This window comes from Aquarana catesbeiana, linkage group LG08 (assembly GCF_042186555.1).
Source record: "Aquarana catesbeiana isolate 2022-GZ linkage group LG08, ASM4218655v1, whole genome shotgun sequence".
Classification (NCBI taxonomy): Eukaryota; Metazoa; Chordata; class Amphibia; order Anura; family Ranidae; genus Aquarana; species Aquarana catesbeiana.
In genome coordinates, this window is record NC_133331.1 from 158599278 (window position 1) to 158728411 (window position 129134).

A 129134-nucleotide genomic window follows, 5' to 3' on the forward strand; every position below is an offset into this window, starting at 1 on the left:
TCTGCAGCACATTATGGCATTGGCAGCATGGGTGGCACTGTCTGCAGCATATTATGGCATTGGCGGCATGGCATGGGTGGCACTGTCTGCAGCACATTATGGCATTGGCAGCATGGGTAGCACTGTCTGCAGCACATTATGACATTGGCAGCATGGGTGGCACTGTCTGTAGGCAGCACATGCGTTATGCCTGCAGAGACAGTGCCACCCATGCTGCCAATGACGTAATGTGCTGCAGACAGTGCCACCCATGCCATGCTGCCATTGCCATAATGTGCTGCAGACAGTGCCGTCCATGCCGTCAATGCCATAATGTGCTGCAGACAGTGCCACCCATGCCATGTCACCAATGCCATAATGTCCTGCAGACAGTACCACCCATGCCACCAACGCCATAATATATAGATGCTGCTGCAGACAGATACAGTGGTATAGTAGATCTTGAATCATCACCCCCCCCCCCCCCCCCCCCAAGCAAGCACACACCTGTGTTAGCCGGGCCCCAGGAGTCACTTCCTCTCTGATCCTGTTGCTGCTGCCTGGAGTGTCAGTCAGTGTCACAGACAATTGCAGTCAGATACTAAAAATAGGAACAATTATCGCAAACTAAAAGATATAAATAAGATGAATGCAGGCTGAACACTACAGGATTTCACCAAGCCCTTATAACATACTAAAAAACAGAATTAGTGCAGCACAAATAATTATTTGTAAACACAGTCCATATACTGAAAAGACAGATTTCTTGTAGTGAAGTCAGTCCTTCTATATAAAACACAGATCGTCTCTACTCAGATACATATGTTGTGCTTACCGGATAAGATGGACCTCTTAAGTTACAGGAGGTTAAATGAGCATAGGTTCCATAGGAACTAAATAGACATTGCACGGCCCCTCTAGATATCCTCTGTATTTACCGGCAGACAGCTCCTCAGTGCAGAAAGTGACACAAGTGAATTCTCTCTTTCTGAGGTAATGTCGCCCTCACAGCTCACTGGGCCCCAATCAGCCCACGGAGAAGCCGGTAAGTAGCATCTCCTTCACAGCGCCACCTGCAGCGGGTGGCATTACCTCAGAAAGAGAGAGTTCACTTGTGTCACTTGCTGCACTGAGGAGCTGTCTGCCGGTAAATACAGAGGATATCCAGAGGGGCCGTGCAATGTCCATTTAGTTCCTATGGAACCTATGCTCGTTTGACCTCCTGTAACTTAAGAGGTCCATCTTATCCGGTAAGCACAACATATGTATCTGAGTGGAGACGATCGGTGTTTTATATAGAAGGACTGGCTTCACTACAAGAAATCTATCTTTTCAGTATATGGACTGTGTTTACAAATCATTATTTGCGCTGCACTAATTCTGTTTTTCAATTGCAGTCAGATGTCAGCTGCTTCCTCATTCTGCCGCCGCCGCTGTTCGCCTCACTGCTTCTTCTCTCAGGCCAAGTGCAGAGCAGAGTGCCATGAGCGGAGGGAGAGGAATCACTCCGCAGCACCAGGGAAGGCAATATGCAGGCTGTTGGCCGGGACGTGAGCCAGCAGGAGGAGCGGGCGCGGAAGAGACATGCACCCGAAATAGAAATAGGTGTTGGAGGTTGATGATCAGTCATGGCTGGAGGAATAATTTTTTGTATGCATTAATTCGCTCTGTTTAGGTTGCCCGGGCCCCCCTGCTGACCGGGCCTGATAAAACAGGGCCAGTTGTACTTGTCTATCAGCGGCCCTGCTGTAGAGATTTACAGGAGTCTTAACTGTCCTTATTTTATCCCTATACTTCTACATAGTACTGCAAATGGCTTTTTCAGATAGTCAAGGCACCTCTTAAGTAGCCACATATTGTTGCTTAGCTCTGGGCAAGTGTAACCCAAATGTGTCTAGAAGATATATCTACACTGATAGGGGTAATGTCCCATATATGATGGTGTTGTTGCCTACAATACATTCTTGATAACGGTATTTGCAATGATGTCACCAACAAGATTACACAACATTTACACATTTGTTTGACTTTTTCTTAGTTATAGCCTATGAATAATTAAAGATTTTGATGGATTCAGATGCTGTTCTTCCCCCTCATATAATGGGCATTTCTGAAAGCCCTTCCATATTTTCTTGTAACCGTTTTTCTTTTAGCAGCTTAAGCTTCACGTTCAGAAAAACTAGTAGATAGTTGACAGAGGTCTCTTACTGGTTAGCATGGGTTAATCTGTGTAATGCAATAGAAGTAGATTTGATTTGCTTCTTTACCCAGTGGTCGCTGTCCCACATTTCTGCAATATTTAGTTTGTTTTTGTTTTGTTTTTTTTAAAGCTGACTCATGCAAGTCTTCATTACTGAGTAGATTGCATTGCTTGTCATTAATAACACCCTCACATCCTGCATACCATTGTTTTCATAACTTGAACAAAGGCAGCAGTCATATTAGATGCAGTAAAGATCTCTTTAGTAGTGGTTGTCATAGCACTAGTTACATAATTTCTTAATGCTGAAACCTCAGATCCTTGTAGTAATATTCTTTTTTTAAAGCCAAATATTTAGCTCCTTATAGCCACTGGAATTCATATTCTGGGTATTTCAGCAGAGGCCATGACAAATTTACCAGCTTACTTGCAATTTGCACTGCTAGGTTTGCCAGTTTTTACAAAACCCCACTTTTTTCTTGTTCACATAGCATACCAAGAAAACACACTTTTTTAACCATTTGCATACCACGAAAATTCCAGCACTCGTCTCCTACATGTAAAAATCATAATTTTTTTGCTAGAAAATTACTCAGAACCCCCAAACATTATATATATATTTTAGCAGAGACGCTGGGGAATAAAATGGCGGTCACTGCAACTTTTTATGTCACACGGTATTTGCGCAGCAATTTTTCAAACGCAATTTTTTTGGGGAAAAAAACACTTTCATGAATTAAAAAAAAAACCAACAGTATAGTTAGCCCAATTTTTTTGTGTAATGTGACAGATGATGTTACGCCAAATAGATACCACACATGTCACGCTTTAAAAATGTGCACACTCGCGGAGTGGCGCCAGACTCCATTACTTAAAAATCTCCATAGGCGTTGCTTTAAAATTTTTACAGGTTACCTGTTTAGAGTTACAGAGGAGTTATTGAGCTTGAATTATTGCTCTTGCTCTAATGTTCCTGGTGATACCTCACATGTGTGGTTTGAACAGCGTTTCCATATGTTGCTTTATTTTATTTTTTTTTTATTATTGTCCATTTCACTTAAATTTTTTTATTTTTACCCTTTCCCTTTTTTTATATACTTTTATTCCTACAAGGAATGTAAACATCAATAGGGCATGACAGGTCCTCTTTATCTAGAGACGTGGGGTCTATAAGACCCTACATTTCTCCTCCAGGCTGGAAAGCCTGAGATAAAAAAAAATAAACAATCTCAGGCTTTCCCGGCATTGTTTACTTCCGCCGGCCCGGATGTGACGTCATAACGTTGCGCCTGGGCCTCCGAGAGTCATAGAGGCTGCCGGGGACCAACTGGCCCTCGGTTTTCTCTATTGCTAACTTCCGGTATCGGCAGATTCCTTCTCCGGGGTCAAGCCAGTAGAAGCACTGGAGGGCGGCAGGAGGGGACAATCGAGCGGCTGAATTACCGCTATGATTGTTCTTATGGTGCAGGGAATCGCCGGCTGAAAAAAGTTATATCCCCACTGAAAGCCCAGGACCTCATATGACATTCTGCAGTATGGAAGTGGTGAATATTGCATACTTTTAAGTTGTTTCTAAAGCTGGCCATAGATGAATCAGTTTTTTTCATTCAACCAGCGAATTGTACGAAAAAAACTCACCTGATTCCCCCATCTACACATTCAAGGTGGATGGGGATTCCTCCTTGCTGTGTCTTTGTAATCTGACATTGGGGCAACTTCCCCAGCATCAGAGTACAGAGATCAGATGTGTAGGCTTTAGCCTGAAGCTTGATTTGTATGGCTAAAATCTGACAGGGCGGTTGAACAGAAGTTGATCAGTAAATTGACTTCTATTCAACCACAGTGGCTGTACATTTTCTTAACTCCTTGGTGTGGTGCTTTGTCGAGACCCTGTGAAGAAAAAAGTGAGCCTTGCAATAACAGCACACAAAAAAAGTGGACACAATAAAGTATGACCAATCCTTTGAAGAGAAAGGACCCTAAACCTCCCAGGCCACAAGGCTCCTGATGGAGGCAAGGTACGCTATGGTCTACCCAGGCCAAAGCCAGGTGGACCCCACTTCTTAGAAACCAGCTGAAACCAGTCCACCAAGTACTTGGTGAGGAGCGATCCCGAAGAGAGACCCCCCAGATGACCTCTCTCCCCTCCTCCTCCCACTTCAGAGCATGCACTTTGATGACCCGTACCCTCCATCTCTGTGCAAAAAAACATAAAAACAGCACACACATGCAGTGCAAGTGCCTGTGAATAAATGGTGACCTCAACAAAAAAACAAGTGCTCTGTGTAGTACATAGCAGGCCTTTTGGCTAGTGTAAATATTGCCCTGGCTAACCAAAAGGTCACATCCAAAGGCGAAGTGCAAGTAAAACATGAAGTGACGTGTCCTTGTGCCAGTGAAACACTAATTGTGTAGTGCAACCCAATAGTGTTTTTTTTACACCCCTGGGGTCACATTACCGGGAGCTGCTTGCGCCTCCCAGTGCCGGGCCAGACAAATGCAGCCCCATTCAGATCAGAGTATAGATTAACGGTGATATGATTCTGCTAAGTGACAAAATCCCTAATGGAAGTATGAGAACACAGAAAAACCCGTATTGGTGAGACTTTTTAGGCACTGGAGTCACATAGTATGTCATACATTAATTTGTAAAAAAACACATTTTTTTATTACATCACTGAATAAAAGAAACACTATACAGTGTATAACATGGTATGCACAACTATTGTTACATCAACTGTGCGTCGCCATTTTTAACCACTTCCGGACTGCCGCACGCCGCTATACGTCCTAACTTTGAAGAGGAATATCGTTATTATGGCAGCAGCTAGCCGTCGGCAGCTGCGGGGGCGATCGGATGTCGTCCCTTGTGTGACATGGAGACGAGTGAGGGGAAGATGATTTTGATGAGTGAGACGTCAAAACGTCGCTTCCGCCCATAGCTCTTAAAGGGACATTTATTTATTTTATTGCATTTCAGTGTAAATATGAGATCTGAGGTCTTTTTGACCCCAGATCTCATATTGAAGAGGTCCTTCATGCTTTGTTCTATTTCAAGGGATGTTTACAATAGGAATAAAAGTGACACAATTTTTTTTTAAAAAGAACAGTGTAAAAATAAAAAGTCAAATAAATAAGAAAAAAAAATTTTGCAAACAGGTAATTTTTGTCCTTCATTGATGTACGCTGAGGAGGCTGCACTGATGGGCACTGATAGGCTGCACTGATGGGCACTGATAAGGCGACACTGATGGGCCCTGATAAGGCGGCACTGATGGTCACTAATAGGCGGCACTGGTGGGCACTGATGAGGTCGCACTGAGATGTGGCACTGATGGGCGGCACTGATGGGCATTGATAGGTGGCACTGATAGCTGGCACTGATGGGTGGCAGTGATGGGCACTGGTAGGCGACACTGATAGGCAGCACTGCTAGGTGGCACTGATGAGGTACTGATTGGCATCACTGGTGGGCATTGATAGGTGGCACTGATCTACTGGTGGGCACTAATTGGTGCGCACTGTGGGCATTGATTGGTGGGCATTGTGGGCACATATGAGGCGGCTTCGCCTCTCCCTGCTTGGGACCGATGTCCCTTCAACAGAAGCCAGTGATCAGCTCTTTTTTCTCCTCACGCTGTCAGCGTGAGAAGAAAAAAAAAAAGATTACCGATCCTCTGTTTACATCACGTGATCAGCTGTCATTGGCTGACAGCTGATCACGTGGTAAGGGGTCGGGATCGACCCCTTAGTCCGATTTGTGATCACCCGAGTTTCATTGACTTGAGTGATCACAGCGTGGCAAGCTTGCAAAGGGGAGGATGTCTATTGACGCCCTCCTGGCAAAGCAGATCCGTGCTGTAGCCGTCATTCGGCTATAGTGTGGATCTGAAGTAGTTAAAAATGTACACTGTCCCTTTAATTTTTTTATCAACTTTATTATTGCTATCACAAGGAATGAACAACATCCCTTATGATAAAAAAAAAAATAAGCATGACAGGTCCTCTTTATGGAGAGATCTAGGATATTAGACCCCAGATGTCTCATCTGCACCGAAAGCATCTGATCAAACTCAGATTGGTTTGATCAAATGCTTTACAAGTCGGTGACAGGTTGTAAACATCAAACACCAAAACTGGAAGTGATGTAATGAAATTATTTGTGCCACTGTGCTTGACTGGCTGTCTACATGTGTTCTAAGCTTTTGGTCTCAGTAAAGTATATTACATTCATCGCTGCTTAGCTGGGGCCAGTACCACCTTCCAGGGATCTGCATTGGCTACCTGTGTGATTATATGAATAACCGGTCATTTTAAAAACTTTTCTTATTACATAAAAAAACTGTTTCAATTCAGATTCAAAAAGATGGAAAAATAAAATCTTAGTGATGTCAGTTGGTGTGATCACAATTCTTTTGCACATACTGTAATGTATGCCTCTGCTATACTGTATATCTCAGTTATATTTTTAGTATACTATATATTTTAAGTGATATATGATTGACTGAAAACCTCCATGTTTTTTTAAGTACCTAAAACCACAAATAAATGAGCTTTTGGGTATCAACAGGACTCTTGTAATGCTTGCAGCCTCCATATTGACTGCATAAACAGTGTAAAGATATCAATTAGTTTTTTGGGCACTCAATATTTATATTTTTTTCTGATAGCACCTAGAGGAAAGAGAGGATGGAAAACGTTCCATGGAATATTGAAGGGGATGATTCTGTATCTACAAAAGGTATTGTTCCTTCCATTTTATATATATATAGCATACATTTCCACCTAAAATTCACTTGTGTTTTTCACCATGTTTCCAGGACTAACATTTATGATCTTGAATATCCACTTAGCCTATAGCGAGAGTTCAAAAGAATTCCAAAAGACCCCTACTAAAACACTGCAGAAATTAAGTGTTTGCGATAAGCATATAATTTTCAGAAACATGGCAATAATTTCTTAATGGCATCTCAAACACATCCCAAAAATGAATACAGCCACCACATCTAATGATTTGTAAGCTGCAATATATTACATTTCTGGTTTTGGGTTTAATCCTACTTTACGTAAAAGTACTCATCAGCATTGCTTTCTTAGAATATAAGAGGTTTAAATATAAGCATTTCCAACATACTGTGTATCCAAATATCCAAACAAAGTTCTTCATTTTAGAATAGTAGTGGAGTGATTCTTTTTTAATGCTGAAGTTGACAGCACAAGAGTTGTTACCATAGGGCAGTGGGGTTTTTTTTGTACCATATTCTTTTAAGTTGTTCCCTCAAAATTGCCAAAAGCCTGTTGGAAACCTCTTAAAGTTTTTGTTATACTGAGGATTTTCAGTTTGTCAAGTAATAACAGTTAAGCCACGTGGTACAGTTTATAAACAATGGTCACCCCTATTCCAATACACTGATTTTAATTTGCGCCAAGCTGGGCATTTTTGCCATTAAGTAAAGAATGCCATCAGCCAGTGGATGCTTGCTAAATAAGAAGAAAATAACTGTTGCGATTTTTGTTATGTAAAAAGAAAGAACTTTCAGATTTATAAAATCATTTCTATATAAATAAGGAAGACATTCACGCCTTCAAGGCAGTCCAAAAGTGACATAGCGCTTTTGCAATCTATCTAGATTTTTCTAAAACTGTAAAGCTATGAAAAAGCTGTGAATATCACTTACCAGATACTGTGACCCCACAATAAATAAGAGGTCAGAAGTCTCCACTCGTTCGATGTATCCTCTGTCCAGTAGATCTCTCCCTGTGCCACTGCACCAGCATTTTGCTGTTTTCTCCAGGTAGTAAGAGGTAACAAGAGTCCCACAGAAGTCAGCCGAAAAATACACAAGGTGCCACTCCGTGACAAGCAGTCTGAAGGAAAGCTATATCTGGCAGTCAGGGTGGGCTCAGCTAATGTTCAGAGTTGCACTATTATGCTATAATTGAGAACGCACACGAAAGGGAGACTCCTAGTGCCAGTGTCAAAACTGCTACAGGAGACTTCGGTTCCTGTAGGCCTCTTACACCTTGTCTCCTGAACAAAATATGAGGGGTCTTTAAAAAGTTTCTGCACTTTTATATTTTCATTGGAAACTATGATGGCAGGAATAGTAGTAATTGGTCGTTTATGAGAGTGTCATGTGACTAGTCCGGCAAGCATTGACATTGCAGTTAGTATAAGAGTTGTCACTTTGTGGTGAAGATGGCTGCAAAACTTATTTTAAAAAGTGCAGAAACTTTTTGAAGAACCCTCGTATTAATAATTTCTGTGGGGAGTTTCGTTTGGTGATGGAAGGGTTGGTAGGAGAACTCGATTCGTCAAGTACACGATGATGTACTAATTACTTGTTTCTTCTCTTGAAGTGACCTTAACTTTCAAACTAAGATAAAATAGTAGCTGTGCATGTAGCTCCCAGGCATAAATCTGACATAGCATGACATCTATTTTCTGTGGTCGTTTGACATTTAGGTGCAGTAATACTGGTGCTCTCTGTATTTTAGGAGGAATATAAACCAGGAAAGCCTATTTCTGAAGAAGACTTAAAAAATGCAATCAGCATACATCATTCTTTGGCTACAAGAGCATCCGACTATAACAAAAGGCCAAATGTCTTCTACCTGCGAACAGCAGACTGGAGAGTATTCCTCTTTCAGGCTCAGTAAGTCCTAATAACACTTATAATAAATGTCTGATCTGTACTTCCCCTCCATGTTTTCAGTATTTGCTCTAAGATATATTACTGTACTTTACCTAAGTGTGCAGACCACTTTACCTGGCTCCTTGCAATCCACTTCATTTTGGTTAATTCTGGTAAATCATACAGTTACATCTGTTAGTGGTTTAGATGTTTAGTATTGTATTAACTAATTCTTATTTGTTATTTGTTATGGGGCTACTTGACATAGGCTGTTCCTTTCGCAATGTTTTACCTTCAAATGTGCTGTGAAAAATGCATAGTTTTTTGACACTTTGGGGTTGATTTACTAAAACTGGAGAGCGGAAAATCTGGTGCAGCTCTGAATAGAAACCAATCAGCTTCCAATTTATTTTGTCAAAGCTTAATTGAACAAGCTAAGGTTAGAAACTAATTGGCTACCATGCACAGCTGCACCAGATTTTCCACTCTCCAGTTTTAGTAAATCAACCCCATTGTAGACACATTCAACAACCTTATAGAAGATTTATTTTGCCAAATTTAGGCATAATCCATTCCACAGTCATTGTCTTTGTCCTTTTATTACATAGAGAACAGAAGACAGTAGAGGCCCCCAAAGATGGCTCTGATTTCAGATGATTCCATCTGAATCCGGCCAAACTATGAGCCATGGGTGGCCCTAAAAAAAGCCACCCAGGTTCAACAAATGATTTACAAATTGACTGAACAAGATGGAAAATTATAAGACGAACAGTGACTACATCCTATCAAATGTAATCACAGTTTGGCAGTGCCAGGAGATGTAAAACATCCGGTAAAAAATGTATATATGGCTGGATGATGCAGTAGACTGTATGACAATTTTATTTGATGAATGCTGTAAATGTATTTTTTTTTCCCCCCTAGAAATACAGAACAGATGCATTCATGGATCACACGTATTAATGTGGTGGCAGCTATGTTTTCTGCTCCTCCATTCCCAGCTGCAATTGGATCTCATAAGAAATTCAGCCGACCACTTCTTCCAAGTGCCCTCACCCGCCTGTCCCAGGTATTTAAGGTGTATGTCAAGGCAAAAAAAAAAATTAATATATTTAGTACATTCCTGCAATGCATTCACCTTTCCCCACGTTATCCCTTTAAAACACTGCAAGTACAGAAGATGTCAAATTGTTGGTATGACAGAAATATAGTGTGCACCTACCTTTTCGTTTGAGCTGACAACACAGCATGTTTTGAGCTCTAAAATTCTAAGCAAGAGGTGTCGGCCCTGCCTACTTAATTTCTGATGGATTAAACTGGCATAGAGCATAGGAAGTTATCAACTCACAATATTTCTGGCAAAACAACAGCTTTTGTACTTGTCAAACAGATTAAAATGTAAATTTAGCAGACCTAGCCTTAGCATGCAAAACAAGAAAGTAGACTTTTTAACCTACATGTTCACGCTTTTTCAAGCAGCCTTTTTCATGCAGATCTATCAATACATGATTTGCTTGGAATGCTTTACAGCCATGTAACATCATAACTGTTCACCTTTATCAATTCACATAAATACTAACAGTTTTGGCACACTATGGGTCCTATATAACAAAGCAACGATATTCAACACAGATTTATCAGTGCTTGCAAAGCAGACTGGTGTTGTTGGAAAAATATCATTGAAAAGTCATTTAAAATTGAAACTCTTGTTGTACTTTGTAATATTGTGCAAAACTTGGTGACCTTTTTAATTATTTGCAGTTATTTTTTGGACAGTGCTATATAATAAGTAACGAATGCTAGGAGAAAGTGTTTATATATATATATATATATATATATATATATATATATATATATATATATATTTATTTATTAAGATAAACAAAATGTATAATGGATTTATTTTTATATTTAGGAGGATCAGGTGAAAACACATGAAGCTAAATTCAAGAGCATGTCATCTAGCTTAATAGAACATCGTACATCTCCTCCAGATAGGAAGGTGAAAGTAAAAATGGATGAATTTAAACAGAAGGAAGACTACCTAGAATTCGAGGTACATATTACACATAATAATTTGATATAGCTCTGTCAGCTCTTTGAAACTGTCCAAAGTGTAAATCTTGATAACGAGGCATGTAACTCAGGTTGTCATGCCGCTATTTCTAAACCTAGACAGTAACACGATATTCTCCTTGTTCTCCCTTTTTGACTACCTTTAACTTCCTAATCTTAAAGTATTTGCATAAGTGGAGATTAACTCTTTTTTTTCCCCACCTCCTCTATAGAAGGGTCAGGCTTCAATTACTTGCTCTTATCACTTTTCATTTAGTCACAAATCTTATGGTCGCAGAGTTCCATACACCGCCATATAACTATGCATGTTGTAGAACACCAAAATTATCTTTTTTTTTTTTTTTTTTTTTATTCTTATCTCCCTTTAGAAGATGTGTGATAAAATATGGTATTTTGTCTCATATGAAGTATTGTCTCCCTAGATCAGCCTTTTTTCAACCAGGGCACCTTGAGATATCTTCAGGGGTGCCTTGGCAAAATGCCTCTAAAATTGGCCAAAATATATAAGCCAGCGTGTGGATGAAGCCTGTTTTAATTACACAAAGCCACAGGTTTTCATTGTGCTTCATTACAGCCTTCTAGCTTCTGGCATCCTAGTGACCAGTGGAATCATCAGTTGATATGGAGGATGTCAGTCACCTGCATAGCATCCTTGTTTGCCCCCCCCCCCCCCCCGCCTCACACAATCAGCGTTGGGGTCACATTAGCTGAGTGGTGGAGAAAAACTGAGGGAGAAGAGAAACATTGGAATACTAGTCAGTATCAGTTTGCAAAAGGATATTTGCTTTGGAAGAATACATCACCTCTAATCTTGAGTGTCCTACTTGTGTGGATGTTGCTGCATTATGTAAAACAATTAGAATAGTTTTTACATTTTAGAGTTTGGTGCCTCGAGACTGTCCATAATTTTTAAAGGGTGCGTCGAGATTGTCTATAATTTTTAAAGGGTGCCTTGACTGAAAGAAGGTTGAGAAACACTGGATTGTTAATTATTGTATGAGAGTATTGTTGACACTGATGACACTAGCAATTGATCGAGAATATGTCAACCAGTGTAAATTACATCAGTGCTGATTATACAGACATGTAAAAAATGTGGCATTTGCATACAGAGCTCACTTAGGGCAGTGGTTCTCAACTCCTGTCCTCAGGACCCACTAACAGGCCAGGTTTGCAAGATAACTGAAATACATCACAGTTGATATCATTTGCTGCTCAGTGATTGCAGTATTCTAGTCTGCATCTCCCCAAGGTAATACTTAAAATCTGGCCTATTAGTGGGTCCTGAGGACAGGAGTTGAGAACCACTGACTTAGGGCTTGTTCACACTTGACTAAATTTCTAACTCTTAACAAACGCTCCTATAGCGTTACTACGCTTTAGTATATGCGTTAGACTGGCGTTAATGCGCTTTAGTATGGGCGTTAGACTGGAGTTCTACAAGCATTGACGCTTTAAAAAGGCTCCCCAAATGCCCTATGTTCAGTTTTGACACTTTGATGCACGTTAAACCACTCCACAAACTCCTATTTTTTTTATTGTTTTTTAAGGGAAGTGACATTACAGGAAATATACAATTTGAGGTGTGGTTTGTCGTGGTGACTGTTTCCTGTGCATACTGCATTAGCAGGGAAGGCAGCAGCATGGGTTATTTTACTATGCTTTATCTCATGTTTGGCCTCCTGCAGATGAAACCGATGTATGAGCAATTGGCTGAGCACAGGAAGAGGAGAATGGCATCCAGGAGCTATTGGGCACATCCAATTGTCTATCAGAGATATTCTAAAGGGCAATTTTATGCCCTGTATCATGATTTCTGCACCTACCCTCAGAAGTTGATGTCAGCCATCTTCAAGCAGCACAAACAGGAAGTGCATAGAAGGAAGTGGCTGCACATCTGCGTTACCATATACATAAATGGGAGGCGTTGAAAGGTTTCAACTGCTCCAGACTCAATTTTGAAGCAAAGTGCCATGATGCTAACGCTTCATGTTTTGATAATGTGAACAGCACTGTGTGCTCTCCATAGTATCATTTTCATAGGTGTTTGAGGAGCCTTTAAAATGCCCCTCAACGCCTGCTTTAAATCCCAGTGTGACCTTAGCCTTAACATGTCTTAAATAGTGCATGTTCATTTTGTATAACCGATGTATCATCAGCAGGTGTTGTCAGGGGCATTACTACAAATTACAGGGTTCAATAGTAAAAATATGATGGGGTTCCCTGGCTAACTCTTTCTGTAGCAGCTTGCAGTGTCAACTGTGACTGTAGGTATCATTGATCTTAACATAAGTATGTCGAAATCCAGGATAGGCAACAGTAAATCTGTCAGCATAGTCAGTACACTTCAAGGAACCAGTGCTGTGCATGAAAGTTATAGCTGTAGTAAACAAAATTATATCAGCTGTCCTAAAAATTTAGCCGAGGAGAAACTTTGAGATTTTTGATTGCATTAGGCATAAATGGTTAATTTTAGTCTGCAGCAGAAGGCAAAAGTGCAATTAATCTACACTGCTAAGGCTAGTCATACATGGTAAGATTTCTCTCATTTCGCCCAGTGGACTGAATCAGAGAAATCAATGGATTGCCCCCATCTACGCTAAACGGCATGAATGCCAGTTATTGTATTCTGCTGGCCGCTGCTTCTGATTGGCCACAGTCACTGTTTGGCCGAGAATTTCCTACCGGGCTCCTTCATTTTTAATTTTCAGTTTGTTAAGCTGGGTGGTGCCCTCAGGGCCACCATTAATGCAAATTTCCACCAATTTAACCAGGAACAGTCAAAATTCAAGTCATATATTGCCAGCAAAAGAAAGCTAAGCAAATGATTTTTGCACAGAAGGGAACCTATGACTAGCAACAATTGTAACACTGACTTCACTTCTCTTCTATGCAGGAACCTTAACAGTTTAGCTTTTCTTAACATTTCTCCTAATGGGGCTCCCTACTACCCCAGGCCCTATAGCAGCCATATGGACTGTTTTAAATAAGAAATGCCCAGAAGGCACTTAATAAATATAACGCAAGTCAGCACCCACTAGCTCCAACACTTCAGTTGAAAAAAAGGTTTTCCTCCACTTGTGATAAAAGCAACAGAAACAGAACATTGTAACAGACTATAACATAACACATAGATTATGCCCAGAAATTAAACAATAACTGACACTACCAATTAGCTTGGCCTCTGCCCCCTTTAAACTTAGATGGGAATTACAAGTGATCTGAAACATAAATAAAGGAACAGGATGCAAGAAAACAATATTGCAGTATGTAAGGGGTTTATTGAACATGTAAATTAAAATATACACACACATTAGGAAATGCACTCACAGAATAAAGATGGGGTCTAGCAGTGATAACAAGTAGTTGATGAACGTACTCCAGGAACACCTGTCAAAACAGCAGCCAGTGTAAAACTGCCTCCCTACACAAGGAGCCGACCTGAAGGGAGGTGGCTTTACATTGGCTGGCATTTTGACAGGTGATTTCGGAGTCTGTTTATCAACTACTTGTTATCACTGCTAGACTCCTATCTTCACTCTTTGAGTGCAATTCCTTTTGTGTGTGCATTTTAATTCATGTGTAGAAATACTGAACTATTGTAATTTTTGCACCCCTTTCCTTTCTTATTGTATAGTCTGCTATGCCTATTGTTATGTCACTGGGTGTTGTGCTTGCTTAGTACAGCAGAACTCACAGATGGGGTGGGTATGGGGAGCAGAGCGAATTTACATCTTAGGAGCCTGTAGACAGAGAATTTTGATGGGGTGTGTCAGCTGGTGGGTGCTGACTAGCATTATATGTGTAGGAGGGAGGGGAGGGGTATACTCATCATATACAATGATCAAACACTTTGCTAAGGTTAGTAAAAAGAGCTGAATAAAAAGAAATCTGGGAGAGATATACAGGAGATGAGCACCCCCCTGGATCCGGCCATGTACAGACAAGCACCCCTCTAGGAAGGGTGTCTTTAGGCACATGCCTACAGTGCCTAATGGGAAATCCAGCCCTAGTTGGGAGGGAATGCTGTCTGAGGTAAGAAGAAGGTCCTTGCTCAGAAAATAATGCCATAGACTCTAGGCCACCATTTTCATTTATTGGAATGCCTAGAATCATTGCACATATGATATTTCTACTAATTGCAGGAAGGTATGTAAATTGTTTGTTTTGCCCTACCTGATCTTGTTTGTCCTTCAATAAATACTTGTTAGAATTAGATCTAGTACTCCCTTGCATGTTATTCATATTTATGTTCCACCTTGTTTAACATTCTATGTATGGGAAGAAGTGTCCCTTAGTGATATACTTAAGAAAGAAGGATGCTCCTAAATGCATCATGAATTGCTCACCACACATTACAGTAGATGCCAGTTCAAGATGCTTGTTCTAGGACACATTGACTTTTAGCTGACGATTGTGATTAATCAGTTTTGAGCTTTAATTAGAACACAAAATATGGGATGCTCAGGAGAAAATTAATGAAGTACTGTACATTTACACTTAATTCACATATGTTCATAGAATGCCTTCCAAATACATCTGTTTAACCATTTGATCTGTATGTATGACCTCTAAGGACTATTGTACAGGCAGCTGACTTAATGTAAGTCCCACTGGCAAGGAAGGTCACAGTTTTGGTAGGTATGATGGTTAATATCTTATAAATCTTTTATCCTCTTATATGTATTATAAACATATCTTTTTTTGCACAGAAATCCCGTTATGGTACTTACGCCATGCTACTTCGAGCCAAATTGAAGGCAGGTACAGAAGATTTGGAAGCGTTTGAAAACAGTTTATTTGACTCAGCAGAAAATGATGAAGATGGACTAAAAAAATCACGTTCTAGTCCCTCTCTAAATCTCGACCAACCTGTTTCAGCCACCAAAGCTAAATGCCACACATCTTCACGAGGCAGCTCCAGACCGACACACAGCAGCACCAGGCAGAAGTCTTGAGCTGTCTGCCTCTTCAGATCTTCAGATCTTGGTGAAAGAAATGTTTGAGGCCCCTTCCTCTATAGCTGGTATGTTGGTTTCTAAGCTGGTATCAATAAGTATTGCATGATTTAATACTTTCTGCTGGTACATGTTGTGACAGGCTGAAACCTCAGAATTTTTGAAAGGAGCAGTGGGATACCTATAAGGGATGACAAGCAGCACAGTCACTACAAACACTGCCTATATGTAAGAGTCAACAGGAATTGTGCAAGAAGAGAGAACTGCATGTGAGTGAAAGCTTTTCAAAATGTTTTTTTTCTCTCTGTCTCGACAACAATTTTAAATCTTTTGTTTTATATGTAAGCCATTCAAATCCAGCGGGACCATGTTTTTTAAATTTTATTAATGGGAACCAAAAATGAAAACAAACAAATTCTAAGTTTCCTTGCATACTGAAGTGGAGTTTACTATTAAAAAGTACAGCACATAAACTTTGCTACAATCAAATATTTTTTATGGCGACAATGAAGAGATGAAAGCCTCTTGTTCTAAACTTACAAGGGCCATGTACAGAATTTCTATTCTTGTTTTGTATGTGATCCGGATGCTCTAGCCATGCAAAGGAGAGAACAGTTTGCAGTGACAGAACTTGACAAAAACACTCGGATTCTCCTGAGGGCTTTGGCAAAATGGCTTCCCCAATTCAGGATGGTGCCATTTCGTAACTGGTTTCCTCCATTTTTGTGACATATTTTTGCACTTTTACTACTTTATTGAATTCAAGATTGTCATGCGGATATTTTGTAGTATTAATGCTCTTTTTGAGGTTTGGAAGTATTTGCTTTCATGCTAAAAAAAAAACTAAAAAAAAAAAAAAATTGAATGTCAGTTGTCATTAAAACTGTAAATGGAGCTTTACACTTTAAGGAAATAGACAACAGCGCAACATTGTCTGGTTCAGAAATATAGTGACTCTTTTAGGATGGGCACTGGATCTAACCAATCATATCTTGTGTCTGGCTCATGATGAATACCAGCAAACATTCAGTGTATCACAGTCTTTGGAATGATGTTATTACTTAGGACATTGGAAGCAGAGGTCAGAATTTGAGACAGATCTGTCATCAGACAGGCTTGGTCCATCCAAAACAGATATTAAGGTTTTGATAAATAGTTAAAGTGTAACTGACGGCAAAACTTTTTTTTTTTCGTTTTAGATATAGCAGAGGGGGATTAGAACCCCTGTCAGGTTGCTGTCTGTGCCCCAATTTAGGGAGATTCACCATCTATATTTGTCAAGATCACAAATTTTAGGTTGTCCCCAGAAAAGGAATAGAGGAGAAATCTTCCTATGGGGGGACAAGTTCCAATGATAACCAGGGACTCCCTCTGGAAAAATTTCCTCTCACTTCCTGTTTTGGATATGGGACAAGAAGTGAAGAAAAATATCTACAAATGGCCTCAGATGGCAAAAAAAAAAAAAATGATAGAGTTTATAACCCTCCCCTTACTCTATCCAAAATGGAACAAAAATGTTTTTTGCCTTTAGTTCTACTTTAAGAGAGAAAACTAGGGCTTCTTATTTCTCTAAAGGAAGATTTCTGTGCTTGAGTTCTCTGGTAAATACACCTGTTGCAGCAAATATGAGGGGATTATTTTTTAACGTTAGATTTGAATTTATTGTTGATCAAAGAAAGTAAAATGGGAGGAGTGGGAACACACCCCAGGAGGAAGGGAGGAACTCCAAAGTATCCAGGAACTGTGGAAGTGAAATGTTATTGCTGGAGTCCCACAGAGATATAGGACGCCAGAAGATGAATAGTTCTTGAGAATCTACCTTTAACTGAAGGCTTTTTAGTGGACCTCCCCTTTAACATTATTTTATAAGCTGCAGCTGAAATCGTATGCCAACTATTAAAGCCATACTTTAGTGCAGGTAATCAGGTGTATAAAAAATAATAAAGAACTGTTCTGTCCCAGATTCAGTGGGAAACTTGGATGTCACTTTGTTTACTTAGCGATTTACCTTAGTAGCACAATAGCCATGAGTACCACTCTTATTTGAATTTAGTAATGTTGTACTTAAACCAAGACTAGCTACATCCATGGCATCTATTATCTGATTTGTGATGTGTCATATTTTAATGATATTTAATCTTACAACGATAACCTCACTGTATTACTTTTATTGTTAGCTGCAAAAGTACAAATGTGACATATAATTTTCTTAACTTTGACTAATATTTGATTGTACACAAAAATTACTATCAACAGCTATCTCAATATCTGTTAATATGACGAGGCCGATTTATTGATGTGGGTTGTCTCAACCTTTAGATTGTGCAGTGGATTACACCTGGGCTGGGCATAGACATAGCAAGAAAATGCAGATAAGGTATGTCCATCCTTATGGTCCCTTCTCAATGCCAAATAACAGGATTGCCGTCCAGTCTGCTCATATTGGGTAAATTAGGTGAGGTTTGATCGAATTGTGATCTCTGACCAGCTGCTGCCATGATCATTGTGGCCTGTTATTGAGGCTTAAGAATGAGTTCTAACACAGGCAGAAAGCTTTGACTTTTAGGATCATTATTTGGGAGCTCATGCTGTTGTATTTTTTTTGGCACCCAATATTTTAGGACATGTTGTGGGGCCTTAAGCTAAACATAAACAGAGAGCTACAATAAAACACATGCTGCAATTCTATGGGTTAAAAAAAAAAAACAGTTGAATTGGATAATTCTATTAAATTGTATGTAACAGTACACTTGCCCATGTTAGGTGGAAAATTAGGGTTTGACTACAGTCATGAACAGTTGAAAATCCCTTTTACAAACCCAATTTTGGAGTTATAGCATGCTATCAGGTAAACACCAACTATGTTCCTTAAATTTACCCCAAGCATGTTTGTAGTAAACCTTGCTGATTACCCACTATAGATACTTGTGGTTGGTTCCTAGTATCTCTTGATCTTTTGGGAGACAGCACAGTTCTATACCTCATCATGTTAGGCTATGATGGAACAATATAACCAGACGGTTTATGGTGAGCCCTCCTCTGAACCAGTGCAACGCTCAGTAGAGGCTTCTTAATACAGAAAGTAACAGCCTGTTCCACTGGCAGAAAGGTGGCTCCATTAACTATCCTAAAATGTGAAAAATACCCCTTGTTTTGAAATGTGTAGATATGTTATAGGCCCTATAAGAGGGCCTACTGTGACGGGCTTTTGAAGGAACTGTAGGGGAAGCCAACAACTTTGAACAAAGAAAAGAAGATATGTGCAAGTCATCTACTTGGAATCCAGTGCTTTCTACTTTAAAATTAGCATACTTTAAAATCTTACATTTAACATATCACATATATTTACATGGTAGATGCAAACTGATTTTGTATTTCATCATTTTTTATTATGGAGAACAATGTTTTTAATGTGAAAACATTCATCCCCACTCACAAATAATTAATCTTTCCTGTATAGCAAATATAGCATGTTAAGGATAGATTCTCCTCTTTGTCTCCTTTTATCCAGACATCAAAGTAAATACTTTAATCTTCCACAGTACAAACTGCTCATTAGCAGGAGAGATTTCCTAAGAGCTGCAAACCCAGAGAGAACTGTGCCACTCATTCATTAGCAGCTGCTCAGCAGCTTAATAAACACACTCTTCTCTTTTTTAAGCATTTTCCCCTCTCAGTGTATATGACTATCATGGCTAACACCAAAAGATGTTTATAACAGAAGTATGTTTCCAAACAAGGCAAAAAAGAATTACCATTGAGGTTATTTAATGCTGTAGCTGGATGTACATGATATCATTTTTAAGCTGCACTTACTGAAGAGCTATGATCTTGACACGTGAGAGCTGTGGGTATTTATAATGCCTTCTGCAGCTGCAGGAGGATGCATCCTTTAAGGCAATTTGTAGACATGCAATCATCTATCAGTTATTGTAAACAATCATATATGAACATTTCTGATTATGTACAAATATCTATATGGATTTGTAAGGTTATTGGAGCATAATACCCTAATCATGTATCTATGAGGGCATTAGCATCTACATCCAGGCAATGCTATACCCAGTGCATACCTATTATGTGAATTTATTGCAGATTATTTTATTTGCAGGAGGTGGTTTTACATTCATGGTAAAAAGTTAATCAGAACACAGGGCAATATAAATTGGTGGATTTTTTTTTTTTATAGTTTTATGATCATGTGAATTTGAATCACACAAGTCATATTTATAGAAGTGCCTGCTATTGATAATAATTTATATGTGGTTAAAAAAAAAAACATACGTGATAGATATACATTATTGTATCCAAGCCGGTAGGTTAACCAAATGTTTAAATGTGATATTTCTGTAAAGAATTCATTAGGAACTTTGCATTATAATATTTACCCTTGAGCTGTTCATTATCCTCAATAGTAATTTTCTTTTCTTTTTTTTTGTTATTTCTTTTTTTCTCTTGATCACAAGAGAATAAATTTAGTTCAAGTTAAATTATTTACAGCTTAAAAAAAGTCAGTAGCCTGTTTGATGCATTTGGCCTAACTTATTTGTAGGATATTGGTTAAAAAAAATGAAATGCTAATTATATCCAATTAACATCTTTCTATAATTCTTTCTATTTAGTCTTTGACCTCCTCTCCTCTGCTACATTATTCTATTTCCTTTCCTTTTCTTTCCCCTTTCTTGCTTTTAAAGCAGAATTTGTAACTCTATATTGGCCATTTCAAGCACTGACTACATCTAAAATGGCTAAAACAAACAAAATGCCAATTGAATGTCTTAATTTGCTGTGAAGAAAACTGTTGCAAGCATGAGGATACAACAGTACCTGGTGGAGAAGCAAAAGGGGAAAGTTTGTTTCTTCAGGAGAAACAGTTATCTCTGAATTCATAGAAGGAAATAAACACTAAACATTTTATTAGACTGATATTCAGTGCTTAGGTGAAACTATACAATTACCCTAGCAGCTGGAACTACTCCTCCCACTCCAGGTGGGTATATTAACAGTAAGTATAGGTAAACCGGAGCTTTAATATTGACCCAATAATACAGTTCCATATCATCAGTTCTAGTCTTCCTTTAAAAAGTTATTTTAAATTCTCACCGAATCTTGTGACCCTTAATGAACGTGAGGGTCAAGTAAAGCTTTTTGTCATAATCCATGTGTCCGGGCTTTTTTTCCTATCACACTGTGCTCTTCCCCTCCAGACCTTATATCAGAAAAACTGTGAAAAAACAAAACCATATAGTGTAATATGTTCTAAAGCAAATCACAATGTACTGATAAGTTATTGTGCTTACATTTTTTGTGCCAATAAAGTGCAACAATTACTCTTCATCATGGCCATCTGGATTATTAAAAAAAAAGCTTTATTTGACCCTCACGTGCATTAGGGTCACAAGATTCTGTGAGAATTTAAAAGAACTTTTTAAAGGAAGAATAGGATTGATGATATGTGACTGTATTATTGAGTTAATAATAATAATAATTAATAATAATAATGAATAGTTAATAATAATTACAGTACTGGTTTGCTATACTTACTGATAAAAACAATATATTCCCTATAAGTAAAGGCTGTAGATAAAATGATTTAATTGAATTAATTTTCAAGAGTTGCATGTCTTTTTCTAGCAAATGAGCCTCATAGTAATTTTCTATAAGATAAAAAAACACACCAAATTTACACTGTTTTATATTTACATTTGGCACACTGTATGAGTTATAAACTTATTTTTATCTAGTTAAAAACCTAAATTAGATGCATTTAAAAGAAAATAATTCTGTTTGCAATCTGCTGCGAAATGTATATAAATTCCATCCATGGACCCAAGCTTAGGTTGTTAAGAAAAAAGTTTTGGGTGCTATACCAGAGGCAAATCCACACACTCTCATCAGATTCATTTAGTTGGTAGAAAAAGCCATCTTTCACCATTACATTTTTTAAATGATTAGGAGAAATGGTTTACTGACAAATTCATGATTAAATAATCTCCAAAGCAAGCTCAGTCTCATGTCTTCTTAGCTTGGAAATGTTAAACTCGGTCAAGTAAAGAAGACAAATTGCTCTATGAAGGCACATGCTCTAAAACCAGGCAAATGAATGCAGACTTGAACCAAAAGAAATAGGACTAATCTGAGGGGACACTAAACATTTCCAGTAGATAGGAGTCCTGTCTTTGTTACAGAAGGTAAAGGATGTGAAATGTTATTTTTAATGTTGCCTGTCTGCAATTTAGACAACTGTACACAGTTGAACCAGTGATGAGAATACTGCTTATTAAAGCACTGGGAAGCAGTGGCATCGCTGAAGTCTGAAGCGCAATAAACTTCATTGCTGTGATACTTTTTCAGAAACTGTCTAATGTGGGTTCACTTTATAGAATGTCCACCTTGGCTGTTTGTCCCCTTGTATCCATTGTCATTGCAAACAGAAGCTGCAAATATAGGGGGTTATTTACGCAAAAAATCCACTTTGCACTGCAAGTGCACTTGGAAGTAAAGTCTCTGTAGGTCCGAGGGGGACATGCAAGGAGAATAAAAAAACAGCATTTTAGCTTGCACATGATTGGATGATAAAATCAGCAGAGCTTCCACTAATTTCAGATCTACCCCTTAGATTTAGAGCGACTGCACTTCCAAGTGCACTTAGCACTTGTAGTGCAAAGTGAATTTCCTTTTTGTAAATAACCCGGATTGTGTTCTTAAATAGTGGAATATCACTGGTAGGCACAGCATAATCTCACATAAAAATAAACAGTGGATAGTCAGGCTGAATGTTTGGTGAAAATGTATGAGAGAGACATATACTAAGCATTCCACCTCCATTGAGCAAAACTCCTCATAACCTGTTTATGGTTAGTTATTTTGTGGGTGTCTTTATTCTTGAGGAAAAAAAAAAGTGCAAGTAATTTTCAGTATCATGTTTGTATACTGTGTGGTCTGTAAAAAAAAAAAATGACATAGGCAAAATATGTTTACTACTTTTAAGATATTTGCCAATTGTGACAAGGAGAATAACGTACTATAAATGGTCTAATTAATGTACAGTATGTAGAGTTTACGTCTTGTGGATAAATGAGGAAGAGGTATACAGTGTTTTACAGGGATTCTTTTTTAATTTATTTTGGAAAGGAGGGGGATATTCCTTGATCCACTCAGCACTATGCTGCTAAGGCAACACAGTAGCCACTGGCTGAACATTATTTTAAATTAATCTGCTAAGTGTACCCAAAGATTCCATGAAACATTCCATTTTCTTAGGTATATACACGTTACTTTGTCTTTCTGGGATTCTGATAAAAAGTAGCCAATAAACTGAAATGCATCTCAAACAATTAGGGAAACCAATAGTGCGCCGTGCCCCTAATTCATATGTGTCCCTCCTACTTTGCCTCCACAGACAAAGCAATTGGATTGGAAATGGAAGAATGACATCTGCATATTGCTTTCTCTTTCATTGATTTTCTGCTAAACATGTGGGTACAGTTATGTCTAGATTTTATCTGTCTAGGTAGAAATTCTAATTTTATGCAAGCCGATTAGTCTTTTAGGATTATAGCCAGGAATATTGTGGTGACGAGCATTAGGTCATATTGAGTGGCCATTCACGCACTGATTCTATAATGATCATTTTAAAGTGGATCTTCACTGCATCTAGGCACTACAAACAAAAAAAAACAAAAAACCTTTTTTTTGTTTACCATTTAAAGCAAACTCCCCCATCCATCCATGTCTCCATGCTTTATTTTGTTGAGAGATCATTTTGAAGCCCCACCCCCCCCACCCCCCCAGAATTTCTGGCCATGGCCATCTTGAGAAATGGCAAATTATTCATATAGCATTTACTTCCTGGAATCCATCTGCCCTTAGCTCAGTCATGCATGCAGGAGGGTGTGCTTAGCTGAGAAATCCCCTCCCCTCAACTAAAGACTCCTGGGATGTATGACGACATTTGCCTAGGCAAGAAACAAGGAAGTAACTGAAGAAATGTGAAAAAAATAAATGAAAATAAGTTAGACAAGTGAATATGATATACTTTCCTATCTATTTACCAATGATCACAGCATGAGGAATAACATTTTTCAATATTGATGGAGAAAGTGAAGTTCCACTGAGACCCTTGTGTGTGTGTTCTTGTATCTTAAATTATATTCCACAGCTAATATTTATGTACAAGGAGAATAAACAAGCAATTAGTAAGAACCTGATGTATACTGAGCGAAATGGTAAATTACTGTAGTGTATAGTCACCAGAGAGGTGGATGCATTGTGAAAATACAGAAAGCACTCTGATCTGTCAGACTTGCAGATGTGTTGTTTGGGGAAAATTCTCTCATAATGGGACAGCAGAAATGAAAAGCCCTTGTATGGACCTAGTCTTATTAGAGGTGACAATGTTTTCAAGGTGTGGGATACACAGCTTTGAATGAACTATTCTTACATGTTCATGTGACTGGGTAGAGCAATTCCTATTCATATTAGTACTGACTGGAAGAGGCTCGGCAGATCTGCTGTGCTTTTTCTAAGAAATGTGGAAGTGCAAACCCAGGCATCAAGTACAATAAGGCATTAAACTGCTAATGTCATGCAAAAATGACTGCAAATGAGTGCATGTCAGATATATATTCAGTTTTCCTCCTGCTGGGTGTACAAATGAAGCAATACATTTACTTGCTCTGGCTGGAACCTGGTCCTGCAAAATAACTGGTGCAAGCCGGAGCTGGCTACCCCTTTTTGACAGCATCAGCAGAGAAGCCAATAAAAGGGACCCTAGATTGGTGTGTGGGGGAGCAAGGAGAGCAGTGTGAAGTGTAGGACCTCAGGGGCCAAAGACCAGGGAAGAGACAGCAGAAGCCTCCAGACCTTCCATGAGTCTGAGAACTGTGTTAGGAATACTACATGTTCAAACTGAAGGGATGATGGTATTCCCTGAGTACAAAATTACCGTCAGCAAGGCCACAGTAATACCAAACATTGTAGGAATGCCTAAATGAAAAATGTATGCCTTGGGCAGGTTGGGTATTTTTATGCATTTCAGGGCTTGGCTGATTGGAGTGTATCTTTAACAAAAGTGCAGCATGTGAGATTTGTCATTTGACATCATTATTTTTAACTACTTACTCTGATAATGAACTCAGATATCTTAGGGATTGGGCAACTGCTCACATGACAGTTATTGTTAAGTTTAGCTGATTTTACCTGGTTTAATTAATTTTTTTATTGTGAATTTCATGTTTCTACATGCTCCCTTTTATGTATTTTCATGATTGTTCTGCACATACATAGGTTTTCCCTTCAGGGACTAGCTCTGTGTTAGGGTCATCCTGCAGAATATATGCTGCATCAAAATTGTATATTGTTCTCAAGAAGACTAAGCAGCTTAATAGACTACACCTAGGAGAAAGAAGTTTCACAACACCGAGGGGTTGATTTACTAAAACTGGAGAGTGCAGCTCTGCATGGTAGGTAATTAGCTTCTAACTTCAGCTTTTTCAATTAAAGGGTAACTCCACTTTTGTGGTTGAAAAAAAATTACATATAGCATGAACAATTGCAATACAAGTCATATTGTAATTGAATGTTATTAAAAAGTACCTTTCCTTTTCAATTCTTCAGCCACTGTAATTTTATATAAATGCAAAGCAACTTGGAGTTGTGTACTGACCACTCCCCAGAAACATAATTTCCTGCTTTTGTGATTGGCTCACCAATTTTCCCAGAAGTCTGCCTAAGATTTCAGGCATCCCTTGCAACAAAAATAAAATTTTTGGTGAGATACTCCCTGTAGGAACACGTCTAAAGGGATGCAGGCCCAGCAGATTTTCTCATTAGTGCTCTGCAGCTGCCACAGCTGACTGATAATTATGAAACCACTCCCATTAGACCCACTCGGCACAGACAAACATACATGGATTTCTTCAGAATAGCACAAGGTAGGAATCTTCAACAAAGGTTGTTATAATCCTTGCAATGTACATAGAACACCCAGGGGGGATGTTTTTTCCCAACAAAAGTGGAGTTATGCTTTAAGCTTTGAAAAAAAAAAAAAAAACTGGAAGCTGATCAGTTTCCATACACAGCTGCACCAGATTTTGCACTTTCCAATTTTGTACTAAATCAACCCCCAAGTCCTTATAAACATTGGTACATCTATGATAGTGTGAACAGGACACGGGATCTCATCATAATCGCGTGTGTGTGTGTATGTATATGTGTGTATATATATATATATATATATATATATATATATATACACACACACATATACATATACACACACTTTAAAGTCTCTAAATCAGCTTTGAATAATTTCAGACTAAAAATATTGTTAGTTTTGGTTTATACTTTCTTACTTTATGCCAGATTTAAATTTTCTATATTGAAAATTACTAATATGTTTGCATTCCATGTGCATAATTATGTCCCTATTGATGTAAAAAAAAAATATGAGGCCTGCCATAGAATAAATACTATTATCACTTATAAACAAAAAACATAAAAATAACAGACAAAGAATAGAACAAATTTTGCTAACCTGATAATGAGTTGGAATGGAAATTGCAGTGGAACATTTCACTGTGTAATACTGTATATTTAGCATACTCAAATATTTTGTTATATATGCACTTTCCAGAACAACAGGGAGATAATTATTATAATGAACGCCTCAAAACAGGTCAGAACAATAACAGTACTGTATGCTACTATCATACTTGTTGCACTGTATGCACGGCGACACTGAGAGGCACCCCAATGGAATCCTTGCTATATGTATGCAGTAACGCAAACAGGTGTATCTAATAGCCCCTCTACATCAATACTTTGTCTTTTTTTTCTGTGCACAATCAATTTGTATTACTAATTGGCTGCAAATGTATTAGATTGCATAGGCTTGTGTGTTCATATTTAAAGTTATTACCTAAGATACTAAATACTATACAATGACAATCTCCTACAAATATGCCTGTTGATTTAACCATTATACTTTACATTTAGGTATCACAGTAAAATTTCAGCATTTTCTAATAAAAAAAACAATCACAGCGCCAATGGTTAGAAAATAAGACGTGCGTGAATGATTTTGTGTTGTCACTGTAAAAATGTTATCTGGCTGCTGGGAGTGTTGTGCGATATAATGTATAGGCAACATCAATATATTTAGTTGCCATTCTGACCTCAATAGTCACATGATCAGCAGTAAATTGGAGAACATGGTACACCCGACCCCCAAACTCTTTTATCTCTCAGGTTACCAAGCAACAGCACAACACTCGGTGTATAGTATTCAACATTTATACTGAGAGAATAGATACTGTGAACAATATTTCTTTCAATTTTCCAGGCAAATGCTTCAGAAGGCCATTATGTTTTCATGGTAATTATTTTCAGTGCATTCTCTAAATAAGAGTAATTGGCTTGATTTGAGTACTGTTAGGCTGGCCACACATTATACCATTTTCTTATACAACTTTCCTTTTGCTTTACCAAAACCATATAAAGGAAGGTCAAACCTAAACACTTTCATTTTGTATGCAATCAGGTGGGCCCTTGCACTACATAACTGAAGGTAAATCTAAAGAAAATTGAATAAGAAAATTGTATAGTGTATGGGCAGCTTTAGATACATTCTTAAAAATCTGCATTAGCAGTTATGTGGATGCATTCCCTGTAAGGTCATATACTGCAATGAAGTATATTCTGAAAAGGAAGTAAAACATTGTTAAATACAGCATGCATAAGTGTGAGAGTGTACTCCTGAAAATGACACGCAAATACACTGTGTATATAAACAGTGCTGAAGCTGTACTAACAGGTGGATAGCAAATATAAAGATTTTTTGGTTTCCTTTCAATAAAGATCACATATTGGGTCTTCAATAATTCTTTTTTGCATTACATATTTTAGAACAGGTGCTTTTTACTGAACCCATTCATTTTGTGGTCAGTATATCTCTAGTAAGACTGAACAATATTCCCTTTTATCGAAAATGCCATTCCATCAGCCAAATGATCATCTTTCTGTCACCATCAGGGACTTTTATCACTTTATTTTGTCTTCTATTTTGGAGCCATGATTATACCCTGCATGTCTTCTAGAACTTGTCACACTAGGATGGGGCATTATGATACAAAGTTGTCTAGTGGGCAGTGGGACACATTGCTGTTACCTATTTTTTCTTCATCTCAGTGTTTTTTTCCCTGCACATGATCCATTACCATTGTTGGCAAGTCCTGCAACACTAAAACCTCCAACAGTTCTGTAGCTTTCTCTGTCCTTTCCTAATCCGTTCATTCCTTTGCTCTCTTGGGAGGTGGGAGTCAGTAATTCATTGCAGTGACTCATTCGTAATAGCTGAATCAGGCTGCCGCCTGCCTCTGTCTCACTTAAAAGTCATCTTTAGTGCATCCTTGAATAATGCTAAATACATTGTTTTTTTTTTTTGTTTTTTTTTTTTGTTTTTTTTTAATTTCCTTCTGTAAATTTGGTTGATTGTAACTTATGCATCGGAAATGCCAAACTGTTTTCTGCATAAAGATTTGTGTTAAGTTTTATTTTCCATACATTTATTAAATGAAATTGACTCTTCATATATAGGTGTCATGGTGTCTATGTATCTAAAGTAACAGATCCTAAGCCAAGATGTGTGTGTTTATGTTCCTTCTCCATTTAGTCTCTCGGACCACCATAATACAACAAAACAGATTTTTATGTAGACGATAATGTAGATATTGTTTGGGAATTTTTTCTCCTTGCACAGATAAGTGAAATTGAATCTAAAAAGTACAACACACATTTATAAGTAGCAGGTAAGAATGTGCTGTGCACTTTCCACCTCACCAAAGTTGATGCTTTTCCTAACAATGATGTTTGCTGTGAAAGAGAATATTTTCTTCATGATTAAATACTTACCTCTGCTGTAATACTGTGTCATAGAGGGCATTTCACATCTATATATTCAAATATTATTTTTGTGAGTTATATTGACATCTTCAGTCAGTGTTACTTTTTCACTTTAGAATGTTTATCATTACAAAAATAATAATTGTTATTCAGTTTAATTTTGTAAAAGTTTAGTTTACATTATTAATACAAATCTTTATATTTAATTTGTAAAGGTAAAATGTGTGTAAAGCCAAAACACTTTTTTTTCAGTTAATGGACAAAGTGTGAAAGTTTAAAAATCCCTTCCAGGATTCTGCCCCCACTGGGAAGATTTCCCCTCTTTGTTAGTCCATTGCCCCTTGACTGAAAATAAAGGAAAATTCAAAGTTTTAGAGCAGCTATAAGAGCAAGGGGTAAGATGAAATCTGCCAATAGGACATCTGTTCCAGTGGGGGTATCATCTGTCTTTGGAGAGATTTCCAATTATGTTGTGTCCCAGAGAAATTTCTCCAAATTAGTACACATATAGCAAACAAAAAAAAACACAACACATGGCAGGGTCTTAACCATTCCCTACTTCAAAACTTAAACTGTAACAAGAATACCTTATTTTTTTTTATGGTAGGGTGTTGGCTACTAGGCAACCCAACCAGTATATAAAGCTGTATTTTACACCATAGCTTATGAAATTCTCCTTTCGTCTGCTCACCCTGCTGTACCTATACATTGGAAGATTCTTTACTAAAGTAAGTAGGGCTAATACAATATTCTGATGGTAATGGCAGCAAAAACAGCAAGAGGACAGCTTTAAGAAGGGGACATTCATTGGTAAAATAGGAACACTAATTGCTTTCCATTCAAAATGTATTTTTAGGTTGAAAATTCCTTGAAAGGGAATGTGTAGATTATATTGAAGAACCCTATAGCAGTCAGGTATAAGCTTCTGTACCGTGTGATTAGTGTGTATCTACGCTAAAACTTTTTTTGGGCATAGAATAGGGAAAGATTAGAACCCCTATCAGCTTTTACTGCTATCAGGGGCTCCTTTACGGAGATTTCCCAGATTAACACCTTCCCGAGCGGCCTATAGCAGATTGACAGCCAGGCAGACCTTTTGTCCTTCCGAGTGCAGAGTGGATGTCATATGACGTCCTCCCAGAAGGTCCACAATCTGTCACCGACTCATCGATGTGACCAATCAAAGCAGATCACATTACAGTTGTAAACAATGGATGGCTTCCTTTCATGCCATCCATTGTATACAATTGTGTTCTTAGCTGTGAAAAAGTCACAGTGATCACATAGCATAGATAGGGCCAATAACAGTCCATCTGTGCCATGTGCTTAGCTTTGACCAACACTGTATTGCTCTGGTCAAAGTGTGCTTAAAAAAAAATATATATATATATATATATATATATATATTTATATATATATATATGTCACCAGTCAGTGTCCCTGATCACCCCCACACCAGTTATAAGATAACGCTGTACTGCACTGGTGACCATATGTTAAAAAAACTGAATTTTTTATTTTATTTTTTTATTCATTTTCCAAAAAATTGTGACTAAAAATTACAACTTCAAAAAACTCACCATACCTCTTACTAAATACCTTGGCCTGTCTACTTTTCAAGAAGAGGTCATTTCATTTCTACTGTCCTTGCATTTTTGGGCCTCAAGAAATGAGATGGGTGTCAGTACATCAGGATTTATCAAATTTCATATATACAGTATCATACTTTGTGGACTCTAAAACTTTCCTACAGACTAAATAATATACACTGATTTGGGTTATTTTTACCAAAGAAATGTAGCAGAATACATTTTGACCTACATTTATGAAGAAAGATTATTTATTTGCAAAATTTCATAAATTTCATAACAAAACTTTTGGCCTTTTTTTTTACTTGGCAAAAAAAACCTCAGTGGTGATTAAATGCCATCAAAAGTAAGCTTTATTTGCGTGAAAAAAAACACTAAAATAAATTTTATATGGGTTCAGTGTTGCATGGCCGCGCAATTGTCATTCTAAGTGCAACAGCGCTGAAAGTCGAAAATTGACCTGGGCAGGAAGGGGGTAAAAGTGTCCGCTATTGAAGTGGTGAAATATATAACAGGGAAGCCTATAACAATAAAAAGCTGAAAGAGGTTATAGCATTCTTCTACTGAACTTTAACAAAACTTAATTTTCTTATTGGGAAAAAAGGTGCAGCATTAGTCATTACATTAAAAGTGTGCAAATATTAAAAATAAATTGCAAAGCTAATCATTACATCAAGGTCACAAATATAAAAAGGAAACCCTAAAACAGTCCTTAGGGAGTATCCAGTGAATGATCCATTAAGACAACCTGAAAGTGTGCTTTGAGATGTAATAATGCCCACAAGAAAAAATATCCTCCACCTTCAATTCCCACACACAACCTACTACCGCATAACACTAACCATCAGAATCAAGCAGTCAAAAAGCACTCATATGTCCTATAACAAAGACTGAACTTCTGGTATCCCACTCCACTGGTACTTGTATGCTGTAACACACTCCCAGGAAAAAATGACTGCTTTGCCAAAGTGAAGGTTTAACTGCAGAATATATAAATCAAAAAGGACACAAAACTGCCTCATAGTGTAGCAAAATCTAGTTCACACATTTGTTAAAATGTAATAAACTCACATAAGTGTAAGCGGATTCAGCATATCAAATAGTAGTAAAAGTTTCAAACCAACAAGATGGCCTCGGTCCGTTACATGACGTCACGCACCCTAGCTCCACAATACACATTTCATAATTAAAAGACGTAGTCAGGGGGAGTGTTTTCCAGTATACAACTTTGTTACAACTTTTTATCCAAGCACAGGTGGATATCTTTATTATTTTTTTTTATTGTCTGTGTTGCTGTTTGAGACATTTCCCCTCGCTTCCTGTTCTGGGGACAATCTCTGGCCTTTTTCCTCTGTTGAAACCACTACCTCATCTACTTAGAAGGATCAAGGCTGACGGCATTCCCATCATTTTCATAGCTCTGGATTGACCACAAAGAGTATGGTATACTGACCTTGGTTGTCTTATCAGTTGAAGCTCTGTGGCCTCTACCAGATCAGGCACAAATGTTATCCCAAGGTCTGATCTTCCACTCTGATTCTCTTGTGCTGACTTTCATGGTAAGCTTCTGGGAAACAGATGCATTTCAGATTAGGGTCGCCATCATATTAGAACCAAAACCATGTTCCAGGGAGCTGCAGAAAACAAGGAGAGAGGTGCCTCTGGGTGCAGACCTTTTTAACAAGCTTTAATTAACATATAACGGTCAAACTCACATTTCAGTAGAAAGTGACAGGCATTAAGGTGTTAACATGGTTATGTCAGGGTGGCGATCCTGGGCCTTCTATTCCTCTGTCAGAACGATCTGGTCAGGGAGGTGTCCACCGCAAGATGGATGGGCCGGCTCCGGAAGACAACCTCAGGTAGAGGCGTGAGGCACAGGGAACAGTAGGCTGCAGGGAATGACATCACCAGTAGTGGATGCGTTTCTTGAGCATGCACGCTTGAATGTGAATGTGGAAAACGTATTTATATTAATGTGAGCCTCTGAAGGTTTCTATGTGTCTTTTCAGTGGGCTCGGTGTTCTTTTGTTTCTCTAGGTGGGGCTGAACAAAGGTCATCAAAGATCAGATATCTGCACTGTCCCTTTTCTTTTTTTTTACAAGTAACTGTCTGTTTCTTTTCTATGTCCTATTTTTAATAATTTGTTGTGCCCAGCATCGGTTTACTCTAAGGAGATTTCTCTCCATAGTCTGGGTGTGGTAAGGGCTGTCAGGGTTCATGCTTCTGCCACTGCATCTTGTAGACAGACTGATTCCCGGTTTACCTTTCCAGAAGTTATTGTGCAGGCCTATTAGTTGCAAGATAAAATGCCTTCTTTTCTTCCTAAAGTTACACAGTTAAAGCCTCTGTTTTTTTTTCTCATCAGTGACCTGGCCTTCTGAAGTTTTACAAAGTTTCACACGTCTGCCCCCACAGATGCTAGTTTCGGATATAACATGTTATACTTACCTGCTCTGTACAGTGATTTTGCACAGAGCAGCCCCAATCCTCCTGTTCTCGGGTCTCTCTCTCCTGTTCAGTGCCCCCACAGCCAGCAGCTTGCTATGGGGGCACCCAAACCCAGCCACAGCTCCCTGTGTCCATTCAGACACAGAGCCGCTGCCCAGCCCCCTTTCTCTCCTCATTGGCTGACTGAATTTGACGGCAGCGGGAGCCAATGGCGCCGCACTGCTGTCTCAGCCAATGGGTGGCTGACAGGGGCTGCTGCACACAGAGGGCTTTTATCTTAATGCATAGAATGCATCAAGATTAAAAAAAAAAACCTTCTGCCTTTACAACCACTTTAATGCCATTGGTTTACCTTTTGTTTTGACTTTTTTATTTTATGTTGGGCTGGCTCACTTGTGGTGTTTGGGCGTGTCTACTCTTCAGTTTGAATTCCTTTTCAATAACCTAGGGTTCTTGCTATCTATGTCCCAGAGGGCTGGTTCATACCACATGCAGTCCAGTGGATTTTTTCTGCATCAAAAGTGCATGGACAGTAGATCATTTGGGTTCTAATGGCCTAGTTCACACCCATGTTAAAATTACTCTCATCTTAACCAATTCCCAATCCAGGCCAGTTCTGGCATAAAGAAAAATGCTGATTTTACGCTGTGTTAGAAAATTACTTAAAACCAGCAAACATATATTTTTTGAAAGCAGAAGCCCTGGAGAATAAAATGGTCCTTAATTTCGTTAATTAAATTTTTTATGTTGCATGATTTGTGCATCTGTTTATCAAATGCATATTATCAAGAAAAAAATACACTTAAATGCTTTTTAGTGCACACAAACACAATAGAATAACTAGTTTCTGGGTAAAGTATAAAAGATTGTGTTGTGCAGAGTAAATAGATACCAAACATGTCAAGACCATGAAATTACAACCAACTACGTACGATACCTAAAAAATCTCCATAGGCAAAGCTTTAAAAGCCATTACGGGTTACCAGTTTAGAGTTAAACGCAGTGCTAGAATTATTGCTCTCACTCTGACATTGGTAGCAGTACCTCACACGTGTGGTGCAATCGCCATTTACATATGCGGATCTATATGTGTGTTCATACAGAGGGACGGGGGCTCTTTATTTTATTTTTTCTAATGTTATTTTGGCAAACATATTGAAGCTGTAATAACAGGTCCATAAGGGAGTATTTAAAGTGGGGTTCCACCCAAAAAAACAAAAATACCTGAAAAAATGTAAAAAAAAAAAACAAAAAAACATTTGAATATTTTTTTTTTTTTTTTACTTACCTCTAAATGCCTGTTGCTAGGTGGTCCCTCGTAGTCTGCCATTTCCTTTGCCTGGGCTGGTGACATCACTTCCCCCTCGGCACAGAAAGGGCTCGGCTCTGCTCCCTCCCTCCTGTCAATCATCTGGGACCCATTACAGGTCCCAGGTGATTGATCGGCCAATTACGGCACGCGGCACCGCTCGCGCATGCGCAGTGGGTTCCAGGCTGTGAAGCCACAGCCCGGCGCCCACAGTTGAAATGCCGGTGCCGACAAGCAGAGGGGGGGGCGAGCGGGGCTTCGAACCCCCGCATGGCTGAACCCAGGGACAGGTAAGTATCCAATTAAAAGTCAGCAGCTGCAGTATTTTTTTTTTTAATGGAGCCCCTGGGTGGAACTCCTCTTTAAGTGTGAGATTAGAATTGGTTTATGACCACTTTACTTCTCTGTGCTGGTTTGACCACATGTCCCTTGTCTACCACAGTGGCTTGTAGTTGGTGCTTACTTGTTCCAAAAATTAGAGCTGCTGACATGTGCAAGGAATCTCTTTACTGTACAAACAGAGACAGTAATAATGGCTACACCATACAAAGTGATCTGCATGTGAGGGGCAGTGGTCTACCACTGCTGAAAGCAAATCTGGTCATTCTAAGCTAAGGGTCATTAAAAAGCAGCAAGGTCACAGTTCTCATAGTCATGCCTTAATACAGCCTTAAAATTAACTCTTAAAGTGATTGTTAATCCACATCTACTAAATCCTCCCATCCTCTCTGTACCATTATAAGTGTGCCAGTGTTATGTAAAACGCTCCCGGCGCTCAGCTGTCAGCTCTCTTCTTCTCTCCGGCTCACAGCTCTAGTGGGCGGGGCCAAGGCCCTCCCACTGACATCAGCTGGAGAGGAGGGAGAGAGCTGAGCGCCGGGAGCTGCGCTCCTATAGGTACAATCTGGCAGATTTTTTTACATAACACAGGGACACTTATTATTATGGTACAGAGGGGATTACAGGATTTAGTAGCAGATATGAGAGGAGAGGAGCGGGGGGGAGCAGAGCTGCAGATGATGGAGGTACGTACTCTGACTACAGTGTCAGGGCTCAGCAGCCCTGATATATCGTGGTCAGCGTACAGGGGGAGGGTAAAGCCAGGCAGGATCAGCCAGGTTTTTTTAGGTGTTACAGGGGGCCAAATTACACAGCACAAGCACTGTGCTGTATAACATGCTTTAACCACTTCCGAAGCGCCTGCCGTCGTTAAACGTCGGTATTTGACGTTAAATACCATTGTTTTGGCAACAGATAGCTGCCATAACACCAGTATGTTTAAAAACGGCGTGCTGTCCGCTTTCAGACATAAATGGTCTCTGCGGCGGATTCGCCGCAAGATAACTTTTATCAGCGGTGGGAGAGGTGCCCACCCTCCTCCCGCCACCTGCCAGTCATCTCCGCAGCTTACCAGAGCCATCGGTAGCAGCGGAGAAGATCTGATCCTTTCCCCTCAGAGGCATGAAGTCGAGTGAGGGAATGATGGCCCCCACTCGACTCTATACCATTGGATGATGGAAGCGACATCAAACATCGTTTCCACCCAATGGTCTTAAAGGGAAATTTTTTTTTTCTTGAAAAGAAAAAAAAAAAGACTTTTACACTTAAATGCAAAACAAACAAAAAAAGTAAGCTCTGAAGTATTTTTGACCCCAGATCTCACATTAAAGAGGTCCTGTCATACTTTTTTTCTATTACAAGGGATGTTTACATTCCTTGTAATATGAATAAAAGTGATACCATTTTTTTTTTTAAAGGGACGGTGTAAAAATAAAAAAATAAAATAAGATTTTTTTTTTTTTGCACCCTGTCCCGCCATGCTCATGCGCAGAAGTGAACGCATACGTAAGTTACGCCCGCATATGTAAATGCTGTTCAAACCACACATGAGGTATCACCACGATCGTTAGAGCAAGAGCATTAATTCTAGCAAAAGACCTTCTCTGTAATTTAAAACTGGTAAACTGTAGAAATTTTTTAACTTCGTCTATGGAGATTTTTAAGTGTCAAAGTTTGTCGCCATTCCAAGCGCAATTATGAAGCATGACATGTTGGGTATCAATTTACTCGGCATAACATTATCTTTCAGAATATTTAAAAAAAATTGGGCTAACTTTACTGCTTTCTTTTTTTTTTTTTTTTCAAAAAAGTGTATTTTTTTCCCCAAAAAATGTGTTGGTAAGACTGCTGCGCAAATACGGCGTGACAAAATATTGCAATGACCGCCATTTTATTCTCTAGGGCGCCTGAAAAAATATATATATATAATGTTTGAGGGTTCTAAGTAATTTTCTAGCAAAAAAAACATGATTAACTTGTAACGCCAAATCTAAAAAATAGGCCCGGTCCTTAAGTGGCTAAGGGAACAGGATCTGTTTGTTTTTTTTTTTTTTTTTTTTCTTTGGGTTAACAAACGCTTTAACCCTTTCACTGCCACGTCCGTATGGACCTAAAAAGTACCTGCAGGTGGCCAAGTCCGTACGGACCTCATTTCTCCCTCTCCTATAACTCTGATCAGCAATTTACAACTCACTGATCAGAGTTATTAACCTCTAACGTGACCGTCCCACCCATGCCGCCACTTCCCTGCCCCCTGCTTCTCCACCTCCTGGCGCTAACTTTAATCTTAAACTGCCCCCCAATTCTCCTATCCCCTTCACCCCCAGCACCGATTTACCCCCCCAAATCCGATCCCCCTAAGCTACCATCATTAGCCGGCATCCCTCCTCTGCTGCCAGCTTCAGGTGCTGCGTGGGGCTTGGGGGGATCCAGATGTGTCGCCCCCCCCCGCCGCCAGTCAGATTACCCTCCCCATACTGCCCCCGCACCCTCGATCCATGGCCATTCCGAGTGGCATTTCTCCTTCCCCTTCCGCTGCCTGCAGCTTCTCCCTACACTGATCTCTACCGCGATCTGTTGGGCTGGGGAGAGAAATGGTGGGGGTGAAGTTGGGGCTTGGGATACATGTGTTTACCAAGCTTCCCCCCTGTAGCGATCGCTCCTATATCCACTGACAGCTGATACATAGTAACACTGTGGTTTACTGTCATTTTATGACTGAATGGAATCTCTATACAGATTCCTCATTCATTCAAGTAAAGTGCTGCAGAGAAAAGGGACTCTCTTCAGTCCCTTTCTCTGTCTAAAAAAAAAAAAAAAAAGATATGGGGGTCTGTGTAGACCTCTAAAAATCCCACCAAAGACCCCCCTCTCTTCTCCCTCACCTCAAAAAAAAAAAAAAAAAAAAAGGTCCACCCACAATCAGCCTCCACGCTGATGGCCCCCCACCTCTCCAGGGCTTCCTTGGCTTCTCCTCCTGGCCAATCCGATTCTCCCTCCTGATTGGCCAGGAGGAGAAGCTGGAAGACAATAGCGAATATAAATTCGCTATGGTCACAAGTGGGTGGGTTCGAGGTGCAGAGCCCAACCTTTTTCAAGTCGATTAGCGCCTCAGGCTCTAATCATGTGGCTTAAAAAAGAAAAAGGATGTATGAGTCCGGCACCCTGCAGCAGGGAGCGTCCCAGCTTCCCTAATGGACCAACCAGACCCCTTTCACATGGAGCGGCCTCTGTAAAGCAGATCCGCCTGCTCAGCGGGGGATCTTTCTGCTGATCCCCGCTGACCAGGTGGATGACAGGTCCGTGTCCGCTCTGCTAGATTAATGGGGAATGGAATCCCCAATCCGTCTGTTTTTAGCAGCCTGTACTGGATCGGATGCAGGCGGGTGTAAACAGAGACATGTCCATTTACATCAGCCTCTCCATAGAGAACAATAGGTGGTCCGATTGGGCCCACCTGAAAAATGGACAGGCAGACTCAATCGGTCTGCTTGTGTGAAAGGGGCCTAAGGCCTTGTTCACACGGGGGCATACACAGTGTACCAGGTGTTCCGTGCATCTCTGTGCAGGCAGTCCCATTGATATCATATGGGATGTAGCAACTGCACGAACAGAGCCGTTGCTCCCAATTTTACATCTATGTAGGTCTGCATGCATGCCCCTGCTGAAGCTCACACTGTCTGCGTTCAGGATCATGTACCCACACCCACATCAGATTGGGAACAGCAGCTATGCCTGTCCAGCCGTTACATCCCAATTGACATAAATGGGACTTCCTGTATGGGGATGCACAGAACAGCTGTGCGGGTAAACATGGCCCTCCATGGGCGTACACTTTAGTATGCCACATGTGAACGATGCTTTAGTAGCAATTTAGTAGGAATTTTGTAAGTTATGTTGTGTTTATGTGCACTATTAATGATTTTAGTGTATTTTTTTGTGAAAATAGCGATTTGATGAACATTTGTGCAATTATTGTGGGGCCCAAAAAAATCAGTACACCTTTTTTATATTCTACAGGTCATGTGCTTTCAGAACATATCTAGTTTGAGGGGTCTTTTCAAATTATGAAAGCTGTAAGTGAAAAATGGTAACCTGGATTTTTAGAGCAAATTGTTTTCATTTACAGTTTTGCATACCTTCAATTTTCACCATTTCACAAAAAAGTGCAATTTAAAACAAATATTTGTTATTAACTAAAGTTTTAAACTTTTATATTTACTAGGAATTTAGCACATTTTGCCATATATGAATCCACTATTAATGATTTTTGTGTATTTTTAGCAAAAATATTGTTTTGATAAACATTTCGCAAATACCGCAGGGTCTAAAAAATCAGTAGCACCTTCTTTTTATTTCAGAGGTCATGCTTTCAGAAAATATATTGGTTTGGGGGTTCTTTTACAAACTCTGAAAGCTGTAAGTGAAAAATGAAAACCTCCAGATTTTTAGAGAAATTTTTGGGTACGTTTGACTTTCATCATTTTGCAAAAAGGCGCAATTTAAAATTTAAAAATATTTATTTATTAACTCAACACAGGATAAGCTTTTATATTTAGCAGGAATTTTGTAAAATTGTGTGTTTTTATCTGCGAATAATGGTTTTGGTGTATTTTTAGCGACAATATTGTTTTGATAAATATTTGCGCAAATACCACGGGGCCTAGGAAATCAGTAGCACCTTTTCAAATCAGTAGCACCTTCTTTTTATTCTAGAGGTCATATGCTTTCAGAAAATGTATTGTTTTGGGGGTCTTTCACAAATTCTGAAAGCTGTAGGGAAAAAATGAAAACTTTCGTATTTTTAGAGGTATTTGGATAGTTACACTTTTGCGTCTGTTCAATTTTCACCATTTTGCAAAAAGGCGCAATGTAAACCTTACAAATATTTATTAACTCAACACAGGATAAGCTTTTATATTTAGCAGGAATTTTGTAAAATTGTGTGTTTTTTGTATCTGTGAATAATGGTTTTGATGTAGTTGTAAAGAATACACTAAAACCAACAATTAGCAAATATATTGGTGTTGATAAACATTTGCGCAAATACTGTGGGGTCTAAAAAAAAAATCTGTAGCATCTTTTTATTCTAGAGGTCATATGCGTATTTGGATATTTACGCTTTTGCTTCTGTTCAATTTTCACGATTTCGCAAAAAGGCGCAATTTAAGTTATAAATATTGTCATTTATTAACTCAATACAGGTTAAGCTTTGATATTTAGTAGGAATTTTGTAAAATGTGCTGTGTATTTATCTGCTAATCATTGATAAACATTTGTGCAAATATCGTGGGACCCTAACCACTTCCCGCCTGGCCTATAGCAGAATGATGGCCGGGCGGTGGTTCAGTAATCCTGACTGGGCGTCATATGACACAGCTGATCACTATGAAAATAGGAAGAGCCATTGATCGGCTTTTCCTCAGTCGCGTCTGACAAACGCGAGGAGAGCTAATCGGCAGCTCTCCTGACAGGGGGGGGTCTGTGCTGATTGTTTATTGGATGCCCACTTCAGACCACCAGGGAAGCACATATGTGAATGGCCAGGTACATCCCCATGGCCATCCACATGTGCAAACATATGCCCAATCAATGCCAATCAGTGCCCACAAATGGGCACTTACTGGCAGCATTATGAAAACAAAATTCAGTGATGCCCAGCAATGCCACCCATCAGTGCCCATCCGTGCCCACCTATTAGTGCCACCCATAAGTACCGGCTACGAGTGCCCATCAGTGCTGCATACCAGTGCCACCTATCAGTGCCCGTCATTGAAGAAGAAAACGTACTTATTTACAAAAAAATTTAACAGAAACAAAGAAAAACGTTTTTTTTTTTTTTTATTTTCGGTCTTTTTTTATTTGTTGCGCAAAAAATAAAAATCGCAGAGGTGATCAAATACCACCAAAAGAAAGCTCTATTTGTGGGAACAAAATAATAAAAAATTTGTTTGGGTGTATTTGTATGACCGCGCAATTGTCATTCAAATTGCGACAGCGCAGAAAGGTGAAAATTGGCTTGGGCAGGAAGGTGTATAAGTGCCTGGTATTGAAGTGGTTAAAAATTAGTAGCACCTTCTTTTTATTCTACTGGTCAATGTGCTTTCAGAAAACATATGGTTTGGGGAGGTCTTTTACAAACTCTGAAAGCTATAAGTGAAAAATCAAAAAGCAAAGGAAAAATTGCAAAATTGGTCTGGCCACCTGAGTGTAAAAATGGAGCACAGGGCCTGGCAGCGAAACGGTTACGCTCCATTGATTGTATTACTTTACTCAAAATAACCATTTCAAAACCAGTAACTCAGGCTTATATTATCTAAAGTTTGAAATGAACAGTGCCTAAAGCTACTAACACCTCAGTGGGAGGGGGCTATATTGCTAATTCAGTTCACCTTGGGGTATCCTTAATGACTAAACCTATAACTGGTACCTTGCAGTCTTCCTATGAGCTGCAGGCTGGCTTCACACTTATGTGAATTGGATGCAGATTTCGCTGCATCCGATTTGCATTACAGGAGACTGTGACCGGCTCACACATTGCCGGGGGGGCTACGGAGCGAATTGCATGAGGGTCCTGTGCGTCTTTGGCTCCGTTTCAGGTCCGAATTCAGACAAAAATTTGGGCCTGATGTGTACTTGAAACAGAGAACAGGGACTAACTAGACCCCTGCTGTCAGCCATATCTGAATCAAGTGTGAACCTAGCCTCAAGTTTAGATACCATTTACGCTCTTTATTCCGTGGCCACCGCATGCTCACCCTTCCATGTTGCTTAGACAGTATGTAGGGGTTCTTCTGTGCTAAAAAATTCCCCCCTCTTTGCTGAGACTGCACCATAAGAGAAATTGTGAACTATGCCCTAACATTATCTTTTACAATACTGTTCAGGGCCTACATGTGAATTTAAACAATGTGTAAACATTCAGGTGCAGCCGATTACACACTGCTGTTATTTACATGTCAACCCTGAATAGTGGCAGTGGCAAATAGCATAAATTTACACCATGAGCATGTAAACATTAGCACAACAGTTACATTCAAACACTGTGCAGACAAGTTTTGAAAATGCTCATATAACATGCACATGCCTCAGTGTGTATCCTGGCTGTTCTCTACTTCCTCTGCAATCTCCATGTGTCACTTCTACCAGTGTTCCCAAACACCAGGTAATCCACAGGGATGGCCCCCGCAGGAAGTGACCGACAGCCTTGCTGAACTGACCATGCACATGTTTTGCAGTGAGACTTTGTGTATCTATTCCCTTTACTCAGGGCTCAGATTACACTCAGCTCTGTGGAGTGTGAGACATCAGGTTCTCTCTCACCCCCTGCCTACTGTAAACTGAGAACAAAAGATCTGCAGGGCTGCAACTAAAGTGATGAGGCTTATGTGGGAGGATTTGCATCATGAGTGTTTACCACCTGAAGCGAGTCATTGCACTGGGTTTATGTAATTGTTTATCACAAAAATACATTGAAATGTCTGTATTTAACAGCTGTTACTTTGTGAGGCAGGGTCACAGAGTGCATTCTTATCTTATCCTTTGAAAGGATGGTACATGGAAAATAAAAGATTATCAATACAAAATCTGAAAGGAAAGTACATGCAAAAAAACATATACATCATTTATTTACAATAAAAATAGACATATTTTAAATAATAGTATTAAGAGCAAATAAACAGAGAGAAGGATAAATGTTGAACATTACCTCGGGAATAAAAAGTGCCCGTTTACACCTCTAGCTATCTGTACAAGTATCTCACCATTCACAAGTCTTTTTTTCATTGAACATCTCACAGATGAAGAATAGAACAAAAAATCATTAATTGAAGACCAATTTCCAGATATTGATCAAAATGCCGCACTTAGTACTTTGTGTCCCAATATGACCAATCCACTGGTGCTGTAAATCAGATCTCTTTGCAGCAAGGGTAAGTGATTGCCAGAAATATACCCATTAGTGGATATTATTTTAGTTCACTGCCTACATTGATCTGAGGCCTCCTGAATGATTACAAAATCTTCAGATTAAGAGAATAATGAAAATCAGTGGCTCACACTATCAGATATATTTAAAGCACCAAACTGTGTCCTTTAGCATGTTAGTGGGAAGAATCCAAGATTCCGGTTTCAGTGTCTGTTTTAGTGGCCGCTTGGTGGATCATTTCCTGGAGATAATTCTTGCGTTGGGGACAACCTGGTGGTCTCAAGAAGGGCAGGCTTCTGAGGTTCAGATTCTGCAGACTTTTCCATATCCACAGACTCACTTCCATAGGCACTGTCAACCATGATCCCTTTGGCTAAAAAAAAAAAATTGCAAATGCATGGTCTCATTATTCACACCAACATCAGAGTGTTTGCTTCTTGTGCAATAAATGTAAATAAAATAATGTTGCAGCCTGGTGTTTAAATGACGAGAAGCTGCAATTCTTTGAGAACTGCATCATGCTGCCAGTTTTATCACATATATCGGTTTTCTAATCCCACATCCTATATGTCCCAAAATCAGAGACTGCCTATAGTAGCAACTACAGTATTTAGAAGTTCCTGAATGTGTGGATAATCTCTTGGTTTATAAGTAGAAGGTTTTAGCTTCTGCTTTTCAAAGAAAATCATATTTCACAGAAAAATACAGAGTGTATATCGTAGCAAATTAGCATTGCGCATTTCTAAATGTCAGCAGCAGTTGTGTATGATACAGATGTATAACTTGCTTTGTCACTGATGTCATGCTCCTATAACGTGTCATTTTATTGATTTTCATTCATATTCGAAAAGTTTAAATGCAAACCCTCCACCTATGGAATTTTAGAGAGGCTATGAGGCACTCCCAATCTTTGGGTATATTCTAATTGCATGTCTGGTGGTTCCATCGGGACTCAATGGTCTGACACATGACTGAAGCATGTCCATTCTGGTATCTTACTGCATACAGGGAACACATCTTTGTGAAATGCAAATATTGCATGTGTGTTTTACACAAGAGGGTGGAGGATTCTTGTAGCGATCTGCACTTTCCTCATGGAATCAGCCAAGAATCTGTTTATATAGACTCTTCTACGTAGTACAACATGTTCTAACAAACAAGATCAATAGTTCCGAGAGGAAGCCGAGCTACAATGCTTTACAGCCCTACAGCTCTGCATAGAAAACGGATCCGGATCCGAGGACTCCACCATGGACCACGAACACACAGATGAGCCTTTTATTTCCTGTTTCCTGTAAGTGTGACCTTATACTGTGCCATTAAAGCTGTTTTTAATATTACACTCAGGTGGCGCTTCCTTCTCTACCTTCTTCTTGCCTACTACAGAGCCAGGAGCCGCCATTGATCAGCCACGATATTTATTTAACCCCTGAACTGCCCGATATACTTTTATGGACTAATTGCCTACCCAGTTAACATCCCAACTATTGTGTGCACTCACGTATCTGCGCTTACAGTTACCATCACCTATTCTTTTGCTTTTAAGTGTTAATATTGCTTGATCTGGAAAAGGGACATTCAAACCCTTCAGGCCAGACATTTATTATGGATGGAGCCTCTCTCCATCCCAGATAATAAATGCAGGGCCATTACTGCTCATTTCAGAACAGTAAACACTTGAGGGGATTCAATAAATCTGCTGCACCACTTTTCTGGCGTTAACCTGTCTTATTAATGTGCTGCGACAAATTCATGAAGCATCCGTGACACTTGTTTCTGACAAGGACTCATGGTCCAAATTCAGATCTCTCTAAAATGTGCCACTTTTGCATTGTGGCGCAATGTCTGCAGCACATTTTAAAAAAGTATTAAAAATACCAACAGTTCATATCTTACGAAAGAAGATAATTAAGACCCTTCTTTTTTTTGTTGTACAGAGAGCAACCCTGGCACAGACAGATTTTGCTAAAGTGTTTTGCACACATTCCAAAAGTGGTGCAGTGTGAATTAAATTAAAAAACAAGTTCTAGGTACATGAGCTGAATCACTTTTGCAAAATCTATCTGCACAAGTCTTTATGAATTCCAGGGACTGAGCAATGTTACACCTAGCACAGGATAAGAGAAGTGTTCTGCCATAGTTTACTATTAAGGATTAGGTTTGCTTAGTTGGGGTCAGGGTTTTAGGGGGTTCAGTTTGTGTTAGGCCCATGTCTCACTTGTGATCTTGTTGCCAGCAGGAAAAAAAAAAACATACAGGACACAGGCAGAATATACACCATGGGTTTATAGGAATGTAACAGGTGACTGAGCACTGGCAAAGCTTTAGCAGACAAGTTCCCTGAGTGCCTTCTCTATAACGCTATCCAACCCTGTTGGTCCTCAGTTTTGTAGCAAGCAGAGTAGACCAAGGAATGGAGTGGCCTGTCTCCTGTCCTCCAAGATATGGAATTTACAGGTCAACATTCCTCTTATTTGAATTGTACAGTGCAGAACACAGAGTATTCATACACCATGGGACATCCCCAAGCAATAAATAAGAAGGATGGGCAACAATGAGGCAAAAAGCTACATTCTCAAAAGATTGGACATCCATACCTGGTAAAACTTTGAAAAGTATAAACAGAAGACCATGGTGCTGAAATGTCCAGGAAACTCTGACTGTTTCTGGTGGATTGGGTAAGGAAAGAGCCACCAGTTCAGAAACACTTCTGGCAGGCGGGAAGGTGCCCAAAAGGGCTACTCTAGAGGAATATCTATGATAGGTTCATGGGGTGGTTTCTGCAGAGAAAACCAGTTGAGATCCCAAGAAGCACACAGTGCTGCAATATGGGCCTAATACCAGATACACCACGAAGAAAGGGAGAGTGAAGCCAGAGAACAATGGATGTGGCGAGTGCACATAGTAATCTCTGCGATTGAAGTGCCTGTGTTCGCAAAAAAGAATTTGCTGGAATAATAAATACAACCCCTATTTCAATATACTTGGGACGTTGTGTAAAACCAATATAAAAACAGAATGCAATGATTTGCAAATCTCATAAACCCATATTTTATTCACAATAGAAAACATGTACCATTAATAAAAAAATAAAATAAAAAAATGAGTTAACATCTAAATTGATGGCAGCAACACGTCTCAAAAAAGTTGGGACAAGGCCATGTTTACCATGGTGTAGCATCCTCTGTTCTTTTAAGAACACTCTGTAAACATCTGGGAGCTGAGAAGACCCATTCCTTGAGTATTGGGAGAAGAATGTTGTCCACTCCTTGCCTGATATAGGATTCTAACTGCTCAACAGTCCTGGGTCGTCTTTGTCATATTTTTTGCTTCAAGATGCGGCAAATATTTGCAAATAGTGAAAAGTCTGGGCTGCAGGCAGACACTTCAACTATGAAGCCATGCTGCTGTCATAGATGCAGTATGTGGTTTAGCTTTGACAGGCTGAAAAAGATGTCGTCTGGATGGGAGCATATGCTGCTCTAAAACCTGGATATATCTTTCAGTATTGATGGTGTCTTTCCAGATGTGCAAGCTGCCCATTTATTGCACAATAATTGCACCTCCCTACCATCACAGATGCAGGCTTTTGAACTGATATGCTAGAAGGTCCCTCTCCTGTTTAGTCCAGGGGACACAATACCCATGGTCATCAAAAAGAATGTCAAATTTTGATTTGTCTGACCACAGTTTTCCACTTTGCAACATAGCATTGTAAATGAGCTTTGGCACAGAGAAGACGGCAGCGTTTCTGGATCATGTTCAGATATGGCTTCTTTGCATGATAAAGCTTTACCTTGTAATTTTGGATGGCAAACTGTGTTCACAGACAGTGATTTTTGGAAGTATTCCTGAGCCCATGCAGTGATGTCCATGTGCTTTTAATGCAGTGCCATCTGAGGGCCTGAAGATTACAGGCATCCAATATTGTGGTTTGGGCTCTGTCCCTTGCACACAGAGATCTCTCCAGATTCTGTGAATCCTTTGATGATATTAGGTACTGTAGATGATGAAACATTTAAAGTCTTTGCAATTTTACATTGAGGAACATTATTCTGAAATTGGTTGACAATTTTTGGAGACAGCTTTTCAGATTGGTGAACCTCTGCCTACCTTTACAACTAAGAGACCCTGACCCAAAGATGCTCTTTTATACCCAATTATGTTACAGATCTGCTGCCATTTGACCCAATAAATTGCAAAATGATCTCCCAGCTCTTCATTGTTAGTACCACTTACTCTGCCAGCTTTTTATTGCCCTGTTCCATCTTTTTTGAGACACGTTGCCATTAATTTCAAAGTTACCTATTTTTTTTCTTTTCTCAGTTTAAGCATTTGATATGTCTTCTATTTTCTATTGTGATTATTATTATAGAATGGTGGACCTTGAGATTGCCGATATGGCCTGTTGGGAAGAGGCCAGGGGTTGTCTGCTAGAAGTCTAAAGAAGTTTGTGTACCAGGTTCTCCTTGGTCAGTTTGGTTCAAAAAATCACTGGTTTCCTCTGTTACTCTATTTTCAGGAGCAGATGAGGCAGAATTCACACTAGAGGAAAGGCTTAAAGTAGTCTGAATTGAGAACAGTGGATTATCAAGGTATGCAAGGCTAGAGCTAAGGGAAGGGAACAGTTTGTGCAGCCCTTTAGATAGTCTGTGACTTGGATGCCCTGATTTCTGAGAAGAGGAAGCAGAGGCACCAAGTCCTTTGTGAACACTCTAGGAGCAAAGGATAGGGGGGAGAGCAGTGAAACAAATTAAAAGTGACTGTCTGCCACTGGGAAGCGAAGAAAGCACTAATGAGGTGGGTAAATGGAAACATGCAGATAGGCATCTTGAATGTACATATTGAATGTCCACTAAAACTACCAGTGCTTCCCCCTGCTGTGATGGAAATTGATACTATGAGCTTTAAGCAACACCCTGCCCAATAGCAGAAGAATGTACATATTACAGTGTAGCAAGTATAAAACCACGTGAATAAAACATTGAAAAAAAAAAAAGAAATCTCATATGGCTGTAATTAATGGCAACACAGGTAGTTCCATACACTAGACAAAACACACGGACACTATTTGGCATCCAATGTAGCCAGGTAAAAAAAAAAAAAAAAAAGCAAACAGTGTAGTAGATTTAAAGACAAAAAGGTTTATTGAATTTCTAAAAAATTCACTCACAAATGTGCTCGTGTGTGGAATGGAAAGGCGGTATACAGTGGCCAGTCTCCAAGGTCTTTCAATGGGAGACCTATGGAATACGGATTTGCTTACGGATTTGAATATGGATTTTGAGACAGCAGGTTCAGCAAAGGTTTTGGGGGCGGGGGCAGTGAAAATCCTTTCTGGAGTGATCCAGTCATCATAGACTGCACATTCTATCACTTCATACACAGGGAGTGTTGTACAGGATTTGGCATATCTCTTTGTACCCAAAGGGGCCTGGTGAGACAGAAGAGAGTCTGACTGCACAAAGCCAAGGCTTTTTCAGACAAAGGCAATGAGCTTTTTAACAATAGCAAGCATATTGTGTGAAGCTCCCACTTCAATTTGGCGACAGTCTTAGACCGTGTTCACATATGTGCGGTCCGGTTTTGACAGCGGGATTTCAGCCCCCCTCCACTTCAACTTTGTTCAGCGGTTCAAGGTGCGAATTGTCAATGTATGACAATGGAAATCGCACTTTAACGGTGCTCAATATGGTACCGGAGTCTTTTTAACCGGATCCTGACCCACTCACGCAGATATACTGCGGCAGAGTGGCTCTCCTGGGCGAAATCCCGTATATATAAATATATACGCCTTTGCCCAGGAGAGCCCCCGGGAGGCCCGCGCCCGCTGCACAGCGGGGGACCCGATGCGTGTGACGTTCACGAGAGCCAGCACGGGGATTTGTGTGTGTAAACACACAAATCCCCGTGCTGTTAGAGGAGAGACAGATCTATTATCTCTCCTAGTTAGTCCCATCCCCGCATAGTTGGAACACAGTGAGGGAACACACAGTTAACCCCTTGATCGCCCCCTAGTGTTAACCCCTTCCCTGCAAGTGACATTTATACAGTAATCAGTGCACATTTATAGCACTTTTATATATATATATAAATGTCAATGGTCTCAAAAAAATGTGTCAAAAGTCTCCAATCTCTCCACTGCAATGTTGGAATACCGCTAAAAATCACAGATCACCGCCATTACTAGTAAAAAAAAATAAAACCGCCATAAACCTTTCCCATAGTTTGTAGACGCTATAACTTTTGTGCAAACCAATAAATATACACATATTGCAATTTTTTTAATCAAAAATATGTAGAAGAATACATATTGGCCTAAACTGATGAAGAAATTAAATTTATTTAAATTTGGGGAATATTTATTATAGCAAAAAGTAAAAAAAATTTTTTTCAAAATTGTCACTCTTTTTTTTGTTTATAGCGCAAAAAATAAAAACCGCAGAGGTGATCAAATACCACCAAAAGAAATCTCTATTTGTGGGAAAAAAAGGATGTCAATTTTGTTTGGGTGCAGCATTGCATGACCACGCAATTGTCAGTTAAAGCGACGCATTGCCAAATTGTTAAAAGTGCTCTGGCCAGGAAGGGGGTAAAATCTTCTGGGGCTGAAGTGGTTAAAAACACGATGTGGCTGGCCCGCACACATGTGAACCGGCTCCAGTGAAAAGGCAAAAAAGAAAAATTGGATGCAGAGGTCGGTATTAGAGCTGGATCCTGCTCCAGTGTAGGGGATGCATTGTCACTTTGACATTGAGTGTTGTGTGAGTAAATGTTCACCTGCAATTTTGCATTGGCTCTCTTTTTTCTGGTCCCCACCATTGCTGAAAGTGAGGGTATTCCCCTGTGGAGTACTCACGGAACAGTGTGCAGAGTATTGGGTCATGAAATAGTGTGCATAGTATGGGGTAAGTGTGTCCATAAGGAGAATGAAGGTAACCCAGGTATAGACCACCCCGGAATGAATCCTTGTGGAGGAAGGGCCTAAGTACCGTATAAGGGCTCTAGGTGGAAGTGGCTGAATGGTGTGGGACCTGTGGTGTGATGTAATACCTGGTCATGCATCAGAGACTAAGCTCTAAGTAGTTGAGTTTTAGCACCAAATAAAATAAAAAAAAAGAAGGTTTACTTCATACCCTGGAAAGGGGTCTTCAGGGTCTGGGTTCCATAGAAACGGACCAGAGCCCCTGGACCTGTATAGCACCCTGCAACTGACTCAATGTGTTGTGCCAAGGTGAGTGCCCACGCAGGATGCAGTGCCTGAAGCAACATTACAGGCTGCCCCCACTGTGGGGGTTCAGGTCCAGCTCCCGAGGTTTCACCCAGGTTGTGCTAATTTGGATAGACTAATTCTATGTTGGCATTAAAAGACAGTGAGGGGCTGATTGAAGAATCTGAAGCCAAAATAATAAAGGAAAATAATAAAATAGCCAAGGATGATTTCCTGCGAAAGGGTTAATCATCTTCAGTCACTAGCATAAAACTGAGGACTTACGGAGTGGAGCCAGGATATAGGAGAGGCATACGGAGGGCCTGTCCTGTAAAACTTTGCAAGTGACCAATCGCCTGAAGGTATGCTATAACCCAAGCTGTATGAATACTCTGCTTGTGTCCTGTACTGTACGATTAGGATAAAATTATTACCTGCAAGGCATTGCTCCCTTGCTAACAAACGCAGCAGACTCTCCCTCTCCATCAAGTGACACCTCAATCCAACCACCAGTGAGGGAGCAAAGCTTTACCAATACAACCCCTGGCAAAAATTATGGAATCACCAGTCCCTGAGGATGTTCCTTCAGTTGTTTATTGTTGTAGAAAAAAAGCAGATCACAGACATGGCCAAAAACTAAAGGCATTTCAAATGGCAACTTTCTGGCTTTAAGAAACACTAAAAGAAATCAAGAAAAATAATTGTGGTGGCCAGTAACGGTTAGATTTATAGAACAAGCACAGGGAATAAATGATGGAATCACTCAATTCTGAGGAAAAAATTATGGAATCACCCTGTAAATTTTCATTACAAACACTAACACCTGCATCAGATTAAATCTGTTTGTTAGTATATAGGTAAAAAGGAGTGATCACACCTTGGAGAGCTTTTGCAACAAGTGGACTGACATGAAGCATGGCTCCAACACCAGAGATGTCAATTGAAAAAAAGGAGAGTATTATCAAACTCCTTAAAGAGGGTAAATCATCACGCAGTGTTGCACAAGATGTTGGTTGTTCACAGTCGGCTGTGTCTAAAACATGGACCAAATACAAACAACATGGGAAGGTGGTTAAAGGCAAACATACTGGTAGACCAAGGAAGACATCAAAGCATCAAGACAGAAATCCAATCATCCACAGTCCACGACTGCCTTTCCTTAGCCCATTGTAACCTTGTTTTTTTGTGTTTAGGTGTTAGAGATGGCTTTCTTTTAGCTTTTCTGTATGTAAATCCCATTTCCTTTAGGCGGTTTCTTACAGTTCGGTCACTCCAGTGACTCCAGTTTCCTCCCATTTGTTAATTTGTTTTGTTGTACATTTTCTGTTTTCAAGGCATATTGCTTTAAGCTTTCTGTCTTGACGCTTTGATGTCTTCCTTGGTCTACCAGTATGCTTGCCTTTAACCACCTGCCCATGTTGTTTTTATTTGGTCAATGTTTTAGACACAGCTGACTGTGAACAACCAACATCTTGTGCAACACTGCGTGATGATTTACCCTCTTTAAGGAGTTTGATAATCCTCTCCTTTTTTTCAATTGACATCTCTGGTGTTGGAGCCATGCTTCATGTCAGTCCACTTGTTGCAACAGCTCTCCAAGGTGTGACTACTCCTTTTTACCTACATACTAATGCCCCGTACACACAGTCGGATTTTCCGACTGAAAATGTGTGATAGGACCTTGTTGTCGGAAATTACGACCGTGTGTAGGCTCCATCACACATTTTCCACACAAAGTTTGAGAGCAGGATATAAAATTTCCCGACAACAAAATCCGTTGTCGGAAATTCCGATCGTGTGTACACAAATCCGACGGACAAAGTGTTACACATGCTCAGAATAAATAAAGAGATGAAAGCTATTGGCCACTGCCCCGTTTATAGTCCCGACGTACGTGTTTTACGTCACCGTGTTTAGAACGATCGGATTTTCCGACAACTTTGTGTGACCGTGTGTATGCAAGACAAGTTTGAGCCAACATCCGTCGGAAAAAATCCTAGGATTTTGTTGTCGGAATGTCCGAACAAAGTCCGACCGTGTGTACGGGGCATAACAAGCAGATTTAATCTGATGCAGGTGTTAGTGTTTGTAATGAAAATTTACAGGGTGATTCCATAATTTTTTCCTCAGAATTGAGTGATTCCATAATTTATTCCCTGTGCTTGTTCTATAAATCTAACTGTTACTGGCCTCCACAATTATTTTTCTTGATTTCTTTTAGTGTTTCTTAAAGCCAGAAAGTTGCCATTTGAAATGCCTTTAGTTTTTGGCCATGTCTGTGATCTGCTTTTTTTCTACAACAATAAACAACTGAAGGAACATTCTCAGGGACTGGTGATTCCATAATTTTTGCCAGGGGTTGTAGATGTAGCTTTTTCTACCATCAATCGGGATCTTGTTGCCAGAGACAGGATTGCAATTAGATTTGGGACTCATACTACACTGCAAGGTTACAATCAAAGAGCGCATTACATTTTCTGGAATTCCACATTCAAAGGAAGCTTGTGGCTGCCATTGCTAGTCTCCTCCTGAAATTGCTACTGCCCTGGCAGTCTTTAGGTTCTATACCTTGATACAATGACTGGGAACAAGCATGCAGATCAGAAAGTACACTTGTTCCAGGTCTGTGCTTAATAAAGTACCAAAGCTACTGGATTATCATAAAAGTGAGGAAAAGGGTATTTTCAGTTGAGGATGTTGGCAGCCTCCATAATTCCTTTATAGAATTGATCTATATTGGAATAACTGACACTAATTCAGAGATCTGTGCAGGGCTTGTGGATGCTGCGGAGCAATAATCAGGGTTCCTTGTTAGGATTGGTCACTACAAGTAACAGCTGTTAACTATGAAATATTAGCAGACTATTTCGTTATTGCAGCATGGGGGAAATAGGTAATCCCACTTCAGCATAAGAAAAAAAAAAAAAAAGAGGCTGACATTTTTCCAGTGTATTCTAGAATTCTATTGTTGATACATTTGTTCCCTTTGGCGTGCTCCTTTTTTTTTTTATACCGCATATGACAGAAACTAGGCCTTGTTTTTAGTTTGTGCAAAGGCATACCTTGATCTGCCTGCTTCACATACGTCTCTGAGCTGCATAGAAGTTGCACGCCTTCATTCACTCCCATAGACTCTAGTGTTTTAATCAGCCCACCGAGACTTCCACCAGCAAGCTATGGGGAAAAATACCACAATGAATACTACTTACTAACATTGTATGCATGGCACATCCATTAAAAATGACAAGGCAGGCTTATCGAAGACAGTATACCAAATAGCCCGACTAAAAAGAACATCTACCTCATAACTACGTAGGAGGTTCTCTGTAGGGGATGGTGTGTTTTTGTAAGTGTCAACCAAGCTCTGAAGTCTCAGCCGTGAAGCAAGTTCCGTCCAGTCTGATCCTGTCTGGCCCTCGTTCAGTAGTTTCTCAAGGCGCTGTACAGTATTGGTTTCCAGAGAAAGCACATTCACTAGAAGGCAACGTGAAAAGGTCATTTCAATACAATTACAGCCTCCAGCTGGGCTGAAATGTAACAAAACATATTAGAACTTTTCCTGATTACTTAGGAGAGCTTTTATTTAACATTTACACATTTAGCTAAGTGCAGTTTACCTCATAAAAGTCTCCAAAAGAAAATAAAAAACTACAGATATTGCCACAACAGTCATACACATGGAAGAATAGAAAAAAATATAAAAGAAATTAAAAACTTTGGGGTGGGGCACATACACAGCCCACCCACTAAATCCCAATGATATCTTAATAAAACCTAACTCCATTTTTTAGTGAACTCTAAATAGTTTGTCTGGACCAAGCTGGTCCAAACAAACTATTCCTTTCACTAACACATGCAGCACCTTTTAGTGGTGTATTACCCATGTATAGCCTCAGCTACCTATAGTATACAGTGCTTTGTTCTGGCAGTGGGATGGGGAGTCTGCTTAGCCATTCACAGGTGGCTTTGTATTACCTGAATGAATATAAGGCTTCTGCTGACTGGCTGGTGCAGAGAGGCGGGTGGATGATGTTAGCCACTGCATGTGTTAGTGAAGGAAATAGTTTGGACCAGCTTGGAGTTCAACTTTAAACCAGACACAGGCAAGCAATTTATTGGAGGGCTGGTTTGAGGAATCAGGTAACTGGATTATTAGGCATTTCAGATTTAGCAACTAAAGCAGGCCATAAAGGGATTTGTTTTTTGTTTATTTTTTTAGCGTAGCCAGTTTTTTACCCAAGACATTATATTCTGTCAGCAACACACCCTATTGTCAGAGTAAACTGATCAGCGGTTGCAGACACTGACCAAGGAAAATTTTCCAACATGTCCCTTTGGCAGAAGGCAATCAAATGAGTTATTTCTTTTGAGCAGTGATCGTCACACACTGGTCAACTTTTGATCGGTGTATATAGCCAGAGACCTAAGCCACAGCTCCAGAACCTACAAATTTGTTGTGGTTTACACAGTGGTTCTTAATTGTATCCTGGGTCACAAACCTAAGATGTCTTCACTAAAGGAGCTGACAAATAAATTGTATATTTATTGCACATATCTGTGTAACATATCAGTGCTTACCAATAAATCACTTACACCAAACTCTAGGCATATATAAAAGAACACCATTTAATCCAATTTTGCATTAATTTTAAAACATTCAACAAATGCATTTTTAAGTTCAGCTTGTATCTGTACCTGCCTTTAATTCAGTTTACTGTAATCTCCCGCAGAACAGCATTTAAACTGAAGGAGGGAAGGCAGCTTTAAAATAAGCAGTAATCACTAATCCCATCCATTCAGTATTTAGTGACCCTTTACACTAGTATGCCAAGTTTAATTTATCAAGCAAGAGTACCCCTTGTACCTGCTGGATGTACCTTGGGGGAAACTGAATCTCAATGTTCAGAACCATGCTCTGTCATGTTACAAGGAACTGTGTATAATGGCACTTCTAAGAATGCTAGTTGCCTGGCTGACTTTGTCTGTTATGGGCCCAGAATATGCACAGGGGTTAGAAAGTCTACATACTTGTATCAGTAAGTCTGTTAACATTATCAGGATAGGTCAGTAACGTCAGCCTCCATGTTCTCTTAGTAGGTTTCTATTTAAAGTGAGTGTAAAGCTTGATTTTTTTTTTTTAAACAACAAACATGTCATACTTACCCACTCTGTGCAATGGTTTTGCATAGAGCAGCCCCCCATCATACTCTTCTTGGGTACCCAACCAGTGCTTCTGGTTTCCCCCATCCCCTGCTGAGTGCCCCCATATGAAGATGCATCCCATGGGGGCACTCGTGTGTATGTGTGTGCTTGAACCTGAGCCGGGCTGTTTGTGTCTATTTAGACACACAGCCGAGCTCTCGACTCACAGGTTTTGACTGACAGCACCAGGAGCCAATAGCTCCCGCTGCTCTCAGCCAAGCCTGTGAGAGCGGGGAGAGGGAAGAGCTGCCGCAGACATGCACATCGCTGGATCGAGATAGAGTTTTGGTGAGTATTTAGGGGGGTGGGGCCACTGTTAAAAGTTTTTTTTACCTAAGTGCAGAGAATGCGTTAAAGCATAACTAAAAGGCAAAACTTTTTTTTTTTTTTAGTTTTGGATAGAGTACAGGAGGGATTAGAACACCTGTCAGGTTTTTATTGCTGTCTGTGCCCCCGTTAGGGAGATTTAACCTCTCAATTTGGCCTGTTTACCATTATCATTGTCAATGAAAGTAAAAGACAATCCTAAATTTTGGGTTGTCCCCAGAAAAGTAATAGAGGCAAAAATTTCCAATGGGGACACTGGTTCTCGTGAGCTGAGGGTCCGCAAGGAATTCCCTTAATTTGCAGGGATTTCCTCTCACTTCCTGTTTGGCTATGGGAAAGAAGGTGAAGGTAAATCTCTGCAATGGGACACAGATGGCAAATAAAAATCTGACAGGGGTTATAACCCTCCTTTACTCTATTCAAAATGGAAAAAAAAAAAGTATCGCCTACAGTTCTACTTTAAGGTAATCATTTATTTTGAGGAACAGAATAAAAAAAGATGATGGGCTCTACCTGTTGCTTGTCCATGTGGCTTCAAAGCTGCATCACCAGGTGGGAGTTTAGATAATATGTCTCGCACCTGAAAAAGAATTTAGGACCACATTTAATGCCAGTTTAATAAAATAGCACATTTTAAGGAGAGTATATGTTCTCTGTAAAGGTAAAACGTTTGTGAGAACACTGTATTTCTTAACCTCTTGGTTTCTTTAAAAGAGAAGTTCATCTTTTGGAGCATGTTACATGTTACACCCATATTTAGGGTGTAACAAGCTCCAGAAGTCCACCCCCCACACCCTGATCTGTGAATGAATTACATCGCAGCAGACAGCTTGTAGTTCTCAATGAAGTGCAAGGGCCCTGATGAACACTCACATAGTTCATTCACAAGCACTGCAGCTTTTAAACGGACAGCCTGTACAGAAGAATGCTTGCCAGACATTGCACCTGTAATCCTCTGATTACGGGTGCAATTCTCTGTAGGCTCCTGTTGGAAAAATAATGAATGCACATTTTTTTCCCTGCAAAAATATGTGCATTTATTATTTTTTTTCCCAAAAAAGGTGAAATCATCCTATAAAACCTTTTAAAAAAATAAAAGCACATTTTTTTTTTTGCAGGTAAAGCATTGCACCTGTGATCAGCAGATCGTGGTTGCAATATCCAGCTCTTGCAGACTCTTAACAGTTACCTAAGAGCAGGAAGAATCAATGAACTACTCACCAGCGCCTCACAGCTCACTGAAAATGACAGGTCGTCAACCACAATAGCTGACGGTACGCGCAGGCATTCATTCACAGGAAACTGTAAATGATGTGGCCGTTAGGAGGGAGCCCCGCACAGCCATGCTGTGTTCCAATAGTGACAGTGGGTTCAGGGAGAAGATCCCCCGCCTGCTGTCACAAGGGGAGAGCTGCAGATGCTGGAACATGTTACATTCTTCTGCACTTTCAATCTTTACATATATTACAGTAGTAAAAGTATGGAAGTTCACTAATTTAAAGATGTGAGAGTCATATTACAAACAGTGATCATATGTCCTCTTTAGGCTGGTCAGATTAGCAACTACAATGGCTGCCTAACAACTCTTGTGATAAAATATCAGTCACTTGGGGAGTATAGGCTCATAGATGAACATTTTAATGAGGGGCAGTAAAGCACAACAATGTATAGCACTGCAAAGCTGCCCCCTAACTATATTATATAAAATTACAAAGTATACATAGAGACAAAGTTCTTAAAGCATTAACACAAGTTAATCAGATGATTTTGTTTAAGCCAAACTCCATAAAAATATTTGAGAATATCTGATGAACAACAAATGAAGTCTTACCTTCTGACTTTTGGTTAGATCCAGTGGAGTGTGTCCAGGATAACGCCGCTTAGCTCCGTAGTGTATTCTTTCATTCCCCTGATTTGTATCTAAGGATTCATTGTCTTCTGAATCACTGTCTCCTTGCTGGTCAGAGTCTGTATCCATATCCACATCAGAATCACTGTCTGTTTCATCACTGTCACTGCATGATGCGCTATCCACAGGCTCATCATTTTCCATTAGGACATTTGCACCTAGGAATCGCAATAAATCTAGGTAAACAATAAAGCATCACTATTCAAAAAGCTGATATTATATACTGTATTGCGACAATGGTGACACTACCTGCTACATAATGGTTGGTTTAATCCAATGACTGAAAATAAGTAGACATGGCGTTACAGAAGATAATGGTTAATCTATGAAGTCAGTGTTTCAAAGCTGTACTAGCCACAACAAAATATTTTATTTTTGTGTAATGTTCAAAAGGTGTATATTCAAGGATATACAGTAGGATGTATCCACTGTCTATAAAATTCCAAGATACGGCACAGAATGTTTGCTTTAGGCCTTAAAACAACCACAAAAGTGTTACCTTTACATTGCTAACTAACACAACTATGTACTCAGTAACATGTCTGAAATACCTGCATTAACCAGCATCTTTGTCAGCACTGGAGAACCCATACAAGCAGCCAGATGCAGTGGTGTATTTCCTCCAAACGTTTGAGCATTTACATTTGCCCCCAGCTAGAAAAAAAACACACACTTTTGTTAGTAAATAAAGCAACCACACTGTGTGGTTATATTGCTATGTACAAGTGACAGATCCCCACAGACAACAAATACAAGGGAGCTTTTTTCTTACCTTTTTGGTTAGAGTAACAGCCATATTTAGGTTGTTCATTTCCACAGCAATGTGAAGTGGGCATCTCCCACTCTTACGCTCTGCAGCATTGATGTCAGCTCCGCTTTTCACCAGCCGCTCCAAACATTTTTCATTTTTCACCTTTACTGCCCAGTGAACTGGGTACAAACCTGAAAGTAAACGTATTAATTAAAGCCACACACAATGCTGCAACTGATAGGAGACACCAAATATCAGTTGGATTGTGTGGAAAGAGATTGCAGCAGTTTTCAATATAGAAAACTGCTAATGATTCCCCCCAGATTGGACCTGGTGAACTGGAAAGGAACTGTGTCTGGGCCACTCTTTGTTAAAGCGATTGTAAAGGTTTGAATTTTACTTTTTTTTTTTTTACAATAACAAACATGTTATACTTACCTGCTCTGTGCAATGGTTCTGCACAGAGTAGCCCCAATTCTTCCTCCTCTGGGGTCCCCTGCTGGCACCCTTGGAAACTCCACACTGCTGAATTCCCCCACAGCAATCAGCTTGCTATGGGGGCACGCGTACAGACTTGATCTGTGTGTCCATTTACACACACACAGTGTGGTTTCGCCCTGCTGCCCCACTCTCTGCTCACTGGCTGTGATTGACAGCTGCAGGAGCCAATGACTACCGTTGCTGTCTCTGAGCCTATGAGGGAGAGAGCGGAGAGCCGCTTGTGCACAGTGCTGGATCAAGACTGGGCTCAGGTAAGTGTAATGGGGGCTGGGGGGAGCTGTACACAGAAGGTTTACTACCTTTAAAGCACAGAATGCATTAAGGTAAAAAACAAAAACAAACATTCAGCTTTACAACCACTTTACTTCCCCCTTTATAGTGCCTATGGTCCTTACCATGATAATCTGGCATGTTGAGGAGATTTTTGTAACCACTGAATTGGTGATCTAAGAGAACCTGAAGCATTTTATCATCTCCTGCTTGAACAGCTAAATGTAGCACAGAGTTTCCAAAACGATCAAGGATAGTAGGGTCTGCTCCAGCTCTGATCAGCAAAGCAACCATTTGATATTGTTTGGTGATCACTGCAAGGTGCAAAGGAGTCTGTGAAAGAAAACACAGTACGTCTAGGGTAAAACTTTCATTTGTAATCATTTTGTAATATTTACTTAAAATCTGAGGTCTAACCTATTCTGCTCTAAATAGCAAGGCGCTCAACCCGTAGTATAAATACAGTAGCATTATACTGTAGCTGTGTATTTTCATGTATCACTGCTATAGATTCTGCACATGGTATATTACACCTTTTAAAGTCACTGCATTAACCCTCACCTTTTTTCTACTGTTCTGTAGGAGGAACAATTAAACCCCACAAACCCATCTTACACGCATCATTAGCACAGCAATCGCTATACATTGGCTAAAGCAACTCTATTATTTCATTGTTTAATATAGTGAAATATAAGAAGATGATATGAAGCAACTATCTGCTATAAGTAGAAGATAGCAGCTATGAAAACAATTGGATCTGTCTGCCATGGATAAAGCATCTTTTTAAACAAACATTCTGTTACCATCCCTGAATTCTATATAACATATAATTACAATTTTTGTCTTTTTAATGCACTTCATTCAGCGGACATGCCTTATGGGGTTAGTTTTTTTTCTTACTGGTACTTTATTACTTTATGAAAGTCACATAAAATCTCGCTTTCCTCAATGTAATGTGCTGTGTAAGTCCTTGATAGAAAGCCATTCAAAGCCTAAATTACAGTATCTCACAGAACTAGGGGATAATTTTACAAAGTAGTCTTTAACCACAACAGCCCAACATACAACTGCAGCTAAATTTGTCATTAGTAGTGATGTGAAAAGATTTTCAACTGACAAGATTTTTCAGCTGTGCATAAATATCCATTAACGTTCATTACTAATGCTGGAAAATTAATAAACAGTCTGTATGTACTCTAAACAGAAAGTACAATATCCATACTATGACCGTTTGGGAAAAGCATGGGGAGTAATAACCAGCGACAAAACAAAAATGACAGAAGTGATAAATACCTGATGAAGGTTGTTGCATATGTTGAGGATTTTCTGATCTGGAACCCCCCTTATAACATCTACCAGCTGTTGAATGACTGCCTTCTGTCCGTGTATAAGTGCAAGGTGGAGGGGCCTGGTGGAAAAAAAAAAATGACACTACTGAGCCTCTATTACACTAGGAAATTTTACACGCATACAAAATTCTTGTTATCTGTATAGGACTAAATCTTAGTTTATTTATTACTTTATATAGGGATTAGCAAATCTAAACCCAATACATCAGTTGTGCACCAAATCTAGTCTATGTTGACCAGGGCAGATTATATATTGATCTACTGGCATTGAAGAGAACAGGCAAAGGGGTTCAAAAGACCCATCTATCAGTTTGCATCTGTGTTCTATGGTCGGGTGTCCACCACTCACACTCAACAATGCTTTAACACAAGGATAAGACTCTTTGATTTAGCCATTTTGACTATAACTTTCAAAAATCTCATTGGACACAAAATAATTGTCACAAGTAGGTATGCTTATCCTGATGGATTAGCTGTGTGAATTGAGCCTAAAATGTTTGAAAGTTGCTTAATAATCTGTTGACGCTCCCCACACCCTACACTAAGGTTTGCCTCATGCTACAGTGGAAATTCCCCAGGCACACAAGGAAGGTAAATCTAATTATAAATCCAAAAGTAAGTTAGTAAAAGAAAACTTTATAGATCACTTAAGATTTTTTTTTTTTTCTAAATCTAATTAAAACAGAGGTCTTGACAGCAAACAAATATAATGCCAATACAGTTACATGACATTTCAGGAATATAGTCAGCATAGGTTAAATCCATGTCTCTCCAGTCAGCCAATGCAGGTTTTCCCAGTTCATACTGGTGTTCTTTCTGCAACCGACCTGAATTTTTTGAAGTCACTCCAGTCAGCTAGAGGCTTGATATGACAATCCTGGAAAGCTCCCCAGTAAACCACGCAAAGCAGATTCCCAGTTCACAGTACTGTTCTTTTTGCGACAGTCCTGCAGTCATCAGTGACTACCGTCTGTGTTCCAGTTCAGGCAGCACTCCGCTATTCAGGTCAGGTCAGTATGTCAGGGGATTCCTTATGGCGTTATTGATCCGGTGTGAAGGAAGTTTTCCTGTCTCTGCAACTCACTATCGTGGGGACCTACCAGGCTTACAGCCAATTTCCATGTTTCCCGTCACATTAGTTTGTTTGGACCAAGCTGGTGAATGAATACAAAGCTTCCTCCGATTGGCCGAGTCGCAGAGTATGATGTCATAAGCCTGTCCCTCTGACTCAGACAATCAGAGGAAGCTTTGTATTCAATAACAGAATATCGCCGCTAAGACTGACTCTGCGTTGTTTTGGCTGTGAGACAGGAAGGGTCTGTATCACAGCCAGAACCCAGCACTGTGTACTGTACATAGCTAAAGCTACAGTTCATACAGCGCTTAGAGACACTGCAGCACTTAGTGAAGTAAATAGATTATTTGGACCAGCTTGATCCAACAAAATATTTAAAAGGGACATGAAACATGGAGATCTGCATTAAACTGGATTTAGGTTTCCTCTTTTTAAGGACTGAGGTTACGTATGTGGTATTTGCTACAGTAGTAACTGTAGCTGACTAGTTGCTTTGAGTTTTTATTCATGATCTTTATGTAATTTGCAAATTGGTCACATAAGGCAGTTCTCTTTATTTCAACTTGGAATATACTAAAGGGAAATTGTTATAGTTTTAATTTTCCTACTGCTTCCTGTGCACTTGTTGAAGCAGCTCTAAATCAGGAGGTAGCATACATGATGGAGCCTGCCTTTACCTTAGGGCAGGGGTGTCCAAACTACGGCCCTCCAGCTGTTGCGGAACTACACTTCCCATGAGGCATTGTAAAATTCTGACATTCACAGACATGACTAGGCATGATGGGAGTTGTAGTTCCTTAACAACTGGAGGGCCATAGTTTGGACACCACTGCCTTAGGGAACTGATGCCAGCCAATTACACTGCAGGATTGTACACAAGATTATGCAGGAGCGCGCTTACATGCTTTGGAGGCAAATTCCCTTTAAAGAGATCTCTCCTCTACAGTGATTGATCCCTTGCTTATAGTATGCGTGGGCAAGTGGCTGTATTTGATTGTTTTATTTCAGCTGTGTTCTAGTGACTCTTTGGGATCAATACTCGCTGATTTCTGTCTTTCCTTCCTGTCTTCTTCTCAGGCTTGCAATAGAGAGCATTGCAGTAATTTTCATTGCTCATGTGGTATGCTGACATAGTAAAACTCCTGGCAGATTTTCTGTGGGCTCTACTGGATTATCAGGATCTTGTGTTTATTGACCAATTTACCATCTGGCTTCTTGGTTGCTGGCTTTAATGGCAAAGCTATTGCTATCCAGGTTCTAAGGGACAGGGACACATCTCTTCATGGATTCCTACGCTAGAAAAAGGCTAACTCACTTGGTGCGAGTCTCAGGGTTTCCATTTTAGGAGTTAATCGATAGAACAAATTCTCTCCCTCTCACAATTGCGTCTGGACTGGCATTTGGCTTTCAGCACTATCAGCACCATCAAGGTACAGGTTTCTGTCAATTCTATTTTGTTTTAGAGTCTGTTGGCCTCTCGCTTTCTCTCCTTGGTTTAGACCTTTGTACTTGGGGGGGAGGGGGGGGGGGGTGTCTCTCATGTAGATCTGCCCGTCTGTTAACCATCACCTCTGAGGCGAGTGTCTGAACTGTTGCTTTATCCAGCATTAAACCCCTTGCAGTTTGGAAAGGTACTAGGTGGTGTTGAGGCCCAGGACCCAGGACTTCCTTCCTGCCAAGGGTAGTTTCTGCCTTACACCTTAACTGGGATATTGCTCACGTTCCTCTGTTTGGTTCCAGTTCACCAACATGAAATTTACCTTCATTCCCTAGATGTGTGTCAGGCTCTGAGAATCTTTCTCTTTCTGCTTCTTTCAGCAGACGGATTCTCTTTTTGCCATCCTGGATGGACCCTTGCTCTGGTTTCTCATTTCACCAAGGTGATCAGGCAGACCATCATCCAAGCTTATGGTTTCCAGGTTCGGGTCTACCTTTTCCTGCCATTGTACACTCTATTACACGAGAGTGCTTCTTGGACTTTTTTAGCCATATCAACGCTCCCTGATTGCAAAGCTTCCAAATTGGTCTTCTATTCACATGTTCTCCAAGTTCTATTTTGTCCCCATCTGATGTCAGCTTTGGCCATAGGTCCTTCCTGCAGCTCTTTGAGCTGCAGACAGTCCCCAGTTGTCTTGTTTTATGGGCCTGTTTGCGTTTGAGGTGTAGTCCAATCCTCAGTTGGACTGCTTTTGGAAATCCTGATAGTCTTAAAAATTCCTGTCTCTCTCAATGGACTCCAAAAAAAAGTTTTTTACGGCGAGTACAAAAATCTAATTTTTTCACCTGGTGTGTATTTTTAGATTCACCAGAAGAAAAAAATACTTACGTGTCTCCGTTCTCATCCCGAGTGGCAGTCAGCGGTCTCTGCACAGCCAGCAGCATGCGAGGGTCTGCACTTACTGCATAATCCATTAAGGCCTTGGAGGTACGCTGGGCTAGGGACAGCATTCTCATACTGCACATATGAGCTGTGATGAGAGAAGAAATATGAGTACTACTGTTTTATAAATAGTTGACCAATTACATTCAGTGTTAAACAGGTAATCTACAATAAAAAGGAAAAACACTAGATCTATTATATACACGTTTAAGCTCTGACAAGAGTATGTTTTTTTTTTTTCTGTACCTTGACGTATGGTCTCTTGGTATTCTCTCTGGATAGATGGAACATTTTCCTGTGTGAGGCTGCATGGGGTCTTGTCTGCCTCCTTCTTAATGTTTACTGGCAGGTGTGAAGTCTCAGAGGAGTCGGCTTTTATCGCGTATCCACCCTGGTAGACCGTACCAGTGTGTGTAAAGAAACCGCTATGTAGGCTTCCATAGGGGTAATTCATATTATTCCCTTGTAAATTACAAAGTAAAAAAAAATCAGTCAGCGCAACCAAAGAGCCATCTCCTAAATCATTAAAAGTATTTTATAAAAAATAATTAAATATTTAAAACACATTAAATATTTCTGATTTTATTTATTAACACAGTAAGGGTCAAGAAGGTGTGAATAATCAGGTAATGCTTTTAGAGAAGCATGCTATGTGGATGTGCCATAGGAAAGCTTTGGAAAGAAACAAAACATCTGAATTAGTGAGCATACCTCCTGCATGCCCAAAACCTCCAGAGCCTCCGCCTCCTCCTCCTGCACCCCCCATGGGTGCTCCTCCACCAAAGCTGTGGTTTAACGATGGAATATCTTTTCTCCTTTTTCTCTCCACTTCTTCTTTGTCTGCAGAAAAAGATGTTATCAGAGCCGCTAACAAATCATTTTATTTTATTGGTGCATGACGGCATAATCAATTACCTTGATCCAAAGGGTAGTAGGTAAACTGCTTGGAGTCACTGACATCTCCGCCACGTTTTCGCTTTAACTGCAAGAACACGGTCACTGGGCGGTCAATTTTCTGCTTGTGGTATGGAGGGGTCCGGAATACAATGGCATACTGAACCATAAAAAAAAAAAAAAACCCCATCAGCCTTTACACTTCCATTGTACATACATATTCAAACTCACTATCAGAGAGGGCATCCAAATTACCAGTTTGATTATAGAATCCCTGACACTATGCGATGAAATAAAACACAGTACTAATACCTGCAAACGGAGTTGATAAACACTCCTTATGCTCTAACCTGCCAACACATACATTCTTTTTTTTTTTATTTCTTTTTTAAGGGTGAAAAAGGGTTGTAAAATGTCTTTTATTGGCGGTGTCCCTGTCTAGGAAGTTTTCATTCACTTCCTGTCCTGGTGAACAAACACAATGTGAGATCTCCCCACGGCAAATAGACACCAATAAAATCCGAAGTCCTTACCCCTTTCTATTCTACTGACAAAAAAATTATATTACTGTCTGACAATTGTGGAGAAATTTAGCTTTCTTCATGTCTAATGACCACACAAAATTAGGAAAAATCTGCCAGATAGCTAGAGAAATAGGATAGCATAAAATTACATTTGTTTGAAATAGCATTTAAGCCTAGGTTCACATTGCAGCGATTTGGCATGCGATTTGACATGTCAAATCGAAATCGCATGCCAAATCGGTGGCTATTGCCGGCATTGGCATCGTCCGAATCGGTGCAACGTCGTATTTGTGGCGCCGCACCGATTCGCAACAGTAGTTTCTGCACTACTTTTGGCGACTTCAGGGTGCGATTTGTATAGACATCTGTGCAGGAACCTGCAAATTGCCCCCTGAAGTCAGAATGACATACGGGAATGAAATCGTGCGAGTTCAGCTGAACTCACACTATTTCAATCCCGCTGTCAGTGTGAACCTGGGCTCAATGCTAAAGTAAAAGCCATAAAATGGCACATTAGAAAACAAAGGCATGCAAGTATACACTTTCTACTTTTCTGTCTTACAGCCAGTTACAGCACAAGCACAAACCTGAAATCTGAAAATACTGTATCAAGGAATCTAACATACCTGCTTATGGACATCTGTTGGTGAGAAGTCCCCAAATGCCTCCCATCCATTTTCATCATCTTCATAAAATCGCACTTCTATATCATCTGTAGAAGAGAAGTAGAAAGTAAATAATTGGGACACAGAGATAAACCACAGCCGGTGTGCAACAATGCACAAACTATTCAGGTCTATACACCTATCAAGACAATGGCATAGTCTCTTTCAAGCACTGATTTTGTTTAAAATTATTCATAATGGTGTACTTAGACAAGAATTCAAACCAATAAATACTATAATAAATGTTTCCAACAGCAAACAAGTATATATCTTCATTTACTATTCTGTTATGCCTTTGAAGAGAAAGTCATATGCAAGAAGCTGATAACACTCTGATCATGGAGACTGCTGTAAGACCAGAATGATGACTATTGCTTGTTTGTTAATAAATATACCGACTTTGGCTAGTAAAGCTTAGCTACCCTGAATTGGTATCAAATACTGACCCTGTTTAATAGGCCTTGGGCTTTTGTGCAACACCAGGAAGAAACTCTTACCTGCCATAAGACAAACCCTCGCTAGCTCTACATGCAACATATCTTTATTGTGGAAAAAAAGGCCAATACACATGGCTGCTAAGAAGTAAATTCTCTTTTTTAAATTAAGCAGTTATTAGAAACCCCTATTCCATAACTTAATAAAAAATAATTATAACCTAAATTCTTAACACCTTCCCGCCCAGCCTATTGTAAAATGACGGGCAGGCAGGAAAGTTATTCTGGAAGGATATCATATTACGTCCTCCCTGGATCAGCCGGCGATCTGTCACCTGCTGTGTCCACCAGTCACAGCAGATAACGGATCAGTGTACTGGCCCGCTGCCAGGAACCATGTGATCACTGTGACTAATCACAGCAGATAATATGACAATTGTACACAATCAATAGCTTTAATTAATGCCATCTATTGTGTTGATCGCTGTAATTGGTCACAGTGATCACATGGTACAGACAGGGCCAATCACAGCCCATCTATACCAAGTGATTAGCTGTAGAAAAAATCCTGATCACCTTATATATATATATTTTTGAATATACTGTCTCTAGTGAGTGTCCCTGATCACTGCCGCACCAGTTATATGATGATGCTGTCATCAATTACAACTTCAAAAAACTCGCCATGCCTCCTACTAAATATCTTGGACTGTCTGCTTTCCAAAATGGGTCATTTGGGGGGTATTTGTACTGTCCTGGCATTTTCAGGCCTCAAGAAATAAGAGGTTGTCAGTAGATCAGGATTGATTTTTAAATATATACACACACACCATAGTGTTTGGACTTTCCTACAGACTAAATAATATACACTGATTTGGGCTATTTTCACCAAAGAAATGTAACAGAATACATTTTGGCCTAAATTAACGAAGAAAGATTATTTATTTACAAAAATGTTATAACAGAAACAAAGAAAAAAGGTGTTTGTTTTTTTTTTCAAACGTTTCAGTTTTTTTTTTTCCTAAATAAAACAGCGATGATTAAATAACACCAAAAAAAGCTCTATTTGTGTGAAAAAAAATTATAAAATTGAATTTGGGTACAGTGCTGCATAACTGCACAAGTGTTATTCAAAGTGAAGCAACGCTGAAAGCTGAAAATTGGCTTGGGCAGGAAGGGGATAAAAGTGTCCAATATTAAAGTGGTTTAACCACTTCACGACCGCTCACTGTATATATACATCATTTTTTTAAAGATGGATATCTCGGTAACGGCAGCAGCTGCTGCCACAACTGAGATATCCATCTTTACAGCGAGCGGTTCTGTACATGATAATGGTGGTCTCAGCGGCGGGTTCGCCGTGAGATCACAGTTATCGGCGGCGGGAGAGGTGCCACCCCCCCTCCCGCCGCTCTCCCGCACCCTCCGCCGCTTACCGGAGCCGTCGGTAACGGCAGAGGAGATCGGGACCTGTCACCGCTGAGGTACTGAGACGAGTGAGGCCAAGATGGCCCCCACCCGTCTCTATACCATGTGACGGCCGTAGCGACGTCATTACGACGGCTCCGCCCACTTCTCTTAAAGGCACAATTTTTTTTGTGTCATTTTTTTAAACGACTTTTTTTTTTTTTTTTTTTTTTTTTTTTGCAGTTTAGTCTAAATATGAGATCTGAGGACTTTTTGACCCCAGATCTCATATTTAAGAGGACCTGTCATGCTTTTTTCTATTACAAGGGATGTTTACATTCCTTGTAATAGGAATAAAAGTGATCCAAATTTTTTTTTTTTTTAAAACAGTGAAAAAATAAATAAAATAAAGTAAAATAAATAATAAAAAAAAAAAAAAAAAAATTTAAAGCGCCCAGTCCCGACGAGCTCGCGCACAGAAGCGAACGCATACGTGAGTAGCGCCTGCATATGAAAACGGTGGTCAAACCACACATGTGAGGTATCGCCGCGACCGGTATTGCGAGAGCAATAATTCTAGCCCTAGACCTCCTCTGTAACTCCAAACATGCAACCTGTAGAATTTTTTTAAACGTCGCCTATGGAGATTTTTAAGGGTAAAAGTTTGACGCTATTCCATGAGCGGGTGCAATTTTGAAGCGAGACATGTTGGGTATCAATTTACTTGGCGTAACATTATCTTTCACAATATAAAAAAAAATTGCGCTAACTTTACTGTTGTCTTATTTTTTTATTCAAAAAAGTGATTTTTTTCCAAAAAAAGTGCGCTTATAAGACCGCTGCGCAAATACGGTGCAAAAAAAAAGTATTGCAATGACCGCCATTTTATTCTCTAGGGTGTTAGAAAAAAAACAATATATAATGTTTGGGGGTTCTAAGTAATTTTCTAGCAAAAAAACCTGTTTTAAACATGTAAACACCTAAAATCCAAAACGAGGCTGGTCTTTAAGTGGTTAAGCAAGCAAAACTTCAGATGTGAAATTACTTATACCTTAAAAGTGAAGGAAACGGAAGTAAAAGGTACCTTTCTGCACTTTATCACAAAGTAAGTACACCTCATCTCCTCCTTTTACAGACCCTGCAGTCTTGTCCATTCGAGAAATACGCAGGTTAGAGGCTCCAGGAGATTCTAAATAAAATAAAATAGGAATATAGTAACAATACACTTTCAAAAACCTTTTTACACTGCACTGTGACACAAAAGCACAAAATCACTGCTCATATTTAAAATACTTCAGTATGTAAGATAAATTATATCTACCAAAGAGAATGCAACATAAAATATTGCTTCAGTGTGCTGTTCCCTAGAATCTCAGCTGCATTTGGTCATACAGCCACTAGAGGTCACTCAAGTCAAACTGATGAATTAGTATGGATTCTTATTAGAACTCTGTCTCACTAGAGTCAGCCCTCAAAAATGAAATTTCCTGTTCAACAAAATCAGCCACTTTCTTTTGCAATGAGACCTCACAGGAGGAGGATGAATCTCATTCCAAGACTTGCTTTCTATGCACTATAGATGAAAAGCCAATAATGACAACTCCAATTTTAATTAAAGTGGTTCTAAAGTCTGTGTGCATTCCCTGTATTAAAGGTAAAAAAACACTGCACTATCACTTACCCGAGTCTGTCAGAGCTTCAGCAGGAGCCTTTGGTCAATTAATTGGTATGAGGAAGGAGCATGGGGGCAGAGTTGAGCAGCGCTGTCTATGTGGACACAGGCAGTGTGACTTGGAAGAGAGACCGCACAAGTGCCCCCATAGCAAACAGCTTGCTATGGTGGCACACAGTGAAGAGGAGGAGCATGGAGCACAGACGGGGGGGCTCAGAAGAGGAGGACCGGGGCTGCTCTGTGCAAAACCACTGCACAGAGCGAGTGACATGTTTTTGATTTTAATAAAAAGCATTCTTTATTTTAATAAAGAGAGCATAGCCCCGTGTAAGCAAAGACTTGAGCTACTTCGGGTGGCTTCTTTTGTTCATGGCCATCATATGGTGCATCAAGGGAACAAAGTAAGGAGAGTGCATTAAGCTGGGGTGGAGAGGATTCAACTCAACCTGTTTATTTGCTTTGCCAAGGCCCATTCAGTTTAAGACTTTTTTACATTTATTAAGTTAAAAAGAAAATGACAAAACAGAAAAATTCTACCTACCACTACCCTCACATGTCTCCAAGAGGAACAAGCATATTACCTTTTCCCCAAAAATCCAATCTGGTCTGACTAGTGACAGGGCCAATAAACACCAAAGTTTTAGCACATAATATTTTTTACTACTTTAGACTGGGGAGTTAGTTATCCTTTCCAGTTAGTGTTTAACAGATGTGATTTTTAACCATTTGATTTCTAGCCTTAAATATCAGGCCATTTTTCAGTGCTGTGATAGTTTAACTTACAAACTAAAGTCTAAATGGTTTTAATCTTAATGTGTTCTCTGCATTAAAAAATGCCCCACGACCTGTCCTACCCCTCTTTTTGTTCCTAAACACTTACCTAACTCCATGTCACCTCTCCAGTGCTGTCTCCAGCTTAAATGTCACCCTCCTCACTTAACGCTTTTACAGGAGAAACTGAGGACAGCAGAGCCATAGGCTCCTGCTGTCATCAAACTCTTGTGAGGAGGGAGGTGGGGTGTGGCTTACTGCTGCTGTGGGTGTCTGTGGCTGCTCTAAGATAAGGTAGAAATCTGCATTTTTCTTATACAGCACAGGCACTGGGACACATAGCATTATATAACAGATGCAATGATATACATATGATATCGTTTTTATAGCAGCAGTAGGGGGGGCAGGCAGTTTCTAGAGTTGACAGGCAGGCAGGGGAGAAAGCAGGGAGGAGAGCTGGAGATGACGGAGACACGTAAAGTGACCACGGTGTCAGGGCTCAGCAGCCATGATAAACCGTGGTCAGTTTACAGGGGAGAGGGCATAGTCAGGCAAGATCAGCCAGGTTTTAGAAGGGGCCAAATTACACAGCACAAGCACTGTACTGTATAACATGTTTTAAGGGAACAGGAGCTATATTTTTTTTTTAGGGTAACAAACACTTTAAGTCTGTTCCTAACCACTTAGAAATACCTGATGAGTGTTTATATTAGAAGGCTGACAATATACCGGTGTAATACAAATCAATAGGAAAAGAGCCGGGATTTCTGTGCTTCTGTTGAGAACTTAAACTATATGTGAATTGTTCACAAGTACAGGGTTATACAAAAAACAACAGGTACAATAATTGTATCTATTTTATAAATTATAAACATTTAGTACCCCTTTTGTGGGTTTTATTTTTTAGGTCACATGACTAGATGGCCTTTCATATGATCCCTCTTATGCACAATAGGGGACATGTAGGGGGGGGGGGGCATTTATTAAGTCACACACAGTGTCTGATGTTGATGTAAGTGTGATGTTTACGTAAACGAAGAACAAAGGGAAGACATTAGTTTGGTACAGGAACATCTGATTTCAGGTATTGGGGTATGTACAACTCCTGGCAACCTGTGGATTGCAGTTTCCCTGGAGGTGAGTGGCAATGACCCCATGAGAATCTTACTTCCTCTTGTACATGAATTTGTTAAAGTTCCATCTCAAGGTTGTGGAGAAGATCTTTCCTCCAGGTGCTGCTCCAGGTCTCACAGTGTTCTTGTGGCAAACATTATCGATGTACTGTACGCAGCGAAATGTAACTCTTATTCCCTCTCCAGAGCTCGATTACAACCAGCAGCTGCTATATGAAAGGAGGCTTCAGCTGGGAGTTACAACTGCAGGGCTAGCCATGGGGGTGTGGCCACGTAACTGACTAAAGAGGCTATAGGTACACTGTGCATTGGCACAGAATCCTGTATCACCAAAGAAGAATCAGGGAGATGCAAACTGACCACAACAGTATCCATCTGCTACCATGCTTGGCAAGGTGAGATTGAAAAAGAAGGCGAACTGACAAGAACTGATAAATCTGATGAACAGCCTGAATTTAGCTTAAAGGGGTTGTAAATGTTAGTTTTTTTTTTTTTTTAATAACAAACATGTTATACTTACCTCTGTGCAAGGGTTTTGCAGAGTGGCCCCGGTACTCCTCTTCTGGGGTCCCCCAGCGGCGCTCCTGGCTCCCCCCCGCATCGAGTGCCCCCCGCATTCTAAGAGGACACTTTTGCGGACACGCTGCTGAGTTCTGCTGCTGCGTCCATTGACATAGACAGCAGGACTCGACCCCGCCCCCCAACTCCCATGTCACTGGATTTGGTTGATAACAGCGGGAGCCAATGGCTGCTGCTATCAATCTATCCAATGAGGACCCGAGACAGCAACTGGAGCTGCTGGGCTCGTTCTTGTCGCTGGAAAGATCGGGGTCAGGTAAGGAAAAGGGGGGCTCTGGGGGGGCTGTTGCACTACAAAGTTTTTCACCTTAATGCATAGAATGCATTAAAGTGGTGTTCCACCCGCAAATTTTTATTTTTTTTAAAGTCAGCAGCTACAAACACTGTAGCTGCTGACTTTTAATAAGGACACCCCCCCGAGGCCGATCCATCCATCAGATCGGGTGTGGGAGGTGCCTATCTAACTAAGGGAAACCGGCAGTGGAGCCTTGCGGCTTCGCTACCCGTTCCCTGCTGCGCTTGTGCGAGTCGTGCGGTGCTTCGTGAATGGCCAGCTGTCTTCTGGGACACACAGGTCCCAGAAGACAGTGGGGGGGGGCTCGCCGCACAAAAGGATATGACATCCTGCGCCGTGGTCCGGATGGATCGGAAGTACACTATGTACTTCATAAATAGGTACTATAGAAGAAAAAAAAAAAAAAATTTTAATATCCACAAAACGAGGGGTGGAGAGGTGGTCTTTCGTTTAAGACCACCTTCTCAAAAGTGGGTGGAACTCCGCTTTAAGGTGAAAAACCTTGAGGGTTTACAACCCCTTTAACCTCCTGACAACCACATAACACATACTTGCAGCAGTAAGGAAGGTGGGCCTTAATACACACACGCGCTACCTATATGTGTTCATGGTGCAGAGGTTTGTCCTCACTGTGCACCCCAGTATCCCAGCACCAAGCTGTCAGTTAGATTCTAGTTTCTATTTATGAATGGGAATTGGTAAGATAGGCTCCCGATCATGTGACCACTGTGACAGTCAATCACAGTGATCACATGATGGGGTAGTTTACTCCTGCCCTAAGGCCTAGGTACCTCTGCCTTGATCCCGCTGGGACTGGAACAGGGATCAAGGTATGGGCCAACTGCGGAGAGCTGACAGGAAAGACAGCAGAAGAAACATCTCTGTACGCATGCTGTTTATATAGTGATAATGTGCACCATTATTATGCAAGTGTATTTTATGTACTTATTAAAATAGATTTTCCTAGTCAATAGCTACAAGCTGCCCACCAGTATGGAAATTCATTCAAGGGAAACTTGAATGTTTGCTTCATGGTTATTCCAAAAAACAGATGTAATATTCTGTATTACACAGTGCATAAATCAAATCACTCACTGCTGTCATGGATGGGATCAGAAATGACTGGCTTCAAACGGAGAGTATAAGCACCAGTGCTGTCTGGCAAATATGCTGTAAATCGAAGCCGGACAATGCTCAGGTCTGTAACTTTCTTCAGATCTTTTACTTCTGTCTCTATATCTTTCTCATCTTGCTCTGCAAAAGGGTAAGTCCATCATAATAAAGAACAGGATCACATTCCCACATGCTTCAGTTTTGTATTTCATTTCAGTTGGAAAAAAAAGCTCAGTTTTATTTCCAGAACACATATGATACATTTTTAAAAGGTTTGCAGGTACTGTCAAAAACAAAAAACTTATAAGTGAGAATAGAAACAATAACAGCAGCCTATACAAAAAGTTTCAGTACAGTTCATAGTTTTACCTGTGAGACAACGGGTTCTCATTATTTGCTGTCTTATCTTTTCCTTCAGGATTTCAATCTGACTCTTTTTTGTGACATGGACAATCCCTAAGTTATTAAACCTAAACACAAATACAGAATATAGTATATTAAATATTTGCATAAGCCAACCACGTAGGCAGAAAGCAATGATCATGTGAAGAGTTTGCAATAATCCATCTTACAAAGAAGCACCAATTAGGTGAGAACACAGCCAGCATTAAAGTAGAACTAATGGCATTTTTTTCATTTTTGGATAGAGTAAGAGAGGGTTATAACCCCTGTCAGGTTTTTTTATTTCCCTTCACTTCCTGTCACATAGCCAAAACAGCAGGTGAGAGGAAAGGTCTTCAAAGTGAGGGAATCCCTGGTTCTCAGGGTTTACTGTTCTGGTGACAACCCAAAATTTGGGAATTCCTTTCACTCTGAGTAATAAACAGTAAAAAGGACAAATAAATATAGAGGGTAAATCTCCCTGATGGGGGCACAGACGACAATAGAAACTTGACAGGGGTTCTAACCCCTCTCCCCTCCATCCAAAAAAAAAAGTTTTACCTTTAATTGCACTTTAATGCAACAAGCAAACCCCACCATACAACAGAAAAATTAAATAAACAAATATTACTATAGAAAAAATTGCTTTAACATAAGAGAACACAACATTGTGGGATCAATTCACTAAGAGTTAAATTACGAAAATAGTTTTTCCCTTAAAATAACCAATGCAATATTTATCTCAAAAGTAGTCAATTCACTAAAAAAAAAGGCCTTATTTTAGGCCTCATGCACACAAGACATTTTGCAAACTCATCCAAAAGCCTTTCCTCCTAGCAGTAACATTTTGGCATAAAAAAGTCTGACGCCCACAAAAGTGTATCATGAGTTAAAGAGCGTTTACAGGAGTCATGTGCTTGGGTGCTAATTCATTGAATTGGCCAAAATAATAATTTAAATTAAAATGAATAACACTCAAGCGCTAAACGCGCCTAGCACTAACTCACATGTACAAGCCAAAACTCTACTGTGTCTGGACACACTGGCAGTTTTTTTCTGCCTTTAAATGCTGTGAAAAGCCGTGTGCATGGACACATAGGCCAACACGCGGGGGAGTTTAGAGGCAGGAAAAGAAAAAAGACTGATGCCCCTAGGAGAAGCTGCAAAAATGTCCAGTGTGCATGAGGCCTTATAGAATAAGTTCAAATTTTTTATATTGTAATATTTCGTACTTAATTTTTTATTATTTTTTTGTTTCACAGATTTTAACACAGCATCAGAGTGAGATCGACGAAGACATACTAAGAATTGCGAAACGATGAAAAGATGTGGTTCACTCTTAAGAGGTGTTTGACAGTCCTGTAAATGCTGGCTGTCTTTTCAGCTTAAGGGGGCAGTAAAAATGCAGCTGAATCGCCTGTTATTACAACTTGCCCCCCACGCATGTGTAAACAAGCCCTTAGTGTGCCTTCATTCACAGAATGATCTCCCTCTGGTGTAATGTTACAAATTATTTACTCTGAGCAAACAGCATTGCACTTACTGGCCAGTGCAGGGTTCCCAATTGTTAGTTTCTACATTCCTAAAATATTGAATGCCTGTTTCAAAAGATAATTTTTGATAATTTTTTTTTTTCTTTTTAAGTGAATTGAACATAATGAAGATTTGTCGTTATTCATCTCACAATTGATAATTTATGAATTGGCTCTTAAGTGATCACATGCCATAATTTATGCAAATCAATCATGTGACACTAAAACTGCATATGACAAACATTAGATAAACATTGAATTGACCTTTGTTTCATCTATAAAACGGAAAGGAGGAGGTTAGAGAGAATAAATCTGATTTGTGGACAAACGTACTGAGCAGTCATATCTTTAGGCCCTACAGTCACCACACAACTTCCTGTCTCATTGGCATGTTTTCCAACAAGGCTGTGAGCGTGAACACGTGGTGGGTCTGTGTGCGTAACCAAATCCACTTCAATCTTGGCCATGCCAACATAATTAAAGATCTGCAATAAAGATATAAAAAAAATTAGAAAAACAAAAACTGATCAGAAACCACTTTCACCTGATGCAGAATATAGGTAATAAGTTAACCCACTCAAGGACAGAGAGCTGCTCCCTTAAGTATGCTATCATTTAGGACTTCCGTCCATCAAGAAGATTGTTATTTAATATATAGTTTGGAAAAAGCCAATACACGTATTATACAATAAGGCTCTGTTTAACAATGACACCTAAAACTGACACTGTTTGTGCACTGGTGGAGAGATCAACCCCCAGGCTCTTATATCCAATAGTGTGCCTATACACCTCCCATTAGGCCATAAAGCATCACTCCGATGAAGCTGGATTACAACTTGTGTACATCACATTAGAAAGAACCTGGGAAGCATGCTGTCTTTAAATGATTGTGGCGACTTGATAGAACTGGGATTCTGCATGTTTTCTCTGCACTGGAATCTGTGAGACATACAAGCCAATACACAAAATGAAAATAACTCACTTTAACTGTTGGATAGGTTTTCTTCCCTTTCTCACTGGATGCCCCAGGTAGTCCACCATGAGATGGTCCTTCGCATACATAGCGAAACCGAAAGCCGCGCTGTAAAGGTCAATACATTAGCAAGGAATACAGTGAGCAAACATTTCCAAACACTTCACAGGAGCGCACCCTTTGGTAGAAACTAGTGCTGACCAAGCACCCTCTGTTGTGTCTGCAGTTCCCTTTGTAAATAACCCCAAAAAGGGAATGCTAGTGGACAAGTTTTTTTGTATTGGCTAGTCAATTACAACACAAGCAAAATGTTATTGACAGGAGTCTTCAGGGAATCAAATCTAAAATAAAAAAACTTTGCATGAAAGAGTTGTGGGTTTTCATTCTAATAAATACGATCATGGAAATCCATGGCCCATTTTAAAAGCAACTGTTTAATAATTATTCTCGGCCTCTTGAACATAAAGATCTAATACAACACCTAATGAACAGAGGCAAGCATTCATTTTAGGGGTTAACAGCGAGAGGTGTCAAGTGCACCATTTGGGTGTTAGATTTAGGCCTATGTCTATAAAGCGTCACTAAAAATGATGTAGAAATACACTCACTTTCATGCATCAATGTGACTGTACAGTAATTCACCTACCTGTTTAGGCTGCTCTATGATTGCCAGGTGTGGACCAGTTGCTTAAAGGAAATGAGAAAAAAAGTCAGATAACGCATGATCAAGGTAAAATTACACTTAATTAGCTAAATGAAGAAAGCTTGTGTTAAATTTGTGTGTGCAAATTGGCCTGTTTAGATTTCTGACTATATGGAGCAGTTTTTAGTATGGGACTCTACACCTAGGCAGAGAACACCTACAAAAGTGACGAAAAGGCAGTATTAAAGTGATTCTAAAGGCCTTTTTTTACCCTTAATTCTCTGCATTAAAGGTAAACAACCTTCTGAGTGCAGTTCCCCCCCCAGCTCCACCTTATACTTACCTGAGCCCTATGTCAATCCAGTGTTTTCCACAAGAGCAGCGGCTCTCTCCTCAATGGATCAGAGCTGTGTGTGTCAATAGACATACAGAGCTTGGCTCTGAAACAAGCCCACACAAGTAACCCCACAGCATGCGGCTTGCTATGGTGGACACTCAGCAAGGGGGAGGAGCCTGCAGCAGTCAGGCGACAGAAGAAGAGGAGGATCAGGGCTGTTCTGTGCAAAACCAATGCACGGAGCAGGTCAGTATGACATTTGTTAATTTTAAAAATATATATGGGTTTACAATTACTTTAATCCCAAAATCAAAAATATAAACATATAGCATCTTAGCAATCCTCAGATGGTGGCTGCATTCGTTTTCTTTTTTTTTCATTTTTATTGAAAATATTGTTTTGATAAACATTTGCGCAAATATCACTGGGTCTTAAAAAAAGGTGCTGATTTTTATCTGAACACTTGCTTTCAGAAAATATATGGTTTGGGAGGTCTTTTTACAAACTATGAAAGTTGTAAGAGAAAAATAAAAATCAATGAAAAAATTGCAAAAATGGTCTGGCTACACAAGTTTAAAAGTGGAGCGCAAGGCTTGGCAGTGAAAGGGTTAACATAGCACATGCAAACAGAAGAGAAGAGTGACAACAGAAAAAGACCAAGTGGTTCATTGAGTTTGCCCCCTTTATTTTTTTTTTAACCTTTTCTCCAAGTATACTGTAATGTAATGTAGGTTTGGACCAAGCATGAATACATCAAAAGTAATAAAGAATTAAAATTAATTAAAAGGACATGCTTCCCAGAGGATGCCCTACCATCTATTAAGTAACAGTTCATGTGAAATTGTTGCAAAGTATCCGATAAAGATTTGCTCCTCACACTTAGCACGGGCACCATGCATTTTTCTCAATGAATGAATCATTCTCTGATTGGACGAGGTGGAGAGGCAGGGGCTGTGACACAACAATCTCCATCTCGCCCAATCAGAGAATACCTCATATTAAGGTATGCAAGTAGTACACATGTGTAACTAGTTAACTTTTATTTATCACTGCAAGAAATGCTCTACCTGACCACCTAAAAAATGCTAACTGATAGGCTGTTTTATTAACATTGATACTGATGCAGATAAAGAGAATACTTACGTATTTCTTGCTCAGGATCCTGAGACTCTGTATATGGAGTATAATCAAAACCACCATCTGGATCTCCATTGCAAAAATACTGGTTGGGGGGAAGCACAAAATCCAATTAAAGATTTTTTTTTTTTAACATTTTTTTATTGATTTTATTCATGAAAAACACATTCACAAACGTTACAGCTCATGACCTAACCTAATCTTGTCATCATTTGTTCATCTTCTATAACTTTCTTTTGTACTATTTACAAGAGCAAGGTAATTGTAGAACCAGCGAACCCATAACTGGCATGTCTGGAAGATATACACATAAGTAAACAAACTGTTTACCTATGTTTGTGAAACGTAAAAGGTTTTGCTACCAAAAGCCACGCTACTAAGGCCTAAATCGAATGAGGGTCTAGGCATTCCACACGTTTCTAAATATTATCAGGCAGCTCAGTTAGCACCTCTCCTCAAATATCATGCCACAAATATCGTTCCCCTTTGGGTCGGTTGGAGGCTATTGAATGTGGATCCCCACACCATAGATAATATACTCTGGTTCACCTTGCATGATAGGGGACAGATCTGTAACCCTCTTACTCAGAACTTCTTGCTCATCTGGGACAGATTAAAGCAGGGGTCTCAAACTAGTGGCCCTCCAGCTGTTGTGGAACTACAAGTCCCATCATGCTTCAGCCTGAGGGAGTCATTCTTGTAACTGTCAGCCTTGCAATGCCTCATGGGGCTTGTAGTTTTGCAACAGCTGGAGGGCCGCCAGTTTGAGACCCCTGGATTAAAGCATAAACCACACCTAATCTCCTCTCATACCCCGCTATTATCCTTCCTTCATAACTTGAATCTTTATCTTGTGGCCGAGGCACCCTCCTTGTTCCACTATTGGATCCATCTGTTAACACGTCTACAACATCTAGTTTTTTCTACATGCTTTAAGCCTTTTCCTAGCTTGCAAGAAGTTCTGAGGACTTCAGATAAAACATTTCTATACTGCCAAAATACTGCCGGGACATGCCTCAACATAAGGACTATGTACAAACATTTGTGCATCTCATATGTACATGCCAAGAGAGTAATTACCACTGTATATTACCTTAATAAACACTCCAAAACCACCTCTCCTGGTCTATATCTCCAAATGGGCAACTGGCTTAGCCTTGGACCTTATGCCTGAAGATTGGGCAGACATTTTTAATGCAACCCATAGGGTCTCCCTAAACATCTACATCCTGGACACATCCCATAAAGTAGTTTTGAGGTCGTACCTAGTACCACATTGGATAGCAAAATCTGTCCCAGAAGGCCCCCTGTTAGATAATTGGTGTCATGCAGCTGACTCTGCTAAGTGACATTGAACCCGGAAGTAGGCAGGCACCATCAGATGGAGCGTCAGTCAGCCACAGCTCAAGGAACCCCTAGCAACCTCTTGAGGAACCCCATCATTCCACGGAACCCTGGTTGAGAATGGCTGGTCTAGCTGCTTTCTATTCCAGCAGTTGCCATCACAGCATATTGAAGCAGTCCCTAGCTCCACACACAACATACTTATAGTTATACTACCAATACAGACTCATCAGCTACCAGGATACCAAAGTATATATAATGTATATATATATATTTTTTTGTTGTGATTAATCAGTGATTGCTGAATTATGGGAAGTACCAAGCATATCAATCATAAAAAGGGCTGCTCTGTTCTACTCATGTTATCCTAGTTCGTATTCAGAAAGAAATTCAAGAATGAAGCAGCAGAGATAAATAAGATGATGTGGAATAGTGTCTCAAACCACAACATTTGCAAGTGATTTTCTATAGCAAATGTGAATCTAATCAAAGCCCTTTTTCCACTTACTTCGCTAAGGTTAAAAAAAATGGTAACAAAGACAATTTAAGGAGACCCATCTTAAACGGTCTATGAACAAATAGTGTGGTTTTTATGCATCACCACAATAGCTAGAGCAGTAATGATTAAACACTATTTGCTATGGAACTTTCAGCTAAGTATAAGGTTATTAGGTAAATCTGGTCATGTTATATCCCAGTGTTTTTCCTTATAATAGATAGGTCCATTGTTTTAGTGTTGAAACAAAAACAAAATTAACAGAATAAACATCTACAACTAATTAGAAGCACATTTACGAAAAATGGATGAAAGGAAATAGGCTTGTACAATATGACTAATCTCACAAAGACAAAATGAAACAAAATTATGCAACAGCTCTGCTTTCCTGCACTCCAGTAAATGACAGAAATCTGGAAATCAGTACACAAGTTTCAGTGTGAGAGCATCAGAGAACATTTTGAGACAATGTACTTTTTCAGCAGTGGCTTGGAAATTTTACCTTCCTCGGGTCTGACAGATCTATGTAAAGGGATTGGGGGGGGGGATTTTTCAGTTTAGCTTTTATTTTATCAATACTATAGCTGCCACACAGTCAAGGGTAAAAACAAAGTATGCCAAACTGTACATAACACATTGGTAAAATGCACTGCTCTTCACAATTTAGTGCAATAAGCAGCCAGCCTTGTGGCAGTAGCTACACTCTTTCAGTGTAAGAATTCCTAAAACCTTAACCCCTGTTTAACAGTTCATAATCGCATGACAAGTCACATCCTATTTGTGCCTCTGAAACCGTTCAAATCTGTGCGACTCTGACTTGCACCGATTTGAAAAAGGTTCCTGCACTATTTTTGCCAATTACATGTGTGACTTGCATTGACATCAGTGTATGAAATCACACTGATGGGCGGTTTTGAAATCAAGCTGAAGTTGCATGCAGTGTGAACATAAAGTGGTTGTAAAGTCAAAAGGTTTTTAATCTTAATGCATTAAGATAAAAAGCCTTCTCTCTGTAGCCCCTTAATACTTACCTGAGCCTCATCTCTATCCAGCAATGTCCACTAGTGTTTCAGCCATCCGGGACTTTCCCTCCTGATTGGCTGAGACAACGCAGCGGTGCCATTGGCTCCCGCTGCTGTCAAAGTTAATTAGCCAATCGGGAGAGAGGGGGCAGGGCCGCACCACAGCTATGTGTCTTATTGGACACATGGAGCTGCAGCTCAGCTTAGGTGCCCCCCATAGCAAGCTGCTTGCTGTGGGGGCACTCAACAGGAGGGATGGGTCAGGAGAACAGAAGAGGAGGACCTGAGCTGCTCTGTGCAAATCCACTGCAACAGAGCAGGCAAGTATAACATATCCGTTATTTTTATAGAAGAAAAAAAACTTGAAACATTTACTATGAAAACAAGAGCTTGTTTAGATATACACACACACACACACACACACACACACACACAGTTGTGCTCATAAGTTAACATACCCTGGCAGAATTTATGATTTCTTGGCCATATGAATAACACAAAAACATTTTTCACTCATGGTTAGTATTTGGCTGAAGCCCTTTATTATCCATCAACTGTGTTTACTCTTTTTAAATCATAATGACAACAGAAACCACCCAAATGACCCTGATCAAAAGTTTACATACCCTGGTGATTTTGGCCTGATAGCATGCACACAAGTTGACACAAAGGGGTTTGAATGGCTATTAAAAGGTAACCATCCTCACCTGTGATCTGTTTGCTTGTAATTAGTGTGCATGTATAAAAGGTCAATGAGTTTCTGGACTCCTGACAGACCCTTGCATATTTCATCCAGTGCTGCACTGATGTTTCTGGATTCTGAGTTATGGGGAAAGCAAAAGAATTGTCAAAGGATCTGCGGGAAAAGGTGGTTTGACTGTGTAAAACAGGAAAGGAATATAAAAAAAAAAAAAAAAAAGATATCCAAGGAATTGAGATTGCCAATCAGCAGTGTTCAAACTCTAATCAAGAGGTGGAAAATGAGGGGTTATGTTTAAACTAAACCACGGTCAGGTAGACCAACTAAAATTTCAGCCACAACTGCCAGGAAAATTGTTCGGGATGCAAAAAAAACCCCGCAAATAACTTCAGATGAAATACAGGATTTGCTGAAAACATGTGGTGTAGCTGTTTCAAGATGCACAATAAGGAGGCACCTGAAGAAAGATGGGCTGCATGGTCAAGTCGCCAGAAGAAAGCCATTACTACGCAAATGCCACAAAGTATCCCACTTACAATACGCCAAACAGCACAGAGACAAGCCTCAAACCTTCTGCCACAAAGTCATTTGCAGTGATGAGACCAAAATTGAGCTTCTTGGCCACAACCATAAGCGCTGCATTTGGAGAGGAGTCAACAAGGCCTATGATGAAAGGTGCACTATTCCTCCTGTGAAACACGGGGGTGGATCGCTGATGTTTTGGGGATGTGCGAGCTACAAAGGCACAGGAAATTTGGTCAAAATTGATGGCAAAATGAATGAAGTATGTTATCAAAAAATACTGGAGGAACATTTGCATTCATCAGCCAGGAAGCTGCATATGGGACGTACTTGGACATTCCAACATGACAATGATCCAAAACACAAGGCCAAGTCAACCTGTCATTGGCTACAGCAGAATAAAGTGAAGGTTCTGGAGTGGCCATCTCAGTCTCCTGACCTCAATATCATTGAGCCACTCTGGGGAGATCTCAAACGTGCAGCTCATGCAAGACAGCCTAAGAATTTACAGGAACTGGAGGCTTTTTGCCAAGAGGAATGGGCAGCTTTACCATCCGAGAAGATAAAGAGCCTCATCTACAAATACCACAAAAAGACTTGAAGCTGTCATTGATGTTAAAGGGGGCAATACATGGTATTAAGAACTGGGGTATGTAAACTTTTGATCAGGGTCATTTGGCTAGTTTATGTTGTCATTATGATTTAAAAAGAGTAAACACAGTTGATTGATAATAAATGGCTTCGGCCAAACACTAACCATGAGTGAAAGAAATGTCTTTGTGTTATAATTCATATTCTCTAAAAAATGTCCAAGAAATCAGAAATGCTGCCAGGGTATGTAAACTTATGCTCGTTAGAAAGTGCTGCGCAAACTGTTGGCATTATATAAATCCTGTATTATAATAATATTAGAAGTTTAAACCCATTTTACATAGACCCTGCAAACAGTTTTATTGCATGTACCGCTTTGAATAATAAAAACAGAACTGTACTTATTTAATAAATAGTTCTTAATCCTCATTGCTAATTGCAGTGACTCACAGCAGCAATTCAGAATTAACTCAGTTGAAGTAAGATACAGAATACAGAATGGATTTAGATGGGTTGTTACTCTACCATAGGGTAAGGTGTTTATACTCACCCTCCTGCAAATATACAATACACGCTGATGTCAAAGTGTCTGGGAATGGCCCCTACTCTGTAAAACTGAATTCTAATGACATCAAGCAGAGCAGGGACATAATCTGCATTTAGAACAGACAAATACTTTGTGTATGCACTGTGAATGTCAATCTCACTGTCAAAATGAATCTAATCTGGCAATAGATGGAAAAACAAAACAGTCAGGATGCATCAATGTATCGTTCTTGCATGGAAATGTAAATAAAACATGACCCTGCACTAGGAGTTAATAGACTGTTTTATATGTCTAACAGTATAACAGTGTAAATAGCCAAATCTTTACATGTCTCAAATCAGATAAAGAGGATTGCCAAGGTACTTACGTGATCGAATGGTTCCACTTTAAGTCCGTTGTTCATTTTCCACTTCCAGCCTTGCAGGATAATCAGAGAAGGGGTCCTGGGTAAAGAAAAGGAGGAGGATTCAAAGGCTGGTCATTTAGGAAATCTGGTCTCACAGAGCCTGTCACACTTCTTGTGCTTATAGTGTGCCCATGTAACAATATGACAGGCAGAGCTGGTAAACCTTTCTTACAGGAAACTAGCCTGAGTGATTTCTGTGAAAATACCAGGGGAAAACTGCAATATGAAGGAGTACAAAGGGCAGACAGCGCTTTGTGCAGGCAAAGGACAAAAATAAAGGGAGGGGAAGAGCCCCAGGAAAGTTGGAGCAGCAGAGGAAAGTCCCTAAAATACCAGCTTTGTGAGAAGTGACATCACAGTCATGTGACTGCCACAGCAACACCCACTTTTACAAAGCAGGAAACAAAACATCCAAGTCCACACATAAGGCTGTGCGCTGTGCAGACGTGTGAGACTGCAATTAACTCAGTCTACCACCCACACTGCTAAAACCTCCTCACTGAGGATGACCTATGTAAACATAACGCCCATCCACAGCAATCAATTTTACATTCCAAATGCAATTCTTACTGTTCAGGCTAATATATATAAAAGCAAACCAATGGATCCTTATCAAGAAATTCAGCTTTTACTATTAATCAGACTGCAACACAATACATTTTTACCAGTCAACTGACAAACCAATAAGCTAATAGTAAAAATCTGTATGAATACAGATTCATTTTCAGTCCCTCACAAACTCAAGCTTGGCTGCGTACAAATCAATTATATGAAGTACAGTGAAGCAACACACAGTTGTTTGCAAAGTTAGGAAACAGGGGAGATGTTTCACATTCATACTCATAACTATCTCAGGGGAAATTTTTCTGACTAACTATTTGTTTTACTGCTGATCATATTGAACATGGAAGCCCTTCCCAAGAACAGGAACAGCATTGCTCAACACTGCTCGGCAGTACATACGAGATCTGACAAGATACTTTTCTATCTAACACGCAAGTACGCAGATTTGTTTTTCCGTGTGTACATGTACTTATTCATTATGGGGTGTAGAACAGATTAGCACACCAACTGTTCACATCGACTCCACCAAAATCTGAGTTTACACTTGTGTTGCAACACCTGCCACAATTTCCTAGATGTCCCAAAATTCCACATTCGTTACAAAGGTAGATGAAGGTGCCACATGTCACAGATTAATTCTCAGCCATTATTATCTTCAAGTTACAAATACCAATAGCAGCTGCATAAAAATAACCTGTATAATCATTCAGAAGTAAAACCTGTTTTAGACAAAAGACAAGTCCAATACGATGAAGCAAAGCTCTGCTTCTCTACTGAGATGGCCACTTCCACACGGAGACATGGCGTGGAGCAAGGCATGTTAGGCCAGCCCTGGTGAAAAGCCTAAATTATGTGACAAAGGATTCCCAGAGTACTAAGGCTACTTTCACACTGAGGCGCTTTAAGGCACTACAGCGCTAAAAATAGTGCCTGTAAAGAGCCTCTCCTGTGTCTCCACTGTGAAAGCCCGTGGGCTTTCACACTGGAGAAGTGCGCTTGCAGGACGGTCAAAAAAGTCCTGCAAGCCACATCTTTGCAGCGCTGTAGGAGCTTTGTAAACACCGCTCCTAAAGCGTCCCTACCCACTGAAAACAATGGGGCAGCACCGCTGCTTCGCGGGCGGTTTTAACCCTTTTTCGGACGCTAGTGGGGTGGTTTTAATAGCGCCGCTAAAAGTGGCCACCCGCCCCAGTGTGAAAGTAGCCTTATGCCCTGTACACATGGTCGGATTTTCCGACGGAAAATGTGTGATGGGACCATGTTTTCGGAAATTCCGACCATGTGTGGGCTCCATCACACATTTTCCATCGGAATTTCCGACACACAAAGGTTGAGAGCCTGCTATAAAATTTTCCAACAAAATCCGTTGTCAGAAATTCCGATCATGTGTACACAAATCCGACGCACAAAGTGCCACGCATGCTCAGAATAAATTAAGAGACGAAAGCTATTGACTACTGCCCCGTTTATAGTCCCGACGTACGTGTTTTAGGCCACAGCGTTCAGAACGATCGGATTTTCCGACAACTTTGTGTGACCGTGTGTACGCAAGACAAATTTGAGCCGACATCCATGGATTTTGTTGTCGGAATGTCCGATCAATGTCCGACCGTGTGTACAGGGCATTAGGGTTATCTAAAGAGTACTACAGAAGCAGCTTCTGGCAGGAATTAGTCTGTCAAATCCAAATGAAAACATGAACTAAAAAAACCTTGTGCGTAAAGCACGGTAAAACCCCTCATGGATTTTTTGATAGGCAGACCAAAATGTTGGTGAAAAAAAAATATATTTTATTATAACAACATGGTAAAATAGTACAAATTAGCAATTAACATCATATAGTATAGAAAATCATGATACATAATACCCAAAATAATGCATTCTGTATGTCTGGCACATACTACTGCCCATGGATACTGGTAGGCTAGCTGTCGTACATACTGGTGTAAACACCTTACACGTTTCATACTAATTATAGTCCTTCGTCAGAGGTTTTATGTCAAATGGGTAGTAGTAGTTCAAATTATAACAAACAGATATTGCATATAACTGATGAGTAGGTGATCAGTTGTTTCCCAGAGAGGGTAGCGCATGGCATGCACCAGATGGAACCACGAGGATCATGAGGAAATGAGCCCAAGACTGCACATACAGGGACCCCAGGTAACGGAGCAAAGGCTCCCACAACTGGGAGTAGGTTGCACTGGAGCTGACTGTGGGGACTAAGATGAGCATCATAATAAACTCTCCAATGACCGATTACTAACTGGCTGTTTAGCATTACATGGTGGGAGCCTTTGCTCCGTTACCTGGGGTCCCTGTATGTGCAGTCTTGGGCTCATTTCCTCACGGTCCTCGTGGTTCCATCTGGTGCATGTCTGCGCTGCCCTCTCTGGGAAACAACTGATCACTTACTTATCAGTTATATGCAATGTCTGTTTTTTATAATTTAAACTACTACTACTACCCATTTGACATAAAACCTCTGAAGGAGGGCTATATTTTAAAAACAAAATGAAGAAAAATTTTTCATCACGACCATAATTTGTAACAAGAGAATATGTGTACAAAACCACTGTACTTTTCCTTTAAAAGGAGAAGTCCAGCCTAAGCTCGTTTGGCTGAGCTTCTCCTATGGGTCACAGGAGTGCAATTCGTTTTGCACTCCTGTGACCCTTTTTCAGCAGAGAGCGGTCTGAAGTCTACTCTCTGCTGACGTCACACAGATCAGTCCATGCCCAGCGTCATCCTGACTCTAGGAGTCTGGATCTGCCAGGTGCCTGGACGGATAGCCATCTCAGCCTCTCAGTGAACCGCTGAGAGGCTGAGACTGTCGTTCCCCACCCCTGCACAGCTCAGCGCTCCAGTGAGCATGGAGGAGCAGAGCAGGAGGAGCTGCTGACTGACAGGCAGCATCTCTCTGTGTGGGGAGCTGAGAGATCCGAGCCATCGGTGATGTTCAATGGCTCGGTTCTCAGTGCAGAGACGCCGGGGGACAGATGCAGCATCAGACCAATGCTGCATCCACCTAGGCAAGTACAATGGGGGTAAAAAAGCCAAAACCCATACTTCGCTTTTAATGAACAATGTACAGAGGTGCTATGGTTGGTCTACTGCTGTACAGAAAATGGTAAACCAGTATGATAAGCCCTGATGCAAATGAACTTCTGCTAAGTGTCACCAGAAAGTTTCATAAAACAATTGTATACGAATACTAATGCAAGATGTATGCAAAATACTTCCTGCTGTATTCTAAGACCCTCCAGACGGAAGTTTTTAATACATAAGAGAAAAGTCTTCAGTAAACTTTCATGTGGTGGGAGGAAAAGAAAAAACAATCCACTTCTGAAGAGAATATATGTATAGCATTCTGCTGAGCCTATAACAAGCGAGAGCGTGGAGAGTCCCTGGGGCTCTTTAGGAGTCATACAAAAGAATATTTAAAGCAACTTACATTTTGACTAAGGGCTTCTATTACGTCACATCTTAGCACTGCATTTACCTTAAAAATCCTTAATGTAGTAGAGATTACAGACTGTACCTTTACCTGGCATTTACTCTTGACCAAAGTTACTGCTATGTATGTTTCTATACAAGCAGTGTATTTTGACATGCTGTCAAAATACACTGATCAATTGGTCAAATGCTGGTTTTCAGCAGGGCTGTTCAACAGAGTTTCTGTTGAACATAGATGCTACAAATAGATCAAAGGTTCACCAATTCCTGCTGAACAGGCTGAATTTCAATCCGTGTACCCAGCTTTAGTCTAGGTTCACACTATTGCGGTTTTCCCATGGCCGCTTTTTCGTGGGCATAGCAGTACGTTCATTTGCATGGGCTGCTGTACCTGCTGGAAACAGGGCTGGATTAACGTAGGGGCTATTGGAGCTGCAGCTCTAGACCCCTACCTTAATTTAGGCCCAGCCACGGATTTTTTTTAAGCTGGAACATGGCAGATCGGTGTTCTGCCACCTATGGCAATAACCCTGTTCACAGTCACTGCTATTTAATGTCACTTGCATACACAGAAGCCTAGCTTCTGTACTACAAGTGACGGCACACTTCTCCTGGCAGCTCCTTCAGAACCTCCCTGCACTGCACTCAGGGCAGAGACAGAGGGACAGTTGCCGTGGCACAGTGTGTTTATGGGCTTCAGAGAGAGTATCCCATGCTGGCTGAGAAACAGCCTGGTGCTCAGATGCCAATGCCCTCGCTTGATGATCTCACTGCTGCTACTGTCCAGTGGTAGAGAAGCGGAGCCACAAATGGACTGTGGGACAAAGACCAGCTGCTCCTGAGAGGTGAGCAGATTGGGGGGTTGTGCAAAGCTTAGGGCAGTGGGGGAGCAGGAGTCAGAGCTGAAGCAGCTGCATGCAGAGTTTAGCTATTGTCTCTTAGAGAAGGGTTTAGAAGATGAGTGAGCTTTGGATGTGTGGGCAGAAGTGTCCTCTCTGCATAGCAAACCCCTGAACTCTGGACGTAGAAAACCCCTAAACCCGGCACTCTGGATGCAGTGCACTCCTGACTGCACTCTGTGACTAACACCCTCCTAAACCCTGCATTCTGTATGCAACGCTCTCCAGTGTATTACACGCTCCTAAACCCTGCACTCTGCATTATGCGCTGTTGAACCCTGCACTGTATGGGTCTGTGCACAGAGAGGGGTCTGGGCAGCAGGGGGAATTGGATGTGGGCAGGATAGGGAGGATGATCAGTACTGCGGCAAATACAGGAACAATGCTCTGAGCAGCTCTGCGCAACAGGTGAAAGCCTGTTTCTCCTCCTGCTGGCTTTCAGCTGCTGGAGGGAGAGACACACAGGGCATAGTTCTGTTCCCCCCTTCCTATCCTGCCCATATCGGATCCCCCTCTGCAGGCTGCTGTGTGGCCATGTACCCCCCTCCCCCACAGTGTGGCTGGCTTTCCTGTCCTGCGGGTATACAGGGGTATGTTCAGGATGGAGCATGGGTGAAGGGGCCAGTAAATGTCATTTACTGGTCCCTTCCTTCCTTTCTGTATTTACTATGCTGCAGTTTATGAATGAACAGGCACCTCTGTCTCCTGCTCATTCATCTGCAGTGCAGCAGAGACTGCAGAGAAAAGAATCTGTGTCCTCCATTCCTTTCTCTGTCTCAAAGGTGAGATGTCAGGAGTCTGTTTAGACCCCTGATATTTCATCCTGATGTTTCACCCAAGCCCCCAAACAGCAGGGTTTAAACAATTTAACCACTTAATGACCAGCCTCATTTTGGATTTTAGGTGTTTACATGTTTAAAACAGGTTTTTTTTTGCTAGAAAATTACTTAGAACCCCCAAACATTATATATTGTTTTTTTCTAACACCATAGAGAATAAAATGGTGGTCAATGCAATACTTTTTTTTTGCACCATATTTGCGCAGCGGTCTTATAAGCGCACTTTTTTTGGAAAAAATTCACTTTTTTTGAATAAAAAAATTAGATAACAGTAAAGTTAGCCCAATTTTTTTTTATATTGTGAAATATAATGTTACACCAAGTAAATTGATACCCAACATGTCACGCTTCAAAATTGCGCCCACTCGTAGAATGGCGTCAAACTTTTACCCTTAAAAATCTCCATAGGCGACGTTTAAAAAATTCTACAGGTTGCATGTTTACATTACAGAGGAGATCTAGAGCTAGAATTATTGCTTTTGCTCTGCCGGTCGCGGCGACACCTCACATGTGTGGTTTGACCACCGTTTTCATATGCGGGCGCTACTCACGTATGCGTTCGCTTCTGCGCGCGAGCTCGTCGGGACAGGGCGCTTTAAATTTTTTTTTTTTTCCTTATTTATTTTACTTTATTTTATTTGTTCTTTCACTGTTTAAAAAAAAAAAAAATTTGGATCATTTTTATTCCTATTACAAGGAATGTAAACATCCCTTGTAATAGAAAAAAGCATGACAGCATGACAGGCTCTTAAATATGAGATCTGGGGTCAAAAAGTCCTCAGATCTCATATTTGGACTTTTTTGCAAAAAGTCTTTTGAAAAAATGACAAAAAAAAAAAAACGTGCCTTTAAGACAAATGGGCGGAGCTGACGTCATGACGTCGCTTCCGTCCTCCTATGGTATGGAGACAGGTGGGGGCCATCTTAGCCTCACTCGTCTCCATACCTATGAAGTGAAAGGACCCGATCGCCTTCGCCGATACCAACGGCTCTGGTAATCGTCAGAGGGCGCGGGAGAGCGGCGGGAGGGGGGGTGGCACCTCACCCGCCACTGATAACGGTGATCTCGCGGCGAACCCGCCGCAGAGACCACCATTATCGTACACAGAACCGCCGCCCCTAAAGATGGATACCTCGGTTGTAGCAGCAGCTGCTGCCGTTACCGAGATATCCATCTTCAAAGTAATGACGTATATATACAGTGGCCGGTCGGTAAGTGGTTAAAAAAATAATGAATTGAAGAAAATCATGTAAAAAAAAAAAAAAAAAATAATAATAGTAAAAAATAATTTTGGAAAGTTGTAAAAAATTAATGAAATAAATTAAGGGCTCTGGCCTATACAGTGTGAATGAGCAGTTTGTGCAGCTGGAGCTGCCCTACACTCTGACGACGCAGCAGTTGTATGAACACAGCCACAGGTCCTAATTTGATAAGTGTGCAGTTGTGAGTGACTGGCCCTGAATACACACTGTCACATGCCTGTCAAATTAGGACCAGTGGCTAGGTTTGTACAACTTCTGTAACCCCATAGTGTAACATAGGCTGTGTGCACACAGCAAAAGCCCCAAGACCTCATTTATACACAGAAGTTTATTTATCAAATCAATAACCAATTTTAGATTTAGCAGGAATTTTATAAGTTGTTGTGTTTGTGTCCACAAACTAATAATGATTTTAGTGTATTTTCAGTGAAAATATCATTTTGATATTTTTCATGGAAGCTTTTCGGTAGGCTGCACTGGGCCCAATGATTTCTAACAGCAGCCCTGCCCTGACCAGCCCTGCATTTCGCACACACCTCCTGGGCCAGGTGGCGAGATTAATAACGGGCGATGGGCGGGCAGTCCTAATGGAAGCCCGGTATTCCTCTGGCAGTGCCATGCACACCAATACAGGGCTCCTACAGAAACCATAGGAAGCCAATGCACGGCCCTTAAGGCCCACCAAAATCCTCAGCATCAAAGAAAATGATATGGGATTAGTATGACAACTTAATAGTTCCATTTCTGGGTTTTTTTGGAGATAAATGTTTTGATTGCGCTCTCTTAGGCATGGCATGTAAGCTGGTGCATGGCTCTTATTATCCTGGCAATATCACGAATTTGAGGACAGTTTCACATCCTTGCAACAAGTCAGGATTTGTGGTTTGCTAACTAGGAGGTTACAAATAAAATCTTGTATCCTTGTAGCCCATTTTTTTCTGCTTTATCAACTTCCGGGACAATATGTTCACTTGCTGCCTAATATATCCCACCCACTTTCAGATGCCATTGTCACAAGACAATCAATGTTATACAAATTACCTGTCAGTGGTCATAATGTTATGGCTGATCAGTGTATGTACCTAGTGAGCAGAAATTTACTTCCTCGTTGACCTCATTTGGGAAGATGTGCAGCATCTAAATTTATTTAAAACTCAAAATCCTAAAATTCTCTGTTGAAAATAGAGCTTGATTTGGGTTCTAGTGATTTCATTCCATTTGTTAAATCAACTGTTGTGCTTGCTAGGGGCCTACAGTGGGGACGGAAAGTATTCAGACCCCCTTAAATTTTTCACTCTTTGTTATATTGCAGCCATTTGCTAAAATCATTTAAGTTAATTTTTTTCCTCATTAATGTACACACCCCATATTGACAGAAAAACACATAATTGTTGACATTTTTGCAGATTTATTAAAAAAGAAAAACTGAAATATCACATGGTCCTAAGTATTTAGACCCTTTGCTGTGACACTCATATTTAACTCAGGTGCTGTCCATTTCTTCTGATCATCCTTGAGATGGTTCTACACCTTCATTTGAGTCCAGTTGTGTTTGATTATACTGATTGGACTTGATTAGGAAAGCCATACACCTGTCTATATAAGACCTTACAGCACACAGTGCATGTCAGAGCAAATGAGAATCATGAGGTCAAAGGAACTGCCTGAAGAGCTCAGAGACAGAATTGTGGCAAGGCACAGATCTGGCCAAGGTTACAAAAAAATTCTGCTGCACTTAAGGTTCCTAAGAGCACAGTGGCCTCCATAATCCTTAAATAGAAGAAGTTTGGGATGACCAGAACCCTTCCGAGAGCTGGCCGTCTGGCCAAACTGAGGTATCGGGGGATAAGAGCCTTGGTGAGAGAGGTAAAGAAGAACGCAAAGATCACTGTGGCTGAGCTCCAGAGATGCAGTCGGGAGATGGGAGAAAGTTGTAGAAAGTCAAACATCACTGCAGCCCTCCACCAGTCGGGGCTTTATGGCAGAGTGGCCTGACAGAAGCCTCTCCTCAGTGCAAGACACATGACAGCCCGCATGGAGTTTGCTAAAAAAAAACACCTGAAGTACTCCAAGATGGTGAGAAATAAGATTCTTTGGTCTGATGAGACCAAGAAAGAACTTGTTGGCCTTAATTCTAAGTGGTATGTGTGGAGAAAACCAGGCACTGCTCATTACCTGTCCAATACAGTCCCAACAGTGAAGCATGGTAGTGGCAGCATCATGCTGTGGGGGTGTTTTTCAGCTGCAGGGACAGGACGACTGGTTGCAATCGAGGGAAAGATGAATGCGGCCAAGTACAGGGATATCCTGGATGAAAACATTCTCCAGAGTGCTCAGGACCTCATACTGGGCCGAAGGTTTACCTTCCAACAAGACAATGACCCTAAGCACACAATTAAAATAACGGAGTGGCTTCACAACAACTCCGTGACTGTTCTTGAATGGCCCAGCCAGAGCCCTGACTTAAACCCAATTTAGCATCTCTGGAGAGACCTAAAAATGGCTGTCCACCAACGTTTACCATCCAACCTGACAGAACTGGAGAGGATCTGCAAGGAGGAATGGCAGAGGATCCCCAAATCCAGGTGTGAAAAACTTGTTGCATCTTTCCCAAAAAGACTCATGGCTGTATTCGATCAAAAGGGTGCTTCTACTAAATACTGAGCAAAGGGTCTGAATACTTAGGACCATGTGATATTTCAGTTTTTGTTTTTTAATAAATCTGCAAAAATGTCAACAATTCTGTGTTTTTCTGTCAATATGGGGTGCTGTGTGTACATTAATGAGGAAAAAAATGAACTTAAATGATTTTAGCAAATGGCTGCAATATAAGAAAGAGTGAAAACTTTAAGGGGGTCTGAATACTTTCCATCCCCACTGTATATTACCACTCACCTGTTATTGTAGACCTGGATACACAATTCCTCCCATAGAAACGATTGGAATTTAAATCCATTTTGGCTAAAAATTATGGATGCACATGATTGATTGTGTCTCACCTTACTACTTTCCTCTCTATTCATGAGTCTATTTCTCCAGTGGGTGTTGTGTGATTGCGCTAGTAGGGTCAGGGTAATTTTCCACATTTTGTCAAGTTACAACCAAAAACATTAATGTATTTTATGTGATAGACCAACACAAAGTGGCACATAATTGTGAAGTGGAAGGAAAATGATAAACATTTTTTATAAATCAATATGTGAAAGGTGTGACGTGCATTTGTATTTAGCCCCCTCTTAGTAGAACCACCTTTCCCTGCAATTACAGCTGAAAGCCTTTTTGGGGAGGTCTCTACTGTAGTGATCTAGTATATTAATGTATATTGGGTTATTATATAATGATGATATAAGTACTCTTCCGCAGCAACCCAATTCTTCCAGAGAGATGCACTTTATTGACTTCCAACACAGAACAAAGTCCAAAGTCCACAGATGACAAAGAAATCCGACAGAGTAGATATAATTCAGAACCCCATGTTTTAGGTCTGAGTGTTCCCAGCCATACACAGACAAGCCTAACCTCCAAAAACACTAAATGCCAGCTTGAATGTCCTCCATGAAATACTAGTCCACTAGGAGGGAGTTTCTGCTAGGTCAACCCATAATACTCTTTGATCTTATTGTTACCCCCTCAAGTCTAATTACCATCAATAAATACTTCTTCTATGGTCCTTTAAACAATGTACCCTTTGAAATGTTCAATTAGACTTGCATAAGATTAACACATCAAAGAGTCTTCAGCTGTTAAAATTCAGTTGGACAAAACAACCATTCTGTCATTGTCATTCTAGCCTGGTCAACATTGACTGCATGTGTACATACACACAACAATGTCCCACATAAATCGGTGAACATTACAACATATTACAACATCTACCAGCTTTGCACATCTAGAGAGTGACATTTTCGCCCAATCTTCTTTGCAAAATAGCTCAAGCTCTGTCAGATTGGATGGAGAGCATCGGTGAATAGCAATTTGCAAGTCTTGCCACAGATTCTCAATTGGATCTAGGTCTGGACTTTGACTAGGCCATTCTAACACATGAATATGTTTTGATCTAAACCATTCCATTGTAGCTCTGGCGGTATGTTTAGAGTTGTTGTCCTGCTGGAAGGTGAACCTCCATCCCAGTCTCGTCTTTTGCAGACTAACAGGTTTTCTTCTAAGATTGCCCTGTATTTGGCTCCAGCCATCTTCCCATCAACTCTGACCATCTTCCCTGTCCCTGCTAAAGAAAAGCATTCCCACAACACGATGACCAGAGTACCTTCTTTCACCTGTTTGCTGTGTCCCCACATGGCTTCACGCAAACTGCAAATGAGACTTCTTATGGCTTTCTTTCAACAATGGCTTTGCAACTCTTCCATAAATGCCAGAATTGTGGCGTGCACGGCTAATAGTTTTCCTGTGGACAGATTCTCCCACCTGATCTGTAGATCTCTGCAGCTCCTCCAGAGTTACCATGGGCCTCTTGCCTGCTTCTATGATTAATGCTCTCCTTGCCTGGCCTGTCAGTTTAGGTGGATGGCCATGTCTTGGTAGGTTTGCAGTTGTGTCATACTCTTTCCATTTTCGGAAGATGGATTGAACAGTGCTTCGTGAGCTGTTCAGAGCTTGGGATATTTTTTATAACCTAACCCTGCTTTAATCTTCTCCACAACTTTATCCCTAAGCTGTCTGGTGTGTTCCTTGGCCTTCACTTTTGGGTGGAACTCCGCTTTAAGTGGTTAACACTGATGGGCGTGTTTACAATGGTGAGCATTTATGTAAAACCTTTACCCAAAAAAAAAAAAACCTGTTGCTGCTATAAAAGTGTTAGATGGAGTTTAGCTGTAATTTGTTAGTCGTGTCCATCTAAATCTGCTAGTGCATCTTAAGCTGGCTATACACCAGTAGAATTTTGTTCACATCTTTTCATTTTTAGAAACTTCATTCAACTTGCTAATCATTAAATCATTAGTGGGGTCAAATTGATATTTGCTTTTGACTGCAGTGACAAGAAAATTTTAAGGAACAGGACAGAAATTAATTTGCTTGAGAAAAATTTCCCAACAGTGCATATGTGTGATTCATTTGGTACAGTCTATTCATTCCAAAGTCAAATGTTAAATGCAATGAAAGTACTTTTAAACATGCATCAAGTCGAACGCACTGTGAATTTTTGAACAAATTGCCATATGAATGTTCATTTGAAAATATATTATAGCCAGCATAACACAAGCCTCCCCACAGATTGACAATGCTGCTGTCCAAAAGGTGACTTTGTTGATCCTCCATCCAATGTTACAGGAAGTGTTACTGGCTGGATCACCAGGGGAAAAACAAATGCAACCACCACATTTATAAACTGCAGTATATCACATTTTTCTTTTTGGGTTTATTGCTGCTTTAATTTTGCAGATTTACTTGTTACAAGTTAATGCACTTCAGAATTACTGAGAGTTGAAAAACCTTTTTTTCTCCCCTAAAATAAAATAAAAAAAAAAAAAACATGCTATACTTACCCTGCTTCTGTGCAGTGGTTTTGCACAGTGTGGCCCCAATCCTCCTCTTCTGGGTTCCACTACTGGCGCCCTCCGTTAAAACACAAAACACAATGGCATGTGTGCGCAGTATAGACTTTAAAGTATGTGTCCAAGCAAAACTCTTTTAGTTTCAATTAGTGTAGGATAGAGTTATGACCCCTGGGAGGTTTTTTATTGCTGTCTGTGTCATAGCTGGGGAAATTCAATCTTGGGGTACACCACTGATAACCTTAGACCATTCAGAGGAAGAATCGTTTACAAATTGATCTTTCCAAGCCTGTAGACTTTAACCTTACACATTAGCCGTGTATGGTGAACTGTGTCAAACACTTTTGCAAAATCCAAGTATATCATGTCCACAGCCAACCCTGTGTCCAAGGTTTTATATATCTCCTCAAAAAAGATATCAGTTTGACTGACTGCTGTCTTTCATGAATCCATGCTATTTTTTTCCAGCAAAAACTCATCTATGTGTTCTTTTATTAAACTCTCCAGTATCTTCCCGACTATAGAAGTTAAACTAACAGGTCTATAAATTACTTGGTAAAAACTTTTATCCTTTTTAAATAGAGGCCCTACGCCAATCCAGTGATATTATTCCAGTCACAAAGAGTCCCTAAAAATTAGAAACAATTTGGGCCGAAACAACTAATTGACATAATCGATTATGAAAATAGTTATCAACTATTTTCATAATCGATTAGTTGGCCTGCATACAGAATGCATTATTTGTTTACATATCAGAAAATACAGTGCACCACACGTTCAGCTCAGTACACTGTCAATACATGTCAGTATACACAGTGCACCACACATACAGCTCAGTACACTGTCCATAAATGTCAGTATACACAGTGCACCACACATACAGCTCAGTACACTGTCCATACATGTCAGTATGCACAGTGCAGCACACGTTCAGCTCAGTACACTGTCCATACATGTCAGTATACACAGTGCAGCACACATACAGCTCAGTACTCTGTCCATACATGTCAGTATACACAGTGCAGCACACGTTCAGCTTAGTACACTGTCCATACGTGTCAGTATACACAGTGCAGCACACGTACAGCTCAGTACACTGTCCATACATGTCAGTATACACAGTGCACCACACATACAGCTCAGTACACTGTCCATACATGTCAGTATACACAGTGCAGCACACGTTCAGCTTAGTACACTGTCCATACGTGTCAGTATACACAGTGCAGCACACGTACAGCTCAGTACACTGTCCATACATGTCAGTATACACAGTGCACCACACATACAGCTCTGTACACTGTCCATACATGTCAGTATACACAGTGCACCACACATACAGCTCAGTACTCTGTCCATACATGTCAGTATACACAGTGCACCACACATACAGCTCAGTACACTGTCCATACATGTCAGTATACACAGTGCAGCACACGTTCAGCTTAGTACACTGTCCATACGTGTCAGTATACACAGTGCACCACACATACAGCTCAGTACTCTGTCCATACATGTCAGTATACACAGTGCACCACACATACAGCTCAGTACACTGTCCATACATGTCAGTATACACAGTGCAGCACACGTTCAACTCAGTACACTGTCCATACATGTCAGCAAGTCCCTGAGACCTTGTGAATGTAATTGTGTGAGGAACAATGCCTTGTGGGAAATGTGGTCCTGGACAGGAGAAGGAAGTGATTTAACCACTTCAGCTCCAAAAGATTTACCCCCATCATGACCATGCCATTTTTTGTTATGCAGCACTGCGCGGTCATGCAATGCTGTACCCAAACAAAATATAAATCATTTTTTACACACAAATAGAGCTTTCTTTTGGTGGTATTTGATCACCACTGTTTTTTAAATGTATAAACAAAAAAAGACTAATAATATCTTAAAACAAAATATTATATATATATATATATATATATATATATATATATATATATATATATATATATATATATATATATTAATAATAATAATCAGGCCGTGGGGTGCCATGTTAAACTTCCAGTGACCAGTATGAGAGAGTGTTACATAGTAGGTGAGGTTGAAAAAAGACACAAGTCCAACCTATGTGTGTGATTATATGTCAGTATTACATTGTATATCCCTGTATGTTGCAGTCAGTCAGGTGCTTATCTAATGCCGCGTACACACGAGCGGACTTTACGGCAGACTTTGCCCGGCGGACTTTTTGACGGACTTTACGACGGACTTTCTGAATGAATGGACTTGCCTACACACAATCAACCAAAGTCCGACGAATTTGTACGTGATGACCTACGACCGGAATTAAATAAGGAAGTTCATAGCCAGTAGCCAATAGCTGCCCTAGCGTGGCTTTTTGTCCGTTGAACTAGCATACAGACGAGCGGACTTTTCGACCGGACTCGAGTCCGTCAGATAGATTTGAAACATGTTTCAAATCTAAGTCCGTCCAACTTTTGAGAAAACAAAGTCCGCTGGAGCCCACACACGATCAAATTGTTCGACGAAATCCGGTACGCCAGACCAAGTCTGCCGTAAAGTCCGCTCGTGTGTACGCAGCATAATAGTTTTTTGAAACGATTGATGCCCCCCGCTGAAACCACCGCCTGTGGAAGGGAATTCCACAGAGTGAGAGCGATGACACCAAATTTAACACACCCGCTCCCCATTCACACCTGAGACCTTGTAACACTAACGAGTCACATGACATCGGGGAGGGAAAATGGCTAATTGGGCCCAATGTGGACATTTTACTTAGGAATGTACTTACTTTTGTTGCCAGGGGTTCAGACATTAATAGCTGTGTGTTGAGTTATTTTGAGGGGACAGCAAATTTACACTGTTATACAAGCTGTACACTCGCTACTTTACATTGTAGCAAAGTGTAATTTCTTCAGTGTTGTCACATTAAAGATATAATAAAATATTTACAAAAAATGTGAGGGGTATACTCACTTTTGTGAGATACTGTACCTGAGCCCCATCTCAATCCAACAATGTGCCTGAGAGCGGCGTCTCTTTCGGATCTCACAGCAGCAAGATCCATTGGATCCTGCTGCTGTCAATCACAGCCAGCAAGCCAATGAGGAGAGAGAAGTGGGGGTCAAGGCGCGCTGTGTGTGTGAATGGACAATCCACAGGAGCACGACTCCTGAGCAAGCCTACAGAGCAGGCAAGTCTAACATGATTGTTATTTTTTTTTTAAACAACAAACATGTTATACTTGCCTGCTCTGTGTAATGGTTTTGCACAGAGCAGCCCCGATCCTCTTTTTGGGTCCCCTGCCGGCGCTGTCTGTCCCCCCCGAAGTGTCCCCAATAGCAGGGGGGGGGGGGGAGCAGACAGCGCAGGCAGGGGACCCAAAAAGAGGATCGGGGCTGCTCTGTGTAAAACCATTACACAGAGCAGGCAAGTATAACTTGTTTGTTATTTAAAAATAACAAAACGTTTTTGTACCTTTTAGAATCACTTTAAACTGGTTGTTACCAAAAAAAAACTGTATGTCACTGACAGCCCCCCTAGTATAACTAGGGCATAACACAATGTGTGTGTTTTATTAAAACTAAACTTCTAAATACCTCTGTACAGCTATCTTCAGGCTGGTCACTTTACACCCGGTCGGTCTCCTACTCCAATACAGGGCTTCTGCGGGAGGGGCCAAGATCTCCCTCTGATGTCAGCTGGGGAGGTCACATGGCCGCTTAGCCCCTCCCGCAGAAGCCCTGTATTGGAGTAGGAGACCGGCTGGGAGTCACGTGACCGGCCTGAAGATGGCTGTAGAGGGTTATTTAGAAGCTTTGTTTTAATAAAACACTTTTACAGTCTCTTATGCCTAGTTAAATTAGAGGGGCCACCAGTGACAATTTCTACTCTTTTATTTTTTTAATATTAGTGGCAGGAGGGGGGGCGGAGACAGAGACACACACATGTTGCTGACAGGCAGAGAGGGAGGGGGTGAGGGGGACAGAAGAGAGCTGCGGATGATGGAGCCATGCAAACTGACCATGTTAGTCAGAGGGGGACATAGGAAGTGGCAGGATCAGCCAGGTTTTTTTACAGTTTAGAGAGGGTCGGATTAGCTGGCACAAGCACTGTGCTGTTTAATCTGCTATGAAGGAACAGGATCTTTTTTTTTTTTTTTTTTTTTTTTTTTTTTTAGGGTTACAAACACTTTAAGTGATTCTAAAGGCAGAAGGTTTTTAACCTTGCTATAGGGGCCCTCTAATACTATACTTTGCAGCTTGCTATTTGGGCACTCTGAAGGCAGGAGGAGCCAGAAACGCTGATGGGGGACCCATTGAGCATGTTTGGGATGCTCTGGATCGGCGTATACGACGGTGTGTTCCAGTTCCTGCCAATATCCAGCAATTTTGCACAGCCATTTAAGAGGAATGGACCAAAATTCCACAGGCCACAATCAACAACCTGATCAACTATATGCAAAGGATATGTGCTGCACTGTGTGAGGCAAATGGTGGTCACACCAGATACTGACTGGTTTTAGGACTCCCCCAATACAGTAAAACTGCACATTTTAGAGTAGCCTTTTATTGTGGCCAGCCTTAGGCCCCTTTCACACATGCAGATAGTATGTCCGTATTTCATCCATTCGTTTTCGGATAAAATACGGACATACATGCATCCCTATGGGATAGCGGGTGTCAGCGGATGAACATCCGCTGACACCCGATATCATCCGTTCCTGCTATCGTCTGATTCTGCAGACAGAGGAAAATCCTATTTTTCTGTCCGTCTGCAGAGCGGATCGGATGAACACGGACAGACAGTCCGTGTTCATCTGATCCCCCATAGGGGAGAGCGGAGATCTGACAGGGCAGTCCCTGTACAGTGTGAAGGGACCGCCCTGTCATCCGCCGGCTCAGCGAAGCAATCCCCGCTGAGCAAGCGGATGTTCACGGGGCGGATCATCACGGATCTGTCCCGTGTGAAAGGGGCCTAAGGCACACCTGTGCAATAATCATGCTGTCTAATCAGCATCTCGATATGCCACACCTAGGAGGTGGATGGTTTATCTCAGCAAAGGATAAGTGCTTACTAACACAGATTTAGGAGAGAGAGAGAGAATTTTTCAGAGAATATGAATGCTAACACAAAAACATTTTTCACTCATGGTTAGTGTTTGGCTGAAGCCTTTTATTATCAATCAACTTACTCTTTTTAAATCACAACAAAAAGTAGCCAAATTACCCTGATCAAAAGTTTACATACTCTGGTGATTTTGGCCTGATAACATGCACACAAGTTGACACAAAGGGGTTTGAATGGCTATTAAAAGGTAACCATCCTCACCTGTGATCTGTTTGCTTGCAATTAGTGTGTGTGTGTGTGTGTATAAAAGGTCAATGAGTTTCTGGACTCCTGACAGACCCTTGCGTCTTTCATCCAGCGCTGCACTGACGTTTCTGGATTCTGAGTCATGGGGAAAGCAAAAGAATTTTCAAAGGATCTGCAGGGAAAAGGTAGTTGAACTTTATAAAACAGGAAAGGGATATAAAAAGATATCCAAGGAATTGAGAATGCCAATCAGCAGTGTTCATACTCTAATCAAGAAGTGGAATATGAGAGGTTCTGTTGAAACCAAACCACGGTCAGGTAGACCAACTAAAGTTTCAGCCACAACTGCCAGGAAAATTGTTCAGGATGCAAAGAAAACCCCACAAATAACTTCAGGTGAAATACAGGACTCTCTGAAAACATGTGGTGTGGCTGTTTCAAGATGCACAATAAGGAGGCACTTGAAGAAAGATGGGCTGCATTGCCAAGTCGTCAGAAGAAAGCCATTACTACGCAAATGCCACAAAGTATCCTGCTTACAATACACCAAACAGCACAGAGACCTTCTGAAACAAAGTCATTTGCAGTGATGAGACCAAAATTGAGCTTTTTGGCCACAACCATAAATGCTACATTTGGAGAGGAGTCAACAAGGCCTATGATGAAAGGTATGGAGGTGGATCGCTGATGTTTTGGGGATGTGTGAGCTACAAAGGCATAGAAAATTTGGTCAAAATTGATGGCAAGATGAATGCAGTATGTTATCAAAAAATACTGGAGGAATATTTGCATTTATCAGCCAGGAAGCTGCACATGGGACGTACTTGGACATTCCAACACGACAATGATCCAAAACACAAGGCCAAGTCGACCTGTCATTGACTACAGCAGAATGAAGTGGAAGTTCTGCGCCGTGCTCTCTGTGTCAAGTGGCTTGCTATGGGGGCACTTGGAAAGGGTGAGGGGCCCAGAGAGGGACCTGAGAAGAGGAGGATCGGGGCTGCTCTGTGTAAAACCACCCCACAGAGCAGGTATGACGTGTTTTTTTTAATTACAAAAAATCCTTTACAATCACTTTAAAAGGCTGCTGTCAGTTTATTACCTTTACCTTTAGTATACAGTTGTTTAAAATACTATAATGCATAAAATTCAGCTCAAAGGAAAACCTTTTTTACTTTCTACTTCCTGTTTCATCAGGCAGGATCTTCTATCACCGCAGGATTTCACCAGGAAGGATGAAGTGGAAAATACAGTTGCAATATAGGGAAGATAATCATTGTAAATATATACTTTGCTAAAGCTGGAGAGCTTTTGGTTGTAAAGTGGTATAGATCATAACCACTGTAATCCTTTACCCCATGCTATTCTTTATACAGAGCTCATTAACCCCTTAGGCCTCCTGCATACGGTACCGATGTTTGAGCTGCTTTTTTGGACAGAATTTCAGGTGTATGTTTTGTGCATATTTTTTTAGTGCACACAAACACATTATACTATACAATTTTCTGGCAAAATATAGAAGACAATGTTACACCAAGTAAATAGATATCAAACATGTCACACTTAAAAATTGAGCATGCCCGATACCATGACAAACTACGGTACATTAAATTATCCATAGGCAGTGCTTTAAAAGGTTTACATAGGTAGCTTGGTTCTAGAATTACTGCTCTCGATCTGACATTAGCGATGATACCTTACGTGTGGTGCAAACCTATACCTTCAATGTCTTTACATTTTTTTTATCAACTTTATTGCTATCACAAGGGATGAACAACATCCCTTGTGATAGCAAGGGAAGTGACAGGTACTCTTTACTGATAGATCTGGGAACCAAAAGATCTCCTCTGCCTTTAAAAGCATCAGATCAAACCAAGATCGGTTCATTCCAATGCTTTCCGAAGCCAATAATTGGTTGTTTACATCCTGCAAAACTGTAAGTAATGAAATATTCATCGCTTCCGAGTTCTCCGACTATAGAGATGATCAGGGACGTTCTTCCGGTCCTCAATCATCCCTATGGTCAGCCGGCTGCAGTCCTGGGCTCCCCGCTGGAATGGGAGCACCCAGGAAGGGGGCAGAAAGGGGGGAGGGGGGCTTCAGCCACCTGTAGATGCTATCCAGTGGCTAATTAGCTGCTAGGATCGCTTTTACAATAAAAACCCATCGCCGCCTAAAAACAAAGATCGATGCAGGCATTATGCCGGTATAACTACATAAAGTGTACATAAAAAGAAAATCTAAGTGCCTTTTCTCATACAGGTGATACTCGAAAAATTAGAATATCGTGCAAAAGTTAATTTATTTCACTAATGCAACTTAAAAGGTGAAACTAATATATGAGATACTCATTACATGCAGAGCAAGATAGTTCAAGCTGTGATTTGTCATAATTGTGATGATTATGGCTTACAGCTCATGAAAACACCAAATCCACAATTTCAGTAAATTAGACTATTACACACAATCAATAAAACAAGGATTGTATATAGAACAATATCGGACCTCTGAAAAGTATAAGCATGCATATGTACTCAGTACTTGGTTTGGGCCCCTTTTGCAGCAATTACTGCCTCAATGCAGCGTGGCATGGAAGCTATCAGCCTGTGGCACTGCTGAGGTGTTATGGAAGACCAGAATGCTTCAATAGCGGCCTTCAGCTCTTCTGCATTGTTTGGTCTCATGTCTCTCATCTTTCTCCTGGCAATGCCCCATAGATTCTCTATGGGGTTCAGGTCAGGCTAGTTTGCTGGCCAATCAAGCACAGTAATCCCATGGTCATTGAACCAGGTTTTGGTGCTTTTGGCAGTGTGGGCAGGTCCTGCTGGAAAATGAAGTCAGCATCCCCATAGAGCTAATTTGCGGAAGGAAGCATGAAGTCCTCCAAAATCTCCTGGTAGACGGCTACGTTGACACTGGACTTAATGAAGCAGCACAGTGGACCAACACCAGCAGATGACATGGATCCCCAAATCAACACAGATTGTGGAAACTTCACACTGGACTTCAAGCATCTTGCAGTGTGTGCCTCTCCATTCTTCCTCCATACTCTGGGTTCTTGGTTTCCAAATGAGATGCAAAATTTGCTCTCATCAGAAAAGAGGACTTTGGACCACTGAGCAACAGACCAGGTCTGTTTTTCTTTAGCCCAGGTTAGACGCTTCTGACGTTGTTTGTTGTTCAGGAGTGGCTTGACAAGAGGAATATGACATTTGAAGTCTCATGTCCAGGATCTGTCTGTGTGTGGTGGCTCTTGATGCACTGACTCCAGCCTCAGTCCACTCCTTGTGAAAGTCCCCAACACTTTTGAATGGCCTTTTCCTGACAATCCTCTCCAGGCTGCGGTCATCCCTGCTGCTTGTGCACCTTTTTCTTCCACACTTTTCCCTTCCATATAACTTTCTATTAATGTGCTTTGATAGAGCACTTTGGGAACACCCAACTTCTTTTGCAATTACCTTTTGAGGCTTTCTCTCCTTATGGAGGATGTCAATGATGGTTTTCTGCATAACTGTCAGATCAGCAGTCTTTCCCATTATTGTGATTCTTACTGAACCAGACTGAGAGACCATTTAAAGGCTCAGGAACCCTTTGCAGGTGCTATGGCTTAATAAGCTGATTAGAGTGGGACACTTTGAGCCTAGAATATTGCACTTTTTCACAATATTCTAATTTTCTGAGATTGTGGATTTGGGGTTTTCATGAGCTGTAAGCCATAATCGTCACAATTATGACAAATCACGGCTTGAACTATCTTGCTTTGCATGTAATTAGTCTATCTCATATTAGTTTCACCTTTTAAGCTGCATTAGTGGAATAAATGAACTTTTGCACGATATTCTAATTTTTCGAGTATAACCTGTAATTGATATACAGCTGTCACGTGACCCAGCTCTTTCCCAACCTATCTGCAGGGAAATATCAGCAGGAGGAGCTTCAAGTCCTCTGCTACCAGCTACATGTTTAAAAAAAAAAAAAAAAGGAAGGAAACAGCCTTTGGAATACAAAGGAAAAATACATTATTGAGATCAAATAAATGTTTTAGATTGTCATACAAAAAAATATATATTTGAACTTAAATCTTTATTATTTTTGTGCAAAAACATGGTGAGGAGGTTCTGCCAATCACAGCCTGTTTCATTCCCCTCCAGCCTGTGTTTATGGTTTGTATGTGCTTAGAATTGAAGGTGAAGCCTCCAGAAATCAACATGTAATATCCCACCCCCATTGTTTTTAGCTTTTTAGTGGGCATGAAGGAGGAAGTAGTGGGCTGGCATTTATCCGGAGAGTATATGCCCAACATGTTTGACTCTAAAGTCACATGGGCTGCACAGATAAGAAAAAGGAGGAAATGAACAGCTTGTCATAGAGACTTCAGCCTGGGTTCACACAGGAGCGGTGCGGGAAACTGCATGCAAATCAGACAGGAAACGTGCTGCATTCCTGTTCACATATAATGCAATTCTTTGCAGTGCGATTTGAGATTATTCATTTTGTATGGGCTCAAATCATCCTGCAAAGATATTGGTACTTGACTGAAAGTATCTGTACTTGTACTCACTGGTACAAAAAAATTATATTGGTGCATCTCTACTTGAAAGCATTGTAAAGCATTTACATATTGTACCATGCTTTTGTCCCCCTGATGTAGATTCTCAGTGAATTAAAGCACGTTAGGGCTTATTCTTAGTTTTATTATTGAGGCAATTGCTGTTATTTTAATCAGCATGGTGATCTTCTTTGTGATTGATGTCATCAACTAGCCTATGATGTTTTATATGATGCAAACTTTGATCTTAATAAGGATTTAAAGTGTTACTAAACCCAAAACAGTAAAATAAGTCTGTATATGCAGTAAAGCATGCTTGTTATACTCACTGTGGAACTTAAGGGGTTAATCATCTGCATTGTGTAAAAAGGCAGTTTGATCCTGTCTTTGATCCTTTCCTTCTTTAAGGCCTCTTTTACACAGACGGTCCGTTCAGGTCCGCCTGTCAGTTGTTTAGGCGGACCTAAACAGACGTTCCATGGACCTCTATGGAGCATCAGATGTCAGCGGTGACATGTCTGCTGACTTCTGACCCACTCCGATCCGAAAAAGTGTGATGGAGGAAAAACCTACTTTTCCAGTCGTCTGCGGATCGAATGACGACAGACTCTACGGTCCATCTTCATCCGATCCCCCATAGGGGAGAGCAGAGCTCTGACAGGTCCGTCCCTGCACAGTGTGCAGAGACGGACCTGTCATCTGCCTGCTCAGCGGGGATCAACGGAGCGATCCCCCGCTGAGTAGAGTGGGCTCCGTACACGGACACAGTAAGAGCCCTTACTGTCCATTGCTACTCTGCTGATAGAATTGAGCCGTGGAGGCACTCTGTCAATACACACCAAACTGAGCATGTGTAGAGAGTTGTTTGTTTTGTTTGGGAGGGTACATGTACATGTACACAGGGCCAATCAGCACTGTCCAGACAGAAAGTCAGGGGTCATGCAGCATCATAGGACGGTCAGTGGAGAATAAAAACTCCTCCTACAAGCTTTAAGCAGTGCTCAGCTGGACACTGATAGAAGTCACAAGACTGCTATATACTGCTGTGGGGAAAAGGTATTTAGCAGTTTATGTTTACTAAAATAATTGCATTTCAATGTTCTGTGTACTGTAGGAGACCAGATATAGTGAATGCAGGATCCTTGGTGTAGTAACACTTTAATAAACGATGTTTATATTTTAATCCCAACCAAGAAAAAATAGGATTTTTATAACAGCTTACCCGTAAAATCCTTTTCTTGGAGTACGTCACAGGACACAGAGCAACATAGTAATCACTATGTGGGTATATAGGCACCTTCCAATACAGGAAGTTCACTCCCTATATAACCCCTCCTCCTACCAGGAGTACCTCAGTTTTTGTAGCAAAGCAATATACCTAAACCCAGAGGGGAGGGACCTCTGTGTCCCATGATGTACTCCAAGAAAAGGATTTTTCAGGTAAGCTGTTATAAAAAATCCTATTTTCTTTATTGTACATCGCGGGACACAGAGCACCATAGTAATCACTATGTGGGACGTCCCATAGCAATGCTATTTGATGGGAGGGAGACACAACCCGTAGGGTACCCCCAGACTTAAGGACCTATAATGATGCCTGCAGCACACTGCGCCCAAAGGCGATATCCTCATGCCTTCTTACATCCACCTGCTAAAATTGGTGAATGTATGTACTGAAGACCAAGTTGCGGCCTTACAGATCTGAGCCATGGAGGCCTGATGACGCACTGCCCAAGGAGCACTAACCGCCCTGGTAGAGTGCGCTTTGACTTGAAAAGGTGGAATCTTACCCCTTAAATCATAAGCCTGAATTATAACTTGCCGAATCCACTTAGCGACAGTGGATTTCGACGCTGCCTGCCCTGTCTTAGGACCCTTTTGGCAGTATAAATAAGACATCAGTCTTCCGGATCTGAGCAGTCGTCTTTAAATAGACTTTGACCGCTCTCACCACATCAAGACAATGTGGTGACTTCGCTTAACTGGAACATGGTTTTGGAAAAAACGATGGCAGGACAATATCTTGGTTCAGGTGAAAACCTGAGACGACTTTTGGCAGAAACCCTGGACGAGGGCGCCACTCTGTCCTTGTGAATAATCAAGTATGGCTCTTTACAAGAAAGAGCAGCCAATTCTGAAACCCTCCTTGCTGAGGATATAGCAACCAAAAACACTAACTTCCTTGTCAGAAGGACTAAGGAAATATGCTGTATCGGTTCAAATGGCTGTTTTTGTAACACTGACAAAACTAAGTTCAAGTCCCAAGGGTTCAAAGATGATCTAACTGGCGGATTAAGCTGCATCTCCTCTTGCATAAAACCCCAGACTAAATAATGCGAAGCAAGCGGTCTCTGAAGTAAGACCGATAAAGCTGAGACTTGGCCCTTAATAGTATTCAAGGCCAACTTCATCTCTACCCCTAATTGTAGAAAGGCAAGAATGCTGCCTAAGATATACCTCCGAGGGTGCCAACCCTTGGATTCACACCAGGAAATGCAAGCCCTCCAGACTCTATAATAAATAGTTCTGGAAGCTGGCCTCCTTGCATTAATCAAGGTAGAGATAATTGACCCAGAAAGCGCACGTTTCTTCAGAATGTGGGTTTCAATAGCCAAGCCGTTAAATTTAGAGTTCGTAAGGTAGGATGGAATATCGGCCCCTGTGAGAGTAGGTCTGGCCGTAGTGGAAGGGACCATGGATCCTCCACCAACATCTTTACGATTTCTGCATACCAGGACCTTCTGGGCCACGCTGGGGCTACCAGAATTATCGGCTTTCTTTCCAGCTTGATCCTGCAAAGAAGTCGTGGCAGCAACTGAATAGGGAGAAATGCATAAATCAGTGAAAACTGATCCCACGGGGTCACCAACGCATCTGTTCTGCATGCGAGTGGATCCCTCATCCTGGACACAAAGTTGACCAACTTCGTGTTGAACCTGGACGCCAGAAGATCTACGTCCGGAGTCCCCCATTTCTGGCAAACAGCCCGAAAAATGTCGGGGTGAAGAGACCATTCCCCCGGGAGCAACTGCTAGTGACTCAAAGTCCGCCTGCCAATTCTCTACTCCCGGAATGAAAACTGCTGATATGCATGGAACATTCCTTTCTGCCCAAGTTAGGATATGGTTCACCTCCCTCTGTGCTGCGAGACTCCTGGTGCCCCCTTGATGATTAATGTAAGCCACAGCTGTGGCATTGTCGGATTGGATCCTGACAGGACAACCCCGTAACCTGAATGTCCAAGTCTTTAGAGCCAGACTCACTGCCCAGATCTCTAGGATGTTGATGGGCAAGGTCCTTTTGGTTCTTGACCACTGTCCCTGGACAGTTGTCTTTTCTAGCACTGCTCCCCAGCCTGGAAGGCTGGCATCTGTCATTACCACCTTCCAGATAACTGATCTGAAGGATTTTCCTTTCAACAGATTCTGGGTTAGCATTGGCAAGTCTAAAGCTTGAATCGTTTTATTCCAAGCACACAGGATACTGTTTTGCAATAGTCTTGAATGGAACTGGGCATAAGGAACGGCTTCGAATGAAGCCACCATCTTTCCTAACAACCTTATGCAAAGGTGAATGGAGGGACCTCCTTTTGACCTGACCATCTGCACCAGCTCTCTTGTGGAGTTGATCTTTGCCTAAGGCAAGAACAAATTTTTCTGAGCTGTGTCTATGATCCCAAGTACTCCAGCCTTTTTAGCAGTTTTAAGGAAGACCTCTCTAGGTTGAGAATCCAACCTAGACTTTCCAGGTAACTGGTTGTAATGTTCTCGCTTTGCTCCAAACGAGCCACCAACTGGTCTATTAGCAATAGATCATCTAGGTACGCCAAGACTGTTATGCCCTGTGCCCTTAACCTGGCTAAAGGTGGGGCCAGAATTTTTGTAAACACCCGGGGTGCTGTAGCTAGCCCGAAGGGCAAGGCTACAAACTGAAAATGCTGCTGTTCTACCTCGAACTGCAAAAACCTTTGGTGAGTGGGAAATATAGGCACATGCAGATATGCATCCCTGATGTCGATAGATGCCAGAAGTTCTCCTCCTTGTGGGATAGAAACTACTGACCTGATCGACTCCATGCGAAAAGTGCGGATCTTCAGGAACTGATTTAGATTCTTTAGATCTAGAATGGGTCTGAGGTGTCCATTCGGTTTTGGTACCGTAAAGAGGTTTGAATAAAATCCCAAACATTGCTCTTCTGTGGGGATTTGTATGATCAACCCCTGAGCCAGTAATCGGTCTAGTGCCCGAAACAGAGATTGCCTTTTCCCTGGATCTTTGGGAACGTTTGACCTCAGAAAACGAGACGGTGGAAAGTCCTGAAATTCTAGTTTGTACCCTAAAGGCACCATGGAGATGACCCATCTGTCCTGAATTTCCTCTTGCCAGACTTCTGAGTATTGCATAAGTCTTCCCCCCACTTTGGCGAGGGGGGGCATCCCTTCATAATGAGGCTTTAGAATTCTGTTTTGCAGGTTTCCGCCCCCAGGACTTCTTTTGTGCTTGGGCCTGACTCTGAGGCTTTCCTCTAGTCTGATGGCGGAGGCCGTCGCCACAGCCTAGAGGCGGATGCCCCAGCGCAGGAGAAAGAGTCTTTTTAAATGAAGGGCGTTTATTCCTTCTCTTAACTGGTAAAAGAGTACTTTTCCCACTTGAAATCGTTTGGATGTATTTGTCCAAATCGTCCCCAAATAGCCAATCCCCATGAAAAAGAAAACCTGTCAGAGGCTTTTTGTATGGTGCTTCGGCTGACCAATTTTTTAACCACAGGATTCTACGCATGTGTAGCCCAAGCGCAAGGCGGGACGCCTGGTGAATAGAATCTTTCATGGCGTCTATGGCAAAACATAATGCACTTGGTAGTTCGGCCAAATCCCGGGCTTGCTGTACAGAAACCTCTTTAAGGGCATGTCTATAATGGTCCTTTAGGAATTGACAGAGGCCTATTGCAGTGACTGCAGGCTGAATAACGGCACCTGCTAAAGAAAAAGAGGATTTTACCAGGAATTCCAACCTTTTATCTGTTGGATCCCTAAGCATTTGTGCATTGTCTACAGGGCAAGTTAGGCTTTTATTCACACTGGAAATCGCAGCGTCAACTGCTGGTACATACCATCTTTTGGTGAATTTCTCCTCCATGGGATAGAGAACTGAGAATCTCTTTGGAGGGAGAAAATGCTTATCCGGGTGATCCCATTCAGCATAAATAAGCTGTTCTAGTAATGAATGGACAGGAAATGCATGCAAAGGCTGTGAAGGTTTTAACGAACCCAAGGAAGAAACTGACTGTACCAGCAATTTCTCAGATTGCGAGGCAGAAAAAGGTTCATCCACCGTTGTTTCCTCTGCAGAGGAGTAATCGGTTTGTCTTTCCTCCTGATTGCCTGAGGGTAACACCTCATCCTCTACCCACTGTCCCCTTGGCAAAGGGTCTAAGGTGGGGGAGGGGGATCTAACACGCTTCCTATCCTTTTGGATGGAGGATGTGATTAAAGCCCCTAATCTTCCCTCTAGGCCCAGCAGGGCAGAGGAAAAGGCATCTTCAGTCACGTATACAGGGGCTGAGATGTGAGAAGCAGCTGCACCACCAATTTGTTCCAATGACTCACCCTGGCTTGCCATATCTGGTATTTCAGGCGAGGATGACAGTGTGGAGGAATGACTGGGGTTCCTAGCACCTGAGGGTGAAATCTTTGGTACCTTTTTGGTCTTTGTGGTGTCTTTTTTGGTAGGCATAGTCCTAAGCACAAAAAGCAGAGGCACTATTTAAATGCACTAATCGCTGAACAATAGTCTGACAGTATAATGCCGCTAATACAAGTTCAGCCTAGCGCCGGGAAAAATGTCCTTTCCATATTAGGAACGCCCATTTGCAGCCCTTACATGCCCCACCGCTCCGTGTCCCAAGTGTAGCCAGCTTGCTTCTCCTCGCTATATAGCCAAGGAGAGACTGCTCCAGCCAATGTCTTAACCCTGCGCTTGCGCCGTGCATCCTCGCGGACGCTATGTCCTACACACAGCGCCACGCCCAAGCCCCGTCGTCAACCCGCCCCCCAAAAAACTTTCCCGCGTGCAGGCGGCCTTTGGGTCTGCAGACCCAACACAGGGGGGGGGGGGGGGGCGGAGGCAGAGCCTAATGACGCAGAGCAGGAAGAAAAAACCTGTGGAGCTGAAAACCGGGGGGGGGGGGTATTGCAAGGTGGGTAGCAACAATTGTTGATTCCCTAACCCTCTTGGTCCCTCCAGGGGGGAGAAATATGGGATGGCAGATCTCTTACGTCAAGAGGAATCCCCACTGTGCAAGCTGCTGCTGCCACACACAGACTGACACTGAGCTGAAGTGAAGACAACAGATTAAGGTATCTGCATATACTCCCTCTAGTGGAGAATTAAGGCATGACAACATTTTTCCTTAAAGAAGAAAACCATAGGTGGACTTTTATAGTTCCTAGGCTTCTTCCCTTACCTTATCCTCGCCGCAGGATTCTGCTGAATTAACAGACAGATCCAACCTTCACCCATTACGGCGGGCTGCATTAGCAAACCTTCAAGGACTGGGTCCCTTTTTATCATGGTTCCACTCCCATGGACCTGTAATAGCACCCCGCCAGGTAAAATGTTTAGGTAATGTAAGCATGACCAAAGCCCTGGGTCCCGGGGTCCAGGCCTTCAAGGAGAGGCGTTACAGGCAAAACCTCGTTCTTCTTATGCGAGGCCCGGGCACCATCCACCTTGGCCTCAGTGGCACTTTGGATGGATCTGGTCTGTGGAGGCCATTTAAATCCAGCAGGGATCCCTCCAGTGGAGCTCCTCAGAGCACATCTTCACTCGTGACCAACACCTTAGACACTGGCGAAAAAACTGAGGTACTCCTGGTAGAAGGAGGGATTATATAGGGAGTGAACTTCCTGTATTGGGTATACCAGTGTCCATCACCTGAAGGCGCCTATATACCCACATAGAGATTACTATGGTGCTCTATGTCCCGTGATGTATGATAAAGAAATAAGGTTTTTGTTCACACATGTAGGGATGAGGCACTGTAATCAACCAGACTGGACTATTAACCTTAAGTAATTTAATAAAAAGTCAGCAGCTATAGTATTTTTTTTTCTCCACAGTCTGAAGACCCCCTTTAAATAGCTGCAAGACTGAGTGATGGCTAGTTTTTACACACACAACAAACCCTTCTTCTGAGGAACACCTCAAGGAGGACTGCATGTTCTTACAAACCTCCAAGGGGCAGGTCACCCTGGGCTCAAGGGGGTCGAATGAAGCCAAGCATTATTCTACCTAAAAGACCAGAGGCGGCACTGAAAGGGGGGAGCAAGTCTCAGGGGTCAGTATCAGAGAGGAGGCAAGTATTACATCGTAAGCCACTTTTTGTTATAAAAATGATGGGAAATATATTAGTACTCTAAGGTAGAGTGGGGTTTTCAACACTGGACCGCCAAAACACATCAATACTTTTCTGAGAAAAGAATTAACAAAACTTTGCCTCGCTACGCATCCCATTCTTTCCAATTGTCCCAATTCACACTTGTATGCTCAAAAAAGCACTTTTTTTTTTTTTTTCCTTTTTTTAACCGCTCTGAGGTGTTTTTAGACCTGCAAATGGGAATATGCCTGTAAAACGTGTAATATGCACAGGTTTACACCTGAAGAACTCCTCTCCTCTTACAGAATTGTTCTATCCCCTTGCTCAGCCCAGGAAACAAACCCCTAAAGCTTGATACATGAGCAAAAAAGGCCTTTAAAAATGCTTCAAAATAACTGGAAATTCGCACAGCTTAGGTGTGAATGCAGGCTAAAGGCAAAACTTTGTTTTCATTTTGGATAGTGTAAGGGAGGATTATAACTTATCAGAGTTTTTTGCCATCTGTGTCAACTTCCTGTCCTATAGCCAAAAAAAAGGAAGTGAGAGCAAATTCCTCCAAAGTTAATTAACCACTTGCTGACCGGGCCATAGCCAAAAGACGGCTACAGCGCGGTCGGCTTATTCTGGGTGGGTGTCCGTGGGACGTCCTCCAAGAATGTTGCTCTCACGCGCCCCCTGGGGCCAACTCCCGCCAACATCCGTGACCGACGGGTATTGAAGACCCGGTGCATCACAGATTGCAGTAAATGGTCGCTTGGAGCAGCCGTTTACCACTTTGCAATAATCTGCAATACACTGCAATAATGTGCAGTACTCTGCCAATACTCTGCAATAATGTGCAATACTCTGCAGCACTCTGCCAATACTGTGCAATAATGTGCAATACTCTGCCAATACTCTGCCAATAAATTTTAACAGAAACAAAGGGTTTTTTTGGGGGGTTTTTTTACCTAATTTTCAGTCTTTTTTGATTCATAGCGCAAAAAATAAATAACCCAGCGGTGATTAAATACCACCAAAAGAAAGCTTTATTTGTATGGAAAAAAAGGACAAAAATTTCTTATGGGTACAGTGTTGCATGACTGAGTAATTGTCATTTAAAATGTGAGAGCACTGAAAGCTGAAAATAGGTCTGGTTAGGAAGGGGGTTTAAGTGCCCAGTGGTCAAGTGGTTAAGAAAACCCAGTTTATCACCAGAACCCGTGGGGACACAGGTTCTGAAGATAAACAGAGGAAAAGAAGAGGGAGAGGGGAAGGAATAGTCACAGCAGTAAAAACCATGTAAAACAAATTAAAAATAAATAAATAAAAATAAAATAATTGAGAAATAACCATGGCTACCACAAGTCGGCTCAAATCAGCCCCATTGAGCTACAAAACCCAACACCGGTCATATACAGATCAGAGCAAAACAAATAAAAAATAATAAATAACAAGCATTTAGGTGCTGAGATCAAAAATCTGTGGTACTAAATGATGCCTAACAGTTATACATGTTTAAAAACATTACGATAGCAACATTAATAATTTATTATAAATCATAAAAACCTATGATGAAAGGTGCAATAAATAGCAAAGGGTAACATTGAAAAGATAGAAAATACTGCTACAAATGTATCATATTCCTATGGATGTCATAACAACACCTGTTTACACTGGTGATTTAACCTAGTGTAAACAGTTTGGAGAAAAATCTACAAACATTACAACAGAAGACCCTTACGTCCCATTCACACAGGGGCAAACGACTGCCCGGGCGACTTGCAAAACGACTTCTGTATAGAAGTCTATGCAAGTCGCCCCAAGTCACCCCCAAAGTCGTACAGGAACCTTTTTCTAAGTCGGAGCGACTTGCGTCGCTCCCCTTAGAACGGTTCCATAGCACAGAACGGGAGGCGACTTGTCAGGCGACTAGGTCGCCTGACAAGTCGTCCCTGTGTGAATGGGCTCTTAGAACTACAGGCAAAACTTTTTTTTATTTATTTTAGATAGAGCAAGGGAGGGTTATAATCCTTCAGATTTTTTTTGCCATCTGTGTCCCATTGTGGATTCCCTTCACTTCCTGTCCCAAAACCAAACAGGAAGGAAGGGAGAGGAAATCAGCAAATTAAAGGAATTCCTTGGGGACCCCCAGGTCACCAGGACTAGTGTCCCTAAAGGAAAATTTTCCCTCTATTACTTTTTTGGGGACAACCCAAAATGTAGGTTTTCTTTCACTTTACATGATAATGGTAAACCGGACAAATAGAGAGGGTGAATCTCCCTAACGAGGATACAGACAGAAATAAAAACTGACAGGTGTTCTAATCCACCTCTACTCTATCCAAAACTGAAAAAAAAAAGTTTTGCCTTTTGTTATACTTTAACTCAGTGTCAGATAATTTACTACCGCTTACAGCTTGTCAGAGAAATGGGGGAGGGGGTTCAGTGAGGAGAGTTCTAAGAGCCAATTGGAGGGAAGGGACACACCCCCCTTCACACAGCACACAGGAACAAGGCTGAGGCTGTCAATCAGCTGGAGGTACCTCCCCTGTCACCTTTTTTCTCTTGGTGTCCGGAAAACTTGTTAGAAATGATTCATGCAGATAGCAGAAGCAGGAATGAATCAGCAGACAGAAATTACACTTATGCCACATACACACGAGCGGACTTTTTGGTATACTTGGTCCGGCGTACCGGAGTCTCAGACAACAACCACTACTCTTTAGCAGATGCACGGGGGTACTGTTAATGGCAGTGCGTTTTTTAGGTGCACAAAACCACATGGAGCAGCCACGTTTTTAAAACAGGTTTGGGGACTTTTTCCTTGCATTTCCTGCAGGTACAGCTGCCCAGTCAAATAAATAGGCTGCTCTGCCCATGAAAACGCATGACCTGCACTAATGTGACCATAGACTAAACGTGTGTGAACACCGCTCTTAGTGCCGGTTCACACAGGGGCGACTTGTCAGGCGACCTAGCCGCCTGACAAGTCGCCTCCCGTTCTGTACAATGGAACCGTTCTAATAGGAGCGGCGCAAGTCGCTCCGACTTAGAAAAAGTTTCCTGTACTACTTTGGGGGCGACTTGGGGCGACTTGCGTAGACTTCTATACAGAAGTCGTTTTGCAAGTCGCCGTGGCAGTCGTGTGCAGGTCACCCCGATGAGGCGACCTGCAAGTCGTGCTGCCCCTGTGTGAACCGGGGCTAAGTCAGTCTCCTATTTCCGCCTCCACTAACACACTAACCAGGTGCTGGCCCCGTCCATCACTAATTCTAATAAGCAAAAAGGAATCTGGTTGGCTGCACGTCCAGTAAAATCACCTTTATCGCTGTGAAACGCGTTAGCTGGTGATGCTGTTCCCCTCTATTTGTGTTTTTGAATTTATTTTTTTATGAACTTGCAGAAATAAAGGCGATTTTACTGAACCTAGACTAAGGCTTCATTCACATTTGGCGTTTTGGGATCTCGGGCAGAACTGCTGCAATTCTGCCCGTGTTATCAATTCACACTGCAATCGCAAAACGTATGTTTGGCTGTCATTAATTTTCAATGGCACCTAAAGCTAGGTTCACACCCATGCGTTTTGCAGTGCATTTTTAGTTTTGCACATTCACATCTGTGCGTTTTCAACTGATGCATTATTTGGAAAGGCTCAGGGACTTTTTTTGGTTCTATAGACTTGAATGGAAAAACAGCAGAAACGCATAAAAAATGCAGTGCTTGCGTTTGTAATGTGTTTTACGCTGGCTTGTCCTACATGACAACAGGCACATCCCAAAAACGCATCAAAAATGTGTGTGAAAGGAAAAATGCATCAGCCGCAACCTAGCCTTTAGCCCTGGTTAACACTGGTGTGATTTGTCATGCGATTTGAAAGTTCCAAATCGCATGACAAGTTGCACCCCATTGCCAGCAACGGAACCGTTCAAAACGCTGTGTTTTAAAAAGGTTTCTGAACTACTTTTTTCCCAATTTCATTGCAACTTGCATAAACTTCTGATAAATGAAGTCGCAAGCCGCATTGAAATCGGAGGTGCAAATCGCACTGATCTGCGGCTCTGAATTTGCGCTGAAGTAGTGAGATTTCAAAGCCACACCAGTATGAACCAGGGCTAAATGTGGTGCAGCGTTCCCATGATAAATTGTGCAGCAAACCGCAACGTGCAAATCTTGCTGCCCAAAAGAAGCTCCAGCTCCTTTTTAGGTAACAAGCTTCGCACTTTGCGAATCGCGGTGAAACCTTGAAACGTTTTAAGGTGCCATTGAAAATTAATGCCACCTAAACATGCGTTTTGGGACTGCAGTGTGATTTAAGATCGCGGGCAGAATCGCAGCAATTCTGTCCAAGAATCAAAAACTCTGAATGTGAACGGAGCCTTATCCTGGGTTCACATTAGTGCGTGTGGAACACCGCATGTGATTCGTACAGGAATCACACCGCATTCCTGTGCACATCGCATGCAATGTCTGCTATTTGAGCCAAACATTTTGTAGGGCTCAAATCGCATCCGCACCTGAATTGCATTGCATGGGTGTTCACACTCATGCAGCACGATTCTGATAATCTCACTGCGTTTTTCGATCTGTTTCGGGGTGTCTTTATTCTAACATTGACACCCACAGCAGATCGCATGGATGCCGCGTGATTGCTATGCAGTGTGATGTGAGGAAACGCAGCGAATCCTGTGCGTATCCCACATCGCATCAGTGTGAACCAAGGCTTAAAGTCCTTTGTTTGTGGATGCACATTGTGTCCAGAATGTTGGTCCCCACCCAATGATCACCTCATTAATCTTCTCTTTGGAGAGGAACCCCAACTTCATAATATTTCCCAGTCTATAGACACCAAACACACTGGACAGCTGGGACATGTAGTTCCTCAGCACCTCACCTAGTCCTGTGCTAGAGGATACACTGTCCATCTATACACTACACACCACATACATTGATATATATATATATATATATATATATATATATAAAAATCACATACATATATCTCTCTCTCTCTCTCTCTATACACACTGTGCACTTCTAGCATATACACACAAAGAGAGACATGCCGTGCACCAAATATATATATATATATATATATATATATATATATATAATAATAATATACACACAGAGTATATATGAAGAATAGTCAGGGAGGTCTCACCTCTGTGGAAGGCTCCGGCCCGGTACTGCCAGTCAGGTTCCTCCTGTCCAGGGAAAGTACCGAACACTCCGAAGTAGGGGAATTCCAGTGACGAGCCGCCTTCTCCTTCCCCTCAGAAACTAGCATGTCATTCATTGGGTACACAAGCTCCTAGACCCGCCTCCTGCTCCCGCTTCGCCCAGTGAAAGACAAGCCGGTGCTCCGTCAGATTAGGCGACCCGTCAGAATTGGTAACGGAAGTGGCGTTCCGTCGCCGCCATCTTGCTACACCCCGCACTCTTCCACAGTAATGATAAACAGAGAAGGGGGCAAGCGGACATCTTGTTACACCCACCGGAGTTTTGCATTTTACACTTATTTTTAACAGGAAACGGAGCATATATGATGAAATACAGTATTGGGAAATCCATTGGACTGATTACATGTTGAATTATAAAAGCAGCAGTGTTCTGTCATATTAGCAAACCTGTGAGATCAGCAGGTTTGCCGCTGTAGCGTCGCATATGGCAGCCCATCACATTTGGCTGCTGAAGTAACATTCCGCTGAGAAATTTCGCACTGCGCATGCGTAACTTGCCGATATGCGTTACAAAAGCTCATGGAAGTGACGTTACAGACAAGCTCTTCTGTATAATTATTGATTGTAAGACACCACTTTGCAACAGGACCTCTCATGGGTTCGCTTCGGGCACGGCCTCGATTTGCTCCGCATAATTATAATCTAACCCTATGTCCACTTGGATGGTGGGGCTTGAACCTGGACTTAGGGGTAGAGCCACATAATAACTGTCATAAAAGTGTGTGAGCGCATATGGCGGCGTCACGCATGCGCACTTCAGCGGGTAGCCAAATGTGATGGTTCGCCATATGTGACACTACACCGCTGCTTTTAGAATTCAATATCTAAACAGGCCATCGGATTTCTATAGACTGTATCTCACCTTTTATAAGCTCCATTTCCTGTTAAAAATAACTGTGAAATGCAAAACTCCGATGGGTGTAACAAGATGTTACTTACAGAGGCTGTCCTTAGAAACGTTCCTGATCCCCTTGTACACTTGAGGAAAACATTGGAATGTTACACTCAGCATGTCTCTATGTTCCTATTTAACCACTTCAGCGCTGGAAGATTTAACCCCCTTCATGACCAGGCCAATTTTCACGATACGGCACTGCGTTACTTTAACTGAATAACTGAAAAAAACGTGGCCATGCAACGCTGTACCCAAATTAAATTGATGTCCTTTTTTTCCCCACAAATAAAGCTTTCTTTTGATAGTATTTGATCACCTCTGCAATTCACATTTTTTTGTGCTACAAATCAGTGGCGGCTGGTGGGTTTTTCTTTTTTGGGGGGGGAGTGGCAAACACAAACGACCACCCCGCGGGCGGCAGGTGGCATGGCACTACCACCCCCCACTCCCCTGGGCAGATAGCGGCACGGGACTAACACCCCCCACCCCCACCCCCCCCCCCCGCAGCATGTCACTACCACTCCCCACGGCGGTCTGGCACTTACCCGATCTATGTGGTGGGCTGTGGTGTACTCCAGTACAGTCCTTGCGAGTGTCAGGGTGCAGGCAGCAGCTCCCTCCACCGCGTGTCTCCTCTGTCTTCCGCCTAAGCGCTAGGCATCCAATACCTGCCTCCTAATTGGTGGGGAGGAACTTTAGTGTGAAAATAGCGAAAATGTATTCACTATCGTCACATAACTGGGTGGGCTCGGAGAGCAATGCTCTGCGCTCCAAGTCCACCCTTTTTTTAAAGCCTATTAGAGCCTCTGGCTCTGATCAGGTGCTTAAAAAAAACAAAAAAAAAAAAACACTCACCCTGCATTGGAATCCATGGTTCGGCGCTCTATTTTGTAGATCAGGGGGCCGGATGCATTGATAGGGGAGGCAGCGCCCGTGCGGCCTCTATGGACGGGCCACCACTGCTATAAACAGAAATACACCGAAAATTTTAGAATAAAAAAAAACAAAATTTTTTATTTATTATTTATTTCAGGTACTTATATAGCGCCGTCAATTTACGCAGCGCTTTACATATATATTATACATTCACATCAGTCCCTACCCTCAAGGAGCTTACAATCTAAGGTCCCTAACTCACATTCATACATACTAGGGACAATTTTGACAGGATCCAATTAACCTACCAGCATGTCTTTGGAGTGTGGGAGGAAACCGGAGTACCCGGAGGAAACCCACGCAGACACAGGGAGAACATGCAAACTCCAGGCAGGTAGTGTCGTGGTTGGGATTCGAACCAGCGACCCTTCTTACTGCTAGGCGAGAGTGCTATCACCACACCACTGTGCTTTCTGCTATAAAACACATCCAATAAAAAATTGTTAAAAAATCGAATTTCTTGATAAATTTAGGCCAATGTGTATTCTGCTACATATTTTTGGTAAAAAGAAATCCCAATAAGCATATAATAAATGGTTATAGCTAGGGTTGCTCCGATACTAGTATCAGTGCTGATACCAAGTATTTGCACAAGTATCGGTACTCGTGCAAATGCACCGATACCTTCAGGCTTGGCTCTTTGAGCTGTCAGTGGGTCTCCCCGGTGCTAAAGAAGTCCAGTAATTGGAGCTGTCAAAAAAAAAAAAAAAAAAAGCAGCCAGCAATGTTTATTACCAACATTGCTCAGCCCTGAAACACTAAAATAAAAAGAAACATTGTTTCTTTTTGTATGTTTCTGTTTTTTCATCTGCAGATCAAACACGATAAATAATTAAAACTTTTTTTTTTTGTTTGCTTTGTTAGTGAATATTTTTACACATATATATTAACATATATTTTCACATTTCACATTGAAAAAGTGCTCAATAAAAAAAATAAATCAATTTATTTCATTTGTAAATAACTTTTCAATGCTTTGAACCATTGCTGACAGCTGAAGTTAAAACAGTTGCTGTAGGCATCGGTAATTGGTATCGGCGAGTACTAAAAAAAAGTATCGGTACTTGTACTCATTGTAAAAAAAATGGTATCAGTGCATCCCTAGTAATAGTGTCTACAAACTATAGGATATATTTATGGAGTTTTTCTTTATTTATTTTATACTAGTATACTAGTAATGGCAGCGATCAGTGACTTATAGCATGACTGCGTTAATGCAGCGGACATTTTGACACTTTTCCTGGAACCAGTGACACTAATACAGTGATTTGTGCTAAAAATATGCACTGTCACTGTACTAATGACACTGGCAGGGAAGGGATTAACATCTAGGGTGATCAAAGGGTTAACTGTGTGCTGCTTTTACTATGGGAAGTATTGGATTCTAGTCTCTGCTTTGCAGGAACACATAATCCATTCCTTGCCCCCTGTCAGAACTGAGATATGCCTTGATAGGTATATGTTCGGCATATCTCAGTTCTCTGCGTATTGCCAATGATCAGCAGGTGCCAGGCACCCGCAGATAGGCTCCTGCTGTGAATTATTACAGCAGAAGTGGCCCTCTGGCGACGCACGCGCCTCCTACAGGCAGAATCACATGTACACATGTGATCCAGCACACAGCTGCCACCCTGTAGCAGTAAAACTGCTATAGGTTAAACGGCAAGCCATTAAAATGGGTAAAAATCATGCTAGCCTCTGTCATGTCTTATACAGATAGGTTCCTGAACTTTCATTGTAATGGTCCTTGATTACTCCTATAAGGTGACCAGATTTTTAACCACTTCAGCCCCGGAAGATTTGGCTGTTCAATGACCAGGTCATTTTTTGTGATACGGCACTGCGTCAATTTAACTGACAATTGCGTGAACGTGCGACACTGTACCCAAACAAAATTGACGTCTTTTTTTTCCCCACAAATAGAGCTTTCTTTTGGTTAGGCCGATATGTATTCTTCTACATGTTTTTTGTAAAAAAAAAAGCACAATAAGCGTATATTGATTGGTTTGCGCAAAAGTTATAGCATCTACAAAATAGGGGATAGATTTATGGCATTTTTATTATAATTATTTTTTTTACTAGTAATGGCGGCGATCTGCGATTTTTATCAGGACTGCGACGGACAAATTGGACACTTTTGACATATTTTTGGGACCATTGACAATTATACAGCGATCAGTGCTATAAAATTGCACTGATTACTGTATAAATGTCACTGGCAGGGAAGGGGTTAACAATAGGGGGCGATCAAGGGGTTAACTGTGTTCCCTAGGTGTGTTCTAACTGTGGGGGGAATGGGACTGTCTAGGGGAAGAGAGATCGGTGTTCATACTCAGGTGGAACACACGATCTGTCTCTACTCCCCTGAAAGAACCGGGATTTGTGTGTTTACACACACAGATCCCGGTTCTCGCTCTGTCACGAGCGATCATGGGTGCCCGGCAGTCATCACGCCCGCCGGGCACTTGCATCGGCTGTGGGCGCGCGCGCCCCTAGTGGCCAAAGGGTGAAGCAACGTAAGGTAATGTCGATTTGCCCAGCCAACCCCGGCTGGTCCAAAAGTGGTTAAAATGAAATCCGGGTCCATATTTCTTTTTTTATTGGCAAACGATAAACTATTTTATAAACCTATTTTCCTCAAATGATATATGCAGTGTATGTGGTATGTGTTTATGAAATGATTTATGATATATACATTATTTCTCACATTTCATCCATGAGATAAATAAAAGATGCTTCTTAGAATTTTTGGGGGATAGGACTACTAAATGTTAAGATAAGATGGAGAAAAAAAAAACTTGAAGGGAGGGATAGGGCGGCAAAATTTTAATCTAATCCGGGCAGGGGCAGCTTCAGACAATTTTTTTGGGGGGTGCTATGGTGGTGCTTGAGGTAAAAGTGAGGGTGCTAATGCGGGTGTGGGTGTGCCCAAAAAGTGGGTGTGGTGAGCAAGTGGAGCTTTCTTCCTAATGGCATACAATGGTGATCAGTATGTCCTGGCCTCTTTATACAAATAGACAACCCTACACTTCCTTTATACAATTCTACAAATTGACTTATAAGTGCAATGGTAAAATCTATAAATGAATATCCAGTGCAAATCAACCAATGTATTGCAATATAGTAGTGATGGTGTCTACCCCGTGGTTAAGCCAGATCAGTTTGCAAAGGGTTACATAGTGGTGGCTAAGCAGTAATCCAGAGATTTGTAGAGGGGAATGGAGTGTGTAGGGGGTGATGTTAGTGTAGAGGGGGAGTAGAAGTTACATTAGATAGGGGGATGGGAGATTTATAGCAGAATTGAGGGGGGTGGGACTAGAAGAGAGGAGTGAGAAGCCCCACTAGATAAGATAAGATAGAAGACCTGAATGTAGGTGATTGGCTGTGATTGGGTCAGGGAGGCAGAGCTGGAGGGAGGAGAGCAGAAAAGAATACATAGGTGGGGCAGGGAGTTGGAGGAATAATCCACTGTGAGACAGAGAAGGAGAGTACAGGAGTGACTGAATGGAGACTGACTTGGGCACAATCAGTGGGACTAAATCCTCGTACACCTGATCGGATTGTTGGCCAACAAAACCGTGGACTTTTGTCCGAAGGGCGTTGGCCCAAACTTGTCTTGCATACACACGGCACACAATTGTTCGCCAACAATTACAAACGTAGTGACGTACTACATGGTTTTTCAGCTCTTTAGCGCCACTCTTTAGGCTCCTTCTGCTAATTTCGTTTTAGTAGAAGTTTGGTGAGTGTTGATTCGTGCTTTTCATTTCTCGCTTTTCAGTTCATTTGCGGAATCGGAGGAGATAACGTGTTATTATTGGCCTTGTAGTTTGTGACGATATGCTATTTATTACCACCTTCTTAACACAATCCTGTAGTCAGTTTCCTATCCAGGTACATACAATATCATCAATGCCAACAGACCTCAATTTGCAAATTAAGCATTTATGAAGAACTGTGTCAAAGGCTTTGGTGAGGTTAGGACCTATTCACACAATGCCCGTGCATTGAGGCGCATTGAATTAGGCAGCATATGTCTTTTGAATTCTGTGACAGCCAATGCTTCTCTTGTTTTGCACTCATGTGACCGGTATTCAGTGGACAGTGGACTAAAACCTGCTGGCAGCTGACGTCACTGAGCCAGTCCAGACTCTGGAAGGATCCGGACTCTATTATTTTGGGACCCACTCAGATGCCTGACCGACAGCTAGTTCAGCCTTTCAGCGTGTCGCTGGGAGACTGAGCTAGCTGCTCTTGCCCGTCCATAGCCCGGCGCTCCAATGACAGTTACCAGCCCTTTGCTCACTGAAAATTGAGTGATTGTGGTCTTTGATCCCTCAGTTCAGTTTTAGTGGCGGTGGGGGACTGATGCTGCATCCACCTTGGTGAGTATGAATGTTTATTAAACATTATTTATTTTTTTTACAGAAAACAAAAAGAGTTCTGAAACACTAAAACTGGCAGTCATTAGAAACTTTAGTCGTTTCATAACAATTATGCAAGGAATAGCTGGACACCAGTGCAGCTGCAAACTTCTGGAAGAAAAGTAGACAACAAAAATAAACTAAAATGCAGCGCTCAATTAGACCAGTAGTAAAGAACTATTGCTGATGGTATAATCAATAAAGTTCATTTATTGGATGCATGCTGAGATTTGAAATTAAAAACAGCTCTCAGCACTGATTGCGGGTGCAATGCTTTGCAGGCTCAATTGTAAAAAAATACAAATAAACCTACAAAAACATGTGTGTGTATATATATGTATATATATATATATATATATATATATATATATATATATATATATATATATATATAATTTTTTTTTTTTTTTGCTTTTTTTTTTATATGTTGAACTTATCCTTTAACTCAACTAACAAAACTAAATGAAACATTTGTCCGGAATAATAAATGGCCTAATAACAGCCATCATCTTTTTTTCTTCTTTTTTTTTCTCTTGCCCTATCCGTACAGAGCCAATATACTGTGCATGTGCTTTTACTGGGTAAATTGCTACGCATTTTTTTTTATAAATACACTAATTTAATATTAGCAGTTAAAAAAACTATAAAGAAAATAAAATAAAGATGAAATAATAGTTGCAAGGGGGAAAAGACCCAGTCAGGTTTAAAAAAGAATTATTAAAAGAGAAATATAGGATTAAAAATAAATAAATACATAAACTAAAATGCAGCGCTCAATTAGACCAGTAGTAAAGAACTATTGCTGATGGTATAATCAATAAAGTTCATTTATTGGATTCATGCTGAGATTTGAAATTAAAACAACTGTCTATGAAAAAAATGAGATGATAAAATTATTAGACTTCATAAGCACAACTCATTATCATGGTTGAAGTAATCCGAAAATTAGTATATACGATACCACCATGACTTCCAGATGACAAGGAGTTAATGTCAGCAAGTTTGCTCCAAGCTCCGATCCTAATTGTCAGACCCAATGGCTCAATGTACAGGGAGAAAAATAGAAGTGTAGAGACACCTCTCTCTAAGGTGCACTTAGTGGCTGTATTCCAGATATCAAACTTGCTGTGATCCACGAGGTGTATTGTAGAACGCGCCTCTGAACGACCTCGGTCAAGCTGGCTGGAACCTGGCATGCTGGAGGGCGCTCTGGATGGCGCGCACTGAATCTGGAAGCCGAGAGGCAGGGTCAGGGCCGGAAATGGGGAGTACCAGGAAGCTAGGCGGATCGCAAGCTCAAAGTAGCCGTGGCGACCGTGACTTACATGTTTCACGCTCCTGCGCTTTCTCAAAGTCATAGGGAGCCAATGGCAGCAGGCAGATATATAAGCATATAGGTGTGGAGGGAGAAGGGCTATTAGCTCTTGTGATGTTAACCCCTCTTGTACACTATAACAGTGAAAAAAATGCATGCATATTACACAGAACAGCAATTTAGATGCAACAAAGGTAGCAATCTGAAATATTAAAATATTTGTGACATATTAGAATGAATGTAATGCAAAACAAATTCAACTGTAGTAAATCGCTATAATCACTGGAGGGACTATAAAGACCCTCCAGTGGTAAACCACATTTATAACAACTATATAAAAACTATGTAAAAAGCTATAAAAAAGCAGTAATACAGTAATACCCACCTCATGTGGTATTGATGTGTACAGTGAGGCCACATCTAGCGAAGCCCACATATATTCATCATGCCAGGAATAGTCCTTTAAAATATCGATGACATGGCTAGAATCTCTGATGTATGATGCTAGTTGACACACCATAGGTTGCAGTAGGTGGTCTATATAGACTGACAGGCCACTGGTAAAACTATTAGTACTAGCTATGATGGGTCTCCCTGGAGGATCAATCAGAGATTTATGCACCTTTGGGAGGTGATAGAAATAGGGAGTGCTACATACTTTTGGAAGCAGAAAACATTTTTCCTTAACGTTTAATACACCATCCCTGCAGGCTGCCTCAACAAGAGTAGTCAATTCACATTGACAGTTTGGAAGGGGATCAGAAGGGAGTCTTAAGGCTCAGTTACCACAGGGACGACTTGTCAGGCGACCTAGTCGCCTGACAAGTCGCCTCCCGTTCTGTGCTATGGAACCGTTCTAAGGGGAGCGATGCAAGTCGCTCCGACTTAGAAAAAGGTTCCTGTACAACTTTGGGGGCGACTTGGGGCGACTTGCATAGACTTCTATACAGAAGTCGTTTTGCAAGTCGCCCAGGCAGTCATGTGCAGGTTGCCTCGGTGAGGCGACCTGCAAGTCGTGCCACCTCTGGTGTGAACCGAGGCTAAATAAGTGTCCACATCTGATAAAAGCTGATGTGCCTCTCGGAGGTAGTCTGGTCTGTCTTGAACCACCAAACTGCCTCCTTTGTCAGCCTAACTATAATATTTCTGTTTATTGTTGGATCTGTAAGAGCTTGCCGTTCAGCTGAACTAAGATTACAAGACTTCTTACTCATTGGGGCATCGCACAACTCAATACAATCTTTGTAAACGGGTTGATAAAATGTTTCAATGTGTGGAACTTTAGAGTTTGTTGGATTAAATATAGATGGAGGTTTTAAACCAGTATGTATAATATCTGGGTCTTGGAAAGGGCCTTGTGTCTCACTTTCTATATTGCCTTCTGCTCATAACTCCTCTAGAACCTGTAAAACCTCATTGTGGGAATGGAGGGTGACATCATCATCTATAACTTCAGGTGTTAAATTTACAATCTTGGTGTTGAAAGCACCAAGCTTGGCATAATGTTGTTTTAAGGAGAGAGAACAAATACATTTATTTAAATCTTTAAACAAACCAAATTTAGTTGGACCTATGGAGGGGGAGAAACTCAAACCTTTCCTAAGTAGGATCGATTCCGCTGTTGTTAGATTATGAGTAGATAGATTGAATATTTTTATGGTGCTATCATTTCCTCGGTGTCTGTCCTCTCCTTTTTGTTCAGCCTGGGGCTGTCTTCCTCCTCTTCTAACTCGTCTAGTTTTCGCTTTTATTCGGGTTGCAACACTCCCTTTGGAGTCTTGATTAAAAAAGTCTCATCAACTGATGGTGCATGTCCCTTGACAAGGTGATTGTAACGATTGATGGACCATTGTTCCTGGGCCGAGCGCCCTCTTTAATATAAATATCTAGATCTACAGCCAGATTCATATCAACATTCAATACTAAATATAGGGCCATTACCAAAATAATATATAAACACTATGACATTTTAAAACTTGACCATGTCCTGGCCCCTGCTCTTCCTCCAAAACCACAAATAACCTTTAAACGTTCGCGTACGGTAAAAAACATCATTGCCCCCAGTAAGTTAACAAAACCCCATAGTGGACCCCTGTTTGACATCAGAACCTATTTTGACAAAAGGGCCGGGATTTTCCAATGTCGGAAGAGAGGATGTCTCACTTGCCAGTCAGTCCCCCATGGCTGTTCAGAGATAACTACCAATAGAGGCAGGTCTTTCAAGATCAAATAATTTATCACCTGCTCTACTGAATATGTCATTTATGTCTTACGTTGCTCATGCGGTCTTCTATATGTGGGTCGCACTATACGCACTTTGCGTACTAGAATAGTTGAGCATCGCAGACTAACCAAGAAGGGTTGTGTCAAACAGTGTTCCGCGTCACTTTCGTCAGGTGCACAATAAAACGTTTGGACAAATAGAAGTACGCGCAACTGAGGCCATGCCTAGGGGCACCCTAACGGATAATGAAAGGTTCTCCCTTCTTTGTCGAAGGGGACACTTTTTGGATTTATTCATTGGGGTCCCTTTCACCTGAGGGCCTCAACGAAGAGATTGATGTCCTTAGTGTTCAATAGCTCATCTTTGCTGTATATGCAATTTTTAATTTTTAATTTCAGTGTCATAACTTTATTCAAACATTTAAGGGCGGCCGTACAAACTGTGATAACACATTGATGTGCGCAATGAAGTCAGTTGGATGATATTATATTTTTCCATGTGGTCTCCCTATAGGGCTTAACACATAGTTGCCTAAGAAGCCACATATTATTAAAGCTTTTTACATAATTATATATGTATTTTAATTCCTGTCCTTTTAAACTGTTTTAATATTTTGGAGATATGGCAACCTTTCTCTCCATATACAATATAGATTTTATCAGATTTTTACATAGTTTTTATATAGTTGTTATAAATGTGGTTTACCACTGGAGGGTCTTTATAGTCCCTCCAGTGATTAAAGCAATTTACTACAGTTGAATTTGTTTTGCATTACATTCATTTTAATATGTCACAAATATTTTAATATTTCAGATTGCTACCCTTTTTGCATCTAAATTGCTGTTCTGTGTAATATGCATGCATTTATCCACTGTTATAGTGTACACGAGGGGTTAACGTCACA

The 129134-nt window shown here is 41.0% G+C and overlaps 2 protein-coding genes across 7 annotated transcripts in view; one reads left to right on the forward strand and one right to left on the reverse strand.

Moving 5' to 3' along the window:
* Positions 1–17276, forward strand: part of PSD (pleckstrin and Sec7 domain containing) — a 765102-nt gene extending 747826 nt beyond the window's left edge. For all 4 annotated transcript variants that reach the window (XM_073596605.1, XM_073596606.1, XM_073596608.1 and 1 more), the window contains 5 exons: positions 6850–6920; positions 8678–8835; positions 9739–9883; positions 10730–10870; positions 15603–17276. In XM_073596605.1, coding sequence (XP_073452706.1) covers positions 6850–6920; positions 8678–8835; positions 9739–9883; positions 10730–10870; positions 15603–15848 — 761 coding nt within the window. In that variant the 3' untranslated portion in view covers positions 15849–17276. The remainder of the gene's footprint in view (positions 1–6849; positions 6921–8677; positions 8836–9738; positions 9884–10729; positions 10871–15602) is intronic.
* Positions 17277–41878: 24602 nt separating this feature from the next.
* NFKB2 (nuclear factor kappa B subunit 2) lies at positions 41879–118507 on the reverse strand. Of its 3 annotated transcripts, none has more exons than XM_073596612.1 (23): positions 118358–118507; positions 83421–83496; positions 77838–77916; positions 76361–76401; positions 75724–75822; positions 75075–75226; positions 73198–73298; positions 72811–72969; positions 68350–68454; positions 65386–65471; positions 64257–64395; positions 64053–64181; positions 63588–63803; positions 63288–63429; positions 59831–59945; positions 58663–58870; positions 57788–57957; positions 57567–57669; positions 56938–57173; positions 55620–55686; positions 52879–53051; positions 52640–52751; positions 41879–42740 (listed from the first exon to the last, which is right to left on the reverse strand). In XM_073596612.1, the coding sequence occupies exons 2-23, from the start codon at positions 83454–83456 to the stop codon at positions 42583–42585; spliced, it is 2826 nt and encodes a 941-aa protein (XP_073452713.1). In that variant the 5' UTR covers positions 83457–83496; positions 118358–118507; the 3' UTR covers positions 41879–42582. The 3 variants fall into 3 exon arrangements, with proteins under 3 accessions (XP_073452713.1, XP_073452715.1, XP_073452714.1); XM_073596614.1 differs by lacking the exon at positions 118358–118507 and adding an exon at positions 83632–83802; XM_073596613.1 differs by lacking the exon at positions 118358–118507 and having other exon boundaries at positions 83421–83802.
* Positions 118508–129134: the final 10627 nt, after the last annotated feature.

Bases quoted from the DNA above. Each gene is read 5' to 3' on its own strand.
- NFKB2 (XM_073596612.1), bottom strand. From the start codon at position 83,456: ATGAACAACGGACTTAAAGTGGAACCATTCGATCAC. The intron at 75,823-76,360 runs GTAGGTGAATTA...TGACCTTTACAG, and splicing joins TCATAGAGCAGCCTAAACAG to CGCGGCTTTCGGTTTCGCTA. The intron at 63,804-64,052 runs GTATGCTCACTA...GTAATTTACAAG, and splicing joins AGGTTTTGGGCATGCAGGAG to GGAATAATATGAATTACCCC.